Source organism: Quercus robur, chromosome 5 (genome assembly GCF_932294415.1).
Source record: "Quercus robur chromosome 5, dhQueRobu3.1, whole genome shotgun sequence".
NCBI classification, from domain to species: domain Eukaryota; kingdom Viridiplantae; phylum Streptophyta; class Magnoliopsida; order Fagales; family Fagaceae; genus Quercus; species Quercus robur.
The window spans coordinates 15,062,893-15,207,071 of record NC_065538.1 but is presented as its reverse complement, the minus strand read 5'-3'; the positions used below and the strand labels follow the sequence as shown (position 1 = coordinate 15,207,071).

Here is a 144,179-nt window from a genome sequence, read left to right as displayed (position 1 = left end):
GAGAGAGTTAGAGAAAGAGAGAGAGAGAGAGAGAGCTGAGGAAATGATCCGGAATGAACTAGAAGAAAAAGAAAAAGAAGGTAGATAGAGGAAAGGAGTGGGATACGTGGGTGGTGGGGAAAAAACCAAGAGAAAAAAAAAAAGAAAAATGAAAAAAGAAGAAGAAACGTGTCCAGATGGTGTGAAGGGAAAAATAATATAAAAAATAAGAAATTGCAATTAAGAAATGCTACTACAGTATTTTCTCAATAAATTTTAAGTAACGGATTGTTATTAGATAATATTGGCGAGTAAAAAAATAATTTTAGTAGTGAGTTCAAATTAGAATTAGTAACAACTTTCCACATAAATTTTGTTGTGAAATTATTGCGTAAAATGTTGTGAATATAATACTTTTCATTGAAAAATATAGTTGTTAAAAAAAGAATAAATAATGAATGAAGAAATAATATTTAAATGTGATAGAGAATTTGTTGGAAAGTGTATTTGAAAAAATAGATAGGTAAAAGCTAAATGTCACTGTTCATTCTCCAAACAGTACGAAAATTTGGAGAAGCTATTGGAGATGCTCTTATGTCTAGGAACTCCATTGCCTAACAACCGACTTTGTGACCCAAGAACATGATTCTTAAACGGGAAAAATAAATAAATAAAATTGAGAATTAGGGACACATCTAATACATACATAATTTCGCAATATACATAAGTGTTAACTTGTAATTAGTACACAATAATTTTTTTTTTCATTAAGTACCATTGATGGTTCTATGTGTAAGTAATGCAATTCAATCATAAGTTGTTATTTAAAGTATTTTGTCAAATTTAGTAATCATATAGTGCGTTCATGGTTCAATCCTGTGCCATATACAATTACATGATTTTGAGTTTAGTGGTGGGGTAGTGATTTGATTCAACGCATGCTACTTAGAGTCATCTTTTGAGGGTGTGGGATATATGAATAATCTAATGATCGATGCATGTGCACATTGATTCATTAGAGCTAAAACATGTTTAAGCAAGCCTAAACCCTCTCAAAAGTATTAATAATTTAATATTTAAGAAATTCCAATTATTTTCTGATACATGACATATCACAATTAATAGAGCGTAAAGTTGAATACAAAGAATAGTACAAATGATTTGTATTTGACTTCTACCCACCCTTTCTAGCTGGAGTCTTTTCATTTCATTGTTAGGAAAAAACTAAATTGAACCCAAGCCACGTGACTAAAGTCACTAAACACCTAAATCCAGTAAAATCTAAGGTGAAAATCTAAGACCAGCTCATTCACCTATGCAAGAACAATACCACCACACAGAAAGTTATGTAGTCACCAATTTCAACAAGTAAACTCTTGTTCTACGAGGGTCAGTTTTTCACCACTACAAAAGGGAGAAGCACCTATGCATAAGAATCAATCACACCTTACTTCCCAAATACCAGTCTCAAATACTACCACCATTGAGTTAAAATTTGGAGCTAGAAGTGGTTAGTTAACTACTTATTAATAACAGACCAGGCTTTTTCGGATTATAGACCTTGCATGTGTTTGACTCAGAACTTGCTGATAAAGTTGCATATTCTGAGCTTGTTTGGATCCACGGCTGCATTTTTGTTCTTTTTTTTTTTTTTTTTTTTTTTTTGGTTTTCACGCGTTTTTGGAGTATTGCGGTTACTGTTTATTGAACAGTAACAGCAAATCTTGACTTTCTGCGGTGAACAGTGTACATGTACACTGTTTACGGACCCACAAATTTCATTTTTTATCAATTTTTTCATTAAAAATGGGTCCCACAGCACTATTCACACATTTAAAAATTATTTTGCTACAATGTTTTCAGTTTTTAGTTTTCAATTTTAGCAAAATAAGTTCTATCCAAACACACACTCTAATTAAGGGAGATTTTTCACGACGATTTTGTAACTGATTTTTGGTAATGACTTGTACCCCGTTTAGAAATGTCATGTTGATATGTAGTCACTGGATCAGGATCCGGCGGGTGCAATTCACCTCAATTGTCTAACAAAAAATTTTTCACTTTTTACTCTTTTTTTTACTTTTACTCTTTACTTCTCATAAAATTTTTCTTTGTTTTTTTTAATCAATAATTAAGATTAAAAATTACTTTTTACAACTATCAATTTCAACCATAGAAAGTAATTACATCAAATGCACTATCCTAAGTTCCACCTGATCTCAATCCTGTAGTCACTAGTCAAAATGCAGACCCCCATTATTTGTTGCCAGTAAATATTGTATTAGATATCTGACAGTCTGACTCATGATTTTTTTTAACTATGTCGGTTTTTTTTTAGATATTTGTTTAGAATATGTTGTATATTTTTGGGGATATATATATATATATATATATATGGAGAGAGAGAGAGGTCATTCAAAAAAAAGTATACAAAGCCACATCTAGCTAAAATCCACTTACCCGGTCTAACCTGTTTTGACCAAAACCAGCGGCCATCTCTTAGTAATTTGTCCTTAATAATTTCATGATGACCCAAAAAGTAGCTTAAATCCTAACTTCCCAAGATAAATCCATCCTTCTATTCCTAGAAAATTTCGACCTGACAAGGTAAAAAAGGAAAACAAAAATAAAAACAGAAGTGTAACTATTATTTTTTTTAGTATTTTTTGTTTTATTCTTTTATTTTATTGAAATAAATTCAAAGACATTATTATTAAGTTTCTTATTTATTATTATTTTTCAGGTGAAAAAATAAGAAGCAAACACAGATAGCTTGATCCTCAAAAGACCAAATCATGGTCACAGGTTTTGCAACTTGTTTTTCCTTTTTGTGGGTCATGCTATAGGGTTAACTTGGGTTCATTCATTCTTTCTTTTTCTTTTTTTGATGAAGTTAACTTGGGTTCTTAGTAGGTCTTTCTCTATCTAAAAATGAGTTTGTCTAGATTTTGTGTTCATAATTTGGATTTGAAAAATGTGAGGGTGATGTACTTAGTGATAGGATCATCTCCATTTTACAAATAGAGAGAGTCTATTTTATGGTTCATAATCTATTTTCTAATTCTAACAATTTACAAACTCTCATGTTATTTAAATTTTTAAATGACTTGTAATTTCCAATGGATCAACGAAGGGAAGGATTTTCAAGTTACATGATGATTAAGATTTAAGGATGGAGGGCTTTGGCAGTATTGGGTGACCTAATAATGGATTGGGTAGAGGGAGCAGGAGTTTTTTTTTTTTTTTTTTTTTTTTTTTGGGAGCAAAAGGAGGGGAGTAGCTTAGGCAAGTCAACTCTATAGGATGATTAAGTTCATAAGAAATGAGGATAACCCTACGGAGAATTGGATTGAGATCATGTATAATACCTCTTAATGGTTGAGATTGAGATCTGAAAAAAATCAACTTTCATTTTCAACCATTGAATAAAAAAAGTTAAAAAAAAAAGTGAAAAAGTTTTGTGAGAGTGAAGAGAGGTATTGCATCAGGTGTTGATCTCAATCCTAGAGAATTAATGTGGGAATAAAAATCTCCTGCCCCATTTTTTGTGTACTAACTCTGTGTTCCACCAATTATAACTTGTCATATATTAATTTTAACAAAGAATTGTACACAAAAAATGGTACAAAAGATTTATATTTTAATGTGGTGCTATTGTCTTATCTTATGTAAACATAAGTTGAGTCATTACAACTTAATCACTTAATCCTTAGTGCTCCAATGTGAACATTTAACCAGTTAAGGAATCAAAATTTATTGACGAAGTCGTAGACTAGTTACAAAATATCTATATGATGTAAGGAAAGAGTATATATATATATATGAAAAAAATAGTATGATTATCCTACACCTTAGGGTGCACGTATTTTTGACAGGGGCGGCTCTAGGATTTTTGTTCAGGGAGGTCAATAAGAAACATAAATTTCAATACCATAGGTAACAATATAAACAATATGCAGCATTATTTTCAATACTATATTCCAACCAACTTCCATACTCTTTAAACCATTTAGGATTAAATTAGTGCATAAGTCCACCAATTTTCGTTTGAGGAAAATTGTGTTCATGAGTTTTTGTAAATAATATTTTCTTCAGTTCATAGTACTAACAAAAAAATAAAAAATAAACTATAAGTTCATTAATATTTTTTTTTCTAATACAATAAACATATTAATTATTATTGTTAAGTGATTTTTTTGCAATTCTTTAATTTGTTTACAATTCTTTAAAGACAGTAAGAGTAAATACACATAGAGACTCAAAAATTCAATTTATAAGTTTACAATACGAAGCCCCATAGAGACGCAATTTACAGTAACAGTAAAGACACATAGAGACACAGTCCACACTATTGCAATTCTTTAATCTATTTACAATTCTTTAATTTATAAGTTTGCAATACAAACACCAGCCCCACAGGCCCCCCCACACACACACGGTTAGAGCACAAACTCAGAGACTCAAAAACTCAACAACAAAAAATCAAAACACTATAAACCGTATAACCACATAGCCAAACAACAACCACCCCCCCCCCCCCCCCCCCCCCTCCCCCCCCACACACACACACACATATAGTGATTCAATGAAAGAGTATATCAAAACACAATAAACAGTGAAAGAAAGAGAGAAAGAGAGAGCTAAAAAACCAGAAGAAGCGGCGGCAGATGAAGCGGCAGTGGTGGCAGATCAAGGACAATCCCAACGGTGGTACCACGGCAGATTCTTGGGGCTACAGAGCGGCAGATTCTTTTGTGTGTGAAGCAGCCTTTTTCCTTTGGGTTTGGATAGTGAAGAAGAATCATGGGAGATTTTGGGGGCAGCATCTATGCAAGTAATGCAGAAGCAAATCTTAGGTTTTATTGGTCCTTTTTTTTTTTATGATTTTTCAAATTTTGGGCTTTTTATTTCTAAGATTAAAGACCAAAAATTTGCTGTTGGATTTTTTTTTTTTTTTTTTGAAGTTTATGTTGGGCTTAAAAAAAAAGGCCAGTTTCAAGTGAGAGTATGCAAATTTGTATTGCACGGGTTCAAATTTTTTTTTTTTTAAATATTATATATATAATTTCAGGTCAGGGGGTTCAACAACATAGCGTCGCCCCCGATTTTTTTACCAAAAGTAAGAAGCAACTCTTTTTTTTTTTAAGATTCATATGGGAAGCATCTCTTTAGTAATTTATCCTAAGGCGACGATTTCATCCTTCTATCCCTAGACAATTTGAAAAAAAAAAAAAGACCACAACTTATTGACTAAGTTGTTAATATTTTAGATCTAAATAACTTGAAATAATTGTTGCGCTACCATAAGCAAGAAGAGATTGGGAAGTTTAAGGGTATGTTTGATAATTTTTCTTTTTTTTTTTTACTTATTTTCTGTTTTCAAAAATAATTTTCTATTTTTGAAACTAAAAAACTTGTTTGGCAACTTAAAATTGACAGAAAATAAAAATTGTTCTGAAAACTCAATTTGTGAAGAAAACTGAAAACATGTAAAAGACTGTTTTCAGTTTCTAGTTTTCAAAAGTTAAAGAAAATACGCATTTAATTTAATGAATTTATCTCATTTACTGAGTTAACATTAGAGTTCAAATCTTAATAACAATATATTTTAGTATTTTTTATATTTTTCTTCAAAAAAATTATCTTTTTTAATTTTAACTAACCAAACATGTTTTTGGTTTCAAAAATATAAAAAAATTGTTTTTTCTTTATATTCCCAAAAATAAGTTTTTAAAAATAAAAAATAAAAACTGTTACCAAATATAGCTTAAGCATTTGAACGTAGTGCCTTGCAGTGTTTGCTCTAACTGCTCTTATCCATGCCCAAGGCCAATCAGGTACAAGATAAAGACTGGAAAAAAAAAAAAAAAAAAAGGATAGGGTTTACTGTTTACATCCAAACTGGCTAGAATAAAATTCCCTCCAACCCACTTGATTTTGAATTGGAACTTGAGTTCCACAAATGTACTCCATAACTAAATAACTTTGTTAGAATGTCTTTTTCCTAAAATTTTGCTAAAATTGTTCTATTTGTTAAATTTGGCTCTATTTTCACAACTATCCAATGATAGTGCATTAGGTTGTCAGCAAATTGGGTTCAATCTCCTTAGGGCCAACTCTTGCCCAGCATCTTGCCCGGGCAAGTGAGGCAACCGCCAAAGGCCCCTTAATTAAGGAGGGACTCCAAATTTTAACCAATGAAGTTCATATTTTGTTTAAGAAAAAACTAGCTAATTTTGTAAAATATATTAATTAAATCCTAAATTATAGCTCGTAAATAAGAAAAAGAAAAAAAAAGTCTAAGAAAACATAACAGAAAAGAAGACCCTAATGTTTAGGAGTAAAAGATTATACTCAAACTGTTAACATAGATAAAAAAAAAATTATATAAAAAAATAAAAGAAAAGATTAATTCTATTTGTGACCTAGAAGCTAATATGTGTGTGTGTATATATATATATATATATATATATATATATGTATGTATGTATGTATGTATTACAATACTATTTAAGGAGCTTCCTCGGCTTGGGATCCTCATTTTTTTTGTTCAAAAATACCCTTACATCATTATGTTTAAGTAGAGACAACTCTCATAAAAAAGGAAAAAAAAAAGTTGAAACAAAACTAAAAGACAATTCGGTAAAAATACAACTTTAATTTTCACTAAAACATTATCTAAAAAATAGGCCACTCTTCTGTTAATTATCAAATTGCTTTATCTACTTATAAATTAGATTATCAAAATAAAAATTATATATATAAAATAAAAAACACAGGTTTTTTTATTTTTATTTTTATTTTTATATTTGTTAATTTTTTTAAGCTAGCCTTATGATATTTATGGTTGTATTAGTAGTGCTAAGTGCATAATATTAATAAAAAAACAAGTAGATCTCAAATTAGAATAAATAAAAAATTATGACATTTAAAAAAAAAAAAAAAAAAGTCTCATCACATACGCGAAGCGTATGTAATGAAGCTAGTGTGTGTATGTCTACATATATGTGTATATATATATATATATATATATATGTGTATATATATATATATATATATATATATATTTCTCTTCCTCTCTTTCCCTCAACAAAACATCTTAATCTTAAAAAAATAAAAAATAAATTCAAAACCTCAAATTTTCCTTTTACACATCATTGGAAAATGGCTTTTTTTTTTTTTTTTTAATCTCTGTTTGTATTTGCTGATGCTTCTCAGAGGGCGTTTGGATTCAGATGAATCCTGCGTCCACATTTCCAGTGCTGCGTTTTCTCCTTTTTTTTTTTCTTTTTTTTTTTTTGCCCGCATTTGTTGACTTTGGGAGGACAAATTTTACTATTATGAACAGTAAATACACTGTTCACATACTGTGCTGACACTGTTCATGCATTAAAAAATATTAAAAATGAGTCGCACGGTACTATTTACACATTTAAAAATTATTTTGCTACAGTGTTTTCAGTTTTCAATTTCAGCAACAATAAGCTCAATCCATTCCAACTGCCTTCCGGTTTGAGAAAATATCTTTCAGATCTGTTTTGCTACTTTGTTTTTAATTGGTTTCATTGACTCTCGGTATATACTACTGGTGTTGGTGTGTGGTGTTGCACTCTGTACTTTTATCAGTTTGTCTTTATCTGATGGCAAATTTACTTTTACCACACCCACTCCACTTAAACGTGAGGTGTTTGATTCATAGAATGGAGTGAAGTATGGCAATTTTTGTCCTTTTTTTTTATTTTCTATTTTTTAAAGAATATGAAATCCACTTACTTTGGATATATATATATATATATATATATATACACACACTAATTGTTCAAGAATAAAATTAAGTTTAGTGAAAAAAAAGACTAATCAATTATATTATATAGTTAATTACGTCTTAATATCAAAATTAGCTTAAGAAAAATATAATTTCTTTATAATTTTTTAGTATTTATTTTTTAAGATATATATTCTCTTTTTTTTTTTTTTTGAAAGCAGATATATATTCTCTTTAGTTATATTGTATTGAGTTATTTGATCCAACTTATTGAGTGATGTAATAAATACCTTTTTTAATTGATTTTGTTTATGCATCTTTTATACTATTTATAAGAGGATTCCCTTCTTTAGACTGGACTTTTATGTAGTTTAAAAATATTCTTAAACCTTAGTTTAGCAAGAAGAAACTTAAGAACAACTTAAGAAAAATATATGTTGAACACCACTTAAAATGTCTATAAAATATGACACTTTTCTACTAATTCATGTTTTCAAAAACAAACTTATTAAAAAGAAAAATTATGACACTAGACAAAAAAAAAAAAACAAGCCTCATCGCATGCGCAAAGAGCATGTAATGAGGCTAGTAACACTATAATCAAGTTTTATTGCTTTTTAATTTTTATGCTTGAATGTTTATATTCTATTTATAAATTTATATAAATAGAGTTTGTTTTGGCTGTAACTATTTAAAAATATAAAATACGTCATTTTAATCTTTACCTTAAACCAAAAAATGTATAGAGCCTCCCCTAAATCCCTAGAAACTGTAGGCAAAAACTTTTTGGATAAGGTTCGGCCTCTAATTTCTGTAATAAAAGGCCAAAGTCTCTGATCTCTTTTTTGCTTTTTAAATTTTTTTTTTAATTTAAGAAGATATGGATGTTTGAATCATTAATCGTACTTTTCATTAATAAATCTCACAGCTATATGATGGCATTATTAGTTACTTTTTTTTTTTTTTTAACAAGATAGAAATTCTACTTTAGTTTAAGCTATATGTGTGAAAAGCTCCCACCTAAAAACTTGAATCTCGACCCTTACCCCCACAGCCTATAAGTATTTATACCTGAATGTGCAAGTATATGAATAAAAAAATTTGCAAGTAGCCATTTTGCAATCATAATAAATTAAGTTATAGTTAATTGGTTGGTTTCAATTAACTCAACTGGTAAAGTTTTTGATGATTGAATAAAAGATCTGGGATTCAATCACTCCCTACATTAAAAAATAATTGATGTCTTGATCTAATAATAAACAGTCATTATCATAAGTAGATGTCATAGGTAAAAACTTAAATAAAATAAAATAAAAATGATAGCAGCATGGGCATTTTGATAACTGAGGTACCACATCATGAATGATGGCGGGCCATCAAAGATGTCATTTGATCCTGCCCAAACAATTAGAAAACAAAACGCGGACTTTGGACCACTTTGAGTCTCGATTGCTGATATTTTCAAGCCACTGCCAAACTTCATTTGAAGTACGTCAGGTTGCTGTTCAATCTATTCTATGCATATTGGAATAGTTGAAGAAATCAAACCTTTTATTTTCAATTTTTTTTTTAAGATATTCAATAGGTTCGTCATGGCATGCATGTATATAAATCTCTCAGTCCATTTATCGTGATGGACTAATTATGATTATGACTTTAGATAATATATACAATGACTTAACAATTGATTTCAAGAGGGGCAGTCTGAAAACAAAGTGTACAAATTGTCTTACTCAGCCACCTATGCTTTGGAACAGCTCTTAGTATTTGTTTAGCTGTCAATTCCATGATATTGGGTAGATAATACCTTGAGGACCCTCCAATATATTGAATTGATAATATAATATATAGGAACACCAATTGACTTAAAAGACTTAAACCTATGAGTTTGAACTCAACAATATTATATTAATCACTCACCCTTCTCATTACAATGTGGGACTTCACTCACACATATATATCTAACAATTTTCCCCTCACATGTGTCTCTGCCTCTTTGTTGGTTATGAATAAGTCGTCCTACTAGCTCTCCTCCTTGCCTTAGGGGCTTTTTCTATCACCATCATGTTGTATGACATCCATGAGAACCATGTCTGAACCCTACACACTCATTGATGAGAACCAGCATGTACATTCCTATCTATTAGAACCACACACTTCATTGTGATCTAGCACAAATAGCAATACTCATTTTTTAGGTCTTTCTTCAAGATTGTTTGTATGAGCCCTTTAGGCTTACTCTATTCCTGTTAGAAAAAGGACCTTGAACACCTTGCCATATTCGTTGAACATCACCTTGGGCTCTAATACCACTTATCGGAGAGAGAATACCTTAGAAAGCTTCCAATTGAGTAGATCATAATATAACAAATAAAGACATCACTTAACCCAAAAGAGTTAAGCCTGTGAGTTTGGATCCAACATGTGAGTTCAAACAATAGTTTTCAGTATTTAAACATTAATAACTATGGACTAAAAAAAAAAAAAAAATTATGTTTGGCAAGAGTGTTCATTTAAGAGTTGAGTAATAGTTTTCAATTTAGGATGTTTAAACATTTTATTTTGAGAACACATTGGAAGCAGTTTTAGTTTTCGAGTAACAATGGTAAGTGACATTGTTGAAAAATATTTTGAAAAGTATGGGATTTTCATGATTTTACAATGCAATAACTAAAACTCTCTCTCTCTCTCTCTCTCTCTCTCTCTCTCTCTCTCTCTCTCTCTCTCTCTCTCTCTCTCTCTCTCTCTCTCTCTCTCTCTCTCTCTCTCTCTCTCTCTCTCTCTCTCTCTCTCTCTCTCTCTCTCTCTCTCTCAAAGAAAAAGAAAGCTCATCTCTCTCTCATTTAAGCACGTGCCACCACCGAGAGATCTATCTCCACATCAAAGTGGAAAATGGGTCGAAGAGGAAGAAGAAGAAGAAGAAGAAAAGAAGAGTTGTTGGTTCACATGAGGGTTTTCTCTCAGTCTCATTAAATTAAAAATAGTTTAATTAGTTGGTCATGTTAGAATAAGTACCACTTTTTCTAATTAAAAACACATGCTCATACCTAACAACATTATTATGCTCTTTCAATTTTGAAAAAAATGTTATTAGAGATATGATGCTAAACAATTTTTTTTGTATTATAAATACTTTAAAGTTTAAACATGTATTTGCAGGATACTTTTAAAACCATAATTTTCACATTATTTTAAAAACTATTGTTTAAACTAATGCACCGAACCTCTTCCAAACGGGCCTAATGTATTTGCATTCACTGTCAATGACTTTTGGTTCAAGTATTTTAAAGACAATGCCAAACGATGGATTTGAAAGGGAATTTTTTATTTTTTTGAGAATAAAGAAATGTTAGTGTCTTTTGACAAAGACAGAATTCGGGTCATGTTATATCATTCTTCGCTACATATAAGTAATTGACCTGGTTGCTCAAATACTATATCCCATCAATGTAAGACTTGCTCAACATCGAACTTAGAGCAAAGCACTATTTATAGGATTGAAATCTGAAAAGGCATGCCAAGGAAAGAAAACAGTGTTGGAAATGGCAAAGCATTTTCCATTTGCAATAATACTTCATGGTGCTTTTGCTCTCACAGTCCTTGTTCATTCCCAGCAGGATCAATTAGGTTTGACAATCTAAATCTTTTGAGCACCACTATATATATATATATATATATATATATTGTTGCACTCTAAACATAAAGCTAATCCTCTTGTATCTCAGGCTTCATCAGCATAGACTGTGGGATACCGGATGACTCAAGCTATAAAGATGGAATAACAGAAATCAATTACGCTTCAGACTCAACGTTCACAGAAACAGGTAAAAATGGGAATATTTCAGTCGAATACAGAACCAATTCTCTTGAACAGCAGTTTTGGACTGTCCGCAGCTTTCCTGAAGGAACCAAAAATTGTTACACATTAAGACCTTCACCAGGAAAAAACAGGAACTATTTGATCCGAGCAAGTTTCATGTATGGGAACTATAATGGCATATAGGCAAAATCCCAAAATTTGATTTGTATCTTGGAGTAAACAAGTGGGACACAGTGGCAGTGACAGATGCATCAAGTACATTAACAAAGGAAATTATGCATCTATCCTTATCAGAAGACATCTATGTTTGTCTTGTGAACACGGGCAACGGGACACCTTTCGTATCAGTGTTAGAGGTAAGACCTTTGAACAACAATACTTACGTACCTAAATCAGGATCACTGGATCTCGTTGAGCGGTTTGATTGCGGTTCAAAAACCAATAGAAGTTACAGGTATGCCAATTTTAATTTTTTATCCTTTCAGTAACACTTAAGGTCTGTTTGAGATCTGCTTATTTTACTAAAATTGAAATTTTTTTTATTAAAAGTTATAGTTAAAGATAAAAGTTAACTGAAATAGTACAACAAAACTCATAAATAGTACCAAAAAGTATAGTGAGACCCATTATTTGTAACAAAAATAAATTAAATAGTAAAATAAGTTAACAAAAATAAGTATTGTCAAACACACACTTAGTACAGTCATTTTCAAACAAGGGTAAAGTTAATGAATGTCTTAAATATATTGATTTAAAAAATAGATTTAGATATTTTTTATGAGAAAAGAAAAAAAAGTAACTGATTTTTTTATTTATATTTTCATATTTCTTATAAAAGTGATATTAAAATTTTATTAAAATAATTTATTAACAAGTAACCTTATGGTGTGTAGTTGCTAATGGGCCTTCAAACAAATAGCCTGATATGATATTTTTTTACTTTGGTACAAAGATTATGTTTTTGACCGCATATGGCAAGTTGGCAACCCTTGAACCTAAATATATGGAAAAACATTGCTACCAATCTTACGATTGATGGCATAGGCCACCCCGATTATTACCAAGTACCGCAAGTAGTCATGAGTACTGCAGTCACAAAATTCAATATAAATGATCCCATGTTTATTACTTGGACTCCTGGCGGTGGTAACGCAGTGATCCTATATATCTACATGACTACATGCACTTTGCTGAATTAGAAAACCTTCAACCGAACCAGTCTAGACAATTCAACATCTTTTTGAATGGGAATTTGTGGGAGGGATCTTTTGTTCCTAGGTACTTATCCACGAGTACAGTACACAGCAGCCCAGATGGAGAAATTGGACAACAGTTTCAGATTTGGATAAATCAAACTGAAACTTCAACCCTTCCGCCCATTCTCAACGCAGTCGAGTTCTACACATTGAAACAGTTTTTACAAGCACAAACAGACCAAGAAGTTGGTATGTTCTTACCGCATAAAAATTCAGCACCACATGCTTAATTTGTATATGATCATTACTTCATTATTTGTTTCTTTAACTTCTTTCATATTTCTCATTTTATGCCTATGAAATAATTAGTTGATGCTATCAAGAATATCAAATCCATATATCGAATAAAGAGAAACTGGCAGGGAGATCCTTGTGCCCCTAAAGATTACGCGTGGGACGGTCTTAATTGCAGCTACAATAGTTATGATTCACCCAGCATCATATCCTTGTAAGTTTATGCCTTCTAAATATATAAAGTATACATCCTAATATTTTAATTTATTCCAAATCTCAATTTGTTGATCTCGCAATTAGGAACTTATCCTCAAGTGGATTGACTGGGGAGATAGCTCTTTTCATATCAAATCTCACAATGATACAGTATTTGTAAGCATTTCACATGAACCAGAGATATATTCAATTTTTTGCTAATTAAAACTAGGTAGCACTTTCTTTTTTCTTTTTTTTTTCCTTTTCTGGTGACTGATATTAATTTAACATGATAGCTTGCTTATTTCAGGGATCTATCAAACAATAGCTTAAATGGAACTATTCCCATTTTTCTGTCACAGCTACCACTTTTACGTGTCCTGTAAGTTACTCAGGATTCAAGTTACACTGTCAGTTTATTTTTGTAAGAATGTGGAAATCATGATATTCTATCTTCATAGAATCCTTCAAAATAACAGCCTCTCAGGGTCCATTCCCGTGGAACTCATTGAAAGATCAAATAAGGGACTACTTTTTCTCAGGTCTGTTATTTTCTCAGAGGATTATCGTTATTTCTATTTTAATAATTTTTCCCTTGACACCAAATTTTTTTCTATAAATTAGTGCTATCATATATCCAAACTTTAGCCAAATCATTGAGTAGTTCTATAGCTACCGTTAGTATAAGATAGAAGATCAAGAGGTTCTTGGTATTAGCTGCAGTTTAAAGTTTTACTTTCATTGTTGATACTAGTGTTGGCGGAAATCCAAATCTTGCTAGTAATGGAGGAAATCCAGATCCAAATCCTTGTGTGTCCAGTCAATGCAAAAACAAAAAGAATATTGTTGTTCCAGATGTAGGGAATTTAATCAAAATCCCAACTTGTGAGAAACAAAACAAATAGAGAAAAAACACACGTCAAAGAAAAAAAAAACAATCACACGCACAAGACAATATTTACGTGATTTGGCAATTTGCCTACGTTCACGGAGTTACAGGGATTTCACTATTATCAGGGAAAATACAATAGTACAACTTGCGGCTATAATATTTCTCTCTCACCCACAAGACAAGAAAACATTATTCTTTCTTCTTATGCGGCTGCTAGGTTATTAGGAATTATCTCTCACAGCTACTCTTAATCTCAAACCTAATATATATATTTATATATATATGTCAAAGTCGGCTGAAGAGGTTCCTATTACAAATAGGATTCGGTCAACTAAGGTGATTTAGACTAACTTGGACTTGTGGCAATTCAAGCCACATACGGGCCCACTTCAACAAATCTCCACCTTGGCTTGAATTGATCAAGCTACACTAGCAAACTCCTCCAACAGCTCCACCTTAGCCCTTAAGGGCTCACAAGCTGCAAACATCAACAACAATCCTCCATAACACAATCCATTATCCCTATAACTCATCCTCTTGTCCTCAAGCTAGAAGGTCAATTGAAGCTGCACACAGCTTCAACTTCTTAATAGTGACACCCTTGGTCAACATGTCTATCAGGTTCTTAAATCCACAAATCTTCTCAAGTATTACCAGTTTATCTTTAACAAGATAACGGATAAAGTGGTATTTTATTTGTATGTGTTTCGACTTTGAATGAAAAGCTGAATTTTTGGCAAGAAAGATTGCACTTTGACTGTCACTGTGTAGAATGCCCATCTCCTATTTCTTACCCAATTCATCTAAAAAACCATGTAACCAAATCATCTCTTTTCCAGTTTCAGTTGCTGCAACATACTCAGCTTCTGTCGTAGACAAAGTGATAATCTTTTGCAGATTTGAAGCCCATGATATAGCTGTACCACCTAGAGTAAAAACAAACCCAGTAGTACTCTTTCTACTATCAATACCACCAGCAAAATTAGCATCTACATAACCCTGCAGTTTCAAACTTGCATCTATGAAGCAAAGACATGTATCTGATGAACCCTTCAGATATCTCAGAATCCACTTAACTGCCTCCCAATGTTGCTTTCTAAGCCTACTCATGAATCTGCTCACAACTCCCACTGCATGTGCAATGTCTGGCCTTGTACACACCATAGCATATATCAAGCTGCCAATAGCTGAGGCATATGACACCTTGCTCATATGGTTCCATTCTTTCTCTGTCTTCGGTGACTGTTCTTTGCTTAGTTTGAAATGACTACCCAAGGGTGTGCTCATTGGTTTAGCTTCATTTATGTTGAATCTGCTAAGAACTTTCTTCTCATATTTTGACTATGAAAGCTTCAATGTATCATTAGCCTTGTCTCTAATGATTCTCATACCAAGGATTTGGTTTGCAATGCCCAAATCCTTCATTGCAAACTGTTTGGACAATTGCTTCTTCAAATTATTAATCTCCTCAATGCTAGACCCTACAATAAGCATATTATCCACATACAACAATAATATAATGTAAGAATTGTCAGAAAACTTAACATAGCAACAATGATCAGCTTCACATCTCTTGAACTCAATTCTATGCATAAAACTGTCAAATTTCTTATACCACTGTCTAGGAGGTTGTTTTAGGCCATACAAGCTCTTTCTCAGTTTACAGACTAGATTCTCTTGTCCCTGAGTAATGAACCCTTTTAGCTGAATCATGTAAAGGTCTTCCTCCAAATGAAGGAATGTTGTCTTCACATCTAATTGCTCAAGATGTAAGTTTTTTGCGGCAACCATTCCCAGTACCATTCTGATTGTTGACATCTTCACAACTGGAGAAAATATTTCTATGTAGTCAATGCCCTCCTGTAGGAATCCTTTAACAACTAATCTGGCCTTGTAACATTTGCTACCATCATGCTTATTCTTTATTCTGTATACCCACTTGTTGTGCAAAACCTTCTTTCCTACTGACAATTCAGTCAGTTCCCATGTCTGATTCCCCAACAAGGAATCCATTTCATCCTTCATGGCTAACTCCCACTTGCTTGAGTTCTCATCTTGTAAGACTTCATCATAACACTCCGGCTCACCACCAGCAGTGAACAGGAGATAATTTAGAATGGGTGAATAACGCTATGGAGGTCTAATGTTCTTGGAGGATTTGCGGACTTCAGCTACAAGTGTACTTAGATCTACCTGTGAATTTACATTCTCCTTATCTTCCTCACCCCCTTTCTGGACAGTACCTTCAGTCAATTCATCTAAGTTAACAAACTCAGATTTTTTTTGATCTATCTCTGTAAAATCTGACACTACAGTTGACCTGTCCTTGTACATAACCTGTTCATTAAATATCACATTTCTACTTCTGATGATTTTCCTGTTTTGTTCATCCCAAAACGTATAGCCAAATTTCTCATCACCATAGCCAATGAAAAAACATATTTTAGACTTTGCATCACGTTTACTACGAGCATCAGAATCAATATGAACATAAGAAACACAACCAAAAACTTTTAAATGTGAAAACTTTACCTCTTTACCACTCCAAACCTCCTCAGGAAGTCTGAACTCCATAGGAACTGATGGTCCTTGGTTTATCAGGTAAGCTGTAGTGCTAACAGCATCAGTCCAGAAAGTTTTTGGTAGTCCAGCATGCAACCTCATACTCCTAACACGCTCATTAAGAGTTCTGTTCATGCGCTCAGCCACACCATTCTGCTGTGGTGTCCCAAGAATGGTCTTCTCCATCTTGATTCCCTGTATAACACAATACTCACTGAACCCTCCATCTATGTACTCTCCTCCATTATCTGACCTCAAACATTTTACTTTCAAGCCTGTTTCTGTCTCAACCATGGCCTTTCACTTTTTAAAAATTTCAAATACATCAGATTTATTTTTCAGAAAATAAACTCATACCTTTCTGCTTAAGTCATCAATGAAAGTGGTGTAGTACCTTGAACCTCCAAAGGATGCAATCGGAGAAGGCCCCCACAAATCAGTGTGTACTAACTCCAATTTTTCAGCCTTCGGTGTCCTACCATTTTTCAAGAAGCTCACCTTTTTCTGCTTTCCTAAGATGCAACTTTCACATATGTCAAAATCAATGGACTTCAATTCTGGTAGTTTTCCTTTTGACAGCAGCATCTTCATCCCTTTCTTACTCATGTGACCAAGTTTGCGGTACCATAAGCTTGTATCAGTACTTGCATCAGCAACTGCAATTGTGTCTCTTAGACTTGAGGTCATGTACAGAGTACCAGTTTTCTTTCCAAGAGCAAATACCCTAGCTCCCTTTGTAACCTTCCAAGTACCACCAACAAATAGTATTTCATGCCCTTCATCATCAACTTGTCCAACAGAAATTAGATTCCTCCTTAAGTCAGGAATATGTCGAACCTTCTCCAGTAACTAAACAGATCCATTGGGCAACAATATCCGGACGTCTCCCATACCTACAACATCCAAGGCTGAACCATCATACCAAAATCACCTGCAACATAATTCTGTGTGATTTCTCGGTGTGGAATGGTATGAAACGAAACTCCTGAATCCAAAACTCAATCATCAAGTGGACTGTCTACTGCAAGAAGTAATGCATCTTGTACCTCTTCTGTTATAGTATTAGTAGAATCATCTCCATTCTTCTTCTTAGGACTTTTACATTGATTCCTAAAGTGATTTGTTTTCCCACAGTTCCAGCATTGTACTTGTTGGCGTGATCTAGATTTGCTTCTGTTTCGATTAGAATTTTTGGATTTTGATCTGCCTTAGTTTGAATTTCTATTATTATCTTTGCCTCTTGTCTCAAGGTTTAGGGCAGAACCAGATCCTGAGGTTTCACCTGCATCTCTTCTGCGAATCTCCTTAGCCAGAATTAAATCTCGTATGTCATTGTACTTCAATTTTTTTTTCCTGTAGAATTGCTTACTACCATCCTCATTGCCTCCCAACTGTTTCGCAAAGAAGCCAAGACGATCAGAGCATGAATCTCATCATCAAAATCAATTTCTACAGACGACAATTGATTTGTGATAGTATTAAATTTATTCAGATGTTGTGCTTCTGATGCATTTTCTGCCATCTTCAAATTGAACAATTTCTTCATTAGATGCACCTTATTGTTTTTGGACGGCTTTTCATACATACCGGACAAAGCCTTCATTAAATCTACTGTGGTCTTCTCCTTTACAACATTGTGTGCAACATACCCAGATAAAATTAACCTAATAACTCTCAATACCTATCTGTCAAGAAAAGCCCATTCCTCAGCCTTCATAGCCTCAGGTTTTTCCCCTAGAAGCGGCAGATGCAACTTCCTCCCATAAAGGTAATCCTCGATTTGCATCTTCCAAAATCCAAAGTCTGTACCATCGAACTTTTCTATTCCAAACGCCTTTCCTGCTTCCTCTGCCATTGCTCCCACTCAAACCTAACCCTAGACTCTGATACTAGTTGTAGGGAATTTAACCAAAATCCCAACCTGTAAGAAACAAAATAAATAGAGAAAACACATATCAAAGAAAAAAAAAACAATCACACGCACAAGACAATATTTATGTGGTTCGAAAATTTGCTTACGTCCACGGAGTTGCAGGGATTTTACTATTATCAGGGAAAATACAATAGTACAACTTGCGGCTATAATATTTCTCTCTCACCCACAAGACAAGAAAACACTATTCTTTCTTCTTATGCGGCTGCTAGGTTATTAGGAATTATCTCTCACAACTACTCTTAATCTCAAACCTAATATATATATATATATATATATATATATATATATATATATGTCAAAGTCGGCTGAAGAGGTTCCTATTACAAATAGGATTCGGTCAACTAAGGTGACTTAGACTGACTTCGGCTTGTGGCAATTCAAGCCACATACGAGCCCACTTCAACACCAGTAGTAGCAGCAGTTGTTGGATTTGCCATCCTCTTATCAAGTGGAATTGCTCTATTATGGCACCTTAAAAGGAGGGAAAAAGGTATAATAACTATTTATGTTTTATTCTTGAAGCTTGGACGTTTTTGGGTATCCCAGTTTTAAATCACTAAAATGTCAATTTTCTGTGGAAGCAAAAGGCACAAAGATAACATATGCTTCATCAAATTGTCACATTTTAGCAGATACACCAGCAAGGGAGGTGAACTTTGTATCCAATGATCAAGGTATGGTGTTAGAGTCTAAGAAACAGCAGTTCACATACTCGGAGGTCCAGAGCATTACCAACAATTTTGAAAGCGTTATCGGGAAAGGAGGCTTCGGAACAGTTTATCATGGCTACTTAGATGGCTTTCAAGTTACTGTGAAGATGCTTTCACATTCATCAGTTCAAGGGCATAAGGAATTTCAAGCAGAGGTAGGTAACAAATATTCTTAACTGTGAGAGTGATAAATAACTTGATTTTAACGAAAGATAATCATACTGGCCTACATCTTATACGTCTAAAGCAAAATATCCTTAATGACTATATATTTATCATAGTGAACTACTATATGTTATAACTTACAATGAACCCAATGTAGAGTATATATAGATGTATATTTGGTGCAGTGTTCATACCTTAAAAACCACAGTAACTTATGCTATTATAAAACTATGGTTTAAATATTTATCTATTATAAAACTATGGTTTAAATATTTATGGAAAAGTATCTAAAGATATTATGGCATGATGGCATCCCACTAAAACTCTAGTTTGGAAAGAAAGTCTTTAGTGCCAATTGAATGAATCGGTTCCCACCAAGAAATGACTAAAAGTATATCAAAGATGAAGAAACCCGGTAAAGCATACGATGCATGCATGTGAAAGATATGGAAAGATCTCTAATGTGTGTGAGCACAAATAGACATGTCTCCAAAATGCGTATTGTTTGGTAGGAACATTTCATGAAAGCCAAATAGTAAATCAGCAGGCATGTCGCCAGGATGAAATTGGAGTATGAGGAATCCAAGCACATGCGAAACATGTGAAGGATGTCTATAGAGGTATTTGTGACCTCAACACTACAAATCTGAGAGGACTCTAATATACATTTGAGAAATTTTGGTATAGATGGGATCTCGGTCAATTAGATCTTAGGTGTGAACTCTAATGATTATAATGTAGGCTACAACGAAGGTTGTTGAGGAATAGAAATTGCGGTTTTATGATTTAGGAAAAAATATGAGGGGTAATTTGTATTCGTTTATTAATTTTTTATATTTTTATTTAATTTTCTGAATTACAGTATTTAAGATTTTATTTGCTTGATTTTAAGTGTTTTTATGGGTTTTATAGTCAAATTTGTAAGGTTGAATTTTATCAACCATCTTGTTGGCTTTATTCCATGCCAAATTTGCTTGTATTTTAGCAATTAGTAACCCTGCATTTAGGTAGGAATCATGTAAGGGTAGTGAGTGAGAGAGTGTGAAGAAATGTTTAAGATTGTGTAAGGATGCAAAAACTAGCAGTTGGGACTCGTGGGTTACTCGCCATTGGGACTCGCGGCTAACTCGTGACTGGCAAGCCACCAAAGCTGGCACACGTGTGAAGCATGCAGGGGAACTGAAGAGTCATACCAACTGTTGTACTATAAGACAAAAGTCCTAGGCTAGCCAGGCCGTTAGCTCACGACTTGAACTCGCGACTCAGTCCAGTCACGAGGCCAAGTCATCAGACTACCCTGTTTGGAAAAAACTAACTCTTCGCATTCCTTTCTTTCTTCACTATATATAAATCCTTATACCCACGAAATGTAGAGAACTTCTAGAAAGAATTTTGAGAGAGAAACTCTAGAGAAAAATAAGATTGATTCATCCACAATCTTTACATAGAGACTCTTCAAATTCATCTACTCTCTTCCTCTCTATTGTTGCATCCTTGAGAGATACATTACCAAAATCTTTTCTCACTATACCCATATCTGTGAGAAGGTCATTTCATACTATGGGAAGAAGTTAAGAAGGAACCAATTTCATATTGGTTGATGCTATGGTCAAGTAGCGGAATCTGGTAAGTTAAAGAAGAAATAGGTTCAGTATAACCTCGTTGGAATAGGAGTTTGGAGGGCTTAGGTACATTGGGTAGATTAAGCTTGGAGGGTCTTCTACTGTTCATGTATCCCAACTACATTCTTTAGTAGATTATTTACTGTTTGGAGGGTGGCGGAAAGGTTTTACATCAAAAGCTTCGGTTTCCTCTTCGATAACATATTATTGTGTTGTCCTTGTATTTGCATCTCTCTTCCCTTAATCTTTGTCATTTAATTTCTATTGTGGATGTGATTTTATTTGGTTTAGATTATTTATCAATTTTGTATTAAGCTTATGTTCATATTCCGCACAATAATTGTTTGATATTAAGCTTGAATTGGTAATTTATTAATTAGGAGTGGTTCATAGTGTTTTATACACTAATTGAACTTTCAAAATTAGTGTCCTATTAGGGTTTTAAATAAGATCAGTTTAGGAATATTTTGACTTGCAAAATAAGCCTTAAATAGGCTTGCACTATGTAAACAAAAATTTGAACTCATATTTTTAATGATATTTTCAAGAAAGGGTTTCCTTTACTTTTTTTCTTTGGTGGATTCAAGGAACTTCTTATGGATTTAAGGGTTCCGTTAAGCTAGAATGAGATTTGACCTCTATTGCGTGTTTATTCTGTGCCATTTTAGTACCAAGTTGAAATAGAAAGGAAAAAAAAAATGAAGTGAAAGAAAGCTAGAGAGAGCAAAAGCAAGAGAATTGACATCGGTGGCTCTATGTTTAGTTCAAGGTGGTCATCGGACCACCTTGACCTAGATTTTTTTTATTATAAATAAATTTTAAAAATTTATGATTTTTTAATTCTTAAAAAATATTTGTAAGCACCCTAAAATATTTTAGGCCCAACATAATTAAATTTTGGACAAAATTTGGTAACAAACTTGGTTGTAAACTAAGGCTATAACTCTATTCAATATTTTTTTTTAAAGTGAATTTTGACAAATCCACAAATAAATACATTTTATTTTTATATCCTCCGTATTTACAAAATTTCAAGAAGATCAAAGATTAATAGGTCTGTTATCAATCAAATATTTAAATTTCAAGTTTTTGTAATCTAAAATTATACACAAAAAATAAATTTATGGATCAAAAGTAAATAATATACAATTGACATGAAATTTAACATGCATTTTAAGAACATAAAGAATAGACATGGCAAACGAGTGGGTCGGGTTGGGTTCAGGTCAGGTCAATCAGGCTGCAAGTCAAAAACGGACCATTTTAAGCGGGTTAAAAAGGAGTTCGAGTCAATCGGATTGCAAGTCGAGTTGACTCGTATTTTTCATATAAATTTTTTTACAAAGAAAATAACATGTATTTGTTATTTGGAAAGTCATGCAACAAATTACTTGATGTAAAATGCATTACTTTGAATTCACCACTTATATCAAGAATGAACTCAATTAAACTTATTAATACTTATTCAATAATTTTAAAATTATAGAAATCCCAACATTGCTAACTAAAACAAAATAACACAAAAATAAGTAAAACAAGTACACAAGTTTTATTTTTACATAATATCAACATTCCAAAGTATAAAACAAAATTACAAATAACTTATTGGATAACTCATTTGATAACAAATAAAAACATATAAGAAATTTACAATCTTGAAAATTAATTTTATAATATATTATCAATTGTAGTTAGCATTCTATTTCAATTTGAAAATATACATTAAAATTTGATTGTTTATTTATTTATACATGGTCTTTTTTATGAGTATCATATTATTGTTAAGTAACACGTACTCTAAGAAGTATCATAATTTTTTTTGAAAAACCGTTTATTTTGGATAGAAATAGTTAAAAAATAGGTCTAAGCATTCATAATTTATACTAATTTAATACTTTGGCTTCATTATTTTCATACTTATGATTGTTTTTCTAACATGTTTACAATTTTAAATCTATGTTTTAAATTCTACTATAACCAGATTATCTTGGCATATACTTTGCTATTTAATATTTAAAAATCTTTACTCATTATAGAATACTCAACTATTCATCTTTTAATTTATTTGCATGTAGTTATGTAAATATTTCAATTGTTTCCTAAAAACTCATAATAAACAGTTAAACCAATATTGTCTTAATTTTATTTTTTTTCCAAAATTTTTTTTTTTAAGAAATGGTTTGGGTCATGGGTCGAGTCGGGTTGACCCGCAAAAAAACAAGGGTTGGGTCATGGGTCAACCCATTCAACCCGTTTTTGCTTTGGGTCAAAAAATCGAGTTCGGGTCGAGTATTTTTCGGGTCGGGTCATGTCTAATAAAGAACATGTAATTTAACAATTAGATTTTCAAAATTGACCATGTTAATTTATTTAATGAGAGTTGTAACTTTAGGGTATAATTAAGTTTGTAGCCAAACTTTGCTCTTAAATTTTACTCCCCTTAACAATTTATTAGGTCCTTACAAACAAAAAGAAAAATCCCAAGAAAATTTTTATCTAACTATAATTTTGATAGAGATGTAACTTGGTAATGAGACTATCATGCAAAAATTTCAAAAAAAAAAAAAAATTGTAGATAGAAATGGTAAGACTTTATGTATTTGTGTGAGTGAATGTGTTTTTTTTTTTGGGTCAATATATGAAGATCTCTTTTAATTAAATTTTATGTAGTTTAAGTTTTTTAATGGCCATCCTAGAAAATATTTTAGGAGCTGCCTCTGAGAATTGAGTAATTCGGCCTGCAGACCAATTTCCATATTAAACTTATCACAATGACCTTAAAACCAAGGTAGGCCAATAAAAGTAATAATATTCAATTGTATTCTACAAAATTCTCACTTAAATATTTATAATTATATGTTAATATTTTAAAATAACAATTTTTTTGTATAAAAAAGAAAAACCTACGAACTCACTTATATTTGTATAAAAAATTCTTATATGAATTTTTTTGAATTCACATTGATATAAGATGTGACCTTAATCTACAGGCCAATTTTCTTTCAAAAGTCCATCACAAAAACACAACTTCTTTTGTTGGATATTGCCATGAAAACACCAATATGGGGCTCATCTATGAGTAAATGGAAAATGGAAACTTGGCAATGCATCTGTCAGGTATTGATCATACTAAGAATCTTTCACTATAAAAATATTAACTTTCTTCCAATTTGTGAGTTTATTAAACAGATAAAAATGCAAGTTTCCTGAGTTGGGAAACTAGACTAAAAATAGCGATGGACTCAGCACAAGGTCAGCAAGTACATATTTGCCTCTCTGTGTGTGTGTCTCTCCAATGTAATTGAACTATTGTGTCTGAAATTGAATTTTCAATTTTGAAGGATTGGAGTATTTGCACAATGGTTGCAAGCCACCCATTATCCACCGTGACATGAAGTCTATAAACATCTTATTAGATGTAAATTTTCAGGCAAAACTAACTGATTTAGGGCTGTCTAAAGTTATCCCCGATGAAGGTGGCACTCATGTCTCAACAAAAGTTGTTGGCACCCCAGGATACCTTGACCCCGAGTAAGTATTTGCATTGCATATTTTTGTTTTTTTGTTCTTTGTTCTGTGTTTTGTATGTTTTTTTTTTTTTTTTTTTTTTGATAAATCAATAGTTACAAAAGGGGTGGGGGATTTGAACCTAAGATTTTTCTGTTTGAATCTCTAAGAAACTCCAACCAATTAAGCTATCAGGGCCAGCAAATTACATAATTTTGACAGTCACTATTTTTTTAAAAAAAAATTGGACCTTTATTTGTCACGTAAATGAACTAGGCATACAAAAAGGATCGCACACGTATTAGGTTTTTACTTTTCAAGTATGTAAAGCCTTTCTCAAAGACTAATATTTAACCCCAAATATTATTCATCAAATTAAACTCGAATAATTCGTATGCCAAAAGAATCTTCAAATATTAGAGAAAAAAGAAATCCAAAACTTCAATTGCTTCAAATATTACAGATAACAAGAACCCAAAACTTCAAGTGCATAAAAAACATAAACGACAAAAAATCAAACATTAAAAGTCTGATCTTATTCCAAAATTCATAATTTTTTTTAATGCGACAAACTCAACGAAGGCTTCAAAACTAATTGTTTATCAAACAATTTGAAAATGAAAATGGAAGAAATAAAGTGAGCTTGACTACTTAGAAAGTAACCAACTTCCTGACTTTTTTTTTTTTTTTTTTGAGACCAAAGATAGAATATATATTACTGATTGAAAAGAGTGTTACAAGTAAAATTCCAACAGGTTACATAGAAGTTAGCAAGGCTGGATATAGGTGCACTTAGGCCTGTTACAGAGACACTAGTTTTTAGTTACAAGAATGCAGGCCTGGTATCCCCTTTAGAAGGTTGTCTGTGAAGCTGTGAGGCAAAAGAAACTGTAAACAATTTTCCAAAGCAAAAAGCATAGACTTCGCGACATCACCTCAATAAAATCAATAGTTTCAATGAAACAATAAATAGCAATTTTTTATTGTATTAAAATTCATACATATACTAAGATCATGTACTAGCAATCTATACGGCAATGGTCACACTCTATATTCGTAACTAGGCTCAAAATACTTAGTCATCACGTTATAAGTCCCAGAATGAACTAGATTCTAAACCAATGTGTACCTCTATTGGCAATTTCCAGTCCACTGCATTATCAGATTGTATAGCTGATTCTAAAACATATTCAATATTACATTCGGAATGTCAAAGCTCAATAAAAGCTTTTATTCAAATTTTCGCAATCTCCAAGATGCTTGATCCTATTTTGAAAAAGTAGAAAATTCTGAATAAGCCAACTTAATAAGAAAAATTACTTGGAAAATATTTTAGTATGGAATAAATTACAATTATGTAATTAAAATTAAGAAATTGAAATTACTAAATCAAATTTTCCAAGAAATACTAATAATTTTCATAAATAAAATATTTATTTCTATCATTTTTATACTAATTACGAAAAAGTTCACATATCTTATACTCTGCATACTCAAATAGTTCTATGTTAAATTCTCCAAACTTAACCTAAAATCAATCATATATCAATTCAATTACTCAAAGTCCCCAGAATACTATACAGTATACATGGTTATTATAAGAAATTTTCGCTGATATACGACCATTCTTGAAGTTTTTCAAAAACCCATTGTTATATATAAGAGCCCTTAATTTCTTTTCTTTTCTTTTCTTTTCCCTTTGATCCAAGTATTATAGTTTGACCAAAGTAACAAGAGAAGATGGAATTGTCAAACACACATTTTGGATAAAGATACTAATATAGTAATATTTTTAAGTTTACCTAACTCGAATCACAAAACTAACCATAAAAATTGGAATAGTAGATCATTTAATAATTACCTGGTTCTCATTTCGCTTGGGTATAGATTACGTTACATCTTTGGCTTACAGGTACTATGCAACAAACCGGTTGAACGAGAAGAGTGATGTTTTTAGCTTCGGGGTTGTTCTATTGGAAATAATCACAGGGCAACCTGCAATTACTGAAACTCCGGAGAAAGTTCATATAATTAAATGGGTTAATTTCATGGTTGAAAGAGGGGATGTTAAGAATATTATGGATCCGAGATTAGAACGAGACCTTGACATTAATTCTATTTGGAAAGCAATTGAAGTGGCAATGAGTTGTGTATCTTTCACTTCCACCAAAAGGCCAACCATGACTTATGTAGTGATGGAATTAAAGCAATGTTTGGCAATGGAGTTGGCTCGGAAGCATGAGGAGGGTTTTGAGATAGATTTAGACCAAATTAGTGGAATGAACTTTGTGCATTCTGGACAAACTCCCTTGGCAAGGTAGTAATCAGAAAATACACAAAATCTCACATGGAATTTTTCCAGATCTGATATACACTCTTCCAAAAGAAAAAAAGTGTATGCAATATGTGCATAAAAACCATTGGCCTTCTATCAAATTGCCACCTTTGTGTGGTTTGTATTCAGGGCTGGATCTTCGATTTACAATGAGCAAATAAATAAAATAGTTGTTGTGTTGGTGGAGCAGATAGTGACAATCATGGTCTAAAGTTGAGAAACAAAATAGAATAGTAGCAGTATTAATTACAACTATTTGCTGCTCCCTGCCATCTTTTGCAAATTGCAAGTAGTAGGTACCAGCTAGCATACACAATTTATCATACTAACACAAATTGTCAAACAAAATGATATTTAATAAGTAAGACATCAAATAGAACTACATTTGATGTCTTATAAAAAAAAATGTGGTTCTATTTTAAATCAGGAAGAGAGGCAAAATATATATATATATATATATATATATATATATAATATATATTAAATATAGGTGATAGAGGGAGATGCTGGTGCCTATATATGTGGAAGCTGATGTGTCTGAAATTGCTCACATGGCATTGTAATAATTACGTTGTAGCATGGCCTTACGGCTGACATGGCCTAACGTGCGGTCAAATCAAGATTCGGTACATGGAGCACGTGGAAACACATGCACATGGCTTTGTATTGCTAGCGCATGAAAGTGTCTGGGATTTGATGGCAACAAGCGAGCGATGTTTTTGAAAAATAACTGCCAATAGAAAAATATGTGTTGGTAGTAATTTTAATATACATATCTCATATTTATTAGATTTTGATATAAATAATGTAGTTTCATTTGATAAAAAATACTTATTCTAACTTATAGAGATAGTAAGGTTTGCTGTAAAAAACACACAACTTTTTCTAAATGAAATTTGAAAAAGAAATTTAATAAAAAAAAAATTAACACAACTTTAGTATGACAAACGATAAAAAAATCCTGAGTCAAATCTAAATGGGGAGCTCCAAAATTTTGAAACTTGGCCAGAAATTAGAAATGGAGAAGAGAGTGGTATTTGTCACTGTTGTGTAAATTAGAAGATAAAGTTAACAAATACTCTAAAAGTATCAATTTTGAAAATATTTTTAAAAATTTATTATATGTAAAAAGATAAAAAATAATTGATGTTTTTGACAGGTATTTAATATTTCCCATAAAATAGTATCAATTTAAAAATAAAATAAAAAATTGTTGGTTAAGAAAATTTGTAGGCACCCATTTACCTGATTCAAACTAAAATTCGTTCCTCTAATTATGCAACCCGAGTTTCAATTCTCTAATATAGAACTCCACCACAAGGTCCACAACCAACGATGGTGTCAACTTGAAAATATCGGTGGCAATGTTCAGGCCTCAAGGGTCGTTCATAATTCCCTCAACTCTATAGGATCATTTTGGAATTCTTCTTTCTCGTCGTGAAGCTCGCTGTCAATAACTTAAAAACCTTGTGTTAACTGATTTGGAGGCATCGCTCCGCTATCAACAATTGGACAAACGTGGGTAACACTGACAGTGCGGGTTTGCGGGTCATGGCCATATGGGTGGGTGTCACTAATATAATTCAAGTGATATAATCAAAAATAGATTAAAACATATATATTTAATTACTAATCCATAATTACAAGATATAAAAAAGATAAAGTTTAGTTATAATATTGGTTATAGCTTAAAACTACAATCTTACTCAATAAAATAAACATTATTACACATTTTGAAAATCTAACCGTTGAATTGCAAGTTTTTTATGCTCTTAATATACATGTCAAATTTTGTGTCAATTGGATATTATTTACTATATGATCTATAACCTTATATTTTATACATAATTTTAAACTACAAAAACTTGCAATTTGAAAAATTTATTGATGACATAGCTATTGATATTTAATTTTCTATAAATTTTGCAAGTATGAAGAATATAAGAATAATGTCATCCAATGGTGAATTTGTCAAAATTTGCCTCTAATAAAAAGATATTGAGTAAGGTAAGGTTACAGCTAATTTTGTGGCTAAACTTTCTCCATGTAAAAATGCAAAATATAAAAATGTTTTGAAGAGTTCAATAATAAGAGTTCAATTTACAAATTACAAGAACAAGAAGAAAGTCGTAAGTTATAAATATAAAGGAAATGAATTCTAAGGAACGTATCAAGGTCATCTTTATAGAGAATTTCTAAATCTAGAATTTTTCAAAGGAAACATATAAAAAACAAAAAGAGAAAAAAAAAATTAGGACAGCACATATAACCAGTTAATTGAAATTTACCTTGCATAAGTTTCACTGGTCCATAGCTATGATCCTTGAAGCCTAAGACAAAATAAATAAATAAAACCTAAATAAGAATTTAATTAATATCATAGTTAACCACTTACTCTATCACAGTATCATTTTATGCAAAATATCTTTAACCCTAAAAAAAATCACCGATTACTATGTTATCCATTTCTAAATTCTATTACTAACCATAACTATTCTCCAAAAAAAAAAAAAAAATCCTACTAAATGTTGGGACAAAGGCCCAAAATCATATAGTGGGCTTTAGGCTTCACCTAGGACAATTGACAAGTCCGAGGAGAGGCAAATGGTTGTAAAAGGGACTCCTAATTAAAGTCTCATAAACAGGGAATACATGAAAGATGATCCTAAGAGGAATACCTCCTCAGATGCGAAGGATGTAGCTCAAATGCGTAACTCTAGCAATTAGAAGGCCCCTCCAAAAGACCCTAGTGATAGGAGTGTGCCACATAAACATACGGGGAAGAAGGAAACACAAAACATCTAAGGAAAAGCTGCTACCATCGTATTAAATGTATTGCAGCTACTTTTCTAGTCGCATTTATGTAGAGAGGACCTTTGAACAGTACTATCTTGGCTACCACAACTCACAGAAGGTTGAAGGGGGGTGTTTGATGGAACGGGCACTCAAGTGGGAATTCAGATGATCAACAAGTGTAGGATCAAGATGACTGAAAAAGGGCTATATAATGCGAGAGATCCCCATGAGATGGACATCACAAAAAGGGGGAGAGAACACTGTAGTAACATAAGTTGTCTCAATATCCAACTGTAATTAGCATACACAATTGTAACCTCCTCGAACTTAAAGTCCATTGACATCAATATCTCCTATTTGTACTTAACTGTCATTTAATTCAAGATTTGCTGTTGTACAACTCATTAGGCCCTAATTCTTCAACTCATTCTCTACAAATTCATTGTGTTGGGCCTCTTGGACCAAGACCCCATACATTTTTAGGTTTGGGCCCCAAATTGTGTCCCTACACTAAGCATAATTGAATATGCCACAAGTTTTCCTCAAAAAAAAAAAAAAAAGCCCCAAGTGAAATTGGACATTCAAATCCATATGGGGTCTTGAACATTTCGAAAGTAAAGAATATTAAAAAACCCAAATTTAAGTTAAAATCCTCAAATCATTACCACGGTAAAAATTAATTAATAAATCTTATTTGATTAGCTCACCGATTACATGTTCCAATCTGCAATTGGGTACTGTAATTCCAAATTGAATTTAAAAAAAAATGTAGTTATAATGAGGGAGAAGTGATTTGCCCAAGGATGTTAATACCGTACCAGAGGCCGTACCGATTTGGCCACCAGTACGATATATTTCGGATACCAGTCAATACCGATATACCGTTTCGGATTTACCGCTATTTTTTATATTTATAAATAAATATATATATATATATATATATATATATGTATGTATGTGTCTGTGTATATATATTATAATAAATATAAAAGTTTACCATAAAACATTTCCTCAATTCAAAACTAATTATTCATGATTTTAGACTTTAGTATCAATTAAAAGGGAAAAAAAATAAAATAGAAAGTTTAAAAGTTACCATTGCATACTAAGAAAACAAATAATACTAATAAGTTAATGCAAATAAGTTACCATTCTGTCCTAACAAAAATTCAAAAATTACAAAACTTAAAAAAAAAAAAAAAAAAAACTTTTTTCTGTACCGGCTGGTACGCCCGGTACCGGCGTACCAGCCGGTATTGCCTGAAATTGGCCGGTACAGCCGGTACGAGGCCGGTACGGCCGGTATTTTTTCCAGTACAAAACAGGGGGGTCGAACGTACCGGATTGCTGGCCGATACGGTATATTCCAGCCGTACCGGCTGGTACAGTACGGAATCGATAACCTTGGATTTGCCCCTATGTTTCTTAAAAAAATTCATGTGCAAGACCCTTTTTTTGGGTCACTACAATTCATCCCCTTATATTAAAGAGATGTTATTCCTTATAAGCACATTTCCACATAAATTGCAAGACCCCTTTTTTGGGTCACTACAATTCACTCCCTTATGTTAAAGGGAAGTCACTTCTTATAAACATATTTCCATGTGTAAAGACTCAAACCGTGACTGTTTAAATATTGTCCTCTTTAGAGCATATTGTACATAGACATGGCAAAACGGGTCAGACCCGTTTTGACCCGACCCGTTTGACCTGCAACCCGTTTGACCCGTAACCCGATTGACCCGTTTAAAAATGACCCGTTTTAACCCGTGACCCGTTTTGACCCGCGACCCGATTGACCCGAGACCCGATTGACCCGACCCGAACCCGAACCCGAACCCGACCCGCACATTTTTCCACGTTTACCAATGTTGAGTAGATTTAGATTGAGGTGTAATTTTTATAAAATATTTACTTATTCTTTTTTACTTAATATGTTATGTACTCCATTATAGTTTGTTATTTTTTACTTGCCACCTTTATTTTCTCTTCCTACTTTAAATAGATTAAAGATTATACCAAGATTAGTTTCTAGAAAGCTGGAACAGGAGTTGCACCAAATTTGGGTATCAATTCAAGTGTTTAGTGGTAATTGGTAACAATATCACTAGTGAGAATCTAATCACAATTAAGGAACTCATAAACAATTGACAGATTGCATCTATTTCAAAAAAAAAAAAAAAAAATTGTTTGAAAAATACGGGTCAACTCGACCCGACTCACAACCCGACTCAACCCGCGACCCGTTTGACCCGCAACCCGATTGACCCGTTTTAAAAATGACCCGTTTTGACCCGTGACCCGTTTAACCCGCAAACCCGATTGACCCGACCCGAACCCGACCCGACCCGCCCGTTTTGCCACGTCTAATTGTACATGACCTAGCTTATGATTTTGTTCTTTTTCTTGACATTTATAAATTTGAACAGTTATTATTGGTCCTTTGGAATGTTTTTATATTTTACATAGTGACTGACTTTGCTTTTTTTTTGAGAAATGTGAAAACACTATTTTGGTTCATGCATTTTAGTGTCATAGTCAATTTGGTCCCTACATTTTAATAACAATCAATTTGTTCTTTATTATTTTCAACTTGCAATCAATTTAGTCCATACCGTTAATTCACTAATAGAAAATACTTACGTGGCTAACAGATTACACAGTTGACACACTTGATGCTTATGTGGCAAATAAAATAAAATAAAAAATATTTAAAAGATACTTAAAAAACTAGGCCAGCACTTAAATTCAAAAATAAAATCAATTTCTCAATTTTAAAGAAAGAAAAAAAAAATGTTAGAGCATTCTTAGTTTTTCTTGCATTTTCTTAGTAATCAACCACCAAAACCAAAAAAAAAAAAAAAAAACCATAGAGAATTCAAAATTTTATGCTCCATTATTTTCACTATGTTTTCTCACAACCCAAATAGGAGCAGGTGAACTAAACAATTGTGGATCTAACTAAAAAAATCAAAGCAGAAATGCGAAATCAAAGAGATCAAAAAAATTAAATCATTTGCTAAATTTTATGAGATTGTTTTGAATTGTTAGCCCAGATGACCATCCACAAAAGAAAAACCAATATTTCATTATCATTCCAAAGAATCTTTACATAACAAAAGGCTAATTCATTACAAATCTATCATATACCCGTAACCCATGAAAAGCCAACAAATCCAACAAGAAACCCATTTTTAAATATGGCTCGGTTTTGACTCTTTGATCTCTCTCTAGCATTGAATCAGTGGCAAAGTTTTGACGGCAGAAAGACTCGGCGGAGATTTATATACGTCCGAGGGTTGTGACAGAGAACGGAGGCTTGGCCTTCTTTAAATCAAAGAGAGAGAAAAGGGTTATCGATTGGGTTTAGAGAGAGTGGGGTTTGGCCATGAGAAACGAGAACCACCGCCTGGAGTGGTGATGGTGACAAGTGGTGACAGCGAACGAGGGGTTGCTCTGCCATGGCCGCTCAGATTGTTCCGGCCACTGAGTCCAAGCCAGAAACGCAGAATAGATTTGGACATCATGAAATCACATAGAACAAATACTCACCAAACCCCCTTCCAAACGGACCTTCATGGATGAAATGGCTAGAGAGACTAGAATTAGAAGTCATAACTCATAAGGAGCGAGAGATAGAGCCATGGCATTTGGTCTGTGGGAAGAGAGTTTAGAGTTTAAGTCTTTACGAACATAGGTGTCAAATTTTCAAGGCAGAGGACAAATCTAGATAAATTATATGTTGCTTTCAAATCTGGGTTTATTAAATTATATTGGTAATTTTGATTTTTATGTGTTAGTGTATGGTTGCTTAGAAAATACAAGAAAAACAAAGAATGCTCTAACAATATTTTTTTTTCTTTCTTTAAAATTGAGAAATTGATTTTATTTTTCAATTTAATTGCTGACCTGGCATTCTAAATATCTATTAAATATTTTTTATTTTATTCTATTTGCCACATAAGCATTGAGTGTGCCAATTATGCAATCTATTAGCCACGTTAGTATTTTTCGTTAGTGAATTAACGGTAGGGATCAAATTGATTGCAAATTAAAAATAACAAGAACCAAATTGATTGTTACCAAAATATAGGGACCAAATTAAATATGACACCAAAATGTAGGGACCAAAATAGTGTTTTCGCCTTTGAAAAAAAGATAATGATTGTGGCTATATTGTAGTCCTTGAATTAAAAATATTTAAATATAACTTTTTTTTTGTCTATATCACATGAATTATATCAGTGACACCCACACACATGTGACATTGTGTGTAAATTCTCACTTACCACGATATCCTTAAAACCACGGAAGGCCAATAAAAGTAATAATATTCAATTGTATTCTACAAAATTCTCACTTAAATATTTATAATTATATGTTAATATTTTAAAATAACAATATTTTTGTATAAAAAGGAAAAACCTACGAACTCACTTATATCTATATTAAAAAAATCTTTTATAAATTTTTTTGAATTCACATTGATATAAGATGTGACCTTAACTTTGTGGTTGATCAAAATTCTTATATGAATGAGATTAACTTTTTACGACATAGTTATCAAAATTCTTAAAATTAATGCGTCTTTTGAATAATGTAAATCTCTATGTACTTTAAAAACCAAATGATTTATATATATTTTTTGTGATACAAATAAAATCTAGAATTGACCTTAATTACTACTCTTTTTCCACGGCAAGCACATGCATTGCACGAGTTGCCCTAACTAGTAACATAAAATGAAGAGTGATAATGCATGTAACAACTAGCAAGAGTATCTTTTATTTTAATATTATTACGTTCTTTTAGGTTACAATGATAATTGTCCAAATTTTTAATTGATATTACCTAGTTCTTTTAATTAGATGTCTAGAGTTCAGCCTTCAAAACCCTTTTCTCTCATTGTAACTATTGAATTATTAAAAAAATAAGGTTATAATGACAATTTTAAGGGATACCTTAATGGTTTCAACATCTCTTATAATATGATATTCTTATCCCTATTAGTCTAAAATTTTACAAGGATTTACTTGTAAAATATATTTATCATTATTATAATGTGAATAATATGCATATTAGGAGTAGCATCTTCTAGAGTTTTCATATAGGTAATTTTCTCATAATTTTTTAAAATTTTATCTAATAGTTCAAGTAAATTTGTAAACAAATTAGATAGACGTAGTGTAAGATTAGAACACCTAATTTTTTTACTTGAACTTGAATGGCAGATAACAGAACATATACGGAAGACAGCAAAAACAAAAAGACTACAATTTTTTAAAGAAGCATCTGCATTATTGTTTTCCACTTTATTGTGTCTTGTATAAGAACTTTATAACCCAGTGACAGAATTTGTCTTGAGGACCAAAATATGAACCAAATTTTTTTGATCATTCATGTCACGCTTCAAACCCCTAAGGGTCCAAAGCATGAGAAAGACGTCTCAAAGTACCCGTAATTTTTTTTTTTTTTATTCTTTTTGCTTTTTGGCAATCCAATCCACAAAAATTATATCAAGTACTAATATCAAGAATTATCATAATAATTCCATTGAATATACTCTCAAAGTAAGTCAGAGTTCTAAGTATTAATTACAATGAACATTGGGAATAAAGTCAACAGCTTGTTCCATCAGTGGGAATAAAGTCACAACCATTATAATATACAAAAGAATGAGTCAAGCCTACTCTAAGATGTACAACATCTAATATCTTCATTACAAAAGTTCAGCCTCCATCAGTAGTTAGTCTAATTACTATTGGCTACCAAAAAACTATCTCAAAAGATTATTGTCTACTCTGAAAAGTTTATAAAATGATAGAATGAGACAGAACCCAATAAATAGCATATTTAATGGGGGTGGGGGAAATGCAAGTTTCATCTTCAAAATAATAATATAACAAGAGTGATTAAATAATGAAACACAAAGTTTCTCAAAGTAAATATCTTGAAACTATATACCATAATCTGTGAGCACTAACAATATAGTTTCCAAAGCCATACAATCTAACATACTGTAATTTTCTCACAAAGATATCACACTACCACTTAGATCGGTCAAGGGATCCACCCATTCACAACTGGCATGATATTGTCCTCTTTGGTATGCAGACTCTTAGTCCCATGGACAGCAGCCTCACCCATACCCTCAAGGTTTTTCTCTCTCCCCATGGGCAGCAGAGAGAACGTGTCAAATAAGGCTTCTCTTGCATGTGGTATCTTGGTCTCATGGGCAGCAGCCTCACCCACACACAATCAAGGAACCTCTTCCCCCCATGGGTAATAGGGAAGAACGCGTCATCCAAAGTAAAATGGCACTGACCTAGATTTAATTCTGTTGTCACAAAGACTACGAAAACCAAATCTGATGATAACTGGGAAATTATACATGACATGGTATCAAAACCACATAAAGCTCACAAGTATACATTTCCTTTTAAATACATAGTTTATAACCAGATAGTTTCAGAAAAACCTTAAATAATCTAACTTCCACAAAGTTTGTAAAGTTTTCAACTTTATTCTTGTCAAAGGATTTTCTAACAATTTCCCACATAACAAGATAAGATAAGCATCTTTAAATTTTCTAATATACCATAAAATCCATGATTTCCTTATCAAAGATTAAACAAAAGATGCTCATTTTTCCATATCAACAATTCATGCATTTCCCCAAATGCCATACCAAATATGATGTACTTTTCATATATAATAGAGTTACGACACAATAGTTTTTAGGAAAATATAATTTCCATAGGTAGTTTCCAAAAGCGTGTCTAACTCAAAAACATTTATATAACATGGTTATTTTTTAAAATCCCATTAAAAAGCTATTTATCTCGCAACCGCAAAATCCTAATTCTCCAAGCTCCAAGGAGATTAGCTATAACCTAAACAATATCAAGTAAACCTATCACAATAAGTATAGAGCTTGAAATTGCATCTAGCCACAATTTAGGAATTGTCAAATAATCACTTAATTAGGCAAGCCTAGTATTTAACCTCATCAATTATAATATATTCCACTTCCATAGTTTCTCAACAAATTGATCCACAAGGCATAAACTCCAATTATAAAGTTAACCCATTTAATATCATCTCCAACATTATGACTAGCTTCCATAAAATTTACACTACATCATTAAGAGACCCATGAAGGCAAAATCAATATATCCTTCAAGGCAAGAAATTTAGAACTTCAACTAACTCTAAATAAACCCAATGGCAATGGAAAAATTAAATTTACCAACCATCACATGTTATAACTTAAAACCCCTAAATTTTCCACCATACATAAACCCTAAGTAGTCATCAATAGCACAAAATATATACCCACTCATCAAATAATTCCACCAATACAAAACCCATACATAAAAACACATAAATATCACTTCCAATGCTCATAAATCACATGAGTATCATTATTAAAGCTTAAATAAAAATAACCTCAAGCAAAAGTGTAAAACCCACCAAAAAGGTGGGTAGTGGGGTTAGGTGGGGTTTTGGCACGTGGGAACCCAAAAGAAATATCTGATCTTGACAATTTTTTTTTTTGAAACTGACGGGACGTTACAATTCAAGAATAGAAAATATATTAAAATTTAAAACTAAATTGATACATAAAAAATAAAATTAATATCTATTAAATATTATCAGAATATAAACAAAATAAAATATACAACATAACTGTTGTTTAATATATTTCAACTTAATCATTTATAATTTTATATAATAGTAAAAATATTTCAAAATTCCAGGGAGGTCATGGTCCTACCTTGTCTGTACATAGTTTTGTCCCTTTACTGCATTAACCTATGGAAGATCTTAAATTGTCACAAATTTCATCAATATAGGTAAAAATAAATAGCTCTTGTTAAAAAAAGGAAAAGAAAAGGAAAAGACAGTTAAATGATCATTTTTCACTTTGTTATATCTTCCATAAGAAGCATTAATCTATTGAAGAACTTAATTTAATCATTATAGGTAAAAGTAGGATAAGTTTCTATCAAGATTGATACGATACTATCCTATCATAGTTTCACCTTATTTTCTTATGTTAGAAAGTGAAGAATCACTTTAATCCAAATAATTAGGGATATCGAATTCCACAATTCTATTTTTTATGGATGCTGTGTATAACTTCATAGAAAATGAAGTGAGGCCATGCTCATAGCATGATTCTCTTCTATAGAATATTTTTTGTTAAAATAAAATACAGATTTCTGAAGAAAACTTGTATAGCTTTTCAAAAAGTTTCAAAAGAGTAGTCTGAAATTGAGAAAATAAAGATGTGAGCTACGCAAGTTTGGGCAAATTTAGTTTTTAGATACAAATAATGAACATTGCATATAGGTTGTTAGAGCATTCACATCCAGAATGCAAAATGCCATATGTGAGGTTTATTTAGCATTTTTCCCTCAAAAAGGTCCCACATCCAGAATTGCAAAAGCAAAGAATTGTAAATTTTTGACAATCTTGCTACAGTGCCATTCTATAGGTAGAATGGCACTGTAGCGGTATTGTAAAAAAAAAATATTATTATTTTATTCTATTTCTAATTCCCGAAATTTCTCTCTCCTCTCTCTCATTATTTCTCTTCTCTTCTCTCTCTTCCTTCTCTCTTTCTCATCTCCTCTCTCCTCTCTTCAGACCCAAACACCATCCTCCTCCCAAATCCAAATCCACACATCAATGATCAATAGTGGCAATGCCATGTTATGCTCTAGAGTGTTCCCAGGAACACCCTAACTTGGAAAAAAAAAAATATATATATATAATAATAATAATAAAATTTATTTGTTTACCCTTAAAAAAATTAGGAACACCCTCAAATTAAAAAAAAAAAAAAAGGTTTATTTGTTCTACTTTCAAGCAAAAAAATAAAATTGTAACAGAGCAAAACAACGGACGGCAAGCCCAACATCAAGCCCACAGCAAGCTAAAACAGAGCAACGCCTCCCCTCATCAGAGATTGGTCCAATCGCAGTCCAGAGCACATCGTCGCCTTTCATTGGAGATCGGTCCATAGCACATTGTTGCCCCTTATCGAAGATCGGTCCAGTTGCAGTTCAGAGCACATCGTCGCCCCTCATCGGAGATGGGTCGTCAGTGATGGTCACTACCTCAGCCTCAGCCTTCAGCCTCCCTACTCTGATGCTCCCTCAAGGTATTTCTCTCTCTTTTTCTCTTTGACTCTCTCTCAGTCTCTCAGTCTCTCAGTCTCTCTCTCTTCATCTCAGTCTCTCTTTATTAATATTTACCCTGTTTTTGGCTTTATCCGGTGTTGGTGTTGGTGTTGGTGTAGGTGAGATTATTAATTGTCTCTTAGTGTTGGTGTTGGTGTCTTTTGGTGAGATACAATCAATTGGCTTTATCTGATTTACTGTGTGCTGCTAGTGCAAGTGTGCAACTAATAATTAATAAATATGGTTGTGTGTTGTGTGCTGGTTGATTAGTTCAACTAATGGTCATAAAATATGTAATAAATCACTCTTTTTTAGACTTGGACTTGAGTTATACGACCTATATAATTTTTGTGCTACACAATTTATTGACTTTTTTTTTTTGTTAAGTAATAGTATCATATTCCAAGTATCAAACAACCATAGTAATTAGTTAAACTAATTAATTTTGTTTGTTTGGGATATTAATTAACCAATAATTAATTGGGGAAAGCAACTAATAAACAATAATTAATAATTTAATTAACCAATACATTATAAAAGACAAATAAATTAAATTATGTTAGGCTAAACAACAATTAATAATTTTATAATTAATGAAACAACAATATAACAAATTATAGTTTATAAAAGACAAACAAATTAATGAAACAACTAAACAACAATACATTTGGGAAAAATTTCTGAAGCCGCCACTGGAAAAAATTATGTTTCTTAAGGAACACCCTGAAAAAAATTCCTGGAGTCATCACTGATGATCAAACCTAAACAAAACCACATCAGTGACACCATCCTTCTTCTCTCTCGTGTTTTGTGTTCTGGGTCCTTTTTTTTAATATTTTTTTCCTGCACATTCAAACCAAAATCCATTTGCAAAAGTCCAAGGAACTTGAAATTTTTTTTTTCTCTACACTGAAAGCATGAGTTGAACGGTTTATGCTGAGAGAGTGGGAGGCAAAGCTATTGAACTTGACAAGTGGGTCGACAAGAATGTGTTCTGATCTACAAAACATATAGGAGATTTGTGCATTCCTGTACCCGACTCCTATAGAAGAGGTGGGTATGGCTAAGATTGGTTCATTTTTTCTAGTGGGTTGCGATCCAGGTCGTGTTTTGGGTTTTGGAGTTCTGGGTTCTTTTGGGTTCTTAGGTGTTTTTTTTTTTTGGTCATGACCAATGCCTAAAGGAAGAGGTGGGTATGGCTGAGATTGGTGGAAATTGGTAGGTTTGGATCGGTGGAGATTGGTGGGTTTCTGGGTTTGATCGGTGCTGTTTGTAGGGCTTCGTTAGTAGCTCCGATGGTGGTTATGGTGGCTAGGATATATTATTTGTGAGCTGTTGTGCTAGTGTTGATGGTGGCCGGTGGAAGTGGCCGTTGATGGTGGTTTCAGTAAATTTGTGGTTGTTTTTTTAATAGAAAAAATGAGAGAGAAAGAATAAATAATGTGTTGTATTGTAAATTATGGTGATTTTGGGATATATTATTTTATTATATAAAAATATTATTTTAATGAGTAGAATAGGGAATTAAAAGTCGGGATGTTAGGAGTGTTAAAAAATGGTATGGTATAAATGATAAAGTGAGTTTTGAGATAATAAAATAGAATTTTTTATAGATCCCAGATACGAAAGCTCTTAGTTGTTACAGGACTTCAAACAAGTGAATTAACGTGTGTTTCAAATAACTCAATTGATAAAATTTATTATTTCAAATAAGAAATATAAAATTTGATCCACGCGTACCAAAAAAAAAAAAAAAAAACCAATTTGTGCATTGATATGATAATAAAAAAAAAAAATTATTAAGAGACATCTTATATTGAAACTATTTATCAAAATTAAAAAAAGCAAGACCCAACCTACCATAAATTCTAATATGGAGTATTGCAAGAGTCAGCTGGGCACAGTAAGCAAGGAGATAGAAAAGATAGCATATATATCTGTATCCACTATTGGCAAGAGATTTTTTAATTTTCTGCCTTCAGAAAGAGATGTGCGTAAAATCTCAAAAGATCAGAGTTCTGTAGATATACACGGAAATTGCTATGCAACAGGACGAGAAACCATTGATTCAAGAGGAAACTCGGTAGCAAATGATCAGAGAGTTCTGAATCTTTATGGGTTGTTGCCTCTGGCACTGGCAGCACAATGCACATGCAATGGTTATGCTATGCTGACACGAGTTTTGATGTACACATGCTTACTTCTTTTTCCATCAATAAAGTCTTTTTACGTTTAGTATTTAGAAGGTGACAAGTTCTTCTCAAAAACAGGGCCGGCCTAGGCCTACGCCGAAGGCGCCCTTATTGGAGAAAGGCTATCAAATTTTGGGACAAAAAATTGAAATATATTTTTAAAAAATTTTGAGACATAGGAAAAAAAAAATCATTTTCCTCTATTTTTAAGAAATTTCAAAGAATTGAGTAATGCTAAACATAGGTGCAGTTTGGATTCGCGTTTGTGTTTGTGCGTTTGCACATTTTGCGTTTTTTTTTTTTTTTTTTTTTTTTCAGCGCTTATGAATAGTAACCAGTACTGTTTATGCATGTGATTACACTGTGCAAGAAACAAAATTACTGTTCACGCACTGTTTATGGGACCCATAATCACTTTATTAAAAAAATATATATAAAAAATGGGTCTCACAGTACTATTCACACATTTAAAAATTATTTTGCTATAATGTTTTCAGTTTTCAGCAAAATAAATTGTATTTAAACGGATCCATAATATAACTTTGAGCAAAACTTAGATATAGAACCTTAAATATAGTACTTTAAGTACCCCCTTTTAAAATTCAGTCACCTGTCTTATTAAAATTAGTCGCTAACCCGTGCTATACACGAGAACCTATCTATTTGTAAGGTAAACTAAAATAATTTTATAACAAATTTAAAAAACTATACCATTGCATGATTTGCTCTTATATGACTTCAATTTGTGTTACAACTTGATGAAGAAGTCATTGCTTGAACGTGCAATGACTTGCAAAAAATTTGTCAAACAGTTTCAGATATTGCAAAAAAATAACTCAAAAATTCAAATATTAAAACTTCTAAAAAACCAAAAAATATTAAAGAATTAGATGATTCACTGCTTTGAATTTATTGAAAAAAAACAAAATATATATGACTAAATAATAGAGAAATATAAGAGAAAGATGAGTTACATTCAAAAGAATAATTTCAATTATAGCAAGCTTTTTTATTTTATAAAAAGAGACTAAAGAGAGTTTGGTGGTTCATTTACCAAAATTACTTTTTTAAAAAATACATGAAAAACCATAATTGTTTTTTTTTTTTTTTAACAAAGTAGTAGAAAAGAAAATAACATAAGAAGAGCCCATACCTCTACTCGATTTTAAGAAAAAATATTGGGGTTTAGTTTACTTTTATAGTGTTTATGATTAACCTCGCAAATTTGGAGATAAGTTATCAATGTTTGAGTTTGAATTTAAGTTGTACTTGTTAAAGGGAGAGTTTCACTTCTTGTTAAGTTTGAATTAAACAAAAATAATTTTGTTTAAAAAAATGATAATGATGAGTTTGAGTTTAAGTTGGATTTGTTAGAGAGATAGACTTTCAATCCTCATTAAGTTTGGATTAAACAAAAAAAATTTATTTAAATAAAATGATAATTTTATTTAAATATTGTGCTGACGTAGAAAATTGTAAGAGTTTCAGAAGTTTAAGTTATATATATATATATATATATATATATATATATATATATATAACTGAGCTAATGGTGTTTACACCCTCTCTTTCTCTAATTCTGTTAACTATATCCCTCCATCATCTCACTCTCATCTCAAACTTGAAGATCTCTCCACCACCAAATCTCCATGGCTTCTATCAAGGGCGACCACAGCAGGCCACCATTAGCCTCTCTCATGGTCTCTTTTGAGTTTGCTCTTCTCGTTGAAGTCTAGCCTAGGCCCCCAAGGCTAAAAGCTTGAAACCTATGAGCTTTGCAACCATCGGAAGCACACCAGTGATGCAGTGGCCGCTGATCATCCTCCTCCTCCTCCTCTTCTCTTTCTTTATTTGTTCTTTAGTTTTCCTTTAATTTATCTTTTCTCCTCTCCTCGTTTGATTTTATGTGGGTTTGGGTATTGGGTTTGTTTTGGTTGTTAGGACATGATGGTTTTGGTTGGATTCCAAACATGGAGTTTTTGGGTATGGTCATTCGTAGATCTGTGATTACATGAAATTGTTCATTGTTCATTCAAGTTCTCTACTTCTCTAACTATGTCCCTAGCTACAAACAAGAAGCAACAAACCTTTAGTTGACAATGCAATGCACATAATTAAGTCAGCCTTTTCATTTTTCTAAAATCTTGATTTCTTTAAAAATTTAGAAGTTTGAGAGATTGAAAAGCTAAAGAGGTTGGGTTTTCTCACAGGTTCTCTAACATCTTGGGAAACTAAAAACAAAAGTGAAAAGAAAGAGACAGATAAACAGGCTGTATTAACACCGTTAATTGAGTTATTTAGTCAAGTATGTGGCTGAATTTTAAAAGGGGAACCTAAGGTACTATATCTAAGTTTTGCCTTATAACTTTAAATACATAGGGCTTACAAATATGTATCATTGCTCACAAGAAATAATTCAAATAAAAAGGATGTTAAAAAATACTATAAATTTTACTTCAAAACATTTATAAATTGATGTGACAATTAATATGATTTGTGGACGTCAATAACCTATTAAATGCATTTTTAAGTTACTTTTTTTTTTTTTTTTTTTTTTTTTTTTTTTGATTGGTGATATATCTTTATAAGCCTTATGTTGTAAAATTTATAATATCTCTAATATCATTCATTCAAATACTTGTTTATTATTTTCTTGAAATGTCATGACTAATCACATTCATTGCTACATCGTTTGTAAGTTTTTTGTAGTAAAATTTGTTATAACTTTAGTATTTCTTCCAAAAAAAAAAACTCATATTACAAGATAAAAAGAATGGATTTTTGTTATAAAAAAGATTATGCTATTAAAAACTAGTTAAAGTAATAACAAAAATGCCCCATTTAAATATATCTTCTTAGACCTTAAAGTTTGTTGGGACACCATTGCTCAAAAATGATCTTGTAAATATATATATATATATATATATATGTGTGTGTGTGTGTGTATATGTATATATATGTATAAATTGACATTTGTACCCAATATATTTATGAGTTTTTTTATATAAAATTTTAATTATGAGTTATGATTGTGTCTATTATTAAATTTCAACTTGTTTTTTTATATGCATGTTTATATATGTATGTGCTTTGAATTTGTCTTAATATGTAAATATCATAGTTTGGCCTTTCAAACAAAAATTTTTAGTTTTATTTATATCTATATCCAATAAGTGTAGCTATAAACACACAAGTGCTAAAGTAACATAAGTCTTAATAAAAATAATGTTAACAATAGATTCATGTGAAAATGATGTTATTTTAATTACAACTTATTAATATCAATAATGACTTAACTTGACTTAAGAAAAAAAAAAAAAACTAAAAAGCAACCCTCTACTAACTTGACTTATCTAATTGATATTTTAATGCTTGAGTTCATATTACATGACAACTCAAATTACTCCATTTTCTACCATTAAATTCAATTAACTTAATAAATCCGGACTTACTGAATTTTATCTTCTATAATAAGATTTATTTGTTTGTTTGTTTTTATTTTATTCTATTTTATTTATTTTTGAATTTGATAGTTGAAAAATGGGAGCGATTTTTTTTTTTTTTTTGAAGGATAGTTTCAACTTATAACATGCTCTTGGTAATTGCTATTTATCATCCAAAATAAGATACTAATTGACAAAAAATTTTATTAGGTAAACTAAATAGAACCCAAGAAAGAAAATTGAAACTTAAATATTTTCATTAAAAATCTTAAAAAGTGATGTATGAATTGCAAAACTTTGCCAAAAAACTATCATAACATGATTTATTGATGTTAATTTATTGTCAATATTATATCGATATTATATTATGGCCTACCGACAAAAACTTCAGGCCCACCGACAAAAATCACACAGATATGATTTACACACTTTTCATGACATATTTTTAATCATTTTTATCAATTCTCACAAACCCTCAAATTCGTAACCAAGAGCTAGTGGAATTATGTTACTCTATGAATTGGATTTCTGCCTTTGGAAACTTTTTTTTTTCTTTTTTTCTTTTTTCATTCTTTCTTTTCTTGGGCAGCTTACTTTTAAAAGTAATGTCCCTTTTAAAGGTTTTTTAAAAAAAAAAAAAAAAAAATTCTTTTCAATAAATAGGGTTTTAATGGAAAATATTTAGAAAAAAATTTAATAAATTGTATGTGTAGGGACACGAATCTATAGCGGCCCAACAACGACGTTGGGCTCGCCTACAGAAAATCTCTTACAATAATACTTGTAGAGAGTGGGCTTGAAAGGCCAACGTTGGGTCACGGGGCGTTAGTTCAGGCCGGACGTTAGGTGAACCAAGACAAGAAAAGGCTTTGGTATGGATATTCGGGCCTTACATCCTTGTAACTTTGAGGGATTTGGCTCCTCGGATCATGTCCGAGGAGCATTAATGTTTTCTTCGGTTACCCGACGACGGGTTTTTCGTGGTGATGCGCCTATATTAACTGGGCATTCTCCTTCCTGAAGTTTTTTCTCCGGAAGTCAGATGGGAGCCCCCTCCTTATTAGTTTACCTTTCCTTTTATACTCGCCTACGTTTGTTGTCCCTCGTCCACGTGTAGGGTCGATCTTTCCAGGACAGATATCTGTCCCATCAATCTAATTCCGAAATTGTTGGAGATGATCAATAAAGCCTAAAAATCCGGCTCTGTTAGGTGCAGTGTCCTATCAGTGAAGGGTATTAAGGACAACTTCCCCGAGATATTTTCTGATCTTTTAAGTTTGCTTGTGTGCCCCTTTCATTAATGAGGTTTTGGGTCTGCCGAGGACTAAGCTGTCCTCGGCCATATCTTCGGGCCCCTTTTGGGCTTAATATTTTTGGGCTTGGGCCCTGACCTCCTTCAGTTTGGGGTCTGTGGATTCCTCATAAGCGAGCGGGCTGGGCCCCTAAACTATCGGGCCCCACAGTATGTAAATATTAGGTTTTAATGACTAGAATTTTTGTTTTTTACCTGTAATAATCTTTTACTTATAATTTGTTGTGAAAATATTGTAAACATAACATTTTTCTTATTTGAATAAAGGACTTAGAATTAATTTTTATCTTGAAAGAAAAAAAAAAGGAAAAAAAAAATTACCATTGTTTGCCTTGATAATAAAAAACAATTATAATTAAGGATGGCTAAAACCCATAGTCATATGGGTACTTAACCGGACCTGACCCAAAAATTTTCTGAGTATTATCTAACCAATTATGGGCAAAACAAAATTAGATTGAGTTTAGATGAAAACCCAAATGTTTGGGTCGGGTTTGGGTGTTACCCAAATCTGATCCATTAAAAAAAAAAAGTGGCAGCATCAGAAGAAAATTAAAACGTGGCACTCCCACCACCTTAATAATTTATTAATAAACCAATATAAACATAATATATTAACTACCTACCCCACTACATCAGCAGCCTTCGTTTTCTTCTACATTTTTACATCTGTCTCCATCTTCTGCAAATTTATTAATCATCTAGCATCAATGGCAAAGCTCAAGGGGAATCTAACTTTAAAAAATATATCTTTACCCATCCCTCTCTTCTGTGTGCAAGTGCAAACATGCAGGGGGCTTGGATTTATTTATTTATTTATTATTTTTTTTTTTTTATAGAATGAATGATGGTTATTTACTTATATATTAGCTTTGTAAAATCTTTGTATGAGTATCCACGGACAAGAAGTTCGGATAGTTACCAGGTACGGTTGTCCTGACCCAAACCCGGGTCATGACCATCTCTAGATTCATATAAAAAGAATATCATAGATTTAAAAAAAAAAAGAAAAAAAAGAAGTTATATTTAATAAATTGGGTAAACTTAGTCAGGGTATGTTATTTTTAACCAATGAAATGAAATTCACCAAAACCATATGTGTGGATATATAAAGGCAACCCCGTTCCATATATTATGTAAGCCTTTGCTTAGCTCTCTTTACTTCCTTCTTTGTAATAAGAACATACAGCAACCTAAGCAAACAGTGACTCAAAAACAAATATGCAGGAACAAGTAGCAATAATAGTTGGATCAGGCCCCTCTGGGCTTGCCACAGCTGCTTGCCTAAGCCAGCAATCAATCCCATACATAATTCTTGAGAGAGAAGACTGTATTGCTTCTATATGGAAGAAATATTCCTATGATCGTCTTCACCTCCACCTTGCAAAGCAATTTTGTGAACTCCCTCACATGTCATTCCCTGCCTCTTATCCCACCTTTTTGCCCAGAAAGATGTTTATACAGTACTTAGATGACTATGTCTCCCATTTCAACATTAGTCCTATGTTCCAAAGAACCGTGGAGTCTGCTGAGTACAATGAAGTTTCCAAGAGATGGATTGTTAAGGCTAGGAATGCAAGTTCAGGTGAGGTTGAGAAATATAGTGCAAAGTTTTTAGTGGTGGCCACTGGGGAAACAACCAACCCTTATACCCCAGAGGTTGAAGGGTTAAACACTTTCCCTGGTGAGGTTCTTCATTCTACTCAGTATAAGTCAGGGAAGGAGTTCAAAAACAAGAACGTTTTGGTTGTTGGGTCTGGGAATTCTGGAGTGGAAATTGCTCTAGACCTTGCAAATCATGGTGCCAAAACTTCCATTATTTTTCGAAGCCCGGTATGAAATTAACCACATCTAACTTAGATTTAATTTTTCTTACATTGGTCATTGTTATTAGTACAAAATTTAATATATCTATGCATCATGGTTACAATTACAAGTTATTGGATTATATATACAGGCTCATTTTCTCACAAGGGAGATGGTGTACTTGGGCTTGACCATGTTGAAGTATTTTCCCGTTAGTTTGGTGGATTTCTTGATGGTCATGCTTAGCAAACTGGTTTATGGGGACCTGACCAAGTATGGGATTGGAAGGCCTACAGAGGGTCCAATTTCTATGAAGCTTAAGTACGGCAAGTATCCACTTTTTGATGTTGGTACATATAAAAAGATCAAGTCAGGAGAAATTCAGGTAAGAATTTTGAGTGAGGGAATAGTTCATGTACTTAAAAAAGTAAAATTAATTCTTTAGAATTGTTTGTGGTATTAGAGCTAAATTTGATCTACGCTAATTAAAACTATAAGTTGGATTAGTTTTTACTTGTTCTGTAAGTACACGGATATGCAATGAGTTCAAGTTAGAGGATTTTCAGTAGATCCAATCTAATGGTATCTTGTCATTGTCTGTGAAATTAAATCTTAGGTCAATTCCTCAAAACTCTCATTGTAAGAAGAGAAATAATAAATTTATATGTTAGGTGGTTGAATGAAAAGGATACTACAATTTTTTTTGGGGCCAATTACTTTTCTAACTTGTTTTGGGGCCAATTGTGTTCTAGTCTAATGGATACCATTCCACAATTACTTTTCTAACTTGTTCATGGCAGCAAATAATTGATTACAATGATTTTCTTAAGAGCAATACTATATACAAAAAAAAAAAATATGATAATATTTTTTTCAATAATTGAGTTAGGAAGTTTATAGTGATCTAATAGTGACATCACTTTTTTTTATCTACTACTAACAATCTATCATATTAGTAGGTGTCAAATTTTTTGTGTCAATAGAGTATGGACCTTCTCTTTTTTGAAATGGTAAAGTTTAGAAGACCAATGGAAATCTTATACAATACACTTTACTCTATCTTGTAAGCTCCTGTTTGTCCTTTTTCATATACCTTTATTATTATTATTATCTTTTTTGGGTGATGAGAAAAACATGCTTGTTTATTTGATTGATTTACTTATGCAGGTTTTGCCAGCAGAAATAATTAAAGTTCAAGGCAACGACATACTATTCAAGAATGATAAGTTACATCCTTTTGACACCAATATTTTTTGTACTGGATTTAAGAGGTCGACAAACTTGTGGCTTAAGGTATTTGATAGAGTAGTCTTAGTGTTTGCCCTTTATTTTATTTTGAGATTTTTTTAAATATAATATTTTTTCTAATTTATCATCTACTTTTATTTGCAAGGCAATATCCTAATTTTTACTTGTTTTAATTCCGTTTAAATTAAAGTGTAGTTTTGAAAGCTTACACCTATATATTTGATAGAAATTACATAAATGATATGTCTTAAAATTTGAATTTTCTAAACATCAACAATAACATGGAACTAGAAAATATCCTACCGTAATAGTAGGTGATGAAGTGGTCCAATTTTGTCTAGGAAAAAGAAATAATTAAAAATATTTTAGTGAAGGAAATAAATTCTCCAATCTTTTTAAAGTATAGACTTGAATTACACTTTTGGCCTCTAAAGATTTCAAAATTTTAATTTTGGCCATTCATGTTTGATTAATTTTTTTGTTTGGCTCTTTACCTTTCAAAATTTTCATTTCTATGAAGAGTCAAATAGAAAATTGAATCAAACATGAAGGACTAAACTAAAAATTGAATTAAACATGAATGGTTAAAATGAAAATTTTGAAATATAAATAGATATGAAAAGAAAATCAAACATGAAGAGTTAAAATGAAAATTTTGAAACATAAATAGTCAAAATAAAAATAACTCCAAACTTTAAAAGTCAAAAGTATACTTTGATCTATACTCTTTATTGTGCTTTTGGTAGGAGGTTTGACTACTAAGGACTTAGGAGAATCATCAATCAAAAGTTTTTAACTCTAATGCAAATGTAAACATAAACATAAATTGGGGTTTAAATGGTTTGGGAAATTAGGAGCTAACACAATTATTTAAGATTTGGTGGATCTATTTTACCGGTAAGGAGGACCATTAGGCAAGTGTGACATGGTCCTTCTGGAGGAGTGAATAATTTCTCATTTGGCAGGGTGTAAAATGTGGTTTGATTTGGTTTATTAGTTTATTTTTCTTGTTAGGTACAACTTTTAGAGTTTCTTCCCCCCCCCCCCCCCCTCCCCTCCCCTCCAGCTATATCTAATATCTTATTCAATTTCACTTATTAACATGAACCTCACAAGAATTCCACTTTTAAAAATTACACTAAAAAAATTTAAGTTGTACCAAATAGCTACCATACTAGAACTATTCTTTTTAAAAAATAGTTCTCAATTAACTATTTTATTGTTATGAGTAGGGGGATGAGTATCTTTTGAACGGGGATGGACTTCCAAAACCTACTTATCCTAACCATTGGAAGGGAAAGAATTGCTTATACTGTGTTGGACTATCGAGAAGAGGGTTCTATGGAGCTAGCACTGATGCCCAAAATATAGCCAATGATATCAAGTCCACTGTGTAATGTCTCAAAAAATATGTGAGAGAGAGAGAGAGAGAGAGAGAGAGAGAGAGAGAGAGAGAGAGAGAGAGAGAGAGAGAGAGAGAGAGAGAGAGAGAGAGAGAGAGAGAGAGAGAGAGAGAGAGAGAGAGAATAATAAAAGAGGCTATTGTTGAGATATAATCTTGTTTTATTTGTTGCTTTGGTGAAGCATGAGTATTATGAGAACTAGTCACAAACCAATATAGTATAATGTATAATTTATTCTCTAAAAATTATTGAAAGTAATTTGTTTTTCTTAAAAATTGAACTATTTTTAAAAGTATTATTCATTTCGGTTTTATTATTTTGGGTTTTTTTTTTAATAACTAAATCATGAAATCAATGAAGAATCAAAAACCAAAAACAATGTCTATACATATCTATACTATATATAATAATGGAAGTTTTTTTTTAAAAAAAAATTTCTTTCTTCTCTTAAAGTTCCTTAGAAATGTCTCTGGCCACTTAAGAAACCTTCATTATCAAACTCTCATGTATTTAGGTTAATGATCCTAAACCTTGCAAGAACCAAATTTGACATTTAGCTTTTATCAAAATTAGATAAAAATTAAACCCCTAATCATGTTTTGAGATTTTCTATTTTCTCATGACCAAACTTTTGAGGTAGATTTTTTATTATCTATTGGATTACAAGATCAAATTATTATGTACTGCACATAATAAGAAAAAGTGTGCTAAATATAATATTTGTCGAAGCCAAACAGAAATTGAGAAAGGTCCCACAACAAAAAAGAACCATTGAGTCAAAAAATATGAAAGCAATAATTGGAGTATAATTACAATGTACTCTATTATTGTTTCAAAACTATCAGAGGTAAATACATTAAGCTTTGGTTTTTTTTTTTTTTTTTTTTTTTTTTTTTTTTTTTTTTTTTTTTTAACATAGAGTTAAACAAATGTCAAATATAAGAAAACTAAAGTGTCAAAGATAAACAAATTGAACAGTTAAATCAAAAATATAAAATAAAAATTGTACAACATGAATATGAAGTAAGAAGTTGTAGAGATTTCTAATTATTGAAAACCCTTCTCATTACCAACAAACCAATCCTAGCCACCCATAACCCTAAGTGATCACAATTACATGACCAAAAGCCCTTCTCATTACCATACTTCATGCTGTTTTTGCTCTCACAGTCCTTGTTCATTCCCAGGATCAATTAGGTTTGACAATCTAAATCTTTTGAGCACCGCTATATTTCAATTGTAGCACTCTAACCAAAGAACTAATCCTTTTCTATTTCAGGCTTCATTGGCATAGACTGATACCAGATGGCTCAAGCTATAAAGATGGAATAACAGGTATCAATTACACTTCAGACTCAACCTTCACGGATACTGGTGTAAATGGGAATATTTCAACCGAATACAGGACCAATTCTCTTGAACAACAGTTTTGGACTATCCGCAGCTTTCCTGAAGCAACCAAAAACTGTTACACTTTAAGACCTTCACCAGGCATATATAGACAATAACTATTTGATCTGAGTGAGTTTCGTGTATGGGAACTATGATGGCAAAGGCAAAACCCCAACATTTGATTTGTATCTTGGAGTAAACAAGTGGGACACTGGCAGTGGCAGATGCATCAAGTACATTAACAAAGGAAATTATGCATCTATCCATATCAGAAGACATCTAGGTTTTTTCATTATAAACACGGGCAGTGGGACACCTTTCATATCAGTGTTAGAGGTAAGACCTTTGAACAACAATACTTACATACCTAAATCAGGATTGAAAGTTCAAAAACGTGTATAAACACCCTTGAACGTTTAGACCCCCAATTTACAAATTAACCAATTCAAGCTTTATGTCAAACAACTAGTGTGCGGAAAATTAACATAAGCTATAAACAGAATTGGAAAACAATCTAAGCCAATTATAAATCACATCCACAGCAGAAAATAAAAGGCAAAGATAAAGGGAAGAGAGATGCAAACACAAGAACAACACACGATGTGTTATCGAAGAGGAAACCGAAGCCCTCGGCGTAAAACCTCTCCGCCGCCCTCCAAGCGGTCAATAATCCACTAGAAAATGTAATTGGGATACATGAACAGCAATAGACCCTCCAAGCCTAATCTACCCGATGTACCTAAGCCCTCCAAGCTTCTTGCTCCAACGAGGTTGCGCCGAACCTTTTTCTTTTCTAGCTTCCCGGATTCCGCTACTAGACCGTAGCATCAACCAATGAAGATTGGTTCCTTCCTAACTACTTCCTAGAAAACCAAACAACTGTCTCACAGTGATGATGATGGTGAGAATCAGGTTTGGTATAATGCATCTCAAGGATTTGACAATGGAGAGGAAGAGAGTAGAGGAATTTGAAGAGACTCTAAGGTATAGATTGTGGGTGAAACAATCTTGTTTTTCTTTAGGGTTTCTCTCTCAAAATTCTCTCTGGAAGCTCTCTTTCAATCGTGGGTAAAAGGGGTATTTATACTGGAGTGGGAGAGGAATGTGAAACGTCAGGTTTTACAAAACAGGGGTGGCTCGCGGCTTGACCTCGCGGCTTGACTAAGTCGCGAGATCCAGTCGCGAGTTAACCGTATGGCCAGTTGTCCTGTTTTGTCCTGTAGTGCTCCAGCTAGCATGACTGTTCATCTTCCAGCATGCTTGGCACGTGTGTTGCTTCTGGCGGCTTGCAGCCGCCCGTCACCCGTGAGTCCCAGCCGCGAGTCTCTGTTTTCTTGCACACTCTTGAGCAATCTTCACTCTATCTCACTCACTACCCTTACAACAAACCCACCTAAATACAGGGTTACTAAATGTTGAATTACAAGCAAATTTGGCACGGAATAAAGCCAATTAGATGGTTGAATAAATTCAACCTTACAATCTCCCCCTTTGGCTATTCTGTGACAAAACCCTAAAACAGACTCTAGACTTAACATGTGAGTTGGGAACAGTTGAACAAAACTCACTCACACCTAACTCTAGAAGCTGTGAAGCACTTGAATCATATGAACATAATACTCCTGAAATACAACAATACACCATGATCATTGTAAGCAGAAAATTATAAATGCATATGAAACAGGCAATATGTGATCAAGCAAAGATGGAGTTAAGAAACAAACCATGGCTTGATCAACCAAGTGAACACCACAAGGTAGTGATCACAGTGCTCATTCACACTTGGAATGAACACAAGGACATACAAGTTAACAAGCACAAGGCAAGACACTTGTATGCTCAACACTCAACCAATGCATAACACACAAGGTATATGCATCTAGGAACAATCCTACAAGGGCACAAGAGTGACAGTACATAAACCAAAATGCAAAACATTTAGATTAAAGTACTGATTTCAACATAGCATAAAGGCTGCATTAAGCAAGGTACATACCATAAAGCCTACAAACTGTGCATAAAACATTAACCCTAAAAGCTTACAAAAGCACATGGGTACAAACTACAATATAACTGAATATAAACTTAAACAATATAAACTAAAAGTGTATAAAGTTTCTCCCGTTCAAAATGATGATAAGCTGTGATGCACTTGGAACATATATACTTGTAACCTGAAACACTTGCACAAAACACATTAGACCCTCAAGGTAAAGCAAGTAATAGAAGGACAAGTATAATATAACAAGTAAATTGCGATCAAGTAAACATGATGTGAAACATGTGAGCAACTTGATCATACACCAAAACAGTCATAAAAATGACTACAATGATCACATAGCAAAGCAAAAGATCATCCGAACAAGCATTTAATGAAGCACAATAGCATAGGGATATATGCATGTCCAAAACACAAACATGATGCAATACAAGAAAACAAACATAAAGAGAATGTCTTCTCCCCCTTGGTATATGCATCTCCCCTATGGAATATCTCTCCCCCTACAAATGTGCATGAGAAATAGAATTTCTCCCCCTAAGGATGTGCACAAGAGTCATATAGAAATGACACAACACTCCGACATACTCTTTAGAGTATACTCTCCCCCTTTTTGTCAGGAATAGACAAAGGGTCAAGGAGAAACGAGGGTAAGAGATGAAGGTAAGAACAAAGAGAATGATGCAGGAGGGAAAAATGAAAATTTTTTGAAAACAACTTTGAAAATAACCCTCAATATGCAAAACACGCGATTTTCGCAACTAAGTGAGTCGCCACAAAGTCGCCAGTTCAAGCCGCCAAAACACTCAAAGACAAAAGATTGAAAATTTTTCTAAGTGTTTTTCGCGACTGGAAGGTCTACCCGCGAGAGAGTCGCGAGCTGAGACGCCAAAATCTCTGAGTAACCCTCGTGACTGGACCTTCCACTCGCGAACAAGTTGCCAAAAATGACCCGCGAAGACGCGACTGAGTCTCGCGACTTGACTTACCCGCGACTGAGTCTCGCGACTTGACTTACCCGCGACTGAATCGCCAAAACAGGGCAAAAATGGGTTTCTTGAAAAATTTCAAATTTTTTAACAAAATACTTTCTAAAAACACCTAAAACACTCAAAAATCTTTTTGCGCTTGAATTAACAAAGATTGAGCATGTGAAAACACATTTCATCAAATACAATCACACAAATGAATATGGCATTTATTGAACATAAACTTGTATGTTGTGTGTGGATATCAACAATGAGATAGTCCTTAGTCTAATGTGAAGTTTCAATGATCAATTCAACTAAGACATACACAATTAGCACTAGATCAAGTGATCCATCTCAATTATAGAAATATGTATATATGACCTCCCACAAAATTTGATAACATATCTTGGAGCTTTACATTTGACTCCATAACATTTGATCATTTTGATCTCTTGAGACAATCACCTCTCATTGTGAGAGTGATATTTGATATTTCACTTTAATGAACAAGCCTTTGGCTTTTTGAATAAACATTCTCTTTAATATAAGGTCGCTTACCCTTTTTCCTAGTCGAATACTAGAATGTGCGACAGGCTTTTGCAGCTCAATATCTCTTTTCATTTGGAGATTTACATTTGGTGAGCTCTTCTTAGCAAAAACAAAAATAAAGAGTGGGAAGATATATAGACACAAGTCTATGCAAGTTTCAAGATCAATATAACCATTCACTAATCATTCATGACAAGTTTGAAGATCTATTTACAACAATCACATATATTTCAAGATTTCTCCCACAGTGATATGAGTGCAAAGAAACAAGCAATGCTCGAAAATACACAAAGCCATTAGCACAAAGGTACAAGGCAAAACAAGTTTTGAGACAAAACTCAACAACGTCGATCAAACTTTTTGATTTTCTACTTTTTATGTGGTTTTGGATTTTTACACACACAAACCAAAGACATAAAAGTAAGATCAAAACAAAAACAAAACAATGCATATAAAGATATGCATGATGCACAAATGCATGACAATGAAGCATCTAATGCATGAAGGGTCCTACAAAGATCGAAAGAATTAGATCAAGGACCAAAGGAACAAAAGCTCAACCATAGGAACCCTTCCTCATCCAAACAGAACAATTGTTTGGAATGAGTGTCTCATGAGAAGTGAGACGAGGGTTGGGAGAATGAAAACCGGAGATGCACATAGACAAGGAGTTAAGAGCATTAAACACTTTCTTTAACAACATGCTATTATCACTAAAATCTGGTTTATCCTTTTTAGCACAACTTCCAAGAAGCTCAAGTTTTTCTTTTCTTTTGATTCTTTTAAAAGCATGAAACTTAGAGCATTGAGGTCTTAGATAACCAAAGGCACCACAATGGTGACACACAATGTGTTTAGGTCCACTAGGCCTTTTGGGAAGGGATCTAGTAATATGATTTTGTTCCATCTTCAACTTATGACATTGAGGTCTTATATGACCAATCACACCACAATGGTAGCAAGTTGGAACAAACTTAGATCCATCCAAAGTCTTAGGTTGAGACCTAAACAGAGGCTTTGACTTAATAGCCTTTCTCTCCACCTTTTGATTTCTTTTATGTGGAGGAATGTACACCGATTTTTCCTTTAAGGTAGAACACACACTAGGCACAAAATCGGGTACCACAACATGATTGCAACAAATATTTTCATCCTTTTTAACAATAGGTTCAGCAATCAAACACTTGGCATGCATCTTAAGAGATTCATTTTCACATTTAAGATCATCAACAAGTTTGTTAGACAAAACAAGTTTAGCATCCAAGTCTATATTCAAACATTAAAACTCTTTCAGCTTTTCAAGAGAAATTTCAGCAAGTTTTTTATATTTCTCAACCAATTTGTTGGATTCATTGAGCTTAGCAATCAAATCATCATTTTCACAAAATAACTTGCTCAAATTCTTTTGAAACTTCTTAGCATTTTTCTTCAAGAGTTTGTCAACAACACCCATAGATTCAAATAACATGTCATCACACTTATGAGGATTAACACTCATAGAGGCATTTTCACAAACACGTGGCATGTTACATTCATCACCAACCAAATCATGCAAAGAGGCATACAAAGCACAATCCATGGCAAATAAACACAAGGGGTCAAGGATCACACTTAGGTATTTAAACCACAGCAAGTGTACCCGCTCTGATACCAATTGAAAGTTCAAAAACGTGTACAAAACACCTTTGAACGTTTAGACCCCCAAAATACAACTTAACCAATACAAGCAATATGTCAAACAACTAGTGTGCGGAAACTTAACACATGCTATAATACGAAATTGGTTAAAGACTATCTAAGTCATAACAAAATAAAACCACAGCAGATAATAAAAAGGCAAAGATAGAGAGGAAGGAAGATGCAAACACAAAGACAACACGCGATGTGTTATCGAAGAGGAAACCGAAGTCCTCGGCGAAAAACCTCTCCGCCGCCCTCCAAGCGGTAAACAATCCACTAGAAAATACAGTTGGGATACAAGGACAGCAATAGACCCTCCAAGCCTAATCTACCCAGTGCACCTAAGCCCTCCAAGCTTCTTGCTCCAACGAGGTTGCGCCGAACCTTTTTCTTTTCTAGCTTCCCGGATTTCGCTACTAGACCGTAGCATCAACCAATGAAGATTGGTTCCTTCCTAACTGCTTCCCAGAAATCCAAACAACTGTCTCACAGTGATGATGATGGTGAGAACCAGGTTTGGTATAATGCCTCTCAAGGATTTGACAATGGAGAGGAAGAGAGTAGAGGAATTTGAAGAGACTCTAAGGTATAGATTGTGGGTGAAACAATCTTGTTTTTCTTTAGGGTTTCTCTCTCAAAATTCTCTCTGGAAGCTCTCTTTCAATCGTGGGTAAAAGGGGTATTTATACTGGAGTGGGAGAGGAATGTGAAACGTCAGGTTTTACAAAACAGGGGTGGCTCGCGGCTTGACCTCGCGGCTTGACTAAGTCGCGAGATCCAGTCGCGAGTTAACCGTATGGCCAGTTGTCCTGTTTTGTCCTGTAGTGCTCCAGCTAGCATGACTGTTCATCTTCCAGCATGCTTGGCACATGTGCTGCTTCTGGCGGCTTGCAGCCACGAGTCACCCACGAGTCCCAGCCGCGAGTCTCTGTTTTCCTGCATACTCTTGAGCAAACTTCACTCTATCTCACTCACTACCCTTACAACAAACCCACCTAAATACAGGGTTACTAAATGCTGAATTACAAGCAAATTTGGCACGGAATAAAGCCAATTAGATGGTTGAATAAATTCAACCTTACACAAATGAAAGTTCAAAAACGTGTATAAACACCTTTGAACGTTTAGACCCCCAATTTACAAATTAACCAATTCAAGCTTTATGTCAAACAACTAGTGTGCGGAAAATTAACATAAGCTATAAACAGAATTGGAAAACAATTTAAGCCAATTATAAATCACATCCACAGCAGAAAATAAAAGGCAAAGATAAAGGGAAGAGAGATGCAAACACAAGAACAACACACGATGTGTTATCGAAGAGGAAACCGAAGCCCTCGGCGTAAAACCTCTCCGCCGCCCTCCAAGCGGTCAATAATCCACTAGAAAATGTAGTTGGGATACATGAACAGCAATAGACCCTCCAAGCCTAATCTACCCGATGTACCTAAGCCCCCCAAGCTTCTTGCTCCAACGAGGTTGCGCCGAACTTTTTTCTTTTCTAGCTTCCCGGATTCCGCTACTAGACTGTAGCATCAACCAATGAAGATTGGTTCCTTCCTAACTGCTTCCCAGAAAACCAAACAACTGTCTCACAGTGATGATGATGGTGAGAACCAGGTTTGGTATAATGCCTCTCAAGGATTTGACAATGGAGAGGAAGTGAGTAGAGGAATTTGAAGAGACTCTAAGGTATAGATTGTGGGTGAAACAATCTTGTTTTTCTTTAGGGTTTCTCTCTCAAAATTCTCTCTGGAAGCTCTCTTTCAATCGTGGGTAAAAGGGATATTTATACTGGAGTGGGAGAGGAATGTGAAACGTCAGGTTTTACAAAACAGGGGTGGCTCACGGCTTGACTAAGTCGTGAGATCCAGTCGCGAGTTAACCGTATGGCCAGTTGTCCTGTTTTGTCCTGTAGTGCTCCAGCTAGCATGACTGTTCATCTTCCAGCATGCTTGGCACGTGTGCTGCTTCTGGCGGCTTGCAGCCGCGAGTCACCCGCGAGTCCCAGTCGCGAGTCTCTGTTTTCTTGCACACTCTTGAGCAATCTTCACTCTATCTCACTCACTATCCTTACAACAAACCCACCTAAATACAGGGTTACTAAATGCTGAATTACAAGCAAATTTGGCACGGAATAAAGCCAATTAGATGGTTGAATAAATTCAACCTTACAAGGATCACTAGATCTCCTTTAGCGGTTCGATTGTGGTTCAACAACTTATAAAACTTACAGGTAAGCCACTTTCAATAAGCATCCTTCTGGTAAGACTTAGTACAGCCAGCTATTAAGGTACATGCTGAAAAGGCACTTTTTCTTGAACCTTTCAATAAGAAATACAAGATTTACGGATAATAAGGTATAAAAATGTCCAACAATTTTATCTCTGAAATGACATACAACGAATAGTCCGAGTTAAATCAAAATTGGGAGCTCTAAAATTTTAAAAGATGGTGAGGAATTAGAAGTGGAATAGAGAGCGGTGTTATACAAAACTAGAAATGGTTCCTCTAATTCTGCAACCTGGGTTGCAAAATTCTCTAGGTCTTAGCTCTAACACTGATATGAAAGGTGTCCCATTGCCTGTGTTTACAAGACAAATATAGATGTCTTCTGATGGGGATATAAGCATAATTTCCTTTGTTAATGTACTTGATGTATCTGGCACTGCCACTGTGTCCCACTTGTTTACTCCAAGATACAAATCAACTGTTGGGATTTTGCCTTTGGCATCATAGTTCCCATACATGAAACCCGCTCGGATCATATAGTTCCTGTTTTCTTCTGGAGAAGGTCTTAAAGTGTAATAGTTTTTGGTCCCCTCAGAAAAACCTATGAAGCACGGGTGCGTTTCTGGATTCGGTGCTGGACTCAGCAATTTTTTAAAAAGTAGGGTGCAGGTGCGGCGATTAAAAAATTATTAAAAATATTTATATTTATATTTTCTATATATGTTTACTATTAAAATATTCTTAAAAAACACATTACTATGCCCTGATTCACGAAACAAAGAAAGAAGAATGCAAGAAACACAAAACAAAAAAGAAAATACAAAAGAAGCAACAATTATTTAGAATAAAATTGAGGAAAGATAGATTTAGGATGTTTGGGCCTCATTTAAAGCCGATTTCGGCTGTTCCGGCATGATTCAAGGCCTATTTTAGCCTGTTTCGGCTGCTTCGGTTGCTGGCCGATACGACCTGATTCGGCCGTTTCGGTTGCCGGCCGATACGACTCGATTCGGCCAATACGACTTAATTCTGGCCAAATCGTCCCGGTTCGGCGAGAATAGAAGTCGAGTCGGCACGAATCAAGCCGAGTCAAAGTGAATCCGTAAAAAAAAAAAAAAAAAAGCTCAGACGCGGCACCGATGCGTGGGCAGCCGCATTGGACACCACAACTCGCGTCAGGCCGCATCGGACTCTAGTATGGCACCCTCCCAGCCGCGTCCATGCTTCATAGAGGAAAACTACGGACGGTCTAGAACTGTTGATCAATATTATTGGTCCTATATTCGGGTGCAATATTCCCATTTACACCTGTGTCTATGAAGGTTGAATCAGATGTGTAATTGATTTCTGTTGCTCCATCTTTATAGCTTGAACCTTCTGGTATCCCACAGTCGATGTTGATGAAACCTGAAATAGAAAAGCATTAATTTTATAGTTAGAACCGCTTTCCATCTCCCTTATGTGTGTGTTTGTTTCTATATATATATATATAAAATGGTGGTCAAAAGAATTAGATTGTCAAACCTAATTGATCCTGGGAATGAACAAGGACTGTGAGAGTAAAAGCACCATGAAGTATTATTGCAAATAGAAATTGCTTTGCCATTTCCAACACAGTTTAGATTCCTTGGCGTGCCTTCTCAGATTTCAATCCTATAAATAGTGCTTTGCTCCAAGTTTTATGTTGAGAAAGTCTTACATCGATGAGATTAAAGTATTTGAGCAACTAGGTCCATTACTTCTGCATCGGAGAATGATATTCCGCTGACACAAATTCTGTCTTTGTCGAAAGACACACCGACATTTCTTTAACCTAAAATATATATATATATATATATATATATATATATATTTTTTTTTTTTTCCTTTCAAATCCATCTGTTGGCATTCTCTCTAAAATAGTTGAACTAAAAGTCCTTGACAGTGAAGGCAAATTTTTTAGAATCTAGTCCATGGTGTTGACAGACAGCCAAACAAATGCTAGGAGCTGTTTGAAAGCATAGACGGCGGAGTAAGAAAAGTTGTAGACTTTGTTTTTAGAGACTGTCATCCTCGAAGTCGATGGTTAAGTCATTGTATATAACTATATATTATTTAATGTCATACTTTTTTTTTTTTGAGAATCAAGTCAGAAACTATTATTAATCAAAACAACTATCAAGTATTACATGCTGTTGCACATCACTTGGGATGTCATTCGTCCAAACATGAGGGCACTGTATGGCTTTAGACGCTTTTGCTAACTTATCTGCTACACCATTCCCCTGCCTTTTCACATGAACAAACGCAACTGAAGCAAAGTTCAGCGCCATTGTTCTCACTTCGTCCAGGATATGACCATATGAACTAAAGCACGGAGAGCTGGAATTGATCGCTGCTGTGATGGTTGCAGAATCCCCTTCAAACACCACGTCTGCTAGGCCAAGCTGAAGCGCAAAACGTACGGCTGTTCTACATGCGATGGCCTCGACCTCTTCTACTGTTCCTGGTAGCGCTATTCTATCTGAAATAGCACCACAGACTCGTCCGTCCACGTCTCTGACTACTGCGCCAACTCCCGCCTGCCAAGTTTCTTTGAACAGAGCACCATCATAGTTTACTTTGTGCTGTGAGTTCTGGGGTGGGTACCAACGCGGTATATCTGAGGGCCTGGGCTCTGAAACCGGCTGTTCTTGTGCTAGCCGGAATTCAGTCAACCGTTCTTGCATATTCCGGTACAGCTGATGAAATGGGAGGGAAGGCACCTGCATTCTTGTAGAATTCCTCTTGTTCCAAATACCCCAAGTGACCATAGCAAACCGTTCAGCCAGGTTCGCTACATCTAAATTTGTTATACCAGTCCATAGATCCCTGAAGTCGACAAATCGCATTGAAAGCTGATTTCTGAGGACTTCTTCTTCCCACCAAACCTCCTTGAGGACTTGGCATCCCCATAGTGCATGAACCGTGTCCTCTACTTCCTCATTGCACCACTCACAGGTGGCGTTCCTTGTGACATTCCTGACTAGCAAGTTCTTTTTTGTGGGGAGAGATTCTCGGCAAGCTCTCCATAGGAAGTGCTTGATTTTGTTTGGAATATTCATGGTCCAAATTTTCCTCCAACAGCTGGTATTGGCCGATGAATCAGATGGGCTAGGAGTGGATGAATCCTGGTTGGAAGATAGCATTTTGTATGCACTCTTTGTTGTGTACCTCCCTGATTTTGTGCCAGCCCAAATAAGAAGATCTTGGGTCCGGTTTGAGCATAGGGGGATTCCCAAAATCTGTTGGGCTTCATGGGGAAAGAATTCTTGTGTTACCCGGTCTCTAATGTCATACTTAACTAGTCGTTAACCCGCGCTATGCGCGAAAAGTTTTTACATAAATGTGAAACATATATAACATATGCAAAATCATCTTGATTTATTTTTCTTCTTCTATTGAATGCATTTTTCATTTGTAGTTTAAGATGTTACTTTAAGTCTAAATATATTCCAATCAAATAATGGTGTCTTGTGCTAATCCAAAATAAAATTAATTTTGCCAAATTCAACATAAGCTTCTATTTGGCAAATCCCAATAGCTGAGCAAAAGAAAATTGGCAAGATCTCATTTCTTAATTCCTTAACCTTCTTGAACTTCCACACTAACCAAGCAAAGAGGAAAAAAAAGAAATCTGAAATTTAGGAATATGGACCGTCTAACTAAATTAGGTGCAGTTTTAAAAAATAATTGACTTCAATTTTGAATAACATCCCTTCAACCAAACAAAGAAAAAAGAGTAGAGTAATAATATTTGAAAGTTCAAAAACGTGTAGAAAACACCTTTGAACGTTTAGACCCCCAAAATACAATTTAACCAACTCAAGCAATATGTCAAACAACTAGTGTGCGGAAACTTAACACATGCTATAATATGAAATTGGTTAAACAACTATCTAAGCCATAACAAAATAAAACCACAGCAGATAAAATAAAGGCAAAGATAGAGAGGAAGGAAGATGCAAACACAAAGACAACACGCGATGTGTTATCGAAGAGGAAACCGAAGTCCTCGGCGAAAAACCTCTCCGCTGCCCTCCAAGCGGTAATCAATCCACTAGAAAATACAGTTGGGATACAAGGACAGCAATAGACCCTCCAAGCCTAATCTACCCAGTGCACCTAAGCCCTCCAAGCTTCTTGCTCCAACGAGGTTGCGCCGAACCTTTTTCTTTTCTAGCTTCCCGGATTCCGCTACTAGACCGTAGCATCAACCAATGAAGATTGACTCCTTCCTAACTGCTTCCCAGAACTCCAAACAACTGTCTCACAGAGATGATAATGGTGAGAACCAGGTTTGGTATAATGCCTCTCAAGGATTTGACAATGGAGAGGAAGAGAGTAAGGGAATTTGAAGAGACTCTAAGGTATAGATTGTGGGTGAAGCAATCTGGTTTTTCTTTAGGGTTTCTCTCTCAAAATTCTCTCTGGAAGCTCTCCTTCAATCGTGGGTTAAAGGGGTATTTATACTGGAGTGGGAGAGGAATGTGAAACGTCAGGTTTTACAAAACAGGGGTGGCTCGCGGCTTGACCTCGCGGCTTGACCAAGTCGCGAGATCGAGTCGCGAGTTAACCGTATGGCCAGTTGTCCTGTTTTGTCCTGTAGTGCTCCAGCTAGCATGACTGTTCATCTTCCAGTATGCTTGGCACGTGTGCAGCTTCTGGCGGCTTGCAGCCGCGAGTCCACCTGCGAGTCCCAGCCGCGAGTCTCTGTTTTCTTGCACACTCTTGAGCAAACTTCACTCTATCTCACTCACTACCCTTACAACAAACCCACCTAAATACAGGGTTACTAAATGCTGAATTACAAGCAAATTTGGCACGGAATAAAGCCAATTAGATGGTTGAATAAATTCAACCTTACAATATTATTATCTAAAAGAGTTGAAAGAAAGGCATGTGAAATTTGAGATCTCATTTTTTTTTTTTTTGATAAAAAAAAAAAGGAATGCATGAGACTCCAATCTACCAAATTACCAATCAGCAATACAAAAATACACTCACACTGCTAATTCAAAAACTTTCATCCCACCAAATCAAGACATCTATTCCTCAACTTTCATACATTGCCAAGTCTACCTTAGGCTTGAACTCAAAATGATTTAATTTGATAGAGTGTTGCATATAATTAAATTTGTTTGTCTCAATATGCAGTAGCACTTAATTGATGCAACCTTAATGCAGCAGTAGCTCTTGAACAATGCAGTCCAGTATGACATACTGGACTGCATATAAATCCAAGATATCAAAAGCTTAAAAAAAGAAACATATGGAGACCTTTTTTGGATCTTAAATAACAAAATTTTAAAATACAACCCTAGGTCCATGCATTTACAACAAAAGTAGCAAAAGTTACAATGAACAATATGTCAAGCACAAATTATTCTCAAATAGACACAAATCTTATGCTAACACATCACTCTGCACATCCCCATCATTTCTTTTGCAAGCCCATACACAACCTCCTTCACTCTTCAGAGTATCTTCACTCTTCAGAGTATAAGGAACCATGTCATCAAAGTACATAAACTAATAAGGATGGTACTTCTTAAAATGAAGTTGTTTAATGAAATCTATTTTGAATTAAATAATTAAAATAATTTTTTTTTGAGAAAGTAAAATAATAACAAATGATTGAAAAAGATAACAACTTTGTAAAAAAAAAAATCAAACTCAAACTTTTGCACTCATCAATGGCCATCAAATCATTATGTTTTGGCTTAACATGTAACACCTTTACCGAGCACTGTCTTTGTGAAAAACTCAAACCATGAGTTTGAGGTTGAGGCCAATCTAATAATAGTCTAAATAAACCGCTTTGGGAATCTGAGAACACCAAACAAATAAACAAAATCAATCATTATTAGAACAATTAAACAACCAAAAAGAGGTATCAATTTCATTTAAATGAATAAACAACCTTTGAAATTACAGTAGATGAAGAAGAATAAGTCTAAATCAAAACCTTAATTAAAACAAAATCTAACTCAATCACCTAATTCAAAACCAATAGATCAGAATACCAAAAAAACTAAATCCTATTAAACCTCCAAATTTAAAATGAAATTTTACTTTTTAAGCCTCTGTATATTTGGATAAAGATTTAGTTTTTCAAACACGGAAAACCCATAGCTTGTCTAAAATTGTCTTATGGGTAACATCTAATATAACAAAATAGTAACTAACTAACATTGACACCCAAAAATTTACAATACATTTAAAACCTTATTTAAAAGTTTTGAATTAAAATAACACAATTTGAAGAGATTAGTAAACCAAAGTGCTCCACAGTTTCACTTCCACTAACAAATAAAGATAACAGCACACATAAATACGCTCAACTATTTTCTTATTTCAATTGACAACTCGTGTACATAGTTACTCGTAGGCCTTTTGTCGAACACCTAACAGATATGGCCAAGAAATAGAACTTAGTTGATGTATAGGTGCTGAAACAGAGGAACTTAAAAAAAAAAAATTTAGAATAATGTAATCTAGAAATTAAAAACTTATCGACAGAAAATTGATATACCACCAATTTCAAGCTTCAGCCAGAAAATCCAATTTATATTTAACACATACAACAAAAGAATTGGGCATGAGGATAACCTTATTGCAACCCATGAACACCATTGTTAGTCTGTTACCCTGCCCAGCAAATCCGTCCTCCTTGACAGTCATCACAATCTTCTTCAACACAAATTTCTGCCTTAAATCGCCAAAACCTAAAGCCAAAAAAAAAAAAAAAAAAAAAAACCCAATTTTGCTTCAAAACCGAGATGGAAAAATAAATAACACAAATTTCCACCTTAAATCTCTAGAACCTAAAGCACAAAAAAAAAAAAAAAAAAAAAAAAAAAAAAAAAAAAAAAAAACCCTTTTTTAATGTCGGCAAACCAAAGGCCAACCATTTAGCCAAAGAACAGTATATTGGAAGTAATAACTGGGCAAGTAGGTTTTCAATTGAAGAGCAAATCAGAATTCTTACTTTGGGTTTGGACTTCCTCTACAGAGGAGGCTAGTTTCAGTTGCAATTGACGGCCAAAACCCAGCACACCTGAGGGTTAGGAAGTGAAATCCCTAAAATGATAGAAAAACCTAATTAGAGACAAAATCCCTAAATTGACAGAAAAACCTAATTAAAGACAATAGGAAAAGATATTATTCATAGATTAATTGAGAAATACCAAGAGAGAATGGTCTGATACGAAGAAGGGTTTGGCCGACCTGTATCTGCGATTGGAGTGAATCACTTCAGAGGCGTTTTGGACGACGGTGAAGGGGAGCGGGATCAGGTTTTGTTGGAGCTAATATAGGTCTGGGTTTTGGATGATGGAGAAGTGGTTTGGCCGTGGGGTGTATTTTGCACGAAGGCGAAGGTTTGACCATGGTGTGTGTTTTGGACGACAGAGAAGTGGAACGGGAAGGATTAGGGGAATGGGAGAAATAGAAAATCAAAGTATGGTTTTTTGTATTATTGGGTTTTATGTATTATCGGGTTTTAGAAGAAAGAAAAATCAAAAAATTTTTTTTTTTAAGTAATGCTGATGTGGAAAATGTAGGAGCTTCAAAAGTTTCGGTTATATATATATATATATATATATATATATATAGATAAGATTTATTAACATGTGCCTTTAGAGCATATATTAGTAAGCTATTTTAGAAAATTTTTTATTGAAAAATGAAAAAATAATTAACTGTTTTGACAACTTTTTTAATTCCTCATAAAAACTTTTTCAAAATTGATGGTTAATACGTGTCGGCACATATTAACCAGACCCTATATAGCATTTTGTCAGACTATTCCAAGCCTTGTCCATGGAATCATCTTCATTTAAAACAATCATATTGCAGAATAAATATTTAGAAAGTAAAAAGAATAAGAAATTTGTACTTCCACTTGGCTAATATAGGAAACAAATTTTTTCCACAATATCAATACGCAATAATGAGCCTCTTGAATATATAAAGAAAAATGAAATAAAAAGTTTGATTTCTTCAACTAGTCCTATATTATTAGAGACTTGTTTAGTTCTAATTGATGGAACAGCAACCTTTTTTTTGAGAAGAAGATGGAATAGCAACCTGACGTACTTCAAATGAAGTATGGCAATGGCATGAAAATTTCAGCAATCACAGACTCAAAGTGGTCCAAAGTCAGCGTTTTCTCTTTTAATTGTTAGGGCAGGATCAAGTGATATCTTTGATGTCACGCCATCATTCATGATGTGGTACCTCAGTTATCAAATTGCCCAATGGACTTTCAAAAAAAAAAAAAAAAATTGCCCAATGGACTATAACTTAATTTTTTATAGTCACAAAACGGTTACTTGCAAATTTTGAATTCATAATTTAGTTGACTTGATTATTATTTTTGAAACGTTTTATTAAATAAATGGAATTTTAGGGTTAGGGTTCTATTCTAAATGAGGGGTTTCAGTATTCTGACCCTTCAAACATTCAATTGAATGCTCAAGAGCGAAATTAAGCTTCCTAATTTAATGTTTGAGCTTCCAATTTTGTTAGATTATGCCTGAGTTGAGGGATTTTAAAAATAAATAAATAATAAAAAATGCCTGAGATAATAACAAAAGGGGATTTTTATTATAAAAACAAAAACATAAGGTCATCTTTAGGGATTAGATTTAGTATGTTAAATTGGGGCTTTATTAATTATTATTATTTTTTAATAAACAATTGGGGCTTTATTTATTTATTTATTTATTTTAAGAGAGTTTTAACCAATGGCAATTGGGGCTTCAGATGATTTGTGCAATTAGGTATATAATTGAGATGGCAATGAGGTTTTTTATTTTTATTTTTTATTTTTTAAGGTTAGTGAGAATTTACACACAATGTCACATATGTGTGGGTGTCAGTGATATAATTCATGTGATATAAATAAAAAAGTTATATTTAAATATTTTCAATTCAAAGACTACAATATAGTCACAATCATTATTTGTTTCTCAAAAAAACAAAGTCACAGACATTATGTAAAATATATAAATATTCCAAGGGGCCAATAATAAGAGTTCAAATTTATAAATGTCAAGAAGAAGAACAAAATCATAAGTTAGGTCATGTACAAAAATGAGGAAGAGAATATAGTCTCAAGAAAGGAAAGCAAAAGCCTCAAATTCATAGAGAATTTCTAAATCCAGAACATTTCAAAGGGATAGACATTGTGTGTAATATTCTCACTTACCTTAAGAAAAAACCCATTACTATCTTATCAACTACTAACTACATATATGGCTATAATCCCCAAACCCACCTTCTTATCAACGTTGGTCCAATCGTCTTAGTGATCCTGTGGAGTTGAGGGAGTCGTGAAGGGACCATTGACTATTGTAGTTACCCAGAAAGGAGGTTTTGCATTCCATGGAATATCACATTGCCTAGGGAAACACATGGATATGTTCGTATAAGGAGTGACCTCCCTTTAATATATAGAGGCATTTTCTCCCATTACTGTGTCCTTTAGGAGGAAAACAAAACCATGAGAAATATGGGCCCCAAAGCAAACAGTATTTATACAGTCAAGGTCGAGGTCTTTACAAATGGTATCAGAGCCATGCTCTAGTTGGAAGTGTAGGCCCCACACGCAAGGACACGTGTGCCGATAAGGGGGTGAATTGAAGTGACCCGAAAATAGGGGTCTTGTAATCTATGGAATAAAGAGTGACATCCCTTTAACGTAAGAGGTGAATTGTAGTGACTCAAAAAGGGGGGGTTTTGCAATCCATGGAATCCCACATTGCCAAGGGAAGCGCATAGGGATGTGCTTATAAGAAGTGACCTCCTTTTAATGGGTAGAGACCTTTTCCTCCACATCGATTAGTTTGGGTTGACACCATCATTGATTTTGGTAGAGTTCTGTACGACAATACTTATATATCTGAATCAGGATCACTAGATCTCATATGGCGGTTGGATTGTGGTTCACCAACCAATAAAACTTACAGGTAAGCCATTTTCAATCATTATCTTATCGGTAAGATACTTAGTACTGTCATTTTCAATCAAGTTGCCTGATATGGTATTATTTTCAAGTACAAAGATGATGTTTTTGACCGCATATGGTCACCCTACATCCCACTTGAGTGGAAAAACATGTTAGGTTCTAAAGATTTAGATTTAAATGTTTAGAATCATATTTTTGTTGTGTTGACAAATCGAGAGCAAAACATGTTTAGTCTAAGTTTAAGGTAATGCTTAAAAGTATAGGTTTCAAGTTTCAATTCCAGCTAATTGCAGAAAAAAGGAAGTGAGGTTCTGCCTTCCTCGACTGATTGAGAATTAAACTCAATTGATCGAAAATCTCAAGTCTAGTTTTTTTGCAGAATTTTTAAACAAACCCAAGCTTGCGAAAAAATTTAGGGTTTCATTTAAACTTTTCTACATATAAAAGGGAAACCCTAGCCACATTTTAAAGATTTTTTGGAAGACTTGTGTGTTACTCTTTGTGAGATCTGAGAGGTTTTGTACCTTTTAACTACATAAGAATCTATGAGAGCCAGATCTACAATCAAGTGTTGGTAGAACATAGTTGCTGTATCAAGATCATTACTGATGGTTGTAACGTCCCAGTTAGTCAAAAAAAGAAGAAGTAAGATTCAGATTTTTAGTGGACCACACGTGCCCCACCTAACCCAACAATCCCCCACCACTCATTTTCATACCATCCCTTTTCTCTCTTTTGGCCGGCCATCTCTTTTCTTCCTTTCATTTTCTTTCTTTTCTCTTTACTTAAACACACACTCACTTCCACACTCACCCACCAGACTTCACTCCAAACCACTATCTCACCATCATTTTCTGACAAGATCACCGGAAAATTCTTAAGAACCCATAAGCACCTTCACATCCTTTTTTTTAGGTAAAAATTTCTAATCTTTTTGGTGGGTTTTACACTTTTACTTGAGGCTATTTTTATCTAAACTTTAATAATGATACCCATGTGATTTATGAGCATTGGAAGTGATATTTATGTGTTTGTATGTATGGGTTTTGTATTGGTGGAATTCTTTGATGAGTGGGTATATGGTTTGTACTAATGATGACTACTTAAGGTTTATGTTTGGTGGAAAGTTTAGGGGTTTTGAGTTATAACATGTGATGGTTGGTAAATCTAATTTTTCCATTGCCATTGGGTTTATTTGGAGTTAGTTGAAGTTCGAAATTTCTTGTCTTGGAGGATATTTTGATTTTGCTTTCATAGGTCTCTTAATGATATAGTGTAAATTTTATGGAAGCTAGTCATGATGTTGGAGATGATATTAAATGGGTTAACTTTATAAATTGGAGTTTATACCTTGTGAATCAATTTGTTGAGAAACTTTGAAAGTGGAATATATTATTATTGATGAGGTTAAATACTAGGCTTGCCTAATTAAGTGCTTAGTTGGCAATTCCTAAATTGTAGTTAGATACAATTTCAAGCTCTATACTTATTGTAATAGGTTTACTTGATATTGTTTAGATTCTACCTAATCTCCTTGGAGCTTGGAGAATTAGGCTTTTTGCAGTTGCGAGGTAAGTAGCTTTTTAATGGGAATTTTGAAAAATAACCATGTTATATAAATGTTGTTTTTGGGTTAGACATGCTTTTAGAAACTACCTATGGAAACCATATTTTCCTAAAAACTATTGTGTCGTAACTTTAATATATATATATATATATGATTACATATGAAAATGCATCATATTTGGTATTGCATTTGGGGAAATGCATGAATTATTGATATGAAAAAATAAGCATATTTTATTTAATCTTTGATAAGGAAATCATGGATTTTATGGTATATTATGAAATTTAAAGATGCTTATCTTGTCTTGTTATGTTGGAAATTAATAGAAAATCTCTTGACAAGAATGAAGTTGAAAACCTTACAAACTTTGTAGAGGTTAGATTATTTAAGGTCTTTCTGAAACTACTTGGATATAAATTATGTGTTACAAAGTAATGTAACTTGTGAGTTTTATGTGGTTTTAACACCATGCCATGTGTGATTTCCCGGTGATCATCCGATTTGGTTTTCATAGTCTTTGTGACAACCGAATCAGATCTAGGTCAGTGCCCTTTCACTTTGGATGAAGCGTTCTTCCCTACTGCCCATGGGGGGAAGATGTTCCTTGATTGTGTGTGGATGAGGTTGCTGTCCATGGGGCCAAAAGACCACATGCAAAAGAGATCCTATTTGATGTGCTCTCTCTGCTGCCCATGGGGGGAGAGAAAAACCTTGAGGGTATGGGTGAGGCTGCTGTTCATGGGGCCAAGAGTTTGCATACCAGAGAGGAAAAAATATCATGCCAGCTGTGAATGGGTGGATCCCTTGACCAGTCTATGTGGTAGTATGGTATATTTATGATAATTTACCTTATGTTAGATATTATAACTTTGGAAATTATATTGTTGGTGCTCACAGATTATAATATATAGTTTCAAGGTATTTACGTTGAGAAACTTTGTATTTCATTATTAAATCATTCTTGTCATAGCATATTATTATTATTGAAAATGAAATTTGCATTTCCCCCACCCCCATTAATTATTCTACTTACTAGGCTCTGTCTCATTCCATTATTTTATAAACTTTTTAGAGTAGGCAACAATCTTTTGAGACAGCTTTTTGGTGGCTAATAGTAGTTAGACTAACTACTAATGGAGGCTGAATTTTTGTAATAGAAATATTAAATGATGTACATCTTAAAATAGGCTTGACTCATTCTTTTGTATATTATAGTGGTTGTGACGTTATTCCCACTGATGGGACAAGCTGATGATATGTAATTATTTATTCAGACTTCTATTCTTTTGTGGCCAATGGTCCTTGTAATTATTGCTTAGAGCTCTGGCTTACTTTGAGAGTATATTCAACGGAATTATTATGATAATTCTTGATGTTGGTACTTGATATGATTTATGTGGATTGGATTATCAAAAAGGAAAAATCTACAGGCACTTTGAGACGTCTTTCTCATGCTTTGGACCCTTTGGGGTTTGGGGTGTGACAATGGTGGTTTGAAACGTTTGAATGAGATTTTAAAGTCACAAGTAAGGCAGCTTGCGTTGGTGAAAATCCAAGAAGAGAAAGAGTCTGTGGATTCAGAGCTTGTACGTGGTTTTGTTAGTAAGTTACTACTTGAGGTATAAATAGATTTAGGGTTAAATTTGATTGTAAAAACTTCTCTTATAGTGGATTTACTTTACTTTAAGGATAGTTAGATCAAATACTCTCCAGATTTTTACCTTGAAATGGTTCGTTTCATCAGTTTTCCTAAGTCATCATATCATGGTATTATTTATTTTCTGCTGTTTTGCATAATATGATTTATTTGTGTTTAACCTAGATCTGAATAATTAATGTAAGTAATCACTTGGTTAATATATTAGATTAAACAATTTGGTTTAAGGGGTCTAAACGAACAAACAAAACATTTTTACTAATCTCACAATGGATGACTCAGGCAACAAAGCATACCAAGTACCATCAGTTGTCATGAGCAGTGCAGCCACGAAATTAAATGTAAATGCTTCCATAGGCTTTTTTTGGACACCTGATAATGGTAACACCGTGACCCAATATATCTACTTGCACTTTTTGAACTTGAAAAGCATCAACCAAACCAGACTAGAGAATTTAACGTATTTTTGACTGGAGACTGGTGGCTTACTCAGCCTGTGGTCCCTTACTACTTATCCACAACTACAGCATACAGCACAACGGGAACTACTAGAGCAGAGTTTAACCTTTGGTTAAATAAAACTGAAACTTCCACCCTTCCGCCCATTCTTAATGCTATTGAGATTTACACATTGAAACAGCTTTTACAAGCACAAACAGACCAAGAAGATGGTAAGTTTATACCGCATAAAAAATTCACCGCCACATGATCAATACATCATCATTTGTTTCTTTAACTTCTTTCATATTTCTTATTTTACTCCTATGAAATAATTGGTTGATGCTATTAAGAAAATCAAATCAATGTATCAAATAAAGAGAAACTGGCAGGGAGATGCTTGTGCCCCTAAAGATTATTCGTGGGATGGTCTTAGTTGCAGCTACAATGCTTTTGATTCACCCAGCATCATATCCTTGTAAGTTAATGCCTTCTAAGTAAAGTATACATCCTAATATTTTAATTTATTCCAAATTTCAATTTGTTGATCACGCAATTAGGAACTTATCCTCAAGTGGATTGACCGGGAACATAGCTCCTTTCATATCAAATCTCACAATGATACAATATTTGTATGTATTTCATATGAACCAGAAAGTGTCCATTTTTTGCTTATTGAAACGGAATAGCACCCTTTTTTTCATGACTGATATTCAACTCGATAGTTTGTTTTTTTCAGGGATCTATCAAACAATAACTTATATTGAACTGTTCCCATTTTTCTGTCACAGCTGAAACTCTTGCGAGTTCTGTAAGTTACTAAGAATTCAACCACACTGTTTCTTTTAGTAAGAATATAGAGATCATACCTACTCTCTCTTCACAGAAACCTACAAAATAACAACCTCTCAGCGTCCATTCCCATGGAACTCATTGAAAGATCAAATAAGGGATCACTTTTGCTTAGGTATGCTATTTACTCTGAAAATTATCATTGTTTCTGTTTTCCTCATTTTTTCCTTATTTCCAATTTTTTTTTTCTTGAAAGTTGTACTATCGTATATGTCTAAACTTTAGCGCCATCATTTAGAGTTCCATATAGCTACTGTTTGTATAAGATAATAGATTAAGAGGCATCAGCTGCAGTTTCAAGTTTTACATACATTGTTGATGCTAGTGTTGGAGGAAATCCAAATCTTGCTAGTATTGGAGGAAATCCAAATCCTTGTGTGTTGAGTCCATGCAAAAAGAAAAAGAATATTGTTGTTCCAGCAGCAGCAGCAGCGGTTGGATTTTTCATCCTCTTATTATGGGGGCTTGCTCTCTTCTGGCAACTTAAAAGGACGAAAAAAGGTCGATTTTTTCAAAAAGATTTAACGGTTTAGATTTTACAAGGATATCATATGCTTCAAATTGTCATGATCTTAGTAGATGTGCCTGCGGGGAGGTGAACATTGTATCCAATGAACAAGGTCGGGTGTTAGAATCTAAAAAACAGCAGTTCACATACTCAGAGGACCTCAGCATTACTAACAATTTTGCAAGCGTTATCGGGAAAGGAGGCTTTGGAACAGTTTATCATGGCTACTTAGATGGTTTTCAAGTTGCTGTGAAGATGCTTTCACCATCATCGGTTCAAGGGTATAAGGAATTTCAAGCAGAGGTAGGCAGGGGTGTAGCTAGGAATTTTTGTTTAGGGGGGTCAAGTTGCGGTACTAATATATTTGTCAAGACAACCTCCACCTACATACATATATATATATATATATATATATATGTAGACACACACAAGTTTTTTTATTATATATAAACACATATATATATACACTTTTTTATTTGATAAATTATATATATACACACACCCAAAAAAAAAAGAACTTAGTATTTTTAATTAAAATTATGTTTGATGACGATCTTTCATAAAATAAAATTCATTTTTTCCATTTTTATAGTGAAATTCTTAAAATATTTCATTTTAAATACAAATTATCAAATTTTATACTAAAATAAGTAAAAAAAATCTTTCAATTGAACTAATGAAATTTTCAAAAACATGAACGATTCAAAACTTGGATGAATAAGTTAAGCTCCAAACATATTTGAAACTTTCTTGCTCTAACTTATTATGTAGCAATTAAAGACATATTTCATGTGTAATTTTAGTGACAAGATTTTTTTAATGAGTCAATGACTTGTTAATCGCCACATAACTGGTTAAAAAAGATAGATTCAAACATATTTTATGCCAAACTTTATCAAATATTTAACAGATAGAAGAACATATTTTACAATAAAAAATAGAATTACAAAAAATAAAGTTATATCTCTATATCTATTAGACCAATTATTTTTTTAAAGAGCATCACTAGACTAATTCAAATATTTGGGGGGGGGGGGGCAACTCTTATTTTTATAGACTAAATTTTGAAAACATTAATATATATATATATATATATATATTTTTTTTTTTTTAATTTTCAAAATTTTGGGGGGCCATGGCCCCCCCCCACCCTTCAACATAACTCCGCCCCTGGAGATAGGTAACAACTATTCTTAACCGTGTGTGAGAGTGACAAATAAGTTGATTTTGATGAAAGATAATCACGATAGCCTTATGTCCTAGGCTGGAATTAATCACCATTAGAGAGAGGGAAAGCAAGAGAATTACTGTGAATGCAAATGAGAATATATTTGGCATAGTATTTTAACTTTAAAACCACAGTAGCTCATGCTATTATCAAGGTTTTCAGACCCGGACCATTTATTGAATCGTAAAAGGGAGAGGTTCAAGATTTTTGAGGTCAAACCGAGGTCGAACCAGGGTCGAACCGTGATGACGTTATAATTAATTTAATAATTAATTCAAGGCTAAATATAGATATTAAATTTATAAAATTAGCAAAATTGACTAATATATCTATATATGTGAGGGAAATTTAATGATTTTCAAGTATATATTTAATAATTAAATAAGAAAGTTAATAAAATAAAATAATAACCATGAAAAAATTAAAATTTATGATTAATTTTTGAAATAAAGTTGAATATCTTTGAAGGATTTTAATTATATATATATATTTTTATTCCTTGTAAGAGATAGATAATTTAATTAAGTAGAATAAAATTGTGTTAAGTTGTTTTTATAAAAATAAATAAATAAAATTGCTAAGGGGTTGGATTGCACGGTTCTTGCCACCGGTTCTACATGGACCGTACGATCCAACCCCGGTTTTAGCGGTTCACGGAATTGCCATATATGCCCAGTTCTATATGCTTAGAAAAACCGAATTTCAATCCAGTTCCCGGTTTTCATGGTTCGACCTCCCAGTCCGGTCCTGGTCTAAGAACCTTGGCTATTATAAGACTATGGTAGCCCATAGTATTCTATAAAATTAAGGTCATATATGGAAATATTCTATGGGTTTAGCTTACTTCCAATACTTTTTTAATGAGAAATTGTCACATCACCTATTAACTAAATAAAATATGGAGATTAAAACTCATTATCACTTACCATTGTGTATTTAAAACAAAAAAAGACCTCTAGTTAAAAACGTACTAGAGGTAAGCCAAATTGATATTATATAAAAGTCTTCAATATCAATTGAATGGATCGAGGCCAACCAAGAAACGCCTAAAAAATATTTCCAAGTGGGAAAAACCCATGAAAGTGAGAAATATGGAAAGACTTTATAGTAAGAGCACAAAAAGATATCTCCAACATGTGTATTTTATGGAGCAAGTACCTTTGTGAATGTCAGATAACAAACCAGGAACGTCTTTAAGAAGAAATTGGCGCATGAGCTAACTCTAAGCACATGTGAGACACGTGAAAGGTGTCTTTAGAATATAAAGCAGAGCGAGCAACCATAGGGCAATGTATAATTAGGATTGATTTTTGATTGACCTCATAATACTTTTCCATATCGACTTTTGAGGTCTCAAATTTTATAAAGAATTCTATATAGGACATGTTTTGAGTTCACATGATATATATGAACTAAGATGTGACCTTAATCTACAGGCCAAATTTCTTACGAGAATTCACCACAAAAACTTAACTTCTTTTGTTAGATATTGCCATGAAAACACCAATATGGGGCTCATCTATGAGTATATGGAAAATGGAAACTTGGCACTGCATCTATCAGGTATTGATCATACTAAAAATCTTTAACCATAAAAATATTAATTTTCTTCCTAGTTGTGAGTTCATTAAACTTTAATAATTTAGTTGGATCTATTTTTCTTGACAATAATCATCATGATTCAACGACTTTCTTCCAAGAGTCAGCCGAATGATTTATTTTGTAGATGCAGATAAAAATGCAAGTTTCTTGAGTTGGGATACTACACTCAAAATAGCGATGGACTCAGCACAAGGTCAGCCAATACAAACTCTCTCAACGACTTTCTTCCAAGAGTCATGGCCGAATGATTTATTTTGTAGATGCAGATAAAAATGCAAGTTTCTTGAGTTGGGAAACTACACTCAAAATAGCGATGGACTCAGCACAAGGTCAGCCAATACAATCTCTCTCTCTCTCTCTCTCTCTCTCTCTCTCTCTCTCTCTCTCTCTCTCTCTGTGTGCACAATGGTTGCAAGCCACCAATTATACATCGAGACGTTAAGTCTACAAACATCTTATTGGATGAAAATTTCCAAGATAAACTAGCCGATTTAGGGTTGTCTAGATCTATCCCTCATGTATCAACAAAAGTTGTTGGCACCCCAGGGTACCTTGACCCAGAGTAAGTATTTTCATTGCTTAATTTTGAAGGCAGCTAAAATTTTTTTTTATTATTTATTTATTTATTTATCATTTGATATGTTTTTGTCACACCTTGAACACAATGAATGAGAGTACGCATGTGAAACTGTCCACACAATTAATAAGTTTTCATATTACAAGTATTTAAAACCTTTCTAAAAAGTACCACTGCACATTCTTGGTACGGTAGTTATTCTACAAGTATAAGTGTTAATGGTATATAGAGGTAAGGGCTGGGGTTCAAGTTTCCAGAAAGAAATTTCACACACATATACACTTAAATTAGGTTAGAGTATAATTTTTATCTTTAAAAAAAAAAATAATAATAAAAAATAAAACCTATCTAAAGAGTAATATTTAACCTCAAATAAATATTTAATCATATAGAATCCCAACCTAAGCTCAAAGAATTCATATGCCAAAAGAATCTATAAATATTTGGAAAAAGAAACATCCAAAACCTCAAGTTCATTAAATACTAAACAACGAAGTTCACAATTTTGTATAATGCTTACAACCCTAACAAGAGCCTCAAAATTAAGAATAATGCTAGAGGTACAAACTATTTTACAAACTACTGATGTGGTGAGTGATTATTGATAAATGAAAAAGTGATATTAATGGTAAGTTTAGATGAAAACTAATAAAAAGTTGACCACATCAGCAGTTTGTAAAAATATTGTAAAATAATTTGTGGCTATAGCATTACTCCGAAATTAATTGTTATTCATCACAATTTGAACAGAAAAAGAAAGAAATGGAGTGAGCTTTACTACTTATTTAGTTAGTATCCCATTTCCTAACAAGCCGAGTTAAGTATAACACAAAATGTAATCAATTTTCCAAAGCAGTGTAAAAGTCATAGACTTTGCAACATTTCAATAACAATTGTTTCAATGAGGCAATAAATATATATTTTTTTTTCAATCCAAAATTCATAAACTAAGTTCATATACTAACAATCTATGAAACTATGGTTACATTCTATACCCGTGACTAGGGTTAGATTAACACTCCATCACAAGATATATCCTAAAATGAACCAGCTTCTAATTAAGTCAATGTTTACCTCCAATGCCATAGTCCATTGCATCGTCAGATTGTGTATTAGATTTCAAAATATATTCAATATTATTCACTTCATATTCAATATCACATTTGGAATGTCCAAGTTCAATGAAAGATTTCATTCAAGTTTTCATAATCCTCAAGATGCTTGATCCTATTTTGAAATGTTCAGAATTTTTGAATAAGCCAATTTAATAATAATAAAAAAAAAATTATAAAATATTTTAGTAAGGAATTAATTGCAATTATTTTAATAAAATCAAGCAACTCAAATTATTAAATGAATTTTTGCAAGAAAGAACACTAATTTCGTGAATAAAATATTTATTTCTAACCACTTTATACGCTATGGAAAAGTTCACTTACCTCACAATGCATATTCAAATACTTTTTCTTTTTTTTTTTTGGTGAAAGATGATTCATTAAAACAAAAACTAAGGAGCTACAATCAGTTCAGGAAACATCCTGTTAGAATACATCCCATTGAGATCATCCTCAAACACATTTGCTACGTCCATAGGCTGACTATCAAAAGAAGAAAAATCAGCCTTTTGACTAAAACTCATCCTAGCAAGACTATCAGCACACTGGTTCGCTTAACGGAAGCAATGCTTAATCTGAATCTGTTGAGTGTAGGAAACTAGCAGCCTGTAGTCGTCCAAAATAGGAGAAACAATGTTATTTACATAAGGAGTTACCCAAAACATCCACTATAGCTTTTGCATCTAATTCAATATATATTAAGTCTGCAACACAACATAAGCCCTTCCCTAAGACCCTAGAATTCCGCAACAAAACTATTTGTAAAGCCAATACGTCTGCTAAAACTAACAATTCACCACCCACAGTCATCTCTAATCACACCCCCACAGCCCGCCAAATCGGAGTTGCCAATTGGCGCGCTGTCAATGTTAAGTTTCATCCAACCTGCAAGTGGTCTCTCCTAACAAATTCTCTTTACAACCTTTCAGGTCAGTTGCCTAGAGGAAGCCACATAGTGAACAAATTCCACCGATTGTTTCAAAATCTCAGCAAGTAAGTTAGGGTTACGGTTCTGCCTAATAAAAACAAAACGGTTCCTACTTTTCCAAAGATCCCAAATTGCAAAAGGAAATACAATTTTCCATGGGGGCCTCGAATTGAGCAAACTGCTATTTTGCTTCCCATTAAAGGAAAGCTAGTCCAATAAATTGCTTCTCCAAAAGGAATGATTCGACAACTCATGCCCCAATTGATTCCACACCTACTTATGGAGGATTGTCTCTGAACCTCCCTGGCAGATGGGGCAATTGGTCTCTTGAGCAATACCTCTTCTTTGAAGGCAGACTTTAATCCCAATACTGTTATGGGCACACATCCATAGGAAAGTTTTGATCCTAGGGAGTGTATCCATTTTCCAAATCCAGTTAGCTGAGAAAGGAGTGTTATCTTCAATCCCATAGCAAGTTTATACACGCTTCTTCATTCAAAGGTGCACTACAAGAAAAACGAGCTACTGCGGCGGGCCAGAAGCGCCGCTAAAGCCCAATATGACCTATTGCGGCGGGCCGTCCCGCCAGTGCTGCAGTGCCGCTATAGGTAAATTGCGGCGGTCGCGAAAAGCGCCGCAATAGATCGACCATTTAGCGGTGCTTTTTTGTCTATTGCGGCGGGCTAAAAACCGCCGCCATATGAGGTTGGCATCCGGTCTTGTGGCCTTTTAGCAACGGTCAACAAGCGCCGCTATAGGATTTCATGTACAACGTACCCTATGTACCTTTTAGCGGCGGTTTCGCCCGCCGCTATAGGGCTTTTTTTTTTTTTTTTCACTCTCTTGGGTCCTAAAACCACATTTCTATTACAAATAACTTATAATAATTTTAGCTCCACTAAGACATTACCACAAATGTAACTAGATAACACCATAAATGTCTCCAAACTAACATTATATTAACATAGAAATATATTATGATACGTGCTACCCTAGGCAAACCAAACACTAAAAATAATAACTTGAACTCAAGGTGTTAAAACACCTCCTAACCCAGAAAAATCTAATCCAATCACTGCTCCTAGAAGCCGTAAGCTCTCTAGAGTCTTGGCTTATTTGCATAATATCCCAATTGGGAATGGTAGAAGGATTTTAAAGGACAGGTAAATATCCCAAACTTTTTCCAAGTTACAAGTTCCTAAAACTTATTCCTAAATAAAATTTCCAAATTTGTTTTCCTAACTAAGCTCAACTCCAAGCAAAAATAAGTTGTAAACAACTTAGGTTAGGTGATGAAATGAACCTAGGAGCACAACAATGAACAAAATGCAACATAATACAGCAAAAAATAAATAAATAAATTTGATACATATGGTCATGTTACAACACTATAATTTTTTAGTGGGTTAGGTTCAAGTTACACGTAATGTAACATTTGGTCATGTTACACCACTATAATTTTTTAGTGTGTAAATACGTTATGAAGGTCGTAGATGGAGAGTTCAAAAATCATACAAAAAATAATTTTTTAAGGAAAAAAAAGGAACTTGAGGCAGCATTACAACAAATAAATTAAAATCAAAGTGAAAGAAATCACATCATGATCATAACTTTATAAGTAATACGCATGGCAACACTTACACTCTTCCATTTGAGTGCCATGAACCTCACAAATGACAAAAGGTCTTCTTGAAACCAACTCTTCTATAAAAAGGACACACTTACACTCTTCCATTTGAGTGCATGAACCTCACAAATGACAAAAGGTCTTCTTGAAACCAACTCTTCTATAAAAAGGACCCCATGTAACGGCATATTATCAATAATAATCACATTTGCAGAACTTAATTGGCATAAGTGATTCTTAAATATAAGAAAATTGTAGAAACTATTTATAAACCAAATCTGTTAACTATGTGATTTAAAATCATTACAGTCTAGCAACAGGACCATAAACCATTATCAGGTTACACTAAACTAGAAAATTCCTTTAACAACTGAACTACTATAAAGAATAAAAGTGTACTTTGAAAGTAGTAAAAAGGTAAAGGAGCAATCATACAGTCAAAAATCCACTGAAGCTGTACTGCATTGTTGGTACAATATTAACGCCCAGTTCCAAGTCATTGAGATAAGGACCGATTACATCCATGATGGATTTCACATCAGGAAATCCTGAGAAAGCCCATGTGTGGTTGAGGCGGCGTATACTGTAATCAAATAGCCGAGGGCCTTGCTCATGAAACACGACTGCACCTTTGATTTTTGGATTTGAACAATTCCTGAATAATGAAATTTGAACATATCATCCTTTCAATAAAAGAATCACCATTGTGTATATTTCTATATATTAGATGCATCATATGATACAAAGACATGAATAAAAAACACAGTAACAACAAATTTAAAAGCAATGGCTAATTCCAACTAGAAGACTAAGTGATTCAAAAGCAAAACAAATGTCCAGAGGGAAAACAAAAGAACAACAAAGATAGAAAACCTAGGAGTCAGCAACTAGGGTTACTTGGAGTCAACACCCAGCCAATTAAAAATTCCAACAAAATTTTATTCATCAAAACAGGTGTGTACCGATAACTTTTCTCTGGGCCCTTTAAATAAGACTCCCAAATTACATAAAATAAGGAAGAAAGATCAGCTCATAATCAAAATGGAAATCAAATCCCATAATAGCATCCAGCACCATTAGCAACAATCTGGTCCAATGGAATCAATTAGCATTGATCTGGTGTCCGCACCACTAAGTAATATGAATCATCCAAACATTCAAAGTGTTCACATCACTTGTATCCAACATGTGTTAAGACATTTGAAGTGTTCATGTACTACCAAATATTAAGAATAATTGAGATATTAAATGAATTTTAAACTTCATCCTACAATTGAACTTATAGTCAACAGAAAACTATTGAGTTTTGGGTTCCTAAAGTTTATGCAACAATGAACCAGCACATAAAAGCCTTTGAAATGAACCAGTTTGATATCCTATTTCCTTTCTCAAATGAATAAAAAGGTTAATTTTGTTTCTTTTTTGTTAGTTACTTTCTATTACCATTGTGGCACAGAATTTGAGAATTTTATTTTGAGCACATCATCTTGATACCAATGTTGTTACACACAGATTATGACTTACTTGACTTGATTGCAGGTACCATAGAGATCTGAGCGTATGTAGGTATCTAGGGCTAGTTCATCATTGTAAACTCTGGTAACTAGCTGTAAGCATGAAACAAGATTCATTTAGCTCAAGTCATGAAAATCCTTATCAAGGAAGTAAACAACATCAAAGACTAAATTTTCATCTCCAATAGAGTTATTAGATTAAATTTTCATTTTTAACAACATCAAAGACTAAATAGAGAATAAATAAACTTATCCTGAAGTATGTCCAAATTGTCCCAAGTTCATGTCTATTCGTATTAAGAAGAAACAAAATTGACAAGTGCTTGTGCAAATAGGCACAATATCAAGTTTAAATCTTAAAAATTAATATCAAATGTTATGGTTGACAAGCCTAACAGGAGGAAATCAAGTCACAATAGTAAATACCTTCTACCACCTGTATTTAGCAATATAATGCTCATATGAAAGTCACATTATCTCTTAACATGTTACTAAAGTTTACATTGAATACAAAAAAATAAATAAATGTTGCTCCAGTGCACTACGTTATACTGGCTAAACCACATTTTACTTTAAGGCTTTAGCAAATCTCTTAACCGATTTGTTATAAACAATTGATCCTAGAACATAAGGTCACGATGGAGAAAAGGAATTAAAAGTATAGATGTGTGACCAAAAAGAAAAAAAAAAAGAAGTCCTGAATGTGTACTTATACGCGTACACAAGGTATTTCATGGGCATAGAGTGAAAGACTAGGACACCACATCTTTATATGTGTGTGTATAGATATAGATAGGAAAATTGATAGTACAATATAAACTACTAATATTCCTCTATAAGATAAAAATAGTGTTGTTGTTTCTAAATATCATCAAATTCAATATAGTTATTGTAGGGACACGATTATTTAACGGCCCAATAATGATGTTGGGCTCATACATGAAAGATCCCTCACAATATGATTTGTAGAGAATGGGCTTGAAAGGCTTGTCTTTGATCACGGGGCGATGGTCTGGTCCTGTTTTTAGAGGAATTCATGTAGAAAATAGGAGTTGGATTTGAACATTTAAGCCCTATAGCGTTACATCCTGAGGGGTTGGGCTCCTCGGACCTAGTCCGAGGATCATTAAGGTTTTCCTCCGGTTATCCGGCGGAAGTTTTTTTGTGGTATGCATACATCTTTAAGGGGTTTTCACCCATGGAGTCTTTCTCCTCGAGGTAGGATGGGAGTCCCTGGTTTTTTGTCCATTGTTCCCCCCCTTCTTATCCAGATTACTTACTTTCTCTTTTATACTAGCCTGCGTTTGCTGTCCTTCGTCCACGTGTAGGGTCAACCTTTACAAGACTGACATTTGTCCCGTCAGTCTAATCCCAGAATTGCTGGGGATGGTTGATAAAGCTGAAGGGTACGGCTCTGTTAGGTGCAGTCTTATCTGGAAAGGGTAGTAAGGATAACTTTCCCAAGATATTTTAGATCTCGTTACAAATTTGTTCCTATACCTCTTTTTTATCCCTCTTCTCAATGGAGCTTTGGGCCTGCCGAGGACTGAGCTGTCCTCAGCTGCATCTCTGGGCCATTCTTTGCCTTATATTTTTGAGCTTAGGCCATAACCTTTTTTCGGCTTGGGCCTTCGGACTCCCCATGAGCAAGTGGGCCTGGCCCATAAATTATTGGGCCCTACAATAGCCCCTCAAAACCCTGCTGTCCAACATCCTGGTTGAAGAGGGGGGTTTTGGTAATACCGAGCCTTTATTATGGCTCATTTAATTCATCCCTTGACTGACGCGGGCGACTCTTCACCTGCCCAGGGAGTGTACCGGTCTACAAGATATTCCCCTTAATTGGCGTACGATACGTTTATGCCGTTTGGTTATCCGAAGCGCGTCTTTAATATCTTCCCTTTACGAGACCTCCCAGGTTCAACGGTTTTTGATGGCGTGGGGGAATGAAACGTGCGTATTCTTGTTTGCAGATTTCCTTGGAGATTTGAACGCATTAAGTACTCTCCTCCTCGTCCCCTATATAAAGAGAAGAAACCAGAGTTGTTTCTCTCACAGATGAATCCCTTTAATCCCCCAAAATTTGAAACCCTTATATTCCTTCCGGAGTTTACTTTTACTCTCTGGTTATTCCTTAACCTGAAATATACTCACCATAGTAATAAGCAATGACAAAATCATTCCCCTCCCAGAAACACCATGTTCTAACGAAGCTCGAAATGGCTCAGTCAGGGCAAGAATGGCGGAGACTCAAGATTTGTCTCGCCTTTCTTTCAGCCAAAATCCGAAGCAGGGACTCGTCACGTCACACTTTCGGCGTGACTGAGCCGAGGACACACATCATCAGTACTACCCGCTCTCTCATGAGCATATCTAATATGGCACCAGTGTGTTAGGAGTCAGGACTGGGGCAGGGTCTAAGTGCCCCTGCTTCTTCCTCTCTTCGTTCACTGGCGCCTCCTTTTGCCTCTCTTTCTTCCTTCTCATCTTTTCCCTCTTCTTCTCCTCCTTCTTTTACTCATGTCCTCCATCTTCCTCATTCATCTCCTCCATCTTCCTCATTCATCTCCTCTATCCTCTTCTTCCTTCTCCTTCATCTTCTTCTTCCTTCTCCTTCATCTTTTTCTAAAGAAGGTTCTTCTCCCAATATGGGCAATACTGAGGCAGAGATTGGAGAGACTTTGAAGACGAGTTTAAAAGACACCCGACTGTTTATTTATCTGTATTGCGGATGTTACCGTTGCTTCGACAATTCGCCTTTTGTATAGGCTTGTTTAAGCCCTTCTTTGTACGTTGTAATAATTTTTCATATTAATAAGAATTGTTGTTATTTTATTTTGCATGCTCTGTCTTTATGTTCTTACAAATTTGCAAGCGCTGCTCGGCACAATAATATAGCATTTGAATCAATGACAACTAGGGCCAAAATACTTGCTAATAAAAAGATGTCACCATAAATTTAATAGAATTGTTTTTCATAGCAATGCGTACCTGTGAATAACGATACTTACCCGAAACAATGCCGAGATTAGAACTGGATGCTCTATGCGGTGTAGGAAGTAATCATTCGAAGACATATCACCCGCAAAAATGAACAGCCCCCTTAGGCTACTGAATAGTGGGGCGTCTCGCTATCATCCTAACGCTTTTATTGGCATTAACATTTTACAGTATTTGAGCCGAGGACTTTCCCCATCCGAGTAGTTTGCGTCCCAATAGGCTTGAGTCCGAGGACTTCGCAACGCCTTGGCTCTGTCCAAATCCTAGTTTTGTCATCCAAGTAGTTGGCTTCCCCATAGGCTTGAGTCCGAGGACTTCGCAACGCCTTGGCTCTGTCCAAATCCTAGTTTTGTCATCCAAGTAGTTGGCTTCCCCATAGGCTTGAGTCCGAGGACCATGCAAGGCCTTGATTCTGTCCAAAAAATTTTGAGTGTTTGGTTTCCCCATAGGCTTGAGTCCGAGGACCATGCAAGGCCTTGGTTCTGTCCAGAACTTTTTTAGTGTTTGGTTTCCCCATAGGCTTGAGTCCAAGGACCATGCAAGGCCTTGGTTCTGTCCAGAACTTTTTTAGTGTTTGGTTTCCCCATAGGCTTGAGTTCGAGGACCATGCAAGGCCTTGGTTCTGTCCAAAACTTTTTTGAGTTCAGTTTCTCCCTTTCCTCAGGTATTTCACGAGGTGCCGAGCAGGGGGTTGTCCTCGGCAACAGCTATTCCTCGGGGTGGGCCATAGTCCCTGGGCCTCCATGTAGAACGGGCCTGGGCCGCGAATTCACTAGGCCCACAAATTAAGAGGTATTTCTGTAGTCTTTGGCCACGCGGTACTCTTTGACGTCCCAGTGTTCGAGGTGCGCCTTTACGAGGCTCCTTTAGTCTCATAGTTGCAGGTGGCGTTGGAAATCGAGCCAAAGCCATTTTGTCTGTAGCGTTCCTTGGGACGCTGCGTGAATTAAATGCCACCACCTTATCTTTTTAAATAAATAGGAGAGAGAGTTGCTTTATCTACGCACAAATCCTTCAGTTTTCTCCCACATCATAACTCCCATATCCGGTGCTATCCTCCCTTAGTATAACATGTTTGAGGCGAGGGTTGGGGAGAAGGAACTCTCTTCGTCACAGAGGCGCCGTGTCCTCCTGAGACTCAAAATAGTGAGGTACGGGCAAAGGAGGCATAAATTCAAGAAAATATTCTGTTTCGACAGAGGGGAAAGGGTGTCTCTCCCTCTTTTAGTCAAAATCCGAAGCAGGTTCTGTTCATGCCAGAATTTTGGTGTGTCAGAAGAAAGATTCTCCGCCATCATCGCCTCTGCCTTGTTGCAGGCAAATTTTTGGTGAAGGCTCCTCAACTTCCAGCTCCCTGCACCTTTCTTTCAGCGGTGTGAGGCTTAAGTTGGGTTTCATGCACCTTTTCTTCAGCTACGCTAGCCTGAAGCTGGGCTCTCTCTGCACCCTTTCTTCGACGGTGCAGGCCCCAAGCTGGGTTCTTTTGCTGCCTGAGCTATGGGCATGTAAAAGCATTGAGGAAGAACAATGTCTTGAAACAGTAGCCAACCTATCCTCTGTGCCACCTCCTCGGCTTTACCTTATTCTCTTGTATATTTCCTTTTGATCATGTGGTTAGCTTTAAAAGCCAACCTCTCGCCTGTATTGCCTCCTCGGCTTTGTCTTATTCTCTTGTATCTTTATTTTTCGATTATGCAATGAGCTTTGACATAAGTTGATTCCAGCTTTTCATTGTACGCTGTACTATTTCTTTGTTTTAGTAGAAAGGAAAATTTATTTACTTGTTTTGAATACCATTGTTTTTGCAACACTACTTTGTGAATGGGTGCGTTCCATGTGTGTGTTTCTTCAATGATACTTAGAGCAGGAAACCTTGAAACATAATCCAACTAATTATGATTTACCAACACTACTAGGCATTATGACGATAATTCATAGTAAGTTAAAACTTAGGAAACTAACCGTGGTAATAGTTGATTATTCTGTGATAAGTGCGAGAATACCGTCCGAGAATGATAATCTCTAGATAATCCATCCGAGGAGTTGACTGAGCAGTACGGAACTCCGATTGTATTGTAGGCGACATATTGCTCTATATTGCATCGATCCCTTTGGTGCTGAAGATCCGAAAGCAGACTTGAGAATCCTTGCAATTTAGGAATTAACCCAATTGTTAGTGGAGAGTTTTCGTCAGATAAATCCTAAGGTCCATGTAATGTAGTTTTTCCTTATAAGTAGTTGGTTTCCCCAAAGGCTTGGGTCCAAGGACCATACAAGGCCTTGGTTCAGTCCAATACTTTTTTGGAGTATTTGGTTTCCCCACAGGCTTGAGTCCGAGGACCATGCAAGGCCTTGGTTCTGTCCAAAACTTTTTTGAGTACTTGGTTTCCCCATAGGCTTGAGTCCGAGGACCATACAAGGCCTTGGTTCTGTCCAAAACTTTTTTGAGTACTTGGTTTCCCCATAGGCTTGAGTCCGAGGACCATACAAGGCCTTGGTTCTGTCCAAAACTTTTTTGAGTACTTGGTTTCCCCATAGGCTTGAGTCCGAGGACCATGCAAGGCCTTGGTTCTGTCCAAAACTTTTTGTGTACTTGGTTTCCCCATAGGCTTGAGTCCGAGGACCATGCAAGGCCTTGGTTCTGTCCAAAACTTTTTGTGTACTTGGTTTCCCCATAGGCTTGAGTCCGAGGACCATGCAAGGCCTTGGTTCTGTCCAAAACTTTTTGTGTACTTGGTTTCCCCATAGGCTTGAGTCCGAGGACCATGCAAGGCCTTGGTTCTGTCCAAAACTTTTTGAGTACTTGGTTTCCCCATAGGCTTGAGTCCGAGGACCATACAAGGCCTTGGTTCTGTCCAAAACTTTTTTGAGTACTTGGTTTCCCCATAGGCTTGAGTCCGAGGACCATACAAGGCCTTGGTTCTGTCCAAAACTTTTTTGAGTACTTGGTTTCCCCATAGGCTTGAGTCCGAGGACCATGCAAGGCCTTGGTTCTGTCCAAAACTTTTTGTGTACTTGGTTTCCCCATAGGCTTGAGTCCGAGGACCATGCAAGGCCTTGGTTCTGTCCAAAACTTTTTTGATTACTTGGTTTCCCCATAGGCTTGAGTCCGAGGACCATACAAGGCCTTGGTTCTGTCCAAAACTTTGAGTACTTTTTTGTACTTATTTGCTTTTTCGCAGGTCAGCCCCTTGACCATGGCGGAGAGAGCTGACTTGAGGTCGGAAGCCCCTAGAGCTGCCCGTGCCGTTGGCGCTACAGGACGTAAGCCCTGGCACCAATTTATGTCGGAACAACAACTGCATGTCGCCGGAGATGGGGGAAAGCCCGCGAATCTCCGCTTGCTAGAGAGTTGACTCGAACGCCACCTGTGCCAACGCACAAGCCTTCCCACAGACGGCGCCAATTGTAGGGACACGATTATTTAACGGCCCAATAATGATGTTGGGCTCATACATGAAAGATCCCTCACAATATGATTTGTAGAGAATGGGCTTGAAAGGCTTGTCTTTGATCACGGGGCGATGGTCTAGTCCTGTTTTTAGAGGAATTCATGTAGAAAATAGGAGTTGGATTTGAACATTTAAGCCCTATAGCGTTACATCCTGAGGGGTTGGGCTCCTCGGACCTAGTCCGAGGATCATTAAGGTTTTCCTCCGGTTATCCGGCGGAATTTTTTTTGTGGTATGCATACATCTTTAAGGGGTTTTCACCCATGGAGTCTTTCTCCTCGAGGTAGGATGGGAGTCCCTGGTTTTTTGTCCATTGTTCCCCCCCTTCTTATCCAGATTACTTACTTTCTCTTTTATACTAGCCTGCGTTTGCTGTCCTTCGTCCACGTGTAGGGTCAACCTTTACAAGACTGACATTTGTCCCGTCAGTCTAATCCCAGAATTGCTAGGGATGGTTGATAAAGCTGAAGGGTACGGCTCTGTTAGGTGCAGTCTTATCTGGAAAGGGTAGTAAGGATAACTTTCCCAAGATATTTTAGATCTCCTTACAAATTTGTTCCTATACCTCTTTTTTATCCCTCTTCTCAATGGAGCTTTGGGCCTGCCGAGGACTGAGCTGTCCTCGGCTGCATCTCTGGGCCATTCTTTGCCTTATATTTTTGAGCTTGGGCCATAACCTTTTTTCGGCTTGGGCCTTCGGACTCCCCATGAGCAAGTGGGCTTGGCCCATAAATTATTGGGCCCCACAGTTATACTTTTGAATTTAATTAGAGAACCTAATGTACTACATGATATTGCTTGACACATAATATCAATATCTAAATAATACAAAATGTCATTTACTTTATGGAGTAGGGACAACTAAAGTAAGAAAATATGGAGACAAAATAATTGCATAGCCAAAGCTGATCAGAGTCATCAGACCACAAGAAAAGGAGCCCAAGTAATTAAAGAATACCATTTTTTTTTCATGGATAAAATACTACATCAAATTTGATAGTTAAATCAGTTTTTTTTTTTTTCATGAATTAAATATTATATCTAATTTAATAGTTAAATCATAACTAGTGCCATGGTCGTAGGCCAATGTATACAACACCCTCAACTCACTCACTATCTAGACCAAAGTGTGCATATCCATTCAATTTCAAATACAGACCATTATGATCCATAGATTTATAAATAGCACATTACATCTTTAAAAATACCTTTCACATCTCTCATTCGACATTTTTTTTTAATAATCATATACATAACAGCCATCTTACCTCCAAACAAATAAAATTGAAAGTTAATAATACCCTTCAAGAGTAGAGGGAAAAAGAGAGTGACTAGATATTACAAATCTAAGAAGTGAAATGGACCCTCAGGCAATCCAATTAAACCTAGACCAACAATAGAACAAATATTGAATCAATAGTGCAGACAATAACATATCACTATAATAATAAATAAATCTTATCAATTCAAATCCCAATATATCATGAATGAAACAAAAAGAGAAGATAGAGAAAAAGCTAACCTTCTTTGGAACCCTAGCGGCCACAATTCCGGCACCACGAGGAGCAGGAACCATACGAACAGTAACAGAACCACACTTTCCGGTGACCTTACAGGGCACCATATGAGGCTTACCGATCTCATAAAATTCAAATTCAACTTTCGAATTTTAAGCTAAACCAATCAGCTCAATTCGCTATAATTTCAAGATATTGAACAAAGAACCATCACAGATCTAAAAAGAATTGGACCAAAATTTATATAAATTGAGAGAAACACGGAAATTAATAGAAAAAAAGACAAACGTTAAAGTGAGAAATGGACAAAAAAAAAAAAAACAGAGGATGAATAATAAGCTTACTATTCGGGATTCATGGCGGTGTTGCGATGAAGATCGATAAAATCACGAGAATCTCGACGAGACGATGATGATGATAGAGTGGTATGGTTTTTCCGGCGAATATTTGACGGAAACGAATTGCAGAGAGAGAGAGAGAGAGAGAGAGAAAGAAAGAGAGAGAGTTTGTGAAGGGTGAAGGACTGAAGGAGAAATCGAGGAAGTGGGGGAAATGGGAACTAGGGGGGGCGGCTGAATGAGAAACGTGTAGGGTTTTATGTTGTGTTTTAAATAGAATCAAAACGACGTAGTTTTGATAATAGTAACTTAAAAATTAAAAAAAAAATGAATAGTATTATTTAATTTTTATATTTAATATGAATAGTATTATTTTATTTTTATATTTATATTTAATATAAATAGTATTATTTAATATTTTATAGTAATATTAGTCAGATTTTGGCTTTAGGGGGGACAAAGCTATAAGTGAAACACGTTAGGAGGGAAACAAAATTTTGGGAAATTTTGGGTGGGAAAAATAAAAGAAGACAGATTTATTTTGAGGAAAAAAATAAAAATAAAAATAAAATAAGACATGTTTAATTAATTACCATTTTTTACTAGGAATTACCATTTTGTTATGCATTTTGTAATTGTACATGAATCAAACACATCTATATATCTAAGTGAGTTAATGAGTGCAAAATATTAAGAATCTAATATTAATTAGCTATGAAATAAAATTTAAAAACAAAAAAAAAAATCGCATATACTCAATATAATTCACCACACAACTTTCTCAACAAAAAAAAAAAAAAAAAAACCACAAAAACAAAAATTATCACACATTCTATCTTATTAAAAATTAAAAAAAAATGATCATAGCTATTATTAAATTTGTGTAAGAATTTTAATATGAGACTAACTACATTTACATTTTAAAAAAAGAAAAAATAATATGACTAATTGGATAGTTAGATTGAGAGAATATAAGCATGCAAGTACATAGCCCATGTTAATCACGCACTATACTTAGATTTGAAATCTAATCGTTGGATTTGAAGAGTGTAATGAAAGGATGGGTTCAAGTTACACTTGATGTAACTCTAAAAAATGTTACACTAACTAATAACTTATTATTGAATTCACATTTTGAAAATCTAACCGTTGGATCACATTTTCTATTTGTTCTTAACATGCATGCCAATTTTCACGCTAATCGGGTGTAATTTACCATTTGATCTTTAAACTCATCTTTTATGCGTTATTTTAAACTACAAAAACTTGAATTTAAATAATTGATTGATGACATGACTATTAATCTTTGATCACCATGAAATTTTGTAAGCAAGAAAAATATATGAAGATAATGTAATCCAACGGTATATTTGTCAAAATTCAAATTGAATTAAGAAATATAGGGTTGGATTCAATTTACACTTGATGTAACTCTAAAAAATGTCACATCAACCAATAACTTATTGTTGAACTCATATTTTGAAAATTCAACCGTTGGATCACATTTTCTATATGTTTTTAACATGCATGCCAATTTTCTTGCCAATCGGATGTAATTTACCCTTTGATCTATAACTTATCTTTTATGCGTTATTTTAAACTACGAAAACTTGAATTTAAACAATTGATTGATGACATGGCTATAAATCTCTGATCACCTTGAAATTTTATAAGCAAAAAAAAATATATGAAGATAATGTAATCCAACGGTAGATTTGTCAAAATTCACATTGAATTAAGAAATATAAGGTTGGGTTCAATTTACATTTGATGTAACTCTAAAAAATGTCACATCAACCAATAACTTATTGTTGAACTCATATTTTGAAAATCCAACCGTTGGATCACATTTTCTATATGTTTTTAACATGCATGCCAATTTTCATGCTAATCGGATGTAATTTACCCTTTGATCTATAACTTATCTTTTATGCGTTATTTTAAACTACGAAAACTTGAATTTAAACAATTGATTGATGACATGGCTATAAATCTCTGATCACCTTGAAATTTTATAAGCAAAAAAAATATATGAAGATAATGTAATCCAACGGTAGATTTGTCAAAATTCACATTGAATTAAGAAATATAAGGTTGGGTTCAATTTACATTTGATGTAACTCTAAAAAATGTCACATCAACCAATAACTTATTGTTGAACTCATATTTTGAAAATCCAACCGTTGGATCACATTTTCTATATGTTTTTAACATGCATGCCAATTTTCATGCTAATCGGGTGTAATTTCCCATTTGATCTTTAAACTCATCTTTTATGCGTTATTTTAAACTACAAAAACTTGAATTTAAATAATTGATTGATGACATGACTATTAATCTTTGATCACCATGAAATTTTGTAAGCAAGAAAAATATATGAAGATAATGTAATCCAACGGTAGATTTGTCAAAATTCACATTGAATTAAGAAATATAGGGTCGGGTTCAATTTACACTTGATGTAATTCTAAAAAATGTCACATCAACCAATAACTTATTTTTAAACTCATATTTTGAAAATCCAACTGTTGGATCACATTTTCTATATGTTTTTAACATGCATGCCAATTTTCATGCTAATCGGATGTAATTTACCTTTTGATCTTAAACTCATCTTTTATGCGTTATTTTAAACTACAAAAACTTGAATTTAAATAATTGATAAATGACATGACTATTAATCTTCGATCACCATGAAATTTTGTAAGCAAGAAAAATATATGAAGATAATGTAATCCAACGGTAGATTTGTCAAAATTCACATTGAATTAAGAAATATAGGGTTGGGTTCAATTTACACTTGATATAACTCTAAAAAATGTCACATCAACCAATAACTTATTGTTGAACTCATATTTTGAAAATCCAACCGTTGGATCACATTTTCTATATGTTTTTAACATGCATGCCAATTTTCTTGCCAATCGGATGTAATTTACCCTTTGATCTTTAACTTATCTTTTATGCGTTATTTTAAATTACGAAAACTTGAATTTAAACAATTGATTGATGACATGGCTATAAATCTCTGATCACCTTGAAATTTTGTAAGCATGAAAAATATATGAAGATAATGTAATCCAACGGTAGATTTGTCAAAATTCACATTGAATTAAGAAATATAGGGTTGGGTTCAATTTACACTTGATGTAACTCTAAAAAATGTCACATCAACCAATAACTTATTGTTGAACTCATATTTTGAAAATCCAACCGTTGGATCACATTTTCTATATGTTTTTAACATGCATGCCAATTTTCTTGCCAATCGGATGTAATTTACCCTTTGATCTTTAACTTATATTTTATGCGTTATTTTAAACTACGAAAACTTGAATTTAAACAATTGATTGATGACATGGCTATAAATCTCTGATCACCTTGAAATTTTGTAAGCATGAAGAATATATGAAGATAATGTAATCCAACGGTAAATTTGTCAAAATTCACATTGAATTAAGAAATATAGGGTTGGGTTCAAGTTACATTTGATGTAACTCTAAAAAATGTCACACCAACCTATAACTTATTTTTGAATTCATATTTTGAAAATCCAACCATTGGATCACATTTTTTATATGGTCTTAACTTGCATGCCAATTTTCATGCCAGTCGGATGTAATTTACCTTTTGATCTTTTAACTCTTTTTATGCGTTATTTTAAACTACAAAAACTTGAATTTAAACAATTGATTGATGACATTGCTATTAATCTTTGATCACTTTGAAATTTTTTAAGTAAGAAAAATATATGAAGACAATGTAATCTAACAGTAGATTTGTCAAAATTCACATTGAATTAAGAAATATAGGGTTGGGTTCAATTTACACTTGATGTAACTCTAAAAAATGTCACATCAACCAATAACTTATTGTTGAACTCATATATTGAAAATCCAACCGTTGGATCACATTTTCTATATGTTTTTAACATGCATGCCAAGTTTCTTGCCAATCGGATGTAATTTACCCTTTAATCTTTAAACTTATCTTTTATGCGTTATTTTAAACTACGAAAACTTGAATTTAAACAATTGATTGATGACATAGCTATAAATCTCTGATCACCTTAAAATTTTGTAAGCATGAAAAATGTATGAAGATAATGTAATCTAACGGTAGATTTGTCAAAATTCACATCGAATTAAAAAATATAGGGTTGGGTTTAAGTTACATTTGATGTAACTCAAAAAAATGTCACACCAACCAATAACTTATTGTTGAATTCATATTTTGAAAATCCAACCATTGGATCACATTTTCTATATGTTTTTAACATGCATGCCAATTTTCTTGCCAATCGGATGTAATTTACCCTTTGATATTTAAACTCATCTTTTATGTGTTATTTTAAACTACAAAAACTTGAATTTAAATAATTGATTGGTGACATCGCTATTAATCTTTTATCACCTTGAAATTTTTTAAGCATGTATGAAGATAATGTAATCTAACGGTAGATTTGTCAAAATTCACATCAAATTAAGAAATATAAAGTTGGGTTCAAGTTACACTTGATGTAACTCTAAAAAATGTTACACCAACCAATAACTTATTATTGAATTCACATTTTCAAAATCTAACCGTTGGATCACATTTTCTATTTGTTCTTAACATGCATGCCAAGTTTCATGCCAATCAGGTGTAATTTACCATTTGATCTTTAAACTCATCTTTTATGAGTTATTTTAAATTACAAAAACTTGAATTTAAATAATTGATTGATGACATGACTATTTATCTTTGACCACCTTGAAATTTTGTATGCTTGAAAAATATATAAAGATAATTTAATCTAACGGTAGATTTGTCAAAATTTACATTGAATTAAGAAATATAGGGTTGGGTTCAAGTTACACTTGATGTAACTCTAAAAAATATTACACCAACCAATAACTTATTGTTGAATTCATATTTTGAAAATCCAACCGTTGGATCACATTTTATATTTGTTCTGAACATGCATGCCAATTTTCACAAACATGTGGCATGTTACATTCATCACCAACCAAATCATGCAAAGAGGCATACAAAGCACAATCCATGGCAAATAAACACAAGGGGTCAAGGATCACACTTAGGTATTTAAACCACAACAAGTGTACCCGCTCTGATACCAACTGAAAGTTCAAAAACGTGTATAAACACCCTTGAACGTTTAGACCCCCAAAAACAAAATAACCAATTCAAGCTTTATGACAAACAACTAGTGTGCAGAAAATGAACATAAGCTATAAACAGAATTGGAAATCAATCTAAGCCAATTATAAATCACATCCACAGCAGAAAATAAAAGGCAAAGATAAAGGGAAGAGAGATGCAAACACAAGGACAACACACGATGTGTTATCGAAGAGGAAACCGAAGCCCTCGGCGTAAAACCTCTCCGTCGCCCTCCAAGCGGTCAATAATCCACTAGAAAATGTAGTTGGGATACATGAACAGCAATAGACCCTCCAAGCCTAATCTACCCGATGTACCTAAGCCCTCCAAGCTTCTTGCTCCAACGAGGTTGCGCCGAACCTTTTTCTTTTCTAGCTTACCGGATTCCGCTACTAGACCGTAGCATCCGCCATCCTTGGCATCTTCCAATGCTTCCCAAAGCTCCAAAGACACTCAACACTCTGAATGGGTGTGGGTAGTGTTTGGATAGAAATCTCCTCTCAATAGGTATGACAATGAGAGAGGGAATGAGAAGAGACTACAAAGATTTCTCTCTAAGAATGAGTAGCTCTCTCTAATTGGATGGGTGTTTTGAAGAAACCTCTCTTAGGGTTTTTCTTTCTGAATAGCCACGCATATCTTGTGGGAATGAGGGGTATTTATACTGGTGTGAGAATGGAATACGAAGAGTCAGTTTTTCCAAAAACAGGGCTGGCTGGCGACTTGATCTCGCCACTTGACTGAGTTGCGAGTTCAAGTCGCGAGCTAACTTAATGGCCAGTCTGGATTTTTGTCGTGTAGTGCTCCAGGTGGCGTGACTGTTCAGCTCCCCTGCATGCTCTGCACGTGAGCAACTTTTGGCGGCTTGCAAGCCGAGAGCCACCCGCAAGTCCTAGCCGCGAGTCTCTGCTTCACTGCACTGTCTTGAGCATTTCTTCACACTCTCTCACACACTACCCTTACATGATTCCCACCTAAATACAAGGTTTCTAAGTGCTATATTACAAGCAAATTTGTCATGGAATAAAGCCAACACATGGTTGATTAAATTCAACCTTACAATCTCCCCCTTTGGCTATTCCATGACAAAACACCCTAAAACAGACTCTAGACTTAAACGTGAGTTTGGGAATAATGGCAAAACTCACTCACACCTAAATCTAGAAACTGTGTAGCTCTTGAATCATATGAACATGAATCTCCTGAAACACAACAATACACCATGATCATTGTATGCAGAAAAGCATGAAATGCATATGAAGCAAGCAATATGTGATCAAGCAAAGATGGAGTTAAGAAACAAACCATGGCTTGATCAAACAAGCAATCACTACAAGGTAGTGATCACAATGCTCATTCACACTTGGAATGAACACTTGAACATACAAGCTAACAAGAACAATGCAAGTTACTTGTATGCTCAACACTCAACCAATGCATAATACACTAAGTATATGCATCTAGGAAAAATCCTACAAGGGCACAAGAGTGACAGTACATAAACCAAAATGCAGGACATTTAGATTAAAGTACTAATTTCAACATAGCATAAAGGCTGCATTAAGCAAGGTACATATCATAAAGCCTACAAAATATGCATAAAACATAAACCCTAAAAGCTTACAAAAGCACATGGGTACAAACCACAAAATACTGAATATAAACTTAAACAATATAAATTAAAAGTGCTTAAAATTTCTCCCCTTTAAAGTGATGAGAAGCTGTGATGCACTTGGAACATATATACTTGTAACCTGAAACACTTGCACAAAACACATTAGACCCTCAAGATAAAGCAAGTAATAAAGAACAAGTAAAATATAACAAGTATAGAAATGGCTATAATGATCACATAGCAAAGTAAATGATCATCTGAACATGCATTCAATGAAGCATAATAGCATAGGGATATATGCATGTCCAAAGCACAAACATGATGCAATGAGAACAACAAAGCATAACTCAAAGCACCATAAAGCCAACAAGAAAACAAATAGAACAAGGTTTTCTAGTTAACACAATGTCTTCTCCCCCTTGGTATATGCATCTCCCCTATGGAATATCTCTCCCCCTACAAATGTGCATGAGAAATAGAATTTCTCCCCCTAAGGATGTGCACAAGAGTCATATAGAAATGACAAAATACTCCGAAACATTCTCTAGAGTATACTCTCCCCCTTTTTGTCAGGAATAGACAAAGGGTCAAGAAAAAAAAACAAGGGCAAGAGATGAAGGTATGAACAATGTTAATGATGCATGATGGGTGCAAGATGAATGAGAAAATGAAGCTCAAACCTAAGACAAAGTAACATGCTACAAAGCATAAGGTAAGCATGACATGCTAGGATGAAGAAATAAGGTAAAGACCAATGCATGACAAGGGTAACAAACGTGTGTGCAAGAGGTGGCTAAGTGCAATGCATGACCAATGCATGAAAAATGCACATGTGGGGCAAAGTGTGCAAAATACACAACTAATGAACCAAACATGTTCCTAATGAGGAAACATGAGAAACCCCAAAGTTTGGTACTCATCGGAGTCCAAACAAGCTAGAAAATGTCTAAGAGGCATTTTATCAAACACCTAGCATGCACACTATGAACAATAATGTGAAACAATGCTTGAACATCATGAAATCCACCCTTAATACATGTTCTTTCTGCCACAAGGGGCCAACATCCAATGCATAACAACAAAAGAAACCAATCCCATAAAGAAATTTGACAAAAATTAAGTTTTCCCAACCCCAATGATAAAAATCCCAACCAAGAGCACAAAACTCTCCAAAATATAATCCAAGGATCAAAAATAATGAAAAGAATTTATAATTACCTTAGAAATGTTAATGGAATGAAAAACCATTCAAATTGGTTGGATTTTGATGTAAAAATATTGAAAGAGGGGTTTTAAAGAGGATGGGAGAGGTTAAAAACAAGTTTCCCACAAAAAGCCCATTAAAAAGCTGTTTCTGGGCGATTCGCGACTGGGCGAGTCGCGAGGTTTAGTCGCGAGCAAGCCGCGAGCCGCGAGTTTCAGCCGCGAGCCGCGAGTTTCAGTCGGGAAAATTTTCGCGAGTCGCGAGTGAGCCGCCAAAAGCTTCTGGATGAACTCGCGACTGGGGTTTCGCGACTGGCGAGTCGCCAGCTGAGCCGCGAAAAACTCTGACACCTGTTTTTCAATTCAGAACATGTTTAAACATTGAAAAACAAAGTAAGCACTAAACATGAACTCAAAGAGTGATAAAAATCACTTCCAAAAACATATAAAATGATCAAAAATCTTTTTGGATTGAACCATATATGATTGAGCACACACACATCACATTTAGGCAAGTACAATCTAACAAATGAATAAGACATTCATTGAACATTAGGCATGTGTGTTGTGTGTGTGTGTATCAAATGTGGAATAGTCCTTAGTCTAGAGTGAAGTTTCAATGATCAATTCAATCAAGTCATACACAACTAGTGCTAAGTCAAGTGGTCTATCTCAATTATAGAAATGAACATATATGACCTCCCACAAGAAAATGATTACATATGATGAAGCTTTTCATTTAGCTTCTTTACAATTCATAACATTTGATCATTTTGAATCAAAACATCTCATTTTGAGATCGATGCCTGAAATTTGTGATATTTCAATTTGACGAACAAGCCTTTGACTTTTTGGGCATCATACAATTTCATTTAAGTCGCTTTCCCTTTTTCCTAGTCGAATACTAGTATTTGCGACGGCTTTTGCAGCTCATTATCTCTTTTCATTTTGAGATTTACATTTATTGAGCTCTTTAAGCAATAAAAATAAAAGAGTGGGAAGAGATATAAGCACAAGTCTACGCAAGTATCAAAACCAACATGACTATTGACTAATCATTCATGACAAGCTTGAAGATCGATTTACAACAATCACACAAAGATGTCAAGATTTTTCCCACAAAGATATAAATGCAAAAATAACAAGCTAAGCTCGAAAATGCACAAAGCCATTTGTACAAAGGTACAAGGCCAAACTCACATGTGATATGTGCTCAAACAAATACGATCAAACTTTTTGAATTTTTCACTTTTTATGTGGTTTTGGATTTTTACTCACACAAAATAGAAACATAAAAGTAAGATAAAAAACGAAACAATGCATACAAATAAATGCAAGATGCACAAAATGCATGAAGATATGACATTTAATGCATGAAGGGTCCTACAAAGATCGAAAGAATTAGATCAAGGACCAAAAGAACAAAAACTCAACCATAGGAACCCTTCCTCATCCAAACGGAACGATTGTTTGGAATGAGTGTCTCAAGAGAAGCGAGACGAGGGTTGGAAGAATGAGAACCGGAGATGCACATAGTCAAGGAGTTAAGAGTATTAAACATTTTCTTTAACAACATGCTATTTTCACTCAAATCCAGTTTACTCTTTTTAGCACAACTTCCAAAAAGCTCAAGTTTCTCTTTTCTTTTGATTCTCTTAAGAGCTTGAAACTTAGAGCAATGAGGTCTTAGATGACCAAAGGCACCACAATGGTGACAAACAATGTGTTTAGGTCCACTAGGCTTTTTGGGAATGGATCTAGCAACATGGTTTTGTTCCCTCTTCAACTTATGACATTGAGGTCTTATATGACCAATCACACCACAATGGTGGCAAGTTGGAACAAACTTAGATCCATCCAAAGCCTTAGGTTGAGACCTAAACGAAGGTTTTGACTTAACAGCCTTTCTCTCCACCTTTTGATTTCTTTTATGTGGAGGAATGTACACCGATTTGTCCTTTAAGGTAGAACACACACTAGGTACAAAATCGGGTACCACAATATGATTGCAACAAATATTATCATCCATTTTATTAATGGGTTCAGCAATCAAACACTTGGCATGCATCTTAAGAGATTCATTTTCACATTTAAGATCATCAACAAGTTTGTTAGACAAAACAAGTTTAGCATCCAAGTCCATATTCAAACATTCAAACTCTTTCAGCTTTTCAAGAGAAATTTCAGCAAGTTTTTTATATTTCTCAACCAATTTGTTGGATTCATTGAGCTTAGCAATCAAATCATCATTTTCACAAAATAACTTGCTCAAATTCTTTTGAAACTTCTTAGCATTTTTCTTCAAGAGTTTGTCAACAACACCCATGGATTCAAATAACATGTCATCACACTTATGAGGATTAACACTCATAGAGGCATTTTCACAAACATGTGGCATGTTACATTCATCACCAACCAAATCATGCAAAGAGGCATACAAAGCACAATCCATGGCAAATAAACACAAGGGGTCAAGGATCACACTTAGGTATTTAAACCACAACAAGTGTACCCGCTCTGATACCAACTGAAAGTTCAAAAACGTGTATAAACACCCTTGAACATTTAGACCCCCAAAAACAAAATAACCAATTCAAGCTTTATGACAAACAACTAGTGTGCGGAAAATGAACATAAGCTATAAACAGAATTGGAAATCAATCTAAGCCAATTATAAATCACATCCACAGCAGAAAATAAAAGGCAAAGATAAAGGGAAGAGAGATGCAAACACAAGGACAACACACGATGTGTTATCGAAGAGGAAACCGAAGCCCTCGGCGTAAAACCTCTCCGCCGCCCTCCAAGCAGTCAATAATCCACTAGAAAATGTAGTTGGGATACATGAACAGCAATAGACCCTCCAAGCCTAATCTACCCGATGTACCTAAGCCCTCCAAGCTTCTTGCTCCAACGAGGTTGCGCCGAACCTTTTTCTTTTCTAGCTTACCGGATTCCGCTACTAGACCGTAGCATCCGCCATCCTTGGCATCTTCCAATGCTTCCCAAAGCTCCAAAGACACTCAACACTCTGAATGGGTGTGGGTAGTGTTTGGATAGAAATCTCCTCTCAATAGGTATGACAATGAAAGAGGGAATGAGAAGAGACTACAAAGATTTCTCTCTAAGAATGAGTAGCTCTCTCTAATTGGGTGGGTGTTTTGAAGAAACCTCTCTTAGGGTTTTTCTTTCTGAATAGCCACGCATATCTTGTGGGAATGAGGGGTATTTATACTGGTGTGAGAATGGAATATGAAGAGTCAGTTTTTCCAAAAACAGGGCTGGCTGGCGACTTGATCTCGCCACTTGACTGAGTTGCGAGTTCAAGTCGCGAGCTAACTTAATGGCCAGTCTGGATTTTTGTCGTGTAGTGCTCCAGGTGGCGTGACTGTTCAGCTCCCCTGCATGCTCTGCACGTGAGCAACTTTTGGCGGCTTGCAAGCCGCGAGCCACCCGCGAGTCCTAGCCGCGAGTCTCTGCTTCAATGCACTGTCTTGAGCATTTCTTCACACTCTCTCACACACTACCCTTACATGATTCCCACCTAAATACAAGGTTTCTAAGTGCTATATTACAAGCAAATTTGTCATGGAATAAAGCCAACACATGGTTGATTAAATTCAACCTTACACGTAGTTTTGAATTCATATTTTGAAAATCTAACCGTTGGATCACATATTCTATATGTTCTTAACATGCATGCCAATTTTCAAGCCAATCGGGTGTAATTTACTATTTGATCTTTAAACTCATCTTTTATGCATTATTTTAAATTACAAAAACTTGAATTTAAACAATTGATTGATGATATGACTATTAATTTTTTATCACCTTGAAATTTTGTATGCTTGAAAAATATATGAAGATAATGTAATCTAATGGTAGATTTGTCAAAATTCACATCGAATTAAGAAATATAGCGTTGGGTTCAAATTACACTTGATGTAACTCTAAAAAATGTTACACCAACCAATAACTTATTGTTGAATTCAAATTTTGAAAATCCAACCGTTGGATCACATTTTTTATATGTTCTTAACATGCATGCCAATTTTCATGTCAATCGGGTATAATTTATTATTTGATCTTTAAGTGGGAAGGCAAAAAAATAGAGGGAAATTTAAATGTCTATTGCGGCGGTCCAACCCGCCGCAAAAAGGAGTACATATATTGACCCGCCGCTGTAGTACGCCGCAAAAAGGATACATATTGCGGCGGGTCAATGACTCGCCGCTATTTCTAAGTTTAATGCCACTAAAACAGGTCTATTGCGGCGGGTCATTGGCCCGCCGCTGTAGTGCGCCGCAAAATACTAGAGCTATTGCGGCGGGCATATAGAACGCCGCAATAGATCTCATGTAAAATGCGCCGCAATAGGCGACATATAGCGGCGGTTTTCGCACCCGCCGCAATAGGTCCGCCGCAATTGCTCAGTTTTCTTGTAGTGGTGCCTTGAGGTGAACCGGCCCAAATCAATTTATCAGAACCTCTGCTTGTGATAGAAGTAGGAGTTGCTTGGCCGACTTGCTATAACTAAAAATCCTGAGAAAATTCATGTAATTTATTGGGTTAATTCCATGCTTGAAAGAGGGGATGTTAAGAATATTGTGGGTCCGAGGTTAGAAGGAGACATTGACATTATTTCTGTTTGGAAAGCATTAGAAGTGGCAATGGTTTGTGTATCTCCCACTTCCATCCAAAGGCCAACCATGACTGATGTAGATGGAATTAAAGCAATGTTTGGTAATGGAATTGACTCGGAAGCATGAGGGTTTTGAGATTGATTCAGACCAAATTACTGGAATGAACCATGTGCATACTGGACAAACTCCCTTGGCAAGGTAGTAACTATAGCAAATATACAGAATCCCACTTGGACCTTTTCTTAAGAAGTGTCTGCAATATGTGCATCACATTGCCCCTCTTTGTGTGGTTTGTATTCAAGGTTGGATCCCTTCAATATACACTTAGAAAAGAAATAAAAGGCAGTTGTTGTGTGGGGGGAATATAAAAGTTGTTCATGTGTGCTGTATAAAGATTTCGTATTTTATATATTGCAAATGCGAAGTTGGAAGAAAATATAATGTCAAAATTTTTAAGCAAGAAAGACACGGACAAGTATGAAATATTATATGATATTTAACATCTTTGTTAAAATTGGCTGGGTCCTACATATGACTTGTGAGAAGGCATCATAGATTCGATCAAGAATCATGGCTAATTTCATTCTTGTGCATTCAATTGAATGTTTTAATGCCAAAAATACTAAAATCCCTAATTCAGCGTAGAACCCTAACCCTAAAATTCCAATTATTTAATAAATCATTCAGAAATAATAGTATTGTCAAATTGAGGGTTTCAATAATCAATTAGAGGTCTCAAATAAATTTTTAAATAATCAATTTTAAGAATTTAAGTAGGAATATCAAAACCCCTGAATTAAGCCTGACACATAAACCCTAACGTTACAATCTCTCAAATTGTTACCAAAACTTTGAGATTACATAAATTTAGCCTCAAAATTAAAAACAATGATCTGGATTACACACCAAGGAATTACAATTGAGTCAAATAGCAACAAAACCTATATCACGAATTAGAATGCGAGCCATACCCTAAGCAGTGAGCAAAATCTCTTTGGGTAAGGTTCAGCATCCAATTGCGGTAATTTTCTGCTGTTCTTTTCTTACTTATCATTGCGCTTTGCCGCTTTGTAAGTAACCACATTATTATGAGTTAAAATTTTGTAGCTGTAATGATCTTAATGGACTCTCTAAATATAATATAAATGTTGCATTTGAATGCCTAACTTGGGGTTCACATTGGATTTTTGAATCATTGATGGTATACTTATAAAATGGCATTATTAATAGAGACTTGAATGTGCAATATATATAATAATAATAAAAATTGTCAACTAAATTATGAACTCAAAAATATGCAACTGTCAGTTTTGTGAGTAAGCGAGACTTCAAACAAATTGTGGTCCATTGGATATTTTGAATGAATGATAGCGCCCGGCCATATGGATTATATAACAAAACGCTGACATTCGATAATTTCATGCCATGCAAGTTGCTATTCCATCTATTACTAAATAATTCTCAAAGCATATATGACTAGTTGAAATCAAATTTCTTATTTACCTAATTAGCCAGGTGGAAGGACTGAAGTACAATTTTCTATTTTTATTACTTCTTAAATACTATTCTTTCTGCAACATGATTGTTTTAAATGGAAAATATTCCTCGAAAACATTATCTAGGATTCCATTTATACATCTTGATGGACATGTCTTAACAATCAAGGGTGGAAGTCTGAAAACAAAGTCTGCTACTTTTCTTACTCAGCCGTCTATACTTTCAAACAGCTCCTAGCATTTGTTTGGCTGTCAACACCATGGACTAGATACTAAAAAAATTGCCTTCACTGTCATGGACTTTTAGTTCAAGTATTTTAGAGACAATGCCAACGAATTGATTCGAAAGGAAAGAATTTTTTTGAGGGTAAAGAAATGGTTGTCTTCGTGCCATGGTGTATCATTCTTCGCCACGGAAGAAAATGACCCGGTTGCTCAAATGCTTTATAGGATTGACTTTCGGATTATCAACTTGGAGCAAGGCATTATTTATAGGATTGGAATCTGTAAAGGAACGCCATGGAATCTAAGGTGCTGAAAATGGCGAAGCATTTTCTATTTGCAATAATACTTCATGGTGCTTTTGCCCTCACAGTCCTCGTTCATTCCCAGGATCAATTAGGTTAATTTGACAATCTAAATATTTTGAGCACCACTATATTTCAATTGTATCACTCAAACCATAGTGCTAACCCTTTTCTATTTCAGGCTTCATCAGCATCGACTGTGGGATACCAGATGGCTCAAGCTATAAAGATGGAATAACAGATATATACTACACTTCAGACTCAAGCTTCACAGAGACAGGTGCAAATGGGAATATTTTACCCCAATACAGGAGCAATAATCCTGAACAACAGTTGTGGACTGTCCGCAGTTTTCCTGAAGGAGCCAAAAACTGCTACACCTTAAGACCTTCACCAGGCAAAGACAGGAACTATTTGATCCGAGCGAGTTTCATGTATGGGAACTATGACGGCAAAGGCCAAACCCCAACATTTGATTTGTATCTTGGAGTAAACAGGTGGGATACAGTTGCAGTGTCAGATGCATCAAGTACAATATCCAAGGAAATTATTCATTTGTCCTCATCAGAAGACATCTATGTTTGTCTTGTAAACACAGGCTATGGGACCCCTTTCATATCAGTATTAGAGCTAAGACCTTTGCCGAACAATACCTACATACCTAAATCAGGATCGCTGGAGCTCTTTGATCGGGCGAATTGCGGCTTAGTCAATCAAACTTACAGGTAAGCCATTTAGATTTAGCATCCTTCTGGTAAGACTTAGTGCAGTCATTTTCAATCAAATGGGCTCACATAACATTCGTTCCTATCAGGTACAAAGATGATGTTATTGACCGCATATGGTCACCCTTTGGCACAAGTCTGTGGAGAAACATTAGTACCATTCAAACGGTTGATTCAAGCTACAATTCTTTCCAATTACCATCAGTTGTCATGAGTACTGCAGTCACGCCATTAACTACAAATGATTCCATAGGCTTGTATTGGTCTCCCGACAATGCAACCTCCCAATATTATTTTTACATGCACTTTGCTGAAATTGAAAAGCTTCAAGCAAATCAGTCTAGAGAATTCAACATCTTTCTGAATGGGAAGTCGTGGTATAAAGCTCTTTCTCCAAGTTACTTGGTCGCTACTACAATATTCAGCCCAACATACAGAACAAAACCAGACAATGAAACTTATTTTCAGATTTGGATCAATAAAACCGAGACTTCAACCCTTCCACCCCTTCTCAACGCTATCGAGATTTACACAGTGAATCAGCTTTTACAAGCACAAACAGACCAAAAAGATGGTAAGTTCTTATCACGTGAATCATTATTGATACTTATACATTGAAGTAGCTTTGCTAATGTTCATTACACCACATTAGTTTTCGTAACTTCTTTCATCTGATTTGACACCTATGATACAACTAGTTGATTCTATCAAGAATATCAAGTCAATGTATCGAATAAAGAGAAACTGGCAAGGAGATCCTTGTGCCCCTAGAGATTACTCGTGGGACGGTCTTAATTGCAGCTACAGTAATTTTGATCCACCCGGCATCATATCCTTGTAAGTTTATGCCTTCTAAATGAATCATATATCCTAACCTTTCAGTCAGATTCCATACCTCAATTTATTGATCATGCAATTAGGAACTTGTCCTCAAGCGGATTGACAGGGAAGATAGCTCCTTTCATTTCAAATCTCACAATGATGCAGTATTTGTAAGTATTTTGTATGAATCCAAAAATGTCAATATTTTTCTTATTAAAATGGAGTAGCACCTTTTTTTTGTGATTAATATTTAATATGATAGTTTTTTATTTCAGAGATCTATCAAACAATAGCTTAAATGGAACTGTTCCAATTTTTCTGTCACAGTTGCAACTCTTGCGAGTTCTGTAAGTTACTCAGAATTTGAGTTTCTATTAGTAAAAATATAGAAATCATACTTTCTCTCATTTTACAGAAACCTACAAAATAACAACCTCTCAGGGTCCATTCCTATGGAACTCATTGAAAAATCAAATAAGGGATCGCTTTTGCTCAGGTCTGCTATTTACTCACAAAATTATCATTGTTTCTGTTTTCCTCAGTTTTGCGTCATTACCAAATTTTTTTTCTTCAAAGTAGTACTATATATCATATATCTAAACTCTAGGGCCAAAATTTAGAGTTCCATATAGCTACTATTAGTATAAGATAATAGATTACGAGGTATCAGCTGCAGTTTCAAGTTTTACATACATTGTTGATGCTAGTGTCGGAGGAAATCCAAATCTTGCTAGTAATGGAGGAAATCCAAATCCTTGTGTGTTGAGTCCTTGCCAAAAGAAAAAGAATATTGTTATTCCAGCAGCAGCAGCAATTGTCGGATTGGTCATCCTCTTATTATGCGGGCTTGCTCTCTTATGGCATCTTAAAAGGAGGAAGAAAGGTAGAAATAGAATAACTCTTTACACATTTTAGATCTCAAAAATATCAAATTTTGTGTGAATGCAAATGAATTTGTTGACAAGGATATCATTTGCTTCAATAAATTGTCATACCTTAGCAGATGTGCCTGCATCCAATGAACAAGGTGGGGTGTTAGAATCCAAGAAACAGAAGTTCACATACTCAGAGGTCCTGAACATTACCAAAAATTTTGCAAGCGTTACTGGGAAAGGAGGCTTTGGAACAGTTTATCATGGCTACTTAGACGGTTTTCAAGTTGCTGTGAAGATGCTTTCACCATCATCAGTTCAAGGGTATAATGAATTTCTGGCGGAGGTAGGTAACAACTATTTTAACAGTGAGACTGATAGTCACAATAGCCAGTGTTTTAGGCTGATATTAATCACCTTTAGAGAGAACTGAAGCAAGAGATCGAATGGTGTAATTAGGCCCGACGGCTTACATAAAACTCCTTAATGGTTATATATTTATTATACTAAACTATATACTACAATAAACCCAATGTAGAGTATATATGGGATTATATTTGGCTTTGTTTGTTCACTTTAAAACCATGGTAGCTCATGCAAATATATTATAACATCTCCTCAAGCTCATGTAGGGGAGTAATATTGAAAAAAGTATAGTTTGGAAAGAATGTAAAGGCCAATCGAGTGAATTGAAGCCCACCAAGAAAAGATTGAAAATTTGTCAAAGAGAAAGAAATCTGTGAAGGGCATGATGCACATGAAAAATGTGGAGAGACCTCTGTGGAAAATTTTCTCCAACACGTGTACTTTATGGAGCATGGACCTATATGGAACTTAGATAGTAACTCAAGCATGCCACTAGGATGAAACTGGCACAAGAGTGCTCCATTCACACGTGAGATACATGTAGGATGTCTTTAGAGTACAAAGTGGTGCATGCATCCACAAGGGAGCATATGATTAGGATTGAAATGGTCCATAAGGATGTTTGCAATCCTTAAACAACAATTCTGAGAGGACCTGAATGCATATACAAGGAGTCTAGGTATAGATGGGATCACGATCAACTAGATCTTGAGTGTGAACTCTAATGTTGACAAGGAATCGACAACAAAAGTTGATGAGGAGTAGACATTGTTGCTCTAGTACCATATTGAAATAGAAAGAAAGAAAAAAAATAAAATGATGTAGGAGAAGAAAGCTATAGGGAGAAGAACAAGCAATAGAATTAGCTTAGTTTGACCTCATGGCCTAAGTCTACAACTAAAAGTTCCAACGGTTGTATATTTATTATAATGAACCAGTAAGTTACCTGTGCATCATAATGTTGTAATGTTGTTTGTAAAATAGTTTTGGAGAATGTTGTATATGTATCATAACAATTATTATAACAAAATTGTTATAGGACTTTATAAATTGCATAACATATCTATTATAATTATTCAATTGAAGTAATGAGAAATAATATATATATTTTTTAAACAATTGGAGAAATATTGTAGAATAAAGGTTGATATAGAATGTACATTTCTTTCTCCTTAATTCTAAAACAAAATACACATTCCAAACAGTTACAGTCAACCACATCATTTACAAAACTCACAATTTTACAACGTTTGACCTTAACATCAAAATTGTAATTGCCATTGTCACTCAATATAAAATGCAAGCCCAAGCCCCCCCTCCTTGGTTGTAGTCAACTCATATGAGTTAGGATTAGAGCTGGGTAGGTGTCATCGAAAAATTGAAGATAAATGACATTATTTTTTGTCTATGTATATTTGACATGATATGAAGTGAAGGGCTATAGATAGGTATATATAAAGGGTTAAAAGTACAAGAGGTGAAAATGATGAATTAAAATGCAAAAAGTTTTGTGTGCAAGTGTGAGGGATGAAAAATCTTGATACATTGAATTAGATACAAAGAATATTAAAAAAATAATAATAATAGAAAAGTCTTGAAATATTGAACCAATTGAAACAAAAAGTCAATATTTAATTTTTTTTTTCTTAGTAACAAAACCATATTGATAGTCTATTTTAGGGTTATCATGGTTTTGTAATTTTTTTTCTTTGTAATACAACCCTAAACCATATTAGACTTAGCATGATAACCCTAAAAACATAGTAGGCCATTGTATTACAAAACCATGATAGTCTATTATATTCTACAAAATCATGATCTAAAGATTTATCATTATATTTTAATATATACTAACAATAACGATTTTTTCTTTTGAAAAAAAACAAAAACAAAAACTTGAACTAGAATGTGACCTTATTTGTATTAGAAACTTACATGACATCTCTTTTGATTTCACATCATACATATGAACTAAGATGTGACCTTATCCTACAGTCCAATTTTCTTACAAGAGTTCATCACAAAAACTAAACTTCTTTTGTTGGATATTTCCATGAAAGCGCCAATATGGGGCTCCTCTATGAGTATTTACAATTATATTATAATTTATATTAACAATGATAATTTTTTTCTTTTAAAAAAACAAAAAATAAAACTTGAGATCACTTTTGCTTATTTGTATAGAAACTTACATGACATCTTTTGATTTCACATCATACATATGAACTAAGATGCGACCTTACTCTACAGGCCAATTTTCTCACAAGAGTTCATCACAAAAACATAACTTCTTTTGTTGGATATTGCCATGAAAACACCAATATGGGGCTAGTCTATGAGTATATGGCAAACGGAAACTTGGCACTGCATCTATCAGGTATTGATCATGCTAAAAATCTTTGACTATAAAAATATTTAGTTTCTGCCAACTTGCAAGTTAATCAAAGTGTAAATATATAGTTGGATATTTTTTTTCCCTTACAATATTCATCGTAGTTCAGCGACTTTTCTTTCATGAGTCATGACCACATGATTTACATTGTGGATGCAGATAAAAATGCAAGTTTCTTGAGTTGGGAAACTAGACTCAGAATAGCGATGGACTCAGCACAAGGTAAGCAAGTACATATTTCACCTCTCTCTCTCTCTCTCTCTCTCTCCACTGAACTATTGTTTCTGAAATTGGGTTTCAATTGTCCAGGATTAGAGTATTTGCACAATGGCTGCAAGCCACCAATTATTCACCGGGATGTGAAGTCTACAAACATCTTATTGGATGAAAATTTCCAGGCCAAACTCGCTGATTTAGGTCTGTCTAGAGTTTTCCCTGGCGAAGGTGGAACTCATGTCTCAACAAAAGTTGTTGGCACCCCAGGGTACCTTGACCCTGAGTAAGTATTTGCATTCCATAATTTTGATGGATACTAAAATTTCTTTCTTTTTCGCCTGGCATGTTTTGTCACACCTCTAACCGACGTACACAATGAATAAGCTAGCCATGCAAATAAGTTTTCACTTTTACAATTACAAGTATAAAAAGCCTTTCTCAAGAGAAGGTTAATATTTAAGCTCAAATATTATTAATCAAATAAAAATCAAAACAAAGCTTAAATAATTCATATTCCAAATTGTTAAATCAATTTTTGCAAGAAAGACTAACAATTTTTATAAATGAAATATTTATTTCTAACAACTTTTATACTAATTACAGAAAAGTTCACTTACCTCATACAATGCATACTCAAATACTCTGAAACTTTTGTAGAATTCTCCAAACTTAACCTAAAAGCAATCAACTTAATTACTTAAAGTCCCCTGAATAATATACGTGGTTATTCTAAGATATTTTTGGTGATATACAACCATTCCTAAACTCCCCAAAACACCCATTATTATTAAATCCTTTAATTTCTTTTCTTTTCTTTTTCCTTTGATCCTAGTATTATAGTTTTTTTAACAAGATTCTAACAGTTTGAGCAAAGTAAATAGAGAAGATAGATTAGTTAAACGCACATTTTGGTTAGAGATACTAATATTTTTAAGTTTACAGATTGTCATAGAATTTAAATTACGAAACTAAGCATAACCATGGAATTACGTGATTTAGTTACCTGGTTCTCTTTGTGTTTGGTATAGAATGAGTTATGTCTTTGGCTTACAGGTACTATGCATCAAACTGGTTGAATGAGAAGAGTGATGTTTTTAGCTTTGGTGTTGTTCTATTGGAAATAATCACAGGCCGACCTGCAATTTCTATAAATCCTGAGAAAGTTCATTTAATTAAATGGGTTAGTTCCATGGTTGAAAGAGGGGATGTTAAGAATATTGTGGATCCAAGGTTAGATGGAGACCCCGATATTAATTCTGTTTGGAAAGCAATAGAAGTGGCAATGATTTGTGTATCTCCCACTTCCATTGAAAGGCCAACCATGACTTATGTAGTGATGGAGTTAAAGCAATGCTTGGCAATGGAATTGGCTCGAGGGCATGAGGGGTTTGAGACTGATTCAAACCAAATTAGTGGAATTAACTATGTGCATACTGGACAGACACCCTTGGCAAGGTAGTAACTAACAAATATACAAAATCTCACTTGGACCTTTTCCAAAAAGGTGTCTGCAATATGTGCATAAAAATAAAAGGCAACCTGTTATCACATAAACATTGCCCCCCTTTGTGTGGTTTGTGTTCAAGGTTGGCTCCGTTCTTTATTTACGCTTAGAAAAGATATAAGAGGCAGTTGTTTTGTTGGTGGAATATAAAAGTTGTTCATGCATGCTGTATGAAGATTTCATATTGTGATTGAAGGAGATGCAATTAAAGCAGAAGCAGCTGCCATTGTTCGGGCTCTAAATCTTGCTATTGGTGAAAAATTCCAAGATATTGTGATTGAAGGAGATGCAAAACTCTGCTTTGATGCACTTAATGGGGATGTCCAGAACTGTCACTAGAATGCAAAGACCTTGCTATCTAATGCTGTGGATAGCTCAAGGGTTATTTTGCTAACTGTTGTTTTTGTTGGGTTAAGAGAGTCTGTAATGCTATAGCTTATGCTCTAGTTAAGATTGTTTATCCCCTTTTTTCATATTCTCAAGCGTAATAATTAATTCTCTACCTTCTTGTGTGTGGGAAGCTTGGAAAGAGACATGTTGCTTGTAAATTCTATTTCTTTGACTGGTTAATGAAATGGAATGTCTGTTTATAAAAATTAAAATTAAAATTAAAAAGTTCTATTTCTTTGACTGGTTAATGAAATGGAATGTTTGTTTATAAAAATAAAAATAAAAATTAAAAAAATATTTCATGTTTAAATCATGATTTTCAAACTCGAACCGTTCACAGAACCGATAAGGGGAGAAATTCAAGATTTTTAAGGTCAGACTGAGGATCGATCGAGGTCGAACCGCGATAATATCATAATTACCTTATTAATTAATTAAATACAAATAGTGATATTATATTTATAAAATTATATATATGGGGAAAATTAAATGATTTTGAAGCATATTGTAAAGAAATTTAATAAAAGTAAAATAATAAAGCATGAAAAAATACTTTAAAAGTTATAATTAATTTTTGAAGTATAAAAGTATGGATATATTTATATACTCCCTTTTAGAGATGGCTAATTAAAATATATAATATAATAAAATATTATGAATATTAGTTATTGTAGGGGCGATTTTTAGGGCCCAGGGCCAACAAGTAAGTGGTTCTAGCCCAAAAGTCCCTAGACAATGAATTTGTAGAGAGCGGGTTACAGAACTAGGGCTGGACGAAGTGAATGTCAGTTAGATGTATGCCATGCAACAGTCTGAACGTGAGAATATTCCATTTATGTTCACAGGATATCGATCCGAGAAGACATATAAGTGCACATCTTGCTCTGGTTACAGACTACAGAATTCTTTCACCTCTCTCTCTCTCTCTTTTCTCTCTCAATTCTCCGATCCCCTCTGCATGAGGATCTCCTTCTCTTATATAGCCTCCTTCATTTGATAAGGACCTTACACTTGTTAATTATCTGGACCTTCACTTGAGTGCCTGTCCCATCGGATATCCACCTTATCTTTCTGTGAGTTGCACTGGCCAATGTAACACTGTTCGCCTATCTTCTCCACATTAATGCGGCTGAAAAAGTAGCTTTCTTACATTTAATGCGACAGTTGTGGCTTCTCTTTGGACGTCTTACCTTTTCCTCTTTCCTGCTGTGTGTGACTCATCCTACTACCCACGTTTGTCTGGGATGGCTCTTCACTGTGGAGGGGGCGCACATTGGGCCCATATTTGTGTGTCCGAGGAGACATTCCTCCTCGGACGTCTTTTAAAACAAACTGGGCTCCACAAGATTGGACCATGAGCTTTACCTTTGGGTCGTGGTTGTGCTCCGTGCGGGGCCCAAGGCCCATTGTTGACTTTGGGAATTTTACCCCTACAGTTATAATATAAAATAAAAGTAGTAATGAAAGTTTCTTTAATTTATTGGTATGAATTTTGTCAAGTTTACTTTAAGTATATTTAGTTTTCACTTAGAGCATCAACACTCCAGTATAGCCTAGTTGTAAGACTCTAAAGCTAACCCAATTCAGCCGAAGTTCTAATCCTAGTAATTGCACTTTAATAATTTTTTCTAATTTATCAAGTAAGGTTGGACCATGATTGAACCGCTACCCGTTCTACCTAAACCGGACGGTCCAACCGTGGGTCAAGCAGTTCACATGATTTGTTTGAAATCCGGTTTTGCTTACTTAAAAACCAGATTTCAATCTAGTTTTCAGTTAACCCAGTAGGACCGACCGGTTCGATCTGATCCGAGTTTAACAACCTTGGTTTAAATATATTTTGCATATGTGAAGTTGGAGATAAATATGATTTCTAAATTTATAAGCACCCTCTTCTTGGGTGGCATTGCATGTGATGCGGACTTTGAAAAAGAGAGCAAGTGAATTGAAACTTTATGGTGAACTAGAGATTCTAGATTTGATCCCAATGAATGTGCCAAAAAAACGCGCGATAGCCAGGATTGTTTAGGAATTGAAGGACTAGATAAGGTACTCTGCGTATTCATGTATATGTGCTATCACAGAATATGTTAATACCTTTAACATGTAATTTAGGGTGTTCATATAAACACCCAGCAAGTTAACATAATTATTTTTGTTGGGTTAAAATGAATTGACCCCTTGCAAATTAATTAATTACCCAAGTTAATTAATTAGTCAAATTACATGCAATAGCGTGGCAACACAAAAAATTACCAAATAACTAAATGCTAAATGTAATGGAAATTAAATTTGATACAATTGATTTGCTTACAAATGGAGAAAACTACCGAGGGAAAACCCCACCAGGTGAATTTAAGGTTACCATTCTCGAGAATCCACTATTATCAATCACAAGCAGTTACAAATATAAGGAATCTTACCGAACCCTTTGGCCTATCCCAAAATACCAACCTACAGTTGAACCTTTATCCCAATACCCAATTGGATTTGTATTGTAGCGGCAATCTCTTCGTTTAATGCACGAATCCTAGTACATGACTAAACAATAATGCACGAATCTCAGTACATGACTAACTCACCAACTTGAAGAAGATTGTTAGTTGCAAAATTCTTCAGTTCATCAACAATGAAGATCAGGAAGCTCCTTGGTCACAAAACTCTTGGCATAAAGACGCAATAGCTTCTTCAGAGAGAATAATGAACTAGGCCAGATTTTGCATTAAGTCACACAATGCATGCGCGACGACCTTTAAAATAATCTTTATATATGTTTAGGGTTGAGAGAAAAGAAACCCTACACAAATACATAGGAATATGCGTGTAATCAGATCTAAAAAATTTGATTTCGTAATTCTCGACAGATACAACTTGTGTCGAGCTTCAATATCAAATCTCAATAAAAATGATTCTATTAAGACTTCTGTAAAATTTTAATAAACAACACTTCTTTCACTTGTTTCTTGGTCAGACTTGCATGGCTTCAATACTTAACTTGAACACTTGTTTCTTGAAGTACTAAATCCATCCTAGATCTACCCAATTACAAGTAAAGTGCATTTTATCAAAAGATTAGCCAATTATATAAATATGTCCCTAACAATTTTAAAACTAAATGTTTTGTCTACCCAAATATATATATTTGTTGAACACCACATTTACTTGAGAATTTCTAGAAATTTGGTTCAATAAAAATAATCTTGGTCCCTCAAACATAATTCTTAGCCCGTTAAACAAAAATATAAAATAAAAGTCCAAATAACAACAATAAAAATTAGAGAAATTCTATGAACAAAACAAAACCATTGATTTTAGTTGTAATTGATCTCAATCTAATATTTTATTATTTTATTTTTGACATATGAAGGATTGATATCTCATCTATTGTGACAATTTGTTGTGTCGCCAACACAACTCTAAAAATTAGCTCAAACAACAGCAAAAAAATAGCCAAAAAACAACAAGATTTAGGCCAAACCCAAAAAAAAATGAACAAAATATTCAAAAAATAAAAAATAAAATCCCAAATTATTCATATTCATATATAACGAGTTCAACCATTCCATAAAATAATCTCAATTTATTACTCTCATCTCAGCATTCCCATTCTCTCTTTATTTCTCATCAATTCCTCTTTGCATTTTTTTTTTTTTAGTAAAAGAATATTACAAAACTTCATGTGTTTTGCTCTTTTTTTGTGGTGATGATGATATATTAATTCAAGTTATTTTCTTATTAATTTTTGTATAATTTAAATTTATTAATGACTACCTATGAAAATTCCTAGATTCAATATTGGTTAATTAAATTTGAATAAATCATGTCCATGAAAGTGGACGACAAAAGGCATGAAAGTAATTGGAAAATATGACCCCTTTAGTTCGATGGAAATCATGCATGAAGATAGTTTTCTATGTTTTCTAATATTTGGTAGCATTAGAAAACATGGTTCAAAGAAAAACTATTTTTGGTCAACAAAAAATTACGGCTTATTTTTAAATATCGTTTTTTACAAATTTGTTTTGAAAGAAATCTATCTCACAATAAGCTAAATAAATTAACTTTTCCCACTCATTTAAGGTTGTTATCAAATATAAGAAAATGAGATAGTTTTAAATTTTAAAGAATAATCTTTTTTGGAAAATGACTTATTTTTGAAAATGGTCATTTTAACAATGCCTTCATATTTTAGATGATTTCTCTTAAGATGCTAATTAAATAATATTAAGAATTGAATGGACGAAGTTCTTTTTCTGATTCTTTATTAATGTTAGCAATAATATCACCAGGTTGCATTTCTATTTTAGGTTTTCTTGACAAAGTACTATAGGAGACGGAGGTTGGATGACTCAATGTTCGTGCTTGATTTTGTGGAGATTTATATTGTTGATTCCAAAACAAAATCATTTACTAGAGTTAAATTTTTAGTGAAGATATTTGTTTGTGAATATTAGTTTTAAAACTGCAATGACTATTCTTCTTATGCTTCTTGTGGATGTGGAATGACTATTTGCTTCTTTAACTCTGGAGATTTATGTAATAGCCATCAATCAAAGCTATTTATGTAATTTACTTTCTATTTAGTAATTGAATGATTCATATTGAGGATAGGGATATTTGAGATTAGAATTCTAATGTGCAACATTCATTCAGAAAAAAAATTACAATATTACGTTTTCATGTTAAACTATAATGAGATGATGATTGAAGTAATTAAACAAAGATTAAATAATAATTCATACTCAATAACTTTCCCGTGTATCACACAAGTTAATGACTAATACTTTAATATAACAAAACTTGCATGCTATATACTCTCTCTACTTCAAGTGGCTCAATAAATGTATGTACTAAGATAAATAATTTAGATTTTTAAGTGACTCATTAATTATTATTATTATTATTATTTAAATAATACTTATAATTTTTTTCATACAATAGTTAAATAATATGTGCATCACACAGACATACTATTGGTATGTTACAATTTTTTATATGTTTAATTGATTTATCAATTTTTTAACATTACTCTATTTCTTATACATATTAATTTTTGTGTAATGTAAAATAAATATTAGTCATAGACCCAAACAATGGGTGGGACAGTTATAACAAAGTCATTAACATAAAGAGCTTGGTTCTTGCAATATTGTTTTGTTATACTAACTATTTTGAGTACTTGTATGAAAATATACATGATCATTCTTGTTAGTGAATAAAAAGAACAATATATTTATATATAAAGGAATTTTTGTAATACTATGTTGAATAATTTATACATTGCCAAATGAGCTTCACATGTCAATAGGAAAAACACTTTCATGTGCTCAAGTGAATCATTTAAAGCTCAAAAAGAATCATAGTTATAGAATCTTTAAATTTCTATCTGACTTAGAAATTTATCTTTAAATTTAAATTATATTATATCAAAACCCTAAAATTTTGTAATTCACTCAAAAATTAAAATACTAATCTATATCTATAATAATAGGTGAAGCTAAGAAAAACTCAAATTAGAATTCCAAATTAGAGTTATAATTTTGCGCCATGTGTCTAGATTTATGTGGAGACCACACCATAATTATCCTTTCAAGTGTCCATTATGAATAAATCACTTATGAATTTGTCTTGGAAGAGTACATAAGGATGGTGAACAAAATTAGATAACATTTACTCTCCTACAATCTCAATACAATATTTTGAATTTCAATACAATGTTTATGACTCAATGACCTTGACATTTAGACAGTCTACACTTGGTTGTCTTCTCAACTCCTAAAACCCCCCATTAATTCTTGGCTTTGCTTTTATAAACAAGCAAATGTAGTGGTAGATTCAATCCAAATTTACTCCTGTATTGAAGAAAACTCAGATGTCTCTAGAGATGAATGCACTTGGGGATTAGCTAGCCATCAAAATTTACCACGGTCGATTTCTTCACACAATTGGTAGATGTTCTTCAATCAAGATATTTTATTATACAATATTTTTGTGGCATCCAACTAGTCATCCAATCAAAGTCATGAACATAAATTTTTTATGAGTTTGATTGTTTGATTAACGTCTCATTGATTTGGGCCTATAGGTTGGCATATATAGGTGGAATATCTTTGAATTGAAAGAGGCCAATTACATCTTCTAATTCTTCTCTGATCACAGTAAATCCATCAACTATAATATAAAAATAAAAAATAAAAAATAAAATCAGATTTTGATTGTTTTTGCTATTGTGGCATTCATTTAGTTTTGGAGGAGATTTGAAAGTAATGGTGTATCACTTCAACGGATTTGGTTTTGATTAAGGTTTTTTGGGTTGTTACTTTTTTTAGTTTTGTTTTGGGTATTTTGTTTAAATTAATTTTGTGTATCTGTGTATTATTTTTATGATTGTCCTCAAATCGTCTCATTTCTAACTTTATTAGGTGAGTTAGAAAATTATTCTATAATTATCTATTTGTTCTCTTTCATATCAGTTTGATTGTGTGTGTGTCTATATATATATATATATATATATGTTCATCATACCCTATGGTTGGGATGTTGATAAATGAGAAGTTGAAAAAATTAAGAGAATTCTTGATGGGTAATCTTATTTGGCTTAAACTTTATTTGTATCAGCTTTATCTATTGTATTTATGAAAGTTTTTGTGGTCTAACACTTTGGTGCGTGGATGTAATAGAAGTTGGAGTAGATAAAAAGCAACCCATCTATGTAATATTTGTTCTCCTCTGATTTTTGAAAAGTAAGAAAAACAGTGATTATTCACCTCAATCATGCCATATAATAGTTATATTAGTTAAGTTTAGTTTTGGTTTGTTAATGATTTTGTTTTCTTTTCTTTAAAAAAATTATAAAAAAAAAAAAAACCAATGGTTTTGTTTTGTAATTCTATTTGTTGTATATATTAGCTTATTTAAGTTTATGGATGTTTAGATTTTGCAAAAGAAAATGGTTTTTATTTCTAAATACATGCTGTAAACTATAATTTTTATAAGAACATCAAATCTATTCTTTTCTAGAGAAAATCCATTGAATTTCAATTGTGGTCTAATTTTTTACCATGTTTCATAAAAAAATTAAAAAACAATTAATTTTGGTGCATAAGTATTTACTACACGCTAAAATTGAGGTAAATAATAAAAAAGGCTTGATAAAATATACATAACATTCTAAACAAGTGAATAAAGATTACATGTCAAATAGAATTAGATAGAAAACTCTTAATTCATATTACTTTCCTCAATAAATGGGGAAATTCAAACATTGCAATTGTGTACAAGAGATTAAGAATGAGTGGTAAGTTAACTTTCAAATTTGTGATTTAACATCATGTTATCTAATAATATTCCACCATAACATTTTTGCTATTACGATTGATAGATGCAACAAGTTCTCATGTGATTCAATATAATTCCACTATAACATTTTCCTTTTCCGATTAATAGATGCGACACTATATATATATATATATATATATATATATATATATATATATATATATATATATTTACAATTAACAGATCCAACAAATTGTAGAAACATTAACATTAATATATGACTATAAGTAATTCATATGTAAGAGTTTAAGACCACTTTATCGTCATTGCATACATAAACATGGTACAAAACTTTAGCATTACTAGGAATGAGATACTTTTAAATGTGGATTTCAATTTTGTTTTTGTTTCAAATCCCAATTGATAAACAAACAATTTCATTACTTCAAAACTTTTTTTAAGAGATTGTTATCAACCATAGTATTTCAAGCTATCAAATTCCTTATCCAACATTCAAAACAATAATCTACATTTTTTACCCTTGAATAATAATAATAATAATTCAAATTTTAAAAAATTCAAAATGAATACTCATAAAATTGTTCTATTTTTTGTTCTTCTTTATCAATATTGTTCAAGATTTCCGTGTGTATGCATGGGTTACATGCTAGTATCAGTTAAAGGGAAAAAAAGAACATAAAAAAAATATAATACCACAAATCATTAAATTAAACAATTAAAAATAATATATTTTTTTTCATATATATTTTTTTTAATAAAATCATATTTAGAATAGATATTATCAACCTAAATCTTTCTTTTCACATTCTTAAGTAAGTGAATTGAATTGGACTGAATGAACCGAAATTGACTAAATGGACCAATATGGACCAAATGAATTGACATGTACCGAATGAACCGACATGGACCAAATTAGACCAAACTAAACCGAATCATTGACCACATCACAAGCCCTCTCCAATCTCCATATCGTTATCAAAATAATGTAGAGGTTTTAAAATAGAAATAGAAATAAAGGAATTAGGGAGATAAGGCTAGGTGAGGTGGCTGAATTTCATTGGCCATTGGAGAATATCTAGGCTGTGACTGGTGGGGAGGGTTTTAATTAAGGTAAGGATTGTATCAATTCGTTAATCAAAGCCCAATCTGTTAGTGTGCAAAATAGGCCCAGTCTGAGATTTGCTTAAGCATGAACACTTAGCCCAACGGAAACCCAGCACACTTAAGCCTTTTTCCCTTCGGGTACACAGAAGCCCAAACTCTATCAAACACACACACACAAAGCCCAACTAGCATTAAAAGCCCCATTTAATTAAAAACCTTAAACCCACTCCACTCAGATTCCCTCTAACACCACTCGGCCCATCAGTTTTTCCAAAACCTTCAAATAAAATAAAACCAGCCCAACAGCTCACATGAATCCCAATTCAACCCCAAAATTTTCCAAATCACATTTCAACCCCCAAACTTTTCCAAATTTGCATATTGACTTAGAATCTTTCCATAATTATGTTTTCACCTAGATTTTTTTTTAAGTACATCTTTGACCCCAAAACCTTCCAAACTTATATTTTGACTCTTAAAATTGCCCAAAAATTGCACAAAGGCCCTGAGGTCACAAAAATGGTTTTTCTTGTTTTTCCAAAAATAAAAATATTTCTTCAAGATCAATAATTTGTCAAATGACATTGTTTCAGCATCTTTTGAAAGCCTAATATTTATTTTGCTTGTCATTTCTTTGTGTCTTTTGCATAAGATAAATACTTTGGAAAAGAGGAATTGTAAAAATTGCAAGAATGGTATGTTATGCTTTGGCATGGGGTTAGCCATATTTAATTCTCTATGCAATTTATCTTCGTTGAAAATGCCATGCAATTACATGCTTAGCAATGTTTTTTAATCTTGTTTTCTAAAATAAATTGTTCACATGTCATCTTAGGATAGCTTCCTATATACATTTCATGCATTCACATATCACCATTGGGTAGGTTATATGTGTCATTAATTTGCATGTCATCTTTGGATAGATACACGTCATTTTTCACATGCCATCTTAGGATAAATACATGTCACTTCTCACATGTCATCTTAGGATAGATATATGTCATTTCTCACATGCCATCTTATGATAAATTTTACGTGTTATTTTTACATGTGCATATGCATATATGCATATGCACATGCACGTGCACGTGCATATCATTCTTTTCAAAATCAAATGCCAAATATTTTAAGTTGTTCTTTAAATTGAGATGTTTAAGATTAATTCAAAACAATGTACTATCCTTTAGATAGGTATTGTGGGGTACCTAACACAATACTCACACTTAATTGAGCATTTGAGTCCATGTCTTCTAGTTCAAGACATTTTTTTTTCTATTTTAGCTTAGGTGCCCTTAGGGTTTTCTTAGTTAATTTAGGAAGTAAAATTGATTAGACTTAGGTGACCAATCACACCTTAGAATTCCAATGGTCAGTGGCGACTCCTAAAATGTATATAATTTAGGAAGTTCACTCACACACACTCGACCCTAGTGTTGTACACATTGTCGCACACTTTTTGCATTTTTGCACCAAACACTCTCATCACCGAGTGAAAAACCCTCAATGGTTGGGGAATAATGTCGAACATAGCCAAAATCTTATTATGAAACTGACTCTCTCTCTCTCTCTCTCTCTCTCTCTCTCTCTCTCTCTCTCTCTCTCTCTCTCTCAATTTTCTTTTCCTCTGGTTGTTTGAATCTTGTTGATGATGGATCCGCTTTCCCTCTCATCTCTCTATTTCAGTGATGGAGATTTGGTGGGACTGGATTTGGGTTTCGCTGGCGTGGGTATTAGGAGTTTGATGTTTGCACGGTGGTTGATGGCAAGTTTGTGGTGGAGTTTGGACGTTGGCTAGTGTGATTGTGTTTTCCTTGGTTTCATTGTGGAGGAGAAAAGGGTTTTGTTTTTTAAGGAACTTTTCCTTTTGCTTTTCTTGGCTTTTCTCTTTGATTTTCTAGGCTACCAAATGCAAAGTAGCAAAGTAATTACCTTTTTTTAAAATTTTATTTTAAGAAAAAGAACCAAAGAAAACACTACTTATGTTGTTGATTTTAAGAAGAAAAAAGGAGGAAAATTCAAAGAATGAATCTTTGGGTCCATAAACGAATTATTCAACAAAAAAAAAAAATTTATATAGTTGTGGATGTGCTTGGTATTTCCTCAAACCTCAAGGTAGTATACTATATTTTACCCTTTTTAATTAAACAAATAAAAAAATTATAACATTCTTAACATTACTCTTAACTCTCTAGAGTAATATGATCATTTTATTTGAGTTGGACCCATCTTGTGTTTCTACAAGTCAATAATAGTTGACCCTTTGCTAGTTTGATCCAGTGGCGGCTCTAGGAATTATTTTCAGGGTAGTCATTAAAAAATTTAAATTATACAAAATCTAATAAAAAGAGAACTTTATATATTGACAAAAAAAAAAAAAAAAAACGCAAATATATAAAGTCTTATAATCTCCTTCTATGAGTATTCTTATTTTGAAATTGTAGCATAATAGTCTCATTATCAATGTTGTAAGTTACATCTTTTTCAAAATTTTAATTCAATAAAAAAATTTCTTAGGCTTTTTTTTTTTTTTTTTTTGGTAAAGGCCTAATATATTATTAAGGATACCAAAGTTTAGTTACAAACGTAGTTGTAGTTTAAAACTACAACGCTCACTAAAAAAAATAACATGACTATGTATTTTGAAAATCTAACCATTGAATTGTGTGTTCTTTATGTTCTTAAAACACATTTCAAATTTCATGCCAATCGGTTGTTATTTACTATTCAATCCATAAACTTTATTTTTTTATGTGTGATTTCAGACTATGAAAACTTGAAATTTAAACATTTAATTAATGACATATCTATTGATCTTTGATTTTCTTGAAATTTTACTAGTATGGAGGATAAAATATATATATATATATATATATAATCCAATGTTGGATTTATCAAAATTCACATCCAATAAAAAAAAAAATTAATTGAGTGGAGTTGTAGCCTTAGCCTACAACCAAATTTGTTTCCAAATTTTGTCCAAAATGTAATTTTGTTGGGCTTAAAAAAAATTATGATGGTCACAAATTTTATAAAAAAATAAAATAAAAATCTATATTTTATAAAAAAAATTTACATATAATAATAATAATTTTTTCCATGGTGGTCCTATAACGACCTTTTTTCAATGTGGTGCCACCCTTGGTTTGACCCTTAACTAGTTTGCTCAATTAAAAAATGGGTCCTGGTTTGACCCTTTGCTAGTTTGCTCAATTAAAAAATGCGTCCAATTCTTTCTACTGATCAAAAATAAAAGATAAAAACAGATTAGAAAAAAAACAAAAGAAGATAAAAGATAAAATCAAAAATTATACAACGTTTAGCCGAAAATGAATGAAAATGTCCAACTTCGTCTATATCATATATTGTAGGGGGTCAAAAATCAAGACAAGCCTTATTGGTTGGGCTTGGAATTGATCTTAATCCCAATATAATTAATTTGTAGAGATGGATATGCGAACCAACACTTGGGCTTCTAAAGTTAGTAGCTTGATGAAGTAAAAATGAAAAGGGAGGTCTCACGATTTTGCTCTCATATTATGAAGTTTGAATAACATCAGAATGTTTATTGTTCTTTCTCCTTAGGTTGACCGAGGACCACTTTCACACTTGAGAGGACTTTACAATTTATATTTTAGGACATTTTCTCTTGTTTTTCTCCCATCCTTGTTCATGTGGGATCTCTCCTAGTTGATTTTCATCTCAACCCTCCACTTGAAGGGCTGCTATTCCTCTCCTAGATACTTGCCTCAACTGTAAAGTTGTGATTTACAAATATGAATTTTGTTGGCTTTTATTCCGTGCCAAATTTACTTGTAAGTTTATTCAATCTTTTGTACCCTGTATTTATTTTGAGATTTGATTGTAAGGATTGTGTGATAGAGAGAGAGAGTGTGTGAAGACTCAAGTAATTGAAGCCAGAAGATTTCTCGCGAGTAGCTCGCGACTAAGCATCCTGCAAAGTGAAACATGTGCCTTGCACATGATTGGAATGCGAAGAGTTAGTACAGATGGAGACAGCTGTGTTTCGCGAGTAGCTCACGGGTAAGGCCTTCTCGTGAGACACCCGCAAAATATTCTGTTTTGCCAGACTGTACTATTTGATACACACTTTCTGTACTCACACTATTTATACCCTCTGTAAGCGACTAAATTTCTAGTTTGGAAATAAAGTTGAACAAGTAAAATAGTTTCACAAATGCGAATTTGTATTGATGATTGTGTGGTACAATTCTCTGTGATTACAAAAGAGTGATCCTCTGATTCGATCTCCTTGCAAAACTTATTGATTAGATTTATGGTAATGTGGATTTGACTTGAACACAAAATATCCTTCAATTTAGTTGAGGGATGGATTGAAGATTACTGAAACGGAATTATAGTGAATCTCTGGCTATGAGCTTGTTTAGAAATCCTTTGTTCTTCGCGTTCTTCGTGTTCTTCGTGCGTTCTTCGTCTTCGAAGGTTTGTGGTGGAAGTTCTTCAGAGCTTTAGAGGCTTGAATCCGTTGAGCTTCAATGATTTGTGATTTGTTGATGTTTTCTGACACTTTTGGCTTGATTCCCGTGAACTTTAGGATCTAGGCAGATGATCTGGATGATTCTGCTTCGAATGTTCTTCGATTTTGGGGCTGAAGTTCTTGAAGTTCTTGAAGGCTTTGAGGCTTGATCTTCACAGAGCTTTTTCACTTCTGAATTCTGGTCCTCCTAAATGTCTCAGGAAGGCTTCTATTTATAGGAGTTTTGGGGTGGGTGAGCGACACGTGGCGGAGCTTGATTGGTGACACATGTCACAGCTTGATTGGTCCGCTTAAGTCATCGCTTACACGTGCGAGGTTGCTTGAGTCATCGCTTACACGTGCGAGGCTGCTTGAGTCATCGCTTACACGTGCGCTGATGCGTGATTGGCTCTTGCATGACACTTGGCAAATTTCTGTTGGCTTCTGAATAGTGATAGCAAAACCTAGCAGCAATACATGGTGTTCTGTAATTGGCTGTATTTTGTGGACTTGGTAATGTGATGTGTCAGCTTGTGATAGGTCGGAAATTTTCCCTCTCTACAAATGCCCCTTCAAGACTCGTTCACACACACGGTCTCGGAGTGTGGTGTGGGAATGAGTTTCGAAAAAAAAAAAATGGATTTTTGGTACTTGACTCTCTAAGTGAAGTAGTTGAAGGTAGTGGAGCTGTTGAAGGTGGTGGAGCTGTTGAAGGTGGTGGAGCTTTCAGAAGGATAAGATTAAGTTGAAGTACTTTCAAAAGAGTATTTTGGATCGTTGGCGGCGATCACAAGATGTTGAAGATGGGGAAGATGAGAGAATGGTGGCTGGATACAGCATGCAGGGTCATGGAACTAACCTCATGTTCTTAAGAACTTCTGGTGAAGTTATTTCAGAAGATCATGCTTTGGATTACAACGAGGACAGGTGGGAAAGTGGTTGAATGCGCCTGCATAATTGTATCACTCAAGTTAAGTTGAAGTAATTCCAGAAGCTTATGTATTCTGGGTATGCTGGTAGTGGCAACAAAGAAGATGGAGATGAAGCAAAGCAAATGAGCAAAGCATACACCACCATGGTGCTGGCCCTGTATGCTGGGACCCTTCTGGTGTAGATGTTTATGGGAAGTACAACTTTGAATATGGGACTGACTGTGTGTTGCATGGGGTCCGGCAGCAAGTAATTGAATGCGCCTGTGTAATGGGACCATGCTGACGGACGTTAAGTTGAAGTAATTTCAGAAGAGTATCTTCTGAAATCCTTCAAGCTGATTTTAAGTTGGAGTAATTCCAGAAAGTGAGTTTTGAGGTACCAGCAACGATGACCTTTGGGTCCCATAGTAGTGGGAACATGGAATAAGGCTTTGGTGACCATTTACCGGCACCAAAGGCTGAATTCTGATGAGCTGGCGCCTTGGAGGTTGTTTTAAGTGTTGGATGGAAAACAATTTGTAGGATACCCCAACACTTTTTACCATCTTCATCTACTGCCACTTGTTGGAAAAGCACAGAAAAATGAAAGATGGAACCAACTTGTGATTCTGGTCTTAGAAACCAGCCAAGTTGTTGTTTGTTCCGAACCACTGCTTCTGCTGGAAGACCAAGCAATTGGAAAGAGACTACAGGAGCCCTGAGGTTAGGAACAGGTGTGTCTGCCGGACTTGGATTTCCTGGCCAACCAAGTCCAAGGAAACGTGGAACCGCAATGCAGACCTTGTTATGAGTAATTTTATGGACAAAGGTGGTTGTTAAGTGGAGAAACAAAGTTTGTTTGGATCTCAAAACTGCAATGATGTTGTAAATAGGGTTTCGACCGACCCATGGGAGGGTTGATCTCAAACCGATTATGAAGCAAAATCGGTTGCTAGGTGTTGAGAATGATGAGGTCATAGTGAGAAATGGTTGTGAAAAGGAGGATTTGAAAATCTGAAAGAGGCAAATCTTCATTTCACGATTCAGTGTTTTTTTTTTTTGGATGAGTTTTTGATGAACCCGGCCCTCCTATTTATAGTAGAGAGATGAAGAATGATAGGTAGGTAGTTAAGAATGGTAGTTGAGAATTTTTGGTGAGAATGGTAGGTGGGAACGGTAGGTGGGAACGGTAGGTGGAAATGGTAGATGGGAATGGTAGGTGGGAATGGTAGGCACCGAACGGGAATGGTAAATTGGAGACTGGTAGGCACCGAACGGGAATAGCAGATTGAACTAATGACCTAGTGTAATTTTAAGACACACTTGTGAGAGTTCATTTGTACTTTGAAAGGCAAGTCTTGATGAAATCTGGAGAATAACCCTACAAGGATCCCAATTAAATGAATGAATCTCAAATTTTGATCTTGAAGGCCTAAGTTTTGAACACTTGGAATTGAGTCATTTTTGCAATTTTCAAGTCTCAAATGACGGAACGGACTCCAAAATCGGAATGTACTCGAAAAATTGAGCAAGATAGGTCCATCTCAAAAATTTTGACATTTGGTCAACATTTGCACAAAAGTCAACTTTTTTGGAAATTGGACGTTTGCACAATTTCTGAGCTTCGAATGAAGAAACGGGTTCCAAAATCGGAATGTACTCGAAAAATTGAGTGGGACAGGTCCGTTTTGAAAATTTTGACTTTCTGGTTAACATTTGCACAAAAGTCAATTTTTTTGGAAATTGGACTTTTGCACAATTTCTGAGCTTCAAATGAAGAAACGGGTCCCAAAATCGGAATGTACTCGAAAAATCGAGTGGGACAAGTCCGTTTTTTTGAAAATTTTGATTTTCTGGTCAAGGTCAAAAGTCTGCTTGGTCAAAGCATTTTCTCTTTCCCTTTTTTTTTTTTTTTTTTTTTTCAGGCGGTTCGGATTCGGGTCAAACCGGGTCAGATCGTCGTGGGTGGTGACGTCACGGATGACGTCACTGCTCTGGACGCGTGTGGCACGTGTGGAGGATGACGTCATCCATGACGTCATAGGACTCGTGTGGCACGTGCGAGTTCTGGAGGTCCTAATCGGCGCGTGGGACTGAAGGCCGCGCCGCCGAATCTTTTGGCGGCGCGTGGCGGCGCGTGCTTGGGCTTTTGGGCCTGAAATTTTTGGGTTTTGTCGATCTAAAGCCGTACAACACCATGGTATAGTCAGTTTTCCAAAATCATGGGCAGATTTGCACAGATTTGAAGGATTAGGCCGCGAGTCGTCGCGAGTCTGTGGCGGCGCATGGAGGCGTTTTTGGGCTTGAAATTTGAAGGTTTTGTAGATCGTGGGCCAATGGATCTAGTGGTGGTTTCTGTTTTCTGAATTGGTGTCCCGATTTGCACAGACTTGAAGGATTAAACCGTGGGTCATCGCGAGTTCGTGGCGGTGCGTGGTGGCTCCGTTGAGGATGATCTTTCTGGGTTGTTTAGATCGAAGTCTTCTGGTCTATTTTGGCCGTGGCCGTTCTGACAGGACGGTGCCTGGATTTAGACTTATGGGTCTTGAGGTTGTTGGAGAGCTGTATGTCATCTTGCATTTCAACAGTCGGTGCAATTTTCTTTGATCTTGAGTGCATTCGAGTTGCAAAGTCTGACTTTAAACATTTCAGTAGCATCATTTTTTTTTTTTCTCTTTTATCTTAGAAATTTTCTATATAAAGCCACCGGGTAAGCATTAAGTTGTACAAGCAGCTTGCAGTGGGTAGTATCTTTAAGTGTAGAGAAATTATGCAGATAAATATATATTTATATTTATATATATATATATATATTTTATGCTTTGTTTATACTAACAAATTTTTTTTTTTTGGACAGGCTAGTGATTGAAACTGAAGCACATTTTTTTTTTTTAAGACGTGCCATGAGATTTTCTTCTGATAAGCTCTTTGTTGTTGCTTGTTTTTGTTACGTAGCATGCTTTCCTTGGCAATTAAGCTGCACCAACACTTGTCTTTTCAACGCAACCATTTCAAGAGTCTTTGCAACGTAGCCGCATCAAGAGTTTTTTACCACGAAACCGTGCTAGTATCTGTCCTTGTATTGAAGCCGTGCCAACATTCAACTTTGTCATGGAGCAATGTCAACACTTCATTCGTGCCAATATTCATCTTTATCATAAAGCTGCCTCAATATTTCATTCGCCGAAGCCGTGTCAACATTCATGAAGCCACGTCGAAACTTCATTTGCACAGAAGTCATGTCAACATTCATGAAGCCATGTCAACACTCCACATTGCCATTGAAGCTATGTCAACACTCCATTTTTGCCGAAGCCGTTCCAACGTTCATTTTTGCCATGAAGCAATGACAACACTTCACATTAGCACTTGCACTCGCATTGAAGTTGCACCAAAATTTTTTAGAGGCAACATAGCTCAGACATCAAGGGTGCATAACATTTGAAGACGCCAGAGCATGCTACCAAGAATTTTGATATTGCACGAACATGTTCGTAAAGGAGAGATGATGCCACATCGGCTTCAGATATATAATTTATCATCATTCCGAAGGAAGTTGACGTCATCCAGATTTCAGAGACATGATGTGAAACAACACCACTCAGAAGGGAGATGATGTGGTTCTAATTTCAGAGTTATGAAGTGGCACAACCTAGAAGAGAAATGGTGTAGCTTAAACTTGCAAGGTACAAGAAGATGCCCCCAGGAGATAAGTGATGCAAAGCATACTTCAGAAATGTGGGAGAATATTCATTGAATATGGGCAATGTCTTGCCAACCAAAGGGACCTTAGAAGCGAATTGATGACTGTTGGAAAACTCCTCAAGTTAGACTAGCCATCCTTCTTCTTTTCATGTGACTGAACTTAGTAACAAGTATTAAGCTGCCTACGTACCCCGGAGAGGGATCAAGTCATCACGTAGTTCAACAGATTTTTTTTTTTTGATGATCTTTTTTTTTGATGATTTTTTTTTTATGATCCTTTTTTTTTTTTTTTTTATATGATCTCTTTTTTTTTTGATGATTTTTTTGTTTTTTTGTTTTTTTTGTTTTTTTTTTTTTTTCTTTCTTTCTTTTTTTTTTTGGTTTTTTTTTTTTTTTCAATAATTTTTTTTAATGCGTGACTGAACTCAGCAAGAGATACTAAGTTGCCTAAGTACCCCGGAGAGGGATCAAGTCATCACGTAGTTCAAAAGATTTTTTTTGTTTTTTTTTTTGTTTGTTTTTCTTATGTGTTTTTTTTTTTTTTTTTTTTTTTTTTTTTTTTTTTTTTTTTTTTTGCAAAAAGTGGGGCGCAGTGTGTAATAGTGGGTATCACCACTGATCGAACCCGAGATGGCCTCAAGGGTGACACGGGCGTCCAACCGCTACGCTACACTCGCAATTGTTGACATGGAGTGAGATTAATTTCTCCTTATTGGTACGCTTTGAAGGGTAATGGGAAGACATCATGTACTCTTGCAGCGCTACAGTGGGTAGTTTAAGCTCTTACCGAGGAGCAATTCTTGATTTTCAAGTGTAGAAGTGTTTAAGGAACTTCCCATTGATGGGGCCGATCCTTATGCCATCATCATTGTCGATCAACTTATGAGCTCCAATGGTGTTTGCCCCCTGCTTGAGAGTTGGAAGTACATCACAAGCAACGGTCACATGGTTTGACCCAACAACTTCATTGAAGTTTAGATCAATCTTGTTTTCTTTGGCAAGCTTCATGATTTGTTCTTAGAAGACGAAGCATTTTTGTATTGGGTGGCCAATGATGCGATGATATTTGCAGTAGTTAGGGTCATCAACTTTCCCCATGTCTTCTGGTCGCCTGCATTCTGGCAATTCAATTAGCTTCAATTGCAATAGTTGTTCTAAGATGTTTGGCACATCTTCATCGGGGAACGAATATACTTTTTGCTAACGTTCTTTAAAGGTTAGGTGACGCATTTCATTCTTTTGCCACCCTTCAAGTTGTTCTTCATTTGCCTTTGCTCCTCTTCTTGGAACCTTGATTTCGGCAGTGCTAACAACCATTGGGTCTTTGAGGTTGACTTTTGCATTTCTATCATTCCTCCTTACTTCCCTTCTGTTTTCCTCAGGTATGGGAGGGTTTGTACTTCCGCGGCTAGCAATGCTCAACTCCATGTCATGGGCACGAGTTGCTAACTCTTCAAATGTTCGGGGCTTTATCCCTTGAAGGATGTAAAGAAGTCCCCAATGCATGCCTTGGATGCACATCTCTATAGCAGATATTTCAGTAAGTCTATCTTTACAATCTAGACTCAAAGAACGCCACCGATTGATATAATCAACGACGGGCTCATCCTTCCATTGTTTAGTATTGGTAAGCTCAATCATGCTTACCGTGCGTCGTGTGCTGTAGAATCGATTAAGAAACTCCCTTTCAAGTTGTTCCCAGCTATCGATTGACTCGGGCTCTATGTCTGTATACCAATCAAAGGCATTCCCCTTTAGTGAACGGACAAACTGCTTTACAAAGAGGCCTCCTTGAGTCCCTGCGTTCTCGCAAGTTTCTACAAAGTGAGCAATGTGTTGCTTAGGATTTCCTTTGCCATCGAACTGCAAGAACTTGAACTACAAGAACTTGGGAGGCTGATACCCATTTGGCATTCTCATGTTGTCGATGCGCTTTGTGTAAGGTTTTGAATATGTGAGAGAACTTGTAGAAGAACCTCCATATTGTGCTCGGATGGTATTTGTTATCATGTCTTGTAATTGTTGGACTGACAACGAAGCAACCGAAGTAGATTGTTCTCGTCGGGGAGTGTTTTCAATTTCTCTCCCTTCGTCATCTTTCGTAGATGTGAATTTATGACCATGGCTTGATTCACCTAGATCTTGCACTTCGAGCTTGTTCATCAAAGTTGCAATTTGGAGGTCCTTATCTTCAAGTGCTTTTGTGAGAAGGACAACTTTTTGTTCCATTTCAGCCATCTTTTCTTCCATGGTAGAGGTGTTAGTCATCATGACTGACACAACTTCCCAAGATGATGGAGAAGAAAGTGAATTGATGTGAGTCGGTGAAATCTCATTTTTTGGGTTCCCTTCGGTGGGAGAGAAATCATGCGACCAACTTCTTGTGAAGGAAGAAGGGGATTTGCCCCCATACTTGAGGTGTTCCAAGGTGGAGATGTCCTTGTTGATGACCTTGTTTCTTGTAAGAGGGTCTAAGGAGATGATTGTCTGGACCTTGGCTTCCTTGGTTGATTGAAGTTGATTGTTTGTTTTAGGTTGGCTACAATTGATTGCACCAATGCAGTTGTTGGTGGTAGCCATACCAAGTTTAGTTGAAGTAGCTATTGTTGAAGCTTGAATGTTCTTGCTAGAGGCCATTGAAGTTGGTAGCAAGATGATGAAGATTTATTTCCTTGAAGGAGAATGAGATGAGAGGCAGAGAGGTCCCACCGGGCATGCCAGAATTTGTAAGCGACTAAATTTCTAGTTTGGAAATAAAGTTGAACAAGTAAAATAGTTTCACAAATGCGAATTTGTATTGATGATTGTGTGGTACAATTCTCTGTGATTACAAAAGAGTAATCCTCTGATTCGATCTCCTTACAAAACTTATTGATTAGATTTATGGTAATGTGGATTTGACTTGAACACAAAATATCCTTCAATTTAGTTGAGGGATGGATCGAAGATTACTGAAACGGAATTACAGTGAATCTCTGGCTATGAGCTTGTTTAGAAATCCTTTGTTCTTCGCGTTCTTCGTGTTCTTCGTGCGTTTTTCGTCTTCGAAGGTTTGTGGTGGAAGTTCTTCGGAGCTTTAGAGGCTTGAATCCGTTGAGCTTCAATGATTTGTGATTTGTTGATGTTTTCGGACACTTTTGGCTTGATTCCCGTGAACTTTAGGATCTAGGCAGATGATCTGGATGATTCTGCTTCGAATGTTCTTCGATTTTGGGGCTGAAGTTCTTGAAATTCTTGAAGGCTTTGAGGCTTGATCTTCGCAGAGCTTTTTCACTTCTGAATTCTAGTCCTCCTAAATGTCTCAGGAAGGCTTCTATTTATAGGAGTTTTGGGGTGGGTGAGCGACACGTGGCGGAGCTTGATTGGTGACACATGTCACAGCTTGATTGGTCCGCTTAAGTCATCGCTTACACGTGCGAGGTTGCTTGAGTCATTGCTTACACGTGCGAGGCTGCTTGAGTCATTGCTTACACGTGCGAGGCTGCTTGAGTCATCGCTTACACGTGCGCTGATGCGTGATTGGCTCTTGCATGACACTTGGCAAATTTCTGTTGGCTTCTGAATAGTGATAGCAAAACCTAGCAGCAATACATGGTGTTCTGTAATTGGCTGTATTTTGTGGACTTGGTAATGTGATGTGTCAGCTTGTGATAGGTCGGGAATTTTCCCTCTCTACACCCTCATTACCCACAAATGTTAAGGAGTGCTTCTGAGAGAAAACCCTAGCCAAACACCTTGAGAGTTAAAGATTATCATACCCATATATCTCTACACATAAGCTTGTGGACTTCCTCAACTCCTACCTTTCCATTTCCATACCATTGAAAGGTTGATAGTCCAAACACTTACTACACCCTTTCAAAGTGTCAAGTGATGTTTTGGTACTGCTGGGAAGCATTAGAAGAAGCCAAGGATGGCAGATGCAACATGGAGCTTGTTGCGAGATCCGGAGAGCTAGACAAGACATAGTTCCGAGAAACCTTGTTGGAGTAGGAGCTTGGTGGGCTTAGGTAAAGCGGGTAGATTAGGCTTGGAGGGTCTCTTGCAAACCCATGTATCCCAACTGATTGTCTAGTAGATCGATTACCGCTTGGAAGGCGGCGGAGAGGTTTTTCGCCGAATTTTTCAGTTTCCTCTTCGATAACACATCGGCGTGTTATCTGTGTTTGCATTCTTCTTTTCTACTCTTTTACATTTCATTTTACTGTTGTGTTTATATGAATATATGTTAGAGTAGCTTGTTTGTTTATCCGCTCACATTTACACTATTCCGCACTTAGAATTAAGTTAGTGTAAAATCTATCGAGCCGTAACTTTGTTTTGGGGGTCTAAACAGTTCTTGTGTTTTTAACACATTTTCGAGCTTTTTATTGGTATCAGAGCAGGTACACTTGTTGTGGTTTAAATACCTAAGTGTGATCCTTGACCCCTTGTGTTTTTTTTTTTTTTTTTTTTTTTTTGCCATGGATAGTGCTTTATATACCTCTATGCATGTTTTGGATGTTGATGAATATAACATGCCACGTGTTTGTGATAATGTCTCTATAAGTGATGATCTTCATGATTGTGATGCTATGTTACATGAATCTTTGGGTGTTGTTAATATTCCTAACATCAAACTCTTTAAGAAAAAGGCTAAGAAGTTTCATAAGGATTTGAGCAAGTTATTTTGTGAAAAGGATGATTTGATTACTAAGCTCAATGAATCCAACAAATTGGTTGAGTATATGTGATTTTTTTTTTTTTTAAATTTTATACTTCATTAATATTAGATTCTTAGTATTTTGCACTCATTAAATCACTTGGCACAAAGATTAAAAAACTTAAGTGGACACATGACACAAACTTAAGTGGATAATTATGGTGTGATCTCCACATAAATTTAGACACATTACACAAAATTGGATTCTAATTTTCAAATTTTAATTAAACTTTCTTTTAGGTTTGCCTCTATATATATATATATATATATAGATTATTTATGTCGTAATTGTTTATCGTATAAAATATATATTTTATATGTTTATTATAAAATCATGTAACACAGGACCTTTATCTTGTTTAAAACAAATTTAAGTTAATACTCCCACGTATGATGTAACTCTCCAGCCCATGTTACGTACACAAACACATGCAAACAAGCAATTCTGTTTGCTCCTCTAATCAGGAACCGACCTGGGATTTTAAGTTAGTGAGAGTCAGAGTATAAAAAAAAATATATATATATATCAAATGTTTTATTTTTTTATTTTTTTTATAACTTCATTTAAAATAATATAAACAATTCATTAAAATAATAAAGGAAGCGAGAGAATTTATGTTTTTTAATTAAAGGAAGAGATATAATCTTAATAAAATATTGTATTTTATTTTTAATAACTTTCTATAGTCAACTGGTATTTATATTAATTTACAGTAATTGAAAAAAATTTAGCTTTAACTTCTTCAGTAGCACATGATTTTCTAGTTCTTTAGTAGTAAAATAGTTTTCTTTTGCTAAAATAAAATCACCATTGTAAATATTTTTATTATTTTTGTTAAGTTTTTTTTGTTAGATAGTTTTTATTTTGGTGAAACTAGTTAGGCTTATTATGAAAAAAATGGATCTAAGTTTTGGGAGGGATTAGCTACAAAAATGAAAAATATTATAACTAAAAAAAAAAAAATTGAACCTATGGGCCCGGGCCCCCTTGGGCCCCCACCTGGTACGTCCTTGCCTCCAATGATATATATATAATTGTACAATTCAGAAACTTCACAGAGCCATCAAAAAGGCTTTTTCCAATTCTTTCTTTATAATTTTCTCCTCCTATTTTTTTTGGTTGAAAATTTTGTTCTTAAGTTCTCTTCAAAAAGTGAAAGGTGGTGCATATTAGCATGAGTTTTAGCGTGAGATTCTGATGAATAAGTTCTTGTTGGTGAGTAGTTGATTATATATATTAGCTTTCTAGCTAGAACATCGGCAAACCATGGAAAGTGGGCATGAGAATTTAGAGAATCCGGTTACAAGTGTGATCAAAGAAACGATATACGTTGCGGTGGGAATAGATGTGAAAGACTGCAAATGAACCCTGTTATGGGCTTTACAGAACAATGGAGGAAAGAGGATTTGCATCATTCATGTGCATCCACCTGCACAGCGGATCCCCAATGATTGTAAGTCCTAAAACTTGGATGTTTTTGATAGGAATTCAGTTTTTGATGTGGTAAAAATTGATTTATTGTAATTGATCATTCGTGCTAGCTACTAGCTAGCTTAGAGCTCTATGGCTTTTTAGTTGAGAAGAAGACTTTTTTTGCTGAATAGTTTAGTTTAGAAGTGTTATTGGTTGACTTTATTTTGGAACTTCAAATTACGAACTTGATTTACAGTTTTAAAATTTACTAGGGTTTGTGTAATTTTTATTGCTTTTTCTTTTTGTTTTTTATTTTTTATTTTTATTTTTATGGATTTATGCTAGAATCGTGAAACTAATTGAAAAGAAACTTCCAAAAATAATTTCGGAGAAAAAAATTCGTAGTAAAATACTATTTTGTTCCTTAAACTTTAACAAATTTATTTTTCATCTTTAAAATTTTGAAAAAAAAAAAAAAAACCCTGTTTACAAAGTTTAAGGATAAAAAATAAATAAAAAAAACAACTTTCCAAAATTTAGGGATGAAAAACAAATTTTTAATAAAATTTAAGGACCAAAATAGTATTTCATCAATTTGGAGAATTTAGTAACTTGGGAAAAATTGGTCAATCTAACATATACAAATTTTGATTGAGATTTAAACTCATGATCTGGTAATTAATATGGAGAAAGATGACTATGGAGAACTGGAGAATTAGTTGGCTCAAAATTGCTATAGCGAATTGCACGTTTGTCTTTATGATTTGGCTTTAATTTTCAATGTTGCATGGTATTCAGTATTTCAAAGTGAAATATATTTAAGCTTTTCTTATTTTGCAATGGGTGGAGTCGGCCCAGCAAGCTTAGTGGACGAAAAGATTGTAGGAGATTACCGAAAAACAGAAAGCCAAAATATGAATGAGATCCTAGAAGAATACCTATTTGTCATGGAGAGGGGGTAAATCTGTCAAATACTCTTAACAAATCTTCATTACACAAAAAAATAAGTTGATATACATAGTATTTTTTTTTTTTTTTTTTTTTTTTTAAATAACTCTTGAGAGATACAAAGCAATTCACAAAATATTTCACACCTGCCACGGTCTCCATATCGTTATCAAAATAATGTAGAGGTTTTAAAATAGAAATAGAAATAAAGGAATTAGGGAGATAAGGCTAGCTGAGGTGGCTGGATTTCATTGGCCATTGGAGAATATCTAGGCTGTGATTGGTGGGGAGGGTTTTAATTAAGGTAAGGATTGGATCAATTCGTTAATCAACGCCCAATCCGTTAGTGTGCAAAATAGGCCCAGTCTGAGATTTGCTTAAGTATGAACACTTAGGCCCAACGGAAACCCGACACACTTAAGCCTTTTTCCCTTCAGGTACAGCAGCCCAAACTCTATCAAACACACACACAAAGCCCAACTGGCATTAAAAGCCCCATTTAATTAAAAACCTTAAACCCACTCCACTCAGATTCCCTCTAACACCACTCGGCCCATCAGTTTTTCCAAAACCTTCAAATAAAATAAAACCAGCCCAACAGCTCACATGAATCCCAATTCAACCCCAAAATTTTCCAAATCACATTTCGACCCCCAAACTTTTCCAAATTTGCATATTGACTTAAAATCATTCCATAATTATGTTTTCACCTAGCTTTTTTTTTTAAGTACATCTTTTACCCCAAAACCTTCCAAACTTATATTTTGACTCTTAAAATTGCCCAAAAATTGCACAAAGGCCCTGAGGTCACAAAAATGGTTTTTCTTGTTTTTCCTAAAATAAAAATATTTCTTCAAGATCAATGATTTGTCAAATGACATTGTTTCAGCATCTTTTGAAATCCTAATATTTATTTTTCTTGTCATGTCTTTGTGTCTTTTGCATAAGATAAATACTTTGGAAAAGAGAAATTGTAAAAATTGCAAGAATGGTATGTTATGCTTTGGCATGAGGTTAGCCATATTTAATTCTCTATGCAATTTATCTTCGTTGAAAATGCCATGCAATTACATGCTTAGCAATGTTTTTTAATCTTGTTTTCTAAAATAAATTGTTCACATGTCATCTTAGGATAGCTTCCTATATACATTTCATGCATTCACATGTCACCATTGGGTACGTTATATGTGTCATGCATCTACATGTCATCTTAGGATAGATACACGTCATTTTTCAGATGCCATCTTAGGATAAATACATGTCACTTCTCACATGTCATCTTAGGATAGATACATGTCATTTCTCACATGCCATCTTATGATAAATTTTACATGTGCATATGCATACATGCACATGCACATGCACATGCACATGCACATGCATATCATTCTTTTCAAAATCAAATGCCAAATATTTTAAGTTGTTCTTTAAATTGAGATGTTTAAGATTAATTCAAAACAATGTACTATCCTTTTAGATAGGTATTGTGGGGTGCTTAACACATTACTCACACTTAATCGAGCATTTGAGTCTATGTCTTATGGTTCAAGACTTTCTTTTTTTTTTTTTTCTATTTTAGCTTAGGTGCCCTTAGGGTTTTCTTAGTTAATTTAGGAAGTAAAATTGATTAGACTTAGGTGACCAATCACACCTTAGAATTCCAATGGTCAATGGCGACTCCTAAAATGTATATAATTTAGGAAGTTCACTCACACACACTCGACCCTAGTGTTGTACACATTGTCGCACATGTTTTGCATTTTTGCACCAAACACGCTCATCACCGAGTGAAAAACCCTCAATGGTTGGGGAATAATGTTGAACATAGCCAAAATCTTATTATGAAACTGACTCTCTCTCTCTCTCTCTCTCTCTCTCTCTCTCTCTCTCTCTCTCAATTTTCTTTTCCTTTGGTTGTTTGAATCTTGTTGATGATGGATCCACTTTCCCTCTCATCTCTCTATTTCGGTGGTGGAGATTTGGTGGGACTGTATGTGGGTTTCGCTGGCGTGGGTATTAGGAGTTTGATGTTTGCACAGTGGTTGATGGCAAGTTTGTGTTGGAGTTAGGACATTGGCTAGTGTGATTGTGTTTTCCTTGGTTTCATTGTGGAGGAGAAAAGGGTTTTGTTTTTTAAGGAACTTTTTCTTTTGCTTTTCTTGGCTACCAAACACTACATGGAGGAGATGAGACTTTTTCAATGGCTTTTCCTTTTGATTTTCTTAGCTTTTCTCTTTGATTTTCTAGGCTACCAAACTTAAAGTAACAAAGTAATTACCTTTTTTGTTAAATTTTATTTTAAGAAAAAGAACCAAAGAAAGCATTGCTTATTTTGTTGATTTTAAGAAGAAAAAAGGAGGAATATTTAGAGAATGAATCTTTGGGTCCTTAAACGAATTATACAACGTTTAGCCGAAAATGAATGAAAATGTCCAACTTTGTCTATATCATATACTGTAGGGGGTCAAAAACTGAGACAAGCCTTATCGATTGGGTTTGGAATTGATCTTAATCCCAAAACAATTAATTTGTAGAGATGGATATGCGAACCAACACTTGGGCTTCTAAAGTTAGTAGCTTGATGAAGTAAAAATGAAAAGGGAGGTCTCACAATTTTGCTCTAATATTATGAAGTTTGAATAAAATCAAAATATTTATTGTTCTTTCTCCTCAAGCAGACCGAGGACCACTTTTACACTTGAGAGGACTTTACAATTTCTATTTTAGGACTTTTTCTCTTGTTTTTCTCCCATCCTTGTTCATGTGGCATCTCTCCCCTTTTATAGCTAGTTGATTTTCATCTCAACCCTCCACTTGGAGGGTTGCTATTCCTCTCTTAGATACTTGTCCCAACCTTGCATGGCTAGCAGTGATAGAGTAGGTTACAGGCTGTATAGACATTGTTCAGGTGTCATTTTGCTTCTATAATTTCAAAAGTTGATAAAAATCTTAATTTGATTACAATCCAAATTCTTCATCTAATCATTTTCTTATTATAATCTATAAGTTGATAAAAAAAAAATATCAATTTGATTATAATCCAAAATCTTCAACTAATCCTTATAATTATAATTTAAATTATATATATATATATATATATATATATAAGCAATGATGTCAACATAAAAATAAATAAATAAATAAATAAATAAATAAAAGAAGAAGAAGAAGCAAGGTTGTATATGTTAAAAAAAAACAAAAAACAAAAAACAAAACAAAACTATTGTTAGTGTTTAAAATAAAACACTAAATTCTTTGGATTTCCTCTTCACACAACAAGATTTTTTTTTTCTTTGGATTTTCAATTCATAGGCCACTTTTTTCTTTTTTTTAGATTTAGATTTCAACTTCACCCTTCTACAAATTAAACTAACATTTGACTTTTTGTTCATATCAATTTCTTCAATGTGGAGTGTATATATATCAAATAATTTATAATGAATACCTACCATGTGATTCTTTTTCTCTGTTCTTCTCTTCTTCTACCAACAACCTTGCAAGTATGTATTTGTTTACTCTTTTCCATTAAATTGAATAAGTTTTGTGTATTTTTTGTCTTTTGTTTAACCTAATTTGCTTATATTTTATCCAATTCATATGATTATGGTTTGAGAATTAATCATTAAATATGTTTAGACATAATTTTTTAAAATTATTTTGTGTTTTATGACATGGATTCCAATGGTGATACATTGCTTTCATCCACTCAATTTTGATTTCAAGAACAATCTTCTTTTTAGCTTATTATTAAGCATGTCTTGATATAAATTTGATGATAAATTGTTCATAACAATTTAATTTTTTTTCCTGATTGATCGAAATAGCTCTGGCTAACTATTAGACTTGTATACTTTGACCTATAAAAGAAGACAGTATGTTCGTTTAGTTTTATTTTTATTTTTATCCATCATTAAATATATATGGTTTGACATGATTTTTATCAACCTTTAAATTTTCTAATAAAGAACAATGACAAACAAGAGCAAAGATATACTAAAAATATAGTATACAAAGAAATATTCAACAGTCTCTCAAAGATACAAAATTCTCATTAGAGAACAATTATTATATTATAAAATAATAATTTTTTATTTAGGTGTTAACATTTTAAATTTGATAGTTATTATACCAACACAATTTATTCCTTTTGTTATTATAATAACTAGCATGTAATCCATGTAAACACATTGATGCATTTAAAATTAAACACAATTTTTATTATAAAAATATAAATAATTAGTCCAATTATTTTAAAAAATAGCATGTGTGGGGTCCAATAATTTGTGGCTCTGGCCCATTTTTACGTTGGGGCCCAAGGCCCGAGCCGAGGAAGGTTATAGCCGAGGATAGATAATAAAAGTCCAAATAGTTTTGGGACACAGCCGAGGATGATTCTGTCCTCGACATATCTGAGGTCTCCCTGGAAGAAAGGGCAAAAACGGTATAGGAACAGTTTGGGAAAAAATATAAAATATCTAGGTCAATAGAGAATGGTACGCTGGATAGTATAACGACCAAGGACAAAGGGAAAGCTGCCCTTACTGCCATTCAATACTCTGCACCTGACAGAGCCATACTCTTCAGCTTTTACAACCAACCCCAACCACTCTGGGTATGGGCTGATGGGACAAGTATCAGTCCTGGAAAATCGAACCCACACGTGGACGTTGGATAAGGGATACAGGCTAGTATAAAAGGAAAAGTAAGCAATCCGGGGAAAGGGGCTGGGAAAAATGGCCAAAAACCAGAGCCTCTCAGTCCGCCTCCTGGAGAAAGACTTCTAAGGCGAACGCAATTTAAATTATGTATGAACACCATGAAAAACCCACCGTCTGGTGACCAAGGCCTAGCCTCTCAAACCTACGCTCTATAAGTGATATTGTTTGGGCCTTTTTACGTGCGAACCCAATATCATTTCGGGTCGTTACAAATCGTGTCCTTACAATTGGTGCCGTCTGTGGGAAAGGCTTGTGTCTTGGCACAGGTGATGGGTTGAGACAATCACTCACATCATTTCAAACAGCTGGGTGTAGTGTTTTAGCACAAAGTTCCACTAAGGGCTACGTTTCTTCACTAGGGGCTACGTTTCTTCACTAGGGGCTGCGCTTCGTAGCGTCAGCAGCACGGACGGTTCTAAGGGCTTGGCCAAGGAGCTAATCCCCCTAAACCAAAGTCCCACGCCATAGCCGAGGGATTGATTCCCCCAACTACTTAAATATCAAGTTTTGGACAGAACCAAGGTATTGCATGGTCCTCGGACTCAAACCTATGGGGAAACCAACTACTTAGAAATCAAGTTTTGGACAGAACCAAGGTATTGCATGGTCCTCGGACTCAAACCTATGGGGAAACCAACTACTTAGAAATTAAGTTTTGGACAAAACCAAGGTATTGCATGGTCTTCGGACTCAAACCTATAGGGAAACCAACTACTTAAAAATCAAGTTTTGGACAGAACCAAGGTATTGCATGGTCCTCGGACTCAAACCTATGGGGAAACCAACTACTTAGAAATCAAGTTTTGGACAGAACCAAGGTACTGCATGGTCCTCTGATTCAAACCTATGGAGAAGTCAACTACTTAAGAAGAATTTTAAGTCGCTCAGTTCTCGGACCAAATACCAGAAAAGGTTAAGGCTATGAAAGTTATTAGGAAGATGGCGAAACGCCTTATTACTCAGCAACCTACAGGGGCTGTACATTTTTGGGTTATATATCCTCGGATGATTACCTCCTACATGGCATCGAGCATTCAGCCATCACCTCGTTCAAGTTTGGGGTATACAACCCATTTTCAGGTCGGTCTTATTATACACGATACCTCTAATGAGTTCATAATAACATTTTTCTTTTCTTCTTAGTAAGGATTTCTGCCCAAAGTATCATTTGTTCAAATTGGCATTATTATGCCGGATAGTTTCAATAAGCACAGAACAAGGTCTTTTTATTAACTGGGATCTCGGCCCCAAGCATCGTTCATAGTATAAAAATAAAAAAGAAGTCACAGGATAGTACGTCTATTCACGGCATAACCATTTCAAAAAGAAGAGATATAATATACGAAATAAAGCAATGATGACTTTTATTAATATAAAGAGGTATTACAGCGTACAATGAAGGGCTTAAACAAGTCTATATAGAAAACGAGTTACAAAAACAATAAAATAAAAAAAAAAAAAAAAAAAAACAACAACAACAACAACAAAACAAGCAAACAGCCAGAAATCTTTTTAAGCTCTGCTCCCAAGTCTTTCCAAAATCTGCCCTAGTAGCGCCCATATTGAGAGGAGGACCTTCCTTGGGGGGAGAGGAGAAGAAGAGGAAGAAGGAAAAGCACCAGGATGGATCTGGTGATGGGAAAGGAGAAGAAGGAGAGGCAAAATGAGGCACCAGTGAAGGAAGAGAGGAAGAAGCAGGGATATTTTGTCCCTGCGTCAGTCCTGACTCCTAACACGCTGGTGCCATGTTAGTTATGCTCATAAGAGAGCAGCTGGTACTGATAATAGGTGACCCCAACTCAGTCGCACCAAAAGTTTGACGCGACGAGCCCCTGCTTCGGATTTTGGC

At 34.3% G+C, this 144,179-nt stretch overlaps 4 protein-coding genes and 1 pseudogene across 9 annotated transcripts; 3 read left to right on the top strand and 2 right to left on the bottom strand.

The window, feature by feature from the left end:
- The first annotated feature begins 11,215 nt into the window (after nt 1-11,215).
- On the top strand, nt 11,216-27,114 carry LOC126727869 (probable LRR receptor-like serine/threonine-protein kinase At4g29180; annotated as a pseudogene).
- Nucleotides 27,115-46,977: 19,863 nt separating this feature from the next.
- LOC126725247 (probable indole-3-pyruvate monooxygenase YUCCA10) lies at nt 46,978-51,915 on the top strand. 2 transcript variants are annotated; one of them, XM_050429819.1, is made up of 4 exons: nt 46,978-47,742; nt 47,867-48,100; nt 48,883-49,008; nt 51,646-51,915. In XM_050429819.1, exons 1-4 carry the CDS (start codon nt 47,131-47,133, stop codon nt 51,658-51,660), a joined length of 987 nt encoding a protein of 328 aa, XP_050285776.1. In that variant the 5' UTR covers nt 46,978-47,130; the 3' UTR covers nt 51,661-51,915. The 2 variants fall into 2 exon arrangements, with proteins under 2 accessions (XP_050285776.1, XP_050285775.1); XM_050429818.1 differs by lacking the exon at nt 51,646-51,915 and adding an exon at nt 50,196-50,439.
- LOC126725244 (probable LRR receptor-like serine/threonine-protein kinase At1g05700) lies at nt 51,904-113,177 on the top strand. 3 transcript variants are annotated; one of them, XM_050429814.1, is made up of 13 exons: nt 51,904-51,961; nt 106,245-106,472; nt 106,562-107,046; nt 107,171-107,309; nt 107,393-107,464; nt 107,570-107,641; nt 107,710-107,790; nt 108,002-108,177; nt 108,295-108,512; nt 110,783-110,909; nt 111,084-111,146; nt 111,234-111,423; nt 112,194-113,177. In XM_050429814.1, the coding sequence occupies exons 3-13, from the start codon at nt 106,683-106,685 to the stop codon at nt 112,597-112,599; spliced, it is 1,908 nt and encodes a 635-aa protein (XP_050285771.1). In that variant the 5' UTR covers nt 51,904-51,961; nt 106,245-106,472; nt 106,562-106,682; the 3' UTR covers nt 112,600-113,177. The 3 variants fall into 3 exon arrangements, with proteins under 3 accessions (XP_050285771.1, XP_050285770.1, XP_050285769.1); XM_050429813.1 differs by lacking the exon at nt 51,904-51,961 and adding an exon at nt 105,598-105,842 and having other exon boundaries at nt 105,929-106,472; nt 108,298-108,512; XM_050429812.1 differs by lacking the exon at nt 51,904-51,961 and adding an exon at nt 105,598-105,842 and having other exon boundaries at nt 105,929-106,472.
- LOC126725249 (putative leucine-rich repeat receptor-like protein kinase At2g19210) lies at nt 60,300-60,818 on the bottom strand. Its single transcript, XM_050429822.1, has 2 exons — nt 60,714-60,818; nt 60,300-60,596 (listed from the first exon to the last, which is right to left on the bottom strand). The coding sequence occupies exons 1-2, from the start codon at nt 60,793-60,795 to the stop codon at nt 60,439-60,441; spliced, it is 240 nt and encodes a 79-aa protein (XP_050285779.1). The 5' UTR covers nt 60,796-60,818; the 3' UTR covers nt 60,300-60,438.
- On the bottom strand, nt 80,591-91,308 carry LOC126725248 (ABC transporter A family member 1-like). Of its 3 annotated transcripts, XR_007655377.1 has the most exons (5): nt 91,107-91,308; nt 90,768-90,980; nt 82,804-82,886; nt 81,463-81,934; nt 80,591-81,296 (listed from the first exon to the last, which is right to left on the bottom strand). XR_007655377.1 is itself a non-coding variant. In XM_050429820.1 (4 exons), the coding sequence occupies exons 2-4, from the start codon at nt 90,867-90,869 to the stop codon at nt 81,709-81,711; spliced, it is 411 nt and encodes a 136-aa protein (XP_050285777.1). In that variant the 5' UTR covers nt 90,870-90,980; nt 91,107-91,308; the 3' UTR covers nt 80,591-81,708. The 3 variants fall into 3 exon arrangements, 2 of the variants coding, with proteins under 2 accessions (XP_050285777.1, XP_050285778.1); XM_050429820.1 differs by having other exon boundaries at nt 80,591-81,934; XM_050429821.1 differs by having other exon boundaries at nt 80,591-81,934; nt 90,768-90,941.
- Nucleotides 113,178-144,179: the final 31,002 nt, after the last annotated feature.

Excerpts from the sequence above, each read along its gene's own strand:
- LOC126725247 (XM_050429818.1), top strand. The coding sequence starts at position 47,131 with ATGCAGGAACAAGTAGCAATAATAGTTGGATCAGGCCCCTCTGGGCTT. Across the intron at positions 48,101-48,882 it reads TCAAGTCAGGAGAAATTCAG|GTTTTGCCAGCAGAAATAAT; the intron begins GTAAGAATTTTG and ends TTACTTATGCAG. Across the intron at positions 49,009-50,195 it reads CGACAAACTTGTGGCTTAAG|GGGGATGAGTATCTTTTGAA; the intron begins GTATTTGATAGA and ends TGTTATGAGTAG.
- LOC126725249 (XM_050429822.1), bottom strand. The coding sequence starts at position 60,795 with ATGGCAAAGCAATTTCTATTTGCAATAATACTTCATGGTGCTTTTACT. Across the intron at positions 60,597-60,713 it reads TCATTCCCAGGATCAATTAG|GTTTCATCAACATCGACTGT; the intron begins GTTTGACAATCT and ends TTTCTATTTCAG.
- LOC126725244 (XM_050429812.1), top strand. The coding sequence starts at position 105,740 with ATGGAATCTAAGGTGCTGAAAATGGCGAAGCATTTTCTATTTGCAATA. Across the intron at positions 110,910-111,083 it reads CTTGGCACTGCATCTATCAG|ATAAAAATGCAAGTTTCTTG; the intron begins GTATTGATCATG and ends TTGTGGATGCAG. Across the intron at positions 111,147-111,233 it reads AGCGATGGACTCAGCACAAG|GATTAGAGTATTTGCACAAT; the intron begins GTAAGCAAGTAC and ends TCAATTGTCCAG.
- LOC126725248 (XM_050429820.1), bottom strand. The coding sequence starts at position 90,869 with ATGGTGCCCTGTAAGGTCACCGGAAAGTGTGGTTCTGTTACTGTTCGT. Across the intron at positions 82,887-90,767 it reads CCGCTAGGGTTCCAAAGAAG|CTAGTTACCAGAGTTTACAA; the intron begins GTTAGCTTTTTC and ends TCATGCTTACAG. Across the intron at positions 81,935-82,803 it reads GGTACCTGCAATCAAGTCAA|GAATTGTTCAAATCCAAAAA; the intron begins GTAAGTCATAAT and ends TTCATTATTCAG.